A 144,179-nucleotide genomic window follows, 5' to 3' on the forward strand; every position below is an offset into this window, starting at 1 on the left:
CTTGTGTATCACTGATGTTTGTTACATTTGTATGTTTAGCTTAAATTTGATCCTAAGCTTTTTATGAATATAAACCCATGTCTTTGTATAGTTTCCTTCTTCTGTGATCTTGCAGGTACTTGGTGAAGTTGGGCAAGTAAGGGAGCAGGTAGCTGGAAGCTGTCAAAGAGGAGAGAGATTGGATCAAAGGACTAGCGCAAGACACAGGTTGGTTCATCCTATTTCCCTTTGTTTATAGTTCATAAAGAAGAATACAAAAGTAGTTTTCTCTGTTTGTTTCTAAGGTCACTGTCACACCTTAGTGGGATAGGGTCGTTCTGAATAGACACTTTTCCCGTTAACAACGAGGTCGAACAATCAAGTACTCGTCGATCTTTTCATTTTTAAGGAGTCTGAAAAGGGCGTAAAGAGAACTCTAGAGTTTCACTTTTTTGTAAGTTTTAACAAGTTTGAAAATGTGGTAAAAATAAAGTGAAGAACACTATAAATTTGGATTTTAAAGGTTAATATGCAAAAAATAATATTTAAATAGGCCTAAAAATTTTATAAAAACCAAAAAAGTAAAAAAAAAAAATTACCATTTGTCTTTTAACCTTTTGAGAGTGATAGAGGTTTTTTCACCAGAAACTTCAGAGGTGGATTCCAAGCAAACTGTAGGGCGAAATTGCGGACCGTCTTTTTCAGCTAGATTATCTCTCTAAGATCTTCATTTTCTTGTTTTTTATTTAGCATTTAACTGTAGTTTTTGTATTTTTTGGGGATGATTTTCAAAATGAAATATGTTGTCGATGTGCATAGGTCGCCCTTATCAGGCTTGTGCACATCGGCCGATTTTTTAACAAAATAAAATGTGACATGCGCGGTTTCTAATAAGATAACCATGCACATTCGTGCTGCCTAGCAAAGTCAGTTGTGCACAGCACCGAGGGCACAAAAATTAATATGAAGAACACCAAAATTTCTTGCTAAATTTTTCCATGATTACTTCTAATGATCTCTTATGCTTGTTTGCAGGGTTTTGAGCCGCAAATATGGAGTTGACAGAGCGTAAACATGAAGAAGAAGACATAGTTTCTCTAAACCATCCAAAACCATACAGGGATTGACAAATTGTGGCCTATACAAAATTTTCCCCATTCCGAGCATGAAATCCCAATTAGACTTTCTGGAATGGATGGTGAGCCAGTGGAACATTCAAGAAGGATGTTTCATAATTGGAGATCATAGACTTGTCATTGATGATTATGACATTTACTTCTTGATGGGACTTCCATGTCGTGGGTTGGAAATTAATCTGTTTGGGCATAGGTGAGGTGGCGAAACCAATGCCACCTGTCTGATACAACATTGCATTGACGGAGTTGCTCTCAAAGATGGGAGAATTGACATTAAGACCATCTCACGACTTCCTTTGAAATATATTGGGTTCATTGTTGCACGGCTATGCGGTAGTGCAACTCTGCATTTACTCACAAAGGCTCAGTTGCAAACCATCGTAGAGTATTTGCAACTTACTATATTCAATTGGAGCAAGGTTGTAGTTTCCAATCTAAAATGGAAACTAACTAGAGTCAGAACAGGCAGACTCAAAAGCTTTGGCTACTGTTCCTTTGTTATCTCATTTTCTCTAGATCGGATCACTCTTCTCACTCCATAGGTAGCTATATAGAGAGGAGGACCTTGGGACCATCGCATGTTGAAATGGGTAACACTTATGGCACACCACGAAGGTGGCCAAGGACCAACGATCAAATATACTCCTAAACCCTTCGATCGGTTAGAAAACTAAATCATTATGATTGAGTATTTCCCATACGTAGGGATGGAATTCACAAGTGATCTAGACATGCCACTACCACCTGGGATGTAGTGAGGCAAAATAGGTAAAAATTCGCACTTTGGTGGATTTTTGAAAATTTTCAATTTTTTGTTATTTTTTGGCATCCAAAACTAATTTTCCAAAATGATCATGCAAATTTGGCCCTAGTGAGACCAGCTGGATTACGCAAATATCATAGGCATGGTGAAAAACCAGTAACTCCCATAGAGCCGAACCCAGATACGGCGAAGGCATTGACATAGATAGAGCACAACCTTGAGAGGTTGACCTTGAACATCCCAAGTGTAGGGATAGATGACCTGCCTCTCCACTATCAGAGGCACATTGTGGGGGTTCCCGGACCTATTATCTCTTTGCTATGACGAGTAGCATGTGTTTTTGTATGCTACCATGATCATCATCATGTGTAGTCACTATTCTAAGGACTATATTTTTGTTTTTTTGATGATGTACTGACAAGTTCAGAAATAAAGGCCACGGGGCCTCATGTCTTTGGATGGAATTTTTGTAAAAGCCACATTTTTTATAGACACTTATCTAATGAAAGCTACTAATTCTATTTTTTTCTATCTTGTAGAATATATGGATGAACATTGCATTGATTTATTTACAAATGTTTTACAAGTGCAAATTTAACACATAATTAGTCAATGCATCAGTTAGCGTGTTTAAAGTTCTCAGAATATGTTGATACTCAATATAATCATATTATCTCTCCAAGAGACGAACCTGCAAAAACATCCTTAACATGGAAGCACTTCTAACTGAAGAAACACCATTCAAATGTAATACTATGAGTTGTCAATCTAACCTAACAATCAATCAATGAATTCCAAATGAAATGGCATCAGATAATACCTCAATCACTGTGCTATACTCTGTAATATTATTCATTGTTCGACCAAGGCATATCCCATGAATAGAAACATATTATTCATTGTTCGACCAAGGCATATCTTATGAATAGAAACTAACTCATTTGTGGGTGAATAAATGACCCAGGTTACGGAAGATAAATTTTGAGTACTACAACTAGCGCCATCAGCAAAGCCAATGTAAGCTTGAGGGAGCGTTGACATATGCAAATCAACTGTAACACAAGATAAGCAAGAGAAGTAGAAGAAAATCGTAAAAAGCTGCTAAAAATTTCCACACGTAAACTATGGTACAACAATATACAAATTTTTCACCAAACAATCTAAGCATAATATCTCTTTAGGTAAGGACCATTTATGGGCTTTCCCAAATGAATTTTGTCATAATCAAATAGTTCATATGCCCTTTTGGCTAGTGCATGTTTTACAAAATAAGGGTCATGCCACATGGGCTCAAATTTACCAGCGCCTAACTTATCGTGCTCTTAATCATAGACCAAGACTAAATCATGTTCCGCATACAAACGAGGTTTGACATTTTGATCATATTATGCTTTAACATGTTTCTTTTGGGCCTTGCTAGCTTATGAAACATCACGGCGAGTCTCATCAAGACGTCCTAAGTACAGGAAACGTTCTTCCCTAGTAGAAGTGGTTGGTAATAATTCAATTGCCATTTTTAAAAACGGTATTTCACATTCAATTGGTAGAACTACTTCCATTCCATAGATGATCTGGAAAGGAGTAAAACCAATCGAAATTTTTGTTGTGGTATGGTATTCCCACAAGGTTGGATAAATCATTAGATGCCAATCTCGTTTATGAGTCATGATAATCCATTTAATAATGGTGTTTAAAACCTTGTTAACAACTTCTACTTGGCCATTTTCCTTTGGGTAATATGGAGTAGAACTATCATGACGCGGGCCCCTCGTGGTAAGATCTGTCATCATAAAGTTTCAAAAATGTCTACCATGGTCCGTGACAATGTCTTGTGGAACTCCGAATCGAGCAATTACATGCTTGAACATGAAAATAGATGATGTTTCACCATCATCCTTATATGTAGGCATCGCCTTGGCCCATTTCGTAAAATAATCTACCGCAAGGATAATGTACCCATGCCCCCGGCCGAGTGAGGGTTAAATGTAAGGAAATTGACGCCCCATTTAGTGAAAGGACTAACAACAATGATTGGGTGAAGAGGAGTTGTTTTTGGACCACAGTTATACAGTGTTTGAACATAGAAAGCCAAAAATACCCTGCGTGCAGGATATTTTGAGTAGTGGAAAACCCTGACATATGACCGCCACAAGCTCCAGAATGCTATTCATTTATTGCCTTTTTGGCTTCCTCGTGATTTAAACATCATCTGAAGATAGAATTGGCACCATGATGATAAATTATATCACCAACAATATTGTATTGTTGGGATTGATACCGGATACGGCAACGATTAGTTTGACTCAGTTATGGCCGAAATGTTTGGGTGTGAAGATAAATGAAGATATCTCCATACCATGGATCTAAAGTACTGATCAAGAAGAGAGATTCATCTGGAAGAGAATCCTCTACCACATTTTATGTCTCAGCACGAGGAAAGTCACACAATAATTCAAAAAATACTAATGATTTCTTAGATTTGGCTTTAATGAATTCCAAATCAATTTTTTGTAGGATGACTATCCATTTGGAATATTTTCCCCCTAGAAATTTTCTGGTAAGACTGTAAACCATGGGGTTGCAATCAGAAATCACATTAGTTTTGCGCAATGGAATGTAGTGGCGAAAACGTTGGATGGCTTGAATGGATGCCAAGGCCAATTTCTCCACATGTGCATATCTTGCTTCAGTTTTGGTCAAATTTATACTTAAGTAATACATCACATGTTATTCGTTTGGTTTTTCTTCCTGAACTAAAACCATGTCGATAGTGACATCAGATGTAGATAAGTATAAAAAGTAGTCTCAATGATAATCAGGAGGATGCAACAACGGTGTATGGGTCAGCGCATGTTTAAGTGCATCAAAGGCCTTTTGAGCCAGTTCATCCCAATTTAATGAGATGCCATTTTTCAACAGTCGAGAAAAACCTTTAGTCAAATCAGTGTAGTTTTGAATGAATCAATGTAGAAAGTTTGTTTTTCCTTGCAAACTTTAGAGTTGCCGGAGATTGGAAGGAGAACGCAAATTCATAATAGCCTCAACCTTCAATGTATTGACATGAATGCCTTCCTTTGAAATCAAAAACCCTAGCAATCAACCGGATTGCACACAAAAAACACATTTTTGTGGATTCAATATTGTAATGACAAAATTTGATAAAGATCCCTCACAAATGCATTGGATGGTCTTCCTGTCTCAGTGAATGAGTTGGAAAGTCATCCAAATAAGGTTGCACAATATGCTTAATATAGTGAAATGCATAACACATAGCCCATTGAAAAGTTGCATTGACATTCTTCAAACCGAATGGAAGTTTTTGATAGGAAAAAGTCCCCCATGGGTAGATGAATGTAGTTTTGTGTTGATCAGCTAGGAGTATGTTGATTGGATTGTGGCCAAAAAATCCATTCATAAATGAAAACATTTCATTTCCAACACATTTGTCAATGATTTGATCGATATAGGGAGTAAGATAATTGTCCTTTAGACAGGCCTTATTGATATCCCTATAATTGACACATGCCCTAATGGTTCCATGTTTCTTGTTAATAGTTACAATATTGGACACCCAATCAGTTAAGGGAACTGGTTAAATGAAACTTGCTTTGAGTAATTTCTCAACCTCAGCTTTAACCGTAGCAGTTTTTTGCGGATGCACCGGACGTAATCGTTGTCTGATAGGTTTTACATCTGGGTAAGTCTTAATCTCGTGCATAATAATGCTTGGGTCAATTCCTAGCATTTCATCATAGGATCAGGCAAAAATGTCACGGAATTCTTGAAATAGGGTCTTATATGTTCGAATTTCTTCGAATGAGCATGCGGCACCTATGTGAAGATTTTCAATAATTATTTTTTTGACTGAGATGTTAATGGTAATCATTGTATATATGTTTCATAAATTCCTTTCGGATTCAGCTTGAAAAACTAAAATGCGTGATTCTAGACTATCTACTATCTCAAGTGAAAACATAGTTGGAAAATGATTCTCGATTTTATCAGGGTTAGGTAGAAAATATGGACGATGATGGTAATCATTCCATGGAATTTCATCTAAATTCATGACCTCCATAATACTTTCATCAGATAGAAACGTATAATCGAAAGGATCAAGGAGTGAAATTGGTTCTAACTAAGGTAAAGGAGAATAATCATCATTGATCACATTCACTTGATCAATAGCAGAATATGATGGGTGGGAAAATGATTGAAATTCCTAATAAGCCAATTCAAACGTGCTCAAAGGCATCTCATTACCATAGGAGGCTAATTCAGACTCTAAAGGCACTATCCACGGATCAAAATATTCCCTAGTGCTTGATGTAATCATGTTAACCTCAGTAAGATTAGAAGTAAAATTCAGTGGAGGGAGCTCAAAGGTTCCCATCAGTGATGAGTCTTTGAGTAAACCAACACCAATATCCTCATAAAGAGTATTCGGTTTCCTAACAAAATGTATGCTACCATAGAGTTAGGGTCTAAAGTGTAGTAAGACAACTGGTCTACTTTGACAATTTTCCCTTTGTGAGGAAATTGTATCATACGAGAAAGCAATGAGACCACTGCTGACATAGCGTAGGTCCAACTTCGACTAAGAAAAAGGTTGTAATTGAGTTGAGCATCTACAACTTCAACATTTATTGCGATATTTTTACCCTCTAGCTCTATGGGAAAATCGTTCAAGATTGCATAAGGACAAAAACCTCTTCCATCAAATGCTTTCAGAGTGGTAGGTGATTGATTGATGGTTGGAGAACCTAAATCTATCCAAAAAGCAATCAACATAATACACATAGAAGCTCCTTTGTCAACAACTATATGAAATACTCATCTCGTTTTAACAAAAACTAGAATCTGCAATGCTAGTTGATGAGGGAGTCTTGGGATATGACTCTCAAGATCAAAGATAATTAGGTTAGAATCTTACATATCAATAACTCCTATTTTTGACAATAAAGTCTTTCGTTGTGTCGGGCATGTTTGCAGCACTTCTAAAGCTAACATTGTAGAAGGAGACATAGCCAGGTATTCAACGATGTTGTAATTCTTTGCAGCTCTAGCATGCGAGTTGAAAGCTGATTTGTGAAGCACGCCTTTATGAGGTGGTTGGATCATCATGTCAGGATTTGGTCTCTTAGTCTTTAATGGTTCATAAGGAGGAGGAGGAATCAAATTTGAAGGTTGACCAGATGAACTAGCCTCGTTTCCATTGTCAATAGGACCCTTAGATCCATAATTTTTTCATCTTGTAGCTACCATAACTTGCTTCAAAGACATCATCATGATATCTTGCGATGTGGAAGAGGAAGATGTGTTATGAGAAACCATTTTTCTATCTTGAGAAGGAAATGGATCCTTCAAAACAGCAAGAGTTGGAGAATCCTTAATGAATTTGGAAACCTCTACCTGATGTGGGCCTTCCTTCATATAATGATCTTATCGCAAATAAGACAAGGATAGCGAGGTTTTCATTTCTCGTCAATAGGTTCAATTATAGCGGGTTTATGTGCCCTTCTTTTTACCTCTAGTTGACTGACTCTTTCTAGTAGATGATTCTATGGAATTAATTTCGGAAATAGCTTCCGGAAAAAGGTTTTCAAATGGTGAATCTTGTATGGCCAAAGTCTGAGTAATTTTAGAATTTTTCTTTTTCCCCTTAGACTATTGGCTAACAAAACCTATTATACCATCAGCAAAATTAGATCCTATAGGAGACGTAATTATTGGATCACCTGAAGGGCGCGGTAAATTTTGGATTTTCTCATACAAGGTGTTAGATTGGTTGTAGACTAAGTCTAAATATTGGGCATGAGAAATTATCTGCTCTTTTGTGACGACACCTCCCTTAGCAACATCCTCGGTAATAACAAGAAGAAGTGACTTGGTAAACCATTCAACTAAAATCTGATCTAGAATAAAAACTTTGACTAACCAACGTTTACATCTACATTCATGTATATGATCGAAAATATGAGTCAAATTTGATTGTTTTAAAGAAGTCAATAGTTTGGTACCAGTATCATATCGAATCGGCAACAGGAAATGGGTTTAAAATGATGTTGCTAGAGAGTTAAAGTTATGGAAAGAGGTACGAGGTAGCTCAATGTACCATTTGGCTGCTAAACCAATTAAAGTTCATTGGAAAAGGAAAATATGGATGGAACCATAGATTAAAGAATTCAATGCACACCAAAGATGATATGTCACCACATGATAGGATGGGTCTTCTCCCAATTTACCTTCAAATTTGGGTATGTCACTCGGTAACCTGGTAGGAATCGTCGGCCAATAAGAATAATAATAAATGGGATTGTTTGTTAACAAGGTTAAATTAGGTAAATCTATGGTTTTAATAAATGGTATCTATTGGTTAGGGTCTTGCAGTAAAGTTTGATAACCTTGCGAGTTAAAACCAACCCTTAGAGGAGGATACCCAGGATATCCTGGAATAGACTGTGCAGTTGGAATTGGAATTCCACTAGGGTAACCAAGGTGAATCATACCAAGTTGAGGTTGAAGAAGGACTTGATAAGTATGAATAGGGTATGATTGACTCTGGAAAGGTTGAGCTTGACCCATTTGATCTAAGTAATATTTCCCTTGTACAGGTTGAGCTTGCAAATGTTAAACTTGAACAAATTGGTTTTGAACAGGTTGAATTTGAATAAATTGACCTTGAAAAGGTGGGTTTTTGAAAGTTTGACCTTGGAAAGGTGGACTTTGAAAAACTTGTCCTGGAAAAGGTGGAACCAGATAAGCTTGACCTTGAAAAGGTAGGATTTGCAAAGTTTGACCTTGGAAATGTGTGCTTTGGAAAGCTTGACCTTGAAAAGGTGGAACCAGATAAGCTTGACCTTGAAAAGGTAGGATTTGCAAAGTTTGACCTTGGAAATGCATGCTTTGGAAAGCTTGACCTTGAAAAGGTAGGATTTGCAAAGTTTGACCTTGGAAATGCGTGCTTTGGAAAGCTTGACCTTGAAAAGGTGTTTGCATTGTCCCTATAGTGGGTTGCCCGATAGGAATATGTTGTATAGACTAGACCGTAGGAACAGTTTGATAAGAAGAAACCTGAGGGATTGCCTGAGTAGTTTGAGGAAGAGATATTTGAAGGGTAACTGGAACGGTCGTTTTTTATACTCCTAGTATAGATGTCTGAGGGGGACTTGGAACCAGCTAGGAAACAAGTGTTTGAACAGTTGTCTACGGTGCACTCTAAGCAGGTCATTGAATCAGTTGTTGAACAAGTGTTTGAGGAATTCCCAGGATAGGTTATTGGACAACTTTTTGCGGAATCCCCTGAACAGGCTACTGGACAGGTATGACAATACTTGGAACAGGTATTTGAGGAATAGGTTGTCCAATAGGATGAACAGGTTGATAAAGTGGCACTTGTGGAGCAACTGGACTAAATTGTTGAGTAAAAGCAGGATTCCAAATAGTGTTCGTCCCAAGGCAAGGAGTACCAAGCAAAGGTTGAGTTATAGCAGGTTGACTTGGACTGTACTAAGGTATCTAACCATATGTTCTGGTGAAATATTGACCCCCAACTATAGGATAAGATCTAACAACAGGTTTTCCTCCAGGTGGAAGATAAGGTGGTTCCCCCCAGGCCGGTAATAAACACCAGTTGGGGTTACTTGAGGGTTACTTGAGTTACCATATACCATGTGATTTTTTTGGTCTGATGTCATAGGCGCTTCAGGCATGTATGTCATGCTCTAAACAGTAGATGTAGATAAACCAGATGACTAAGTAGAAGGTTGAGGAGAAGCAACAACTCATAAAAAAGTCCCAGTAAGTGACTGGTACCTAGGAGTAACTGATGGACCACCATACAATAGTGATTCTGGGAGCTAGTAAACATAGAGGAATCAATGGGTTGGCTCCCAATAGGAATTTCTATTAAAATTGGCAATCAGGGCAAAACTTCATGTGGGTCATCTTATTCATGGCTAATAATATTTTTATTAGATTCCTCTCGTCGAGAGGTGTAGGATTGATATAAAGATCATCCAATTCCGATAAGTATTCATGGAGATATGAATTTATTTTGATTATGGAATTTCTTATCAAGCCGACCTACAACTCATGTAGGCTCAGAAGCCCAACAATCGCATCTATTCACCCACCAACGTTGTGTATAAATATAAGAATTTTCCTCATTTGGACTCACTCATCTCATCACATCTGTCTCTTCTCTACTGTGTTGAAATGGGTCTCTCTCTCTCACACATGTGAAGCCGGAAGCTATTGAATTTGAAGCTGCAACTGCAGAAGTAAAGATTGACTTGCGTGGCCTAGAAGATCTCCTCTTTGGAACTGCGCTGTAGGTTCATCTGAACCTCCTTTGAAAGCCACAACTTTTGGTGGTGGAATGAAGTCAATCCGACGAACGGTTTGCAAGATATCGACTGCCCTAGTTTGAAGCCGGAAACTGCTGAAACTGAAGCTGCAACTGCAGAAGTAAATATTGACTTGCGTGGCCTAGAAGATATCCTCTTTGGAACTGCTTTGTAGGTTCATCTGAACCTCCTTTGAAAGCCGCAACTTTTGGTGGTGGAATGAAGTCAATCCGACGAACGGTTTGCAAGATATCGACTGCCCTAGTTTGAAGCCGGAAACTGCTGAAACTGAAGCTGCAATTGCAGAAGTAAAGATTGACTTGCATGGCCTAGAAGATCTCCTCATCTGAAATGCGCTGTAGGTTCATCTAAAACTCCTCTGGAAGTCGAAACTTTTGGTGGTGGAATGAAGTCAATCCGACTGTCGGTTTGTGAGATATGGTCTGCCCTAGTTTGATAATGAAGCCGCTAATGCTGATGCTACTGATCTAGGGTTTGCTACTGCTGATATGAATCAGATTTGTTGTACTATTTCTCTCTGCTGAATTATTGAAGATAAAAGAATATTTGATCAAAGGGTTTCCCCACACATTGTGGGGTTTGTCCCTGGCTAGCCGCTACATCTTGTGTCTCTTGTCTTGGCTTGTTTTCTGTCGATCGTTTAATGTTCTATCTGCACTTTACTTTATGTACATGTGATTGCTAATCGGTGGAATATAATAAGAAAAAGAAGTAAACTGTTATAAGCATAGAACATACCATAACTTAACAATTTCTGACATAGTTCTTTCTAGTGAATAAAAGGGAATGTGTGGCAGTGATAAATTCTTACCTAAAAGGCTCAAAGTGGTACAATACCAAGGTCGTGTCAGAAAGGAGAGAAAGGAACTCTTGGGTCAAAAGATTCACTACCGGTAAATGGTGAATGTGGTGTTTTTGTCTCTTCGTTTCCGGTAATATCTTCAATTCTAATTAACCCGAGAGGTAATCCAGTCATAATTATCAGCCTCCATCGAAGTGAAGGTGGCTCAAGAGTAAGAGCTATAATAGCTGAAGGTGATTCAAGTTGAGAAACTTCAGACTCAAGTTCTTCTACTTCTGGTTCGGTTAGTTCAGTGTCTGAAACTTCACCAATATCAGATTCATTTTGAACTACTTCGGTAATCTCTAGGCCAGAGTGAACTAAACTTGATTCTATTTCTTACGTTGGATTCACTTTGGTTTCTACCGTCTCAAATTGAAAATTGTCGATGTTTTAGGTTCTTCTGAGGATTTAGATCATGTTGACTTTGACCTTTCAATTTTTATCTTTTCCAATTGACTAGGTGCGTATTCGGGAGGTTTACCTTGAATTCAACGTGATTGCCTTGGTAATTTAGTCAGGATGTAAATTTATCAAAAAATAAAACAATATTCACAATACAATCCTAAGGTATCTAAAAAGTAAAAGTAAACAATTAACACATGCTAAAAAATCTAAGGATTCAAACCATGCAAACAAGCTTTTCACAGTGAGATCACTAGTTGGTGATGAAATCCAACGTCATAGAATTCAAAGTGAAAAGTGGCTATAGATAGAGCAAGTGGAACTAGTTACGTTGAAAACCTACTTAATGTACATGATATGGTACAAGTAAACTTCATTTATGCCATCTCGAATGAAGAATACCCTCTAGAAATTTCCAAGTGAGTTTAACCAATGTATGTTCCAGGTACAGTAGAGACTTCCCCTTCATCGTCACCTCGTGTAAAATCCCTAAGAATATGGTCACTAAGGTTACAACATAAAAAAATTCAACCTGGGGGGACAGTGGCAAATCAGACGTGCACGCAAGGGCAGAGTAACAAAGCGTAATCCCCTTGAAAGTTCCTCAACATGGTTAATATGAGATTTACTTCCAAGTGACTCCCAAGTACCTTTCGACACCATTTTTAGTACTTGTAAATCACTCTACCGTAGCCAATGAAGTGGGTTCGATCACTTCATTGGGTCTGATATGATCTCATGCTTGACACGTTTGTAAGGGAAGCTTCCCAGAGAAAAATTGCAGTAAATGGATTTTTCTCCCTATCACAACATGCCAATGTTTGTTTACAGCTTTACAAAGTTAACTCACTTTCCTATTCCAAAACCCTACAATCTGATCTACTGTAGGTGGAAAAGAGCCCTAAAAATTAGACTTTCTAGATTAATTTTATTAGCGTTGATTTTAAGAGTTATTATTTACTCAAAAGAAATGGATTGAAACTGATGAAATTATGACTTGACGCATATCCTAATGCAATTGAAAATGAAAATATAAGCTTTTTATTGCAATGAAAATCTATTTGAAGTAAGGAAAGAGTCTTTAATTTTTTCAACTGAAATGTAAACAAAACTCTAAACCCCACTATATCCCTTTTCCTAAAATGTAAATATCCAATTTCGAATCATCCAAATATTGAAAATAATTTCAAACTTTCACTTTTCCCAATAACACAAAAAATCAAGAAGTCTCTTTTTTCATACAATCACTCAGAAAATTTCAAAATGCAACAAGAAACCAATAATCACTAAAAATAAATTTTCCTAATTGAATGCTATGAATTCACTTGCAGCAAAAGTACAGTTCATGAACACTTCAGCGACAAAAAGAAAAATGACTTTTCATTTCAAAACAAGCATAAGAAGTATTTTTCACAAACAATACCTAATCTTGTAAATCATCGATTTTGACACACAAATCAAACTTTCGCAAAAGAGCAAGTTGGACTCAACACTTGACCTAATCGAAAGAATAAATTTATACAACCAACAAGGCAGGACCAGTAGACAATGAGCAGATCTCTCTTTTGATAGATCGACCATTCATCATATGAGACTTTACCCTAACTTGCAAAAAAAAGACAATCACAAGCAAATTTTTCCATAACACTCAGCCAGACTGACAAGCACTCAGAGAAGGTACAAACAAGTGTAAATTAACAGGAAAATCTAAAAAATTTGGACTAGATGAGGATAAAACTGTAATTTTTAAAAATTCCAAGTATATGCGCGGTTTCTAGAAGAAACCAGTGCGTATACGCGCAGTTGCTAAAAGACAGATGCGCAAATATGTGCATTGTGCCTAAAAACTAAGTGCACACAAGCACGGAATTTTGGAAAAAAACAAAAAACAAGTCAAATCCAACCCAAAATCCAAAATTTTAAGATTTCCAAGAACTCAAGGAAGGCTTGTACAAAAGGTTCAAATGGTCAAACGATAAAACAAATGGAGAGTGAAATGAGTCCCCAGTGGAGTCGCTAATTTGTTATGTGGACTTATCCCTCTTGCAGACAAGAGTGATCTCCCTAGACTTCAAAGAAACCTAGTAACAAGCAATCAGGAACTGCTACCTTTCTCTAGGCTATGATTGACTGAAACATATATTATGATGTAGGCCACTTATCATTTAAACAAAATGATTGATGAATTCCCTTCAAATCTTTCAACCATTCGCTCCTCGATGCTTTAGCGATCCTCCTATTGCTTCCCACAGCTTCTCCATAATGTCATGAAGGAGATCTATATAGACATAAATAAACAAGAGATCAAAGTGTCCAGTATATAATCATAAGAGATAAATGGACTAATTAACCAATCATGTATCATAAACTGAAAAATATGTAATCACAATCTATGTAGGTGATCAAGGAATCCTACAAATTATATCAACAAATATGTAATTGAGAAAGAAAAATTGCCTTTATAAAAATAAAATGGAGAATAGCTTTACAACCATGTAGCCTTGATGTTGCAACTCCCTTCCCACAATCTCCAACCCTCTCCTTGAATGAATAGCCTTCCAACCTTATTCTTGCAGCATAAGGGTACTTCCAACAGTCCTCCTCAATCCTCAGGCCTGGGTTAGCTTTATAGGCCAAGAGTGGGAAGTTTTGGATCCATTTTCCAGGGGATGAGATCTACTGATGATGGGATAGGGATTCCAAAAGAGAGGCAGTTTCTCCATGGTGGGAGGGATAATCACTGAATAGGAAACCATTCGAAGCTTGTTGGTTAGGATAGATGCTACCAAAAATGCTTCTAAACTACTTTTTATTTTTACATGTGTTAAATCATGTTCGCAGGTCACAGTGTAAGACAATGTGTACTTATGCGCAGCTTCTAATGCTCTTCTCTGTGTATGCGCAACAATTGACTAGGGAACTGCGTAGGTAGCCAAAAACAGGGTTTTGTACCATGGGATCTAGGAATTCCACTTTCTTTGGGATAATTTGGATTCTAACTTTGCAAGGGAATGCTTTGGGACACATTTTTGGATAGTGAAAGATCCAAACCAATGTTCATTTGCCTAGTGTGACAAAATGAAATGTAACACCAAGTATATAATAGTTGCAGCGTGTTGCACTTGAATACTCTGGATGAAGCAAACATTTCAAGGCATGAATGTATTTTTTTATGAACATATTTCCATCAAATGTGATAATACCAATGCAATAAGTATATCCAAGGATCTTGTTCTTCACTCAAAAACCAAACATATACCCATCAAGAATCGCTTTCTCAGAGAATAGGTAGTTAATCAAATCGTAAAGTTAAAATATATATCAACAAATGAACAAATAGTTGATATATTCACCAAGCCCCTTGCCAAAGAACCCTTTGAGTACTTAAGACAAAAGTTGGGGTTAATGTCTCCCTCATCTCTTCACTAATTTCTTTTGAAAGAAGGACAGCTACCTAAGTTAGTCAAGGATAGTTGTATAATTAAAATGTGAAAGATAAGCAAGGAAAGCAAACCCAAGGAGAGTCTCAAGATTAGTAGAAGTAGTGTAAGTTTAAAAGGGGCAGCGATTGGAGAGTAATTAGCTTGGGAATTCTCAAAATCAAAGCAGGAGAGTGAGCAAACAACATTAATGGATTATGGTTACAACAAACATAAACAAAAACATTCACAAGGGGAGCAGAACATGAGTAATTATTGAATAAAGTAGTCATCTATAGTTGAAAAGAGTGAGAAGCCCATGTATGTTGAGAAATTTTTTAAAAGGAGCATGATTAAAGGAGAAGAGTCCAAACATTAGAGTACATGGAGAGAAGAAGATAGACACGACATTCAGTTCAACAACAATTCAAATTAGAGGGAGGATGGTCAAAGGGGGAGAGTCCTCTGAAATTGGCTCCTAAAATCCACACACCAATGAAATGTTAAAGGGGATAGTAAATAAACATCGAAACAAAAAATATGAATTTGCCTCTCAAAAGTTCAAGGCGAGCATGTACTTACAAACATCACTCATCAACAACATATTATATTCCCTCAGGGGGATAATGATCATTGAGGCCCTTTGCCATCGATGTCAAAGGGGGAGAATGAACATCCAGGCCCTTTTCCATTGATTTCAAAGGGGGAGCATGAAAAAGCATTCACATCAAAATAATGCAATGTGTTTATGGGTACAAAGATCTTGAAGAATAAGAACAATGTTGCTAGGTAGTATTGCCATCAATGACCAATAATGTTTGAATGTGTTTCCATCGATGCCAAAGGGGGAGGTTGTTGAGCAAAGTCTTACCATTGATTTTCAAAGTTGTCATTGTTTTCATTGATGTCAAAGTTGAGTCATTGTTATCTATTGGTGTCAAGTTCAGAGGGAGTTTGGAGGTTATAGCTTTGAATACTTTTTTCCTTAATTCTTCAGCTCAAATTATAAAACTAATTTTTTCATTGTGTATTCCTCTCATAGACCTTTCCAATGGTATATAACACTCAGAAAAACTTTTAAGGGTTGATGAGAAACCAAGGTTTGAAGTAAAGGGAGGTTTAGCTATGGAAAAATTTTGGACTTCAAGAAATATTCGGGCCACTTAAAATATGTGAAAACAAGCCAAATAATGGATTCATCAAGACTTATTTGGGAATCTAGACTCATCCGAGGATGCATGGACATTCGGGTCCATCCGAATCTTTGGAGAAATTCGTGTCTTTGGAGAAATTTGAAACCATTCGCCTATTGGAAAAATATGGATTCATCTAGATATCCGGGACATCCGAGAGTTTAACTCCTCGCAAATTAGGTAAAGACCCATATTCGGATATGTTTCAGTAAGAATTATGTTAAGGTTCTGTTTAGAGGAAGGGATCCAAGTAGAGGGAGTATCTAGGAATCCAAAGTATTTGCACACAAACGGGGAAAAACCCTAGATCCAGATATATGTTCCCGCGGGTTGCAATTCTAGCATTATTTGGATCCATACATAGAATTTGGCATCCACCCCTTTACATTTTTACAAAATTAAATAGGGAAAAACACCCTGGACCCTGGATTTAGTTCCATACTAAGTATAAGTGACAATATGATAGATGGCATAACTCTGTTGGATGATGAGGATGAGTTGGAAATTGTGTTGGCATACAGGTGTAAATGACATCAACATGATGTTGTGGCATACTTCGTACACATGACAGTGGAAGGTGATTTTGGATCTTTTGGATGCAAGTGGGCCAAATCCATGTGACACATGGCACCACTCAGAGGCATCCATGTGGAAGGAAACTATTTTTTAAAATAATAGTTAAAATAATAAAATAAGATTTTTAATTATTTAAAGAAAAAGAAAGAAAACTATTTTTATTTTATTTCCGGCTTATCTCCTTACAAGTTCACTAAAATTTCAAGTGTATATACTTGTTGGATACAAAATTCAATTCCCCATCCAACGCTTACCACTTTGCATAATTTTGAGTAGACCCACATCGGGAAAAAATTGGAAATGCATAGAATAAGTGTGTTATATAGGTGTCTATACTTGACATTTGAGTGAAACTATAAGGAGATAAGTCGAAAATAGAATTAAAAAAAATAGTTTTCTTCTTTTTCCTTAAAAATATTTTCCCTTGGGGATGACATCATCATCTTTAATCCTATTGGTTCTTTTAAAGTTAATATTTTTAGTACAATTTTTGTTTTGATGCCCATTTTTTACCTCAAAATTCCCCTAATGAGAGCCATCCAAAGTATCCATAATCCAACATCAAAGGAAAAATACCAAATTTAAAAACACCTAGATACCTGATGAAATGTAGAAAGTTTCCATATATTTGTGTGATCCCCATTACAGATTGTAAGAAGCCAAATCTCCATTCAACACAAAGGCAGATATTCAGATCACGAGGTTTACAACTAATAATTTAGGGATATTAGGATTCTAGACCTCCTAGCAAAATTGTGCATTGAACAACAAAACGTGGGCCCGATGGAATTGTAATGAATCTGTTGTTTGGCATTCTGGTGAGTTGAACGTATGTGTGTACAAAATTAATGATGCTTCAATCTATTCAAACAAAAATTGGTATTTTGGTGTTCTCGATATTTGGAAAATTGGTATTTTGGTGTTCTCGATATTTGGCATTGCATATTAGAAATCAAGTGACCAGTGAATTTGAAAAGGAATGAATCTGAAGTGATTTAGCTCTTCATAATTGTGAATGCAAAAAGACATAGTTGAGATTGGTACAAACTAATGATTCATTTTGCAATCGATAATTTTTTCTTTTGTTGTGATGAAATTAACAACATGAGATAAAGACATAAATAATGGGCATGAAAAGCTAATGAGAGTTTTCAAATGTCAAAAATCTGAAACATATACGAAACAAAAGGACAAAACAAAGGATGTATGTGAAGATTGGGTGAAAATAGAAGTTGTTATGTATAAGGAAATTGCAAAGGATCAGAAATAGAGAGGGTACTGCAAAGAGAAGATTAAATAAGACAGACAAAACAAATATTAACATCATTTATCAAGGGATTAGATTCTCCTTCATGTAGGTGTATGTAAATAGACTGAGTTGGTGCTTCCAGCAAATGGGTGCTTGCAAAGAAAAAGAGGTTGGAGCCTTATGTAGGTTGATGCTTGCATAATATGATGTAAAAATAAGTTGGTGCTTATTTTTTCATAAAATTTAAAAAGAATATGGGTGGTTTTCTCCCTTTATGGGATTCCACGTAAAAATCAGTGTCTCATATGAGTATGATGCTTATGGGGTTCCTATGTGATTTATGTAATTTATTTTCTAAATATTTGAGTGTGTGTATTATAATTTATTAAATTTGTTATAAAATACAGATTCACCTCCCCCTTCTCGGTATTTTCCTAGTTTCCAACAGCTTCATCACCAATTGTTTAGCTACCTATTGTAGCTTACATGGCACTTCTTTCCCTCCCTAAACTGATCAACCAACTCCTTTAGGCTAACATTTTACACCTGCTCTGGTTGCTTCTCCTTTAGTAGCCTTCAAGCATCTTAGGATTTCTCTCTAGTGACATGGTAGCCCTACTAGCATGCCCTATTCACACAATAGTCCAGCTGGCAACATTGTTGTCTTTGTATTCCTTCACAAGTCCAGAATCAGGTATGCCCTCCTGGAAGCCCTCATCCAGCCTCCACATCATTGTTTTTTTTTCCCTAATGACACCCTATCCAACATTCAACCAACTTCCTAAGCAATTGTCCAGACCTCGACCTACTCAAAACAACCTAACTAACACTTTGGCCCTTTTGTCTTTACCTTCGGTCTACTCTAGTTATTCAACCAACCCTTCAAAGTTCCTCTTGCCACCTTTCCTTAGCCTGCAGTCAGTTTACACAGTGTTTAGCCCTCCTTCTAGGGCACAACCTTCCTCTCCCTGACCCTTGGAAAGCACCTAACCAGGCCTTGGCCTTGTTGACCTTGTTGTGGCTAGATCTAACTAGGCCTTGGCCCTTACTCAATATGTTGTTGTAGTCCTTAGTCTCGACCTATTCTCCTTCTGAATCTATAGCAGGCCCTGCAGCCCTGCGGCCTGACTGTGGCATGTTCTCCTTTACTAGTGTTGTCATAGATCTCTAACCAATCCAACCTTCCTTTTCTTTCTTGTTGCCTAGGTTAAGTCCTTTAGCCACTCCACAAGAAGATTGTCACTTTGCCTTCTTGTGAACTAGCCTCTCCTTTGGCCTTATTTATACTTGTACTTAGGTCTATTAGGAAGCCCTTATGTCCTTCAAGAAAACTCCAACACAACCTTAATATTAAATTAGTATTTCCTTGGCTTCAAAGCCCACTCACTTTGGGTCCAAAACCATAAAGTTGGGTGCAAATCCCATTAACCAAACCAGAAATCCCCAAGGGATTTTCCAACAGGAAATACATTCCGAACTACCAAATTTTGACATGCAAGGAAGGTATTTCTACCTGCCTCTGAATCTTATCCACAACCACATCCTTTTGGAAGATCTGGACCTTTGAAGACACCATGCTCCTAGAAGCCTCTCACTTTAGTGCATCCTAAATGGCCATCCAAACCATGACTTCCCTTGTTCCCAGAAATCTCCAACTCCATGACTTTTCCTTGCATTGTCATGACTTCCTTACATGTGCCAAGACTTTTCCTTGCATGGTCATGATTTCCTTGCATGTTCCATGACTTTTCTTGCATGATCATGACTTTCCTTACATGGTCTATGACTTCCTTGCATATACCATGACTTTTCCTTGTGCAACATGACTTCCTTACATGGTCTACGACTTTCCTTACACACACCACAAATTTACTTGCATGGTTTGTGACTTTCCTTGCATGGCCTAGAATACTCCACTCTCTTTCTTGAGCCTGAAGGTTAGATTTCCACTGGGCTGCTAACTCTCCCTCTAAGTCTCCCTTTGAAGCCATAATACCTCTAAGCCTACAAAATCCTCCCTTAGCTCACTTTGCTTTCCTTTTCGGAAATTAACCTCATGAAAACCTACACACATGCTACAACTAAATGTGTGTCCTTTCAAGGCCAGTCTCGAGTTGTGGTTGAACACTTGGCCTAGTACACCCTAGGCCACTGCAACTCAACTTTGCAAGTGTCCTCATCCTCATAGGTCCAACACCTCATAAGAACATGGCTCCATTGTCAGGTGTGCAACTCTTCAACCCAATAAAGGTACTATCTCATGAAACTCATTAAAACACAATCCATATGAAGCTACCTTGTCCATGTCAAAGCACTCCTTTCCAAGGCACGTAAGTGGTCACAACTTACTTTGAAAAGTCAATGGAAATTCATCAATGGTATCAACAATCTGCCACTCAAGATACTATTGTTCATGGAATTCTTCTCCAGTCTAGCAAAACTCCCATTCTGCCACCCTACGCTGCAATAATCCACAACTCCTTGTTGGAACAATATGATCCATGTCTCACATGGGATACCTAGCCATGTCTCATGGAAATATTATTGCATCCTACAACAATCTTATAGCTCCTCCCTAGAACTGACACTTATGCACAAATATGACCTAATTTCTCTTCAAAGTAGCTCTGCTACCATAATAGAATTCCACATGCCCTAGGTTTTGTCTATGCCTTAGCTATGAAACATAAACGCATTGAAGAGGCCTTACTTTAAAAAACATTTACGCAACGGAATATATTAGCAATTAGATCAATGATAGTACACAAGATTTTATGGCCTAAACTTTTTTCTCAGAATTCTATTAATAAGAAAACCTCAGGGGTCCCATACCACAGATCATGGCCCTTCACAATCCATATAATGCCAATCCAGTCCAGACTTGGGTCTTCCCTTCTAGTAGCCCTCCAAACTCCAGAACATTTTTTTTTCCCTAACAACATCACGTCCAACTTTCAGCCAGCTTCCTAAGTAACTTGCCAGTCCTCAACCTGCTCTAATCATCCCTTCGACCCTCCTATCTTCATCCTTCCTCTTGGCAACTTTCCTTAGCATGTGGTTAGTTTATACAGTGATTACCCTCCTTCTAGCGCAGAACCTTCCTCTTCCTGACTCTCAACCAACACCTAACCAAGCCTCGGCCCTATTGACCTTGTTGTAGCGAAACCTAACCAATGCTTGGCCCTAACTCAATATGTTGTTGCAGTCCATAGTCTCAGCATGTTCTCCTTCCAAGTCTATGGTAGGCCCTGTGACTTGTTCTACTTTACCAACGTTACCATAGATCTCTAACCAATTTGGCCCTCCTTTTCTTTTTTGTTGTTTGCGGCTCCTTTGCTTCCTAAGCTAAGTCCTTTTAGCCACTCCACAAGAAGAATGTCGCTTTGCCTTCTTGTCAACTAGCCTCTCCTTTGGCCTTATTTATAATTTTCCTTAGGTCTCTTAGGAAGCCCTTATGTCCTTTAAGAAACCTCCAACACAAACTTAACATTAGATTAGCATTTCCTAGGGTTCAAAGCCCACTCACTTTAGGTCAATAACCCCAAACTTGGGTGCAAATCCCATTAACCAACCCATAAATCTTCAAGGTATTTTCCAATTGAAAATACCTTCCAAACTACCAGATTTCAATAATGTAGAGCATCCATAGGGGCTTGAGGTACATGACAAAGAGTCAAATCTATGCAAGTTTAAGAAACCCTTGTATGGACTCAAATAGGCATCGAGGGCATGGTACTCCATGATAGACAACAATTTGTAGAGCATGGGCTTCACCAAGAGTGAGACAGATTCCAACCTATAGTTCATACAGATTGGATATGAACGCATCATCTTGGTGCTCTACATGGATGATTTGATTCATACTGGGGCAAAGAAGCTAATTACTGAGTGCATATCAAACTTGGCAACATAATTTGAGATCAAAGGTATTGGGCTGATGAATTACTTTCTAGGGCTTGAGGTTTAGCAGAGATGAAGAGAGATATTCCTTGGACAAGGGAAGTATACAATGGAGATCCTAAAGAGATTCAGGATGAAGGATAGTAGATATATAGCTACTCTAATGGTGACCAACCTAGAGAAGGTGGATCCTTCAAAGTCAATGTTGGCAGATTCCAAACAATACAAGTAGTTGATTGGCTCATGAATGTATATGGCCAACACTTGACCAAACATTTGTTATGTAGTGAACACCTTGAGTCACTACATGGTGGAGCTAAGACAGGTTATTTAGATCACGACAAAGCATGTTCTCAGATACTTGCAAGGCACAGTGGAGTATGGATTCAGTTTCCTTGATGGAGATGGGGTGAAGTTACAAGAATATCCATATTTAGCACCTCTAGGTGTTGTTTCAATTTGGGTTTTGTAATGATTTCCTAGTTTACCATGAGGCGAAATTCAATAGCACTCAATTCGACAAAAGCTTCGTATATGGTAGCTAGTTTGGGTAGTTGTGAAGTAGTTTGGCTTCACAAGTTGCTTACAGGATTGTTTGATCAAGAGTTGGAACCTACAATGATTCATTGTGACAATTAGAGTTGCATGAAACTCTAGGAGAATCCAATATTTCATGATAGGTTGAAACACATTGAGATTAGGTACCATTTCATTATAGACTGGGATTTGAAGGGAGCAGTCAAGCTCTAGTATATTCCAACAAATGAGCAAGTTGCAGACATACTCACCAAACCTTTGGTGAAAGGAAAGTTTGTCTTCTTTCAAGATAAGCTTGGAGTGGTAGAGAATACCTTTCCCAGTGAGAGGAAGTGTTGATGATTGTAGCTCTAACATGTATTTCAGCAAAAGAAAAGTGTCAAAGCTGTGGGATTCGTCATTAAATTACTCTTAGACTTAGGAGTTCACTTTCTTAATTAATTAACAAAATGAATGTCTTTTTATAAAGCAAGCTTAATTTAATAAAGTGTCTAAGTTTGGGTCCTGGTGATTTAGGATGAATTTGGACCATTTATCTCGAAATCAAGATTAGATTTAATCTTGACCATTGAGATCAGAGATTTGGCCCAACTCAAAATTATAAAAGGAAGCCAAGTGAAAGAGGGGACACAATCAATTATTTTCTCCGTAAGGATTTTGAGAAAAAAGATAGAAAATCATAAGGAATTTTTTATTTTCTAGGAAAGAAGAAGAATTGCGAGGGAAGCCATTGGTTTGTAGGTTGTACAAACCATACAGTACAACATAGAGGTGATTTGGGGCATATTTCTAAGAGTTGGAAATGCAGTTTGTATTTTTTCTTAAAGTCATTTTCCTAGCATGGGTGCTCTTGTATGTTTAGATGTTATTTGAATGATGAATTGATGTTGAAGTGTAGAGAAAATTGTGCATGCACAAAATTTGTTTTTATTTTCCTATCTTTTCTTGTGTTTCTAAGTTTTTCCACTGTTTTATTTGGTTAAATAATTCCAATAGTGCAAATTTATATCTAATCTATTTACTTAGACACTAGTTTTCACAAATCAACACCCATTGTTCTCTCATCCCAAAATTAATACAACATAGTTATTACTCTAATGGACCCTTCAACCCTTATTACAACCTTATAAAAGATCCCACTAATGTTGAAATATTTTGCACTCTTCTTTTCTTAAATGGGAAATAAACTCAATGATGTATGGCGTGGCTTGCATTCTCCCTAATAAGGATATAAACTAATGAAGTATGGTGTAAACAAAGGATCTCTGTACTCACTGACATATGATATGATAAATATCATACAATGATCTACCTCAATTTTGTGTGGCATTCAAGTGCAAGTCTACAAAAAGTAGTCCATGGAAGCAAATGCAACCTCAAAAGAAAATGTGCAAGAACATTAAATTGCTCACAAACTTTTACCAAGTTTCTTTTTTTGTAAATGAGAGAAAACATTTTGAAATTGGAAGGTGTCAGAGACTCGTATGCAAAAGAGTTATTAGCTTGCATATTATCTATAGCTTTGTTTCCCTATACTCATGGATAACTCCAACTTTATGATATCAATTATCTCTAGCATTCTATTGTAGTTATTTATCTTTTGAGAAGATGGTAATGGGAGACAGACACATGGACCCTGTTGATGTAGTGCATCCAAGTTTCCCTGCCTTGAGGGGACAACAATGGGAGATGGATACATGAAGTTTATTATTATAGTATTATCAAAGTTTCCCTTGTTTTAGTGAGGTGGCTAGCAAGGAAGCTTTGTTCTAGTGAGTAATCTAGCAAGGTATTTGATAGCCATAATAATGATGGTTTCAATATTGAAGCCTAGTGTTTTGTTACCTCTCATCATACTTAGCAGGTTGGTTAGTAAAGGTTTGCTCTATTACAATATGCCATTTTTTCATGAGATAACAAGGATTTTATCAATATTTTTCATTTGTTAATGAACATAGAAAATATGAGAGTTGCTCATATGCTTGTTGCCTACTTTTCATATCATTGTGGGTGGCACTCAAAGAGGAATGTCTACAATTACATGAGGTGGTTAGTCATTTCTCTAGTACATGATTTTAGAGGCTATTCCAATTAAAAGATATATATATATATAAGCAGTAGGCGGTGAATCAGTGTTTCCATAAATGATTTCATAATTGTTTCTAAACTTTGGTATTCTCTCTCAATTTTGAAGGAATGAAATATGATATTACAATAAACTTTCCAAATGATATCTTGTATAAGTTACATAATTCATAAACGCTTAATTGTTTTAGCATGTATTTGGAGTTGCATCATTATATAGTTGACTACAAATCTCATCTAGTGAATTTATCACACACAATATGTAACAAACAAATTTATATAAAAATAAACACAAATAATGTAAAAGACAACAAATAAGATTAATGATTAATTAATTAGCAATTAATTAAAAGGTATGTCCCTAAGGACATAATCGTTAGTGAAAGGGTACTTACCTGGCTATATATACAAGACCCTCATTCTCATTTGTATCATCCTACATTAATTCTTTATATAATATACAATTTACATTTACTATCCTACAATGGATGTATTTGTCTATAAAGTATTTTAATATTTCCGTTGTGTATAAGAATAGTGGTCGTTACATTGGTATCAGAGCTATGTTTGATCCCGGCTTTTAGCCATCGAACTCCGTCAACATTGTTGCCATCAAGACTCAAGCGTTTCGCTAAGAAGTGGGAGGTTCTCCAATTCGCCAGTTGGCCTTTGGCCATTTAAAAAAAAAAACAAAAAAATATATGTGTGTGTGTGTGTGTGTGTGTATACAATTTACATTTACTATCCTACAATGGATGTATTTGTCTATAAAGTATTTTAATATTTCCGTTGTGTATAAGAATAGTGGTCGTTACATTGGTATCAGAGCTATGTTTGATCCCGGCTTTTAGCCATCAAGCTCCGTCAACATTGTTGCCATCAAGACTCAAGCGTTTCGCTAAGAAGTGGGAGGTTCTCCAATTCGCCAGTTGGCCTTTGGCCATTTAAAAAAAAAACAAAAAAAATATATGTGTGTGTGTGTGTGTTAAGAAAAAAAATTTTAATTAATTACAAAAATAAATAAATAAATAAATCAGATTTAAGGGAACAAAAAAAAAAAAACAAAGTGGTTATATATATATAAGGGTCCAACATAAAAATATTAAGAATTAAAAAAAAAAAAAAAAAAAAAAAAAAACCTGAAATGAACACAAGATCTTAAGCGTACCTTTAATTAATACTTCTACTACGAATCGGATCATTCGTACAACCATTCAGCGTGTGCAATACATAGTTGAAGTCTGCATTATTGTACAGTATTATATTAAAAATCATTGTGCCAGCCACCATACAAAGGCATATTAATGTCCGTACAATAGTCTGTACGAACCACTATCACAACCACCACTTTCAACATTGTTTTAGTGGCCATTTCAGAATTTGTAAACTATACAAAATGTATGAATGCCTACAGTCGTACATTCACAATTAAAGGATTGTGTGATTGCACACTTTTACCGAAGAAAACATGATTACATAATACCTTAAGTCATCTCGACAAAACAAATGGGATCAATCATTGAAAAAAATGATGGAGCTCAATTCTAAAATGACGAAGAAAGAAGGGTTTTCTTATAATGGTCTTTCAGTTACAGATCACGGAGTAATTACATTAAAAAGAAGTATCCAAGGAAGATAGGTTAATGTCGCCATCAGCCCAAGCAATGATAAAAATTAGATCAACATCAACTTGGCAAATCAGCGATTAATTCTAGGGCTAAGCAAAGGTGTAAAGAAAAAAAAATTGACCGAAAAGAGTATAAAAATAGTGATCTACAAGTGACAATAGGTCATGATGAGTACATATCTCAATTTCATGTTGTAAGGACGGATAAAAACGCTGACATCATACTTGGTCAACCCTGGTTAAAGGATTTGGGTACATTCATATTAAACATAGAGAAACAAGTTTTGACATTTCCTTATAAAGGGAAGATGGTCATGTTTCGAGACATAACAAGTAAAATCAAAATCAATAAAATATTCATTAAAAGACCTTAAGGATATCTCAGACGATAATGAAAAAACTATATCAAAGAAGCAAAAAGAGCTTGAAGAAGTCATCTACAACAAAAACGGAAATTTTGCGCCTCAGAGATCACCAAAAAAAACTACTTGAGCAAGTCAAGAAAGCTAAAGCATCAAAGAAGGAATTCAAGGAGCGTTTATTAAAACAAGAAGAAGATTTACGTTTAAAGAGCCTTAACCGGACATTACTAGAACAAATCAAGTGTTTAAAAGACGAGAAACGTGAAGGCCAAAATAAAGTTGACTCAAAGAATGAGGAATGCTTACGTCTCAAAAATCATAATCAAAATCTACTCATACAGATTAAAAACACTTAAGGACGAAAAGAAATCATTAATGAATAAGTTCAAAGAACTTGTCACAAAGGAAGCATCAAAATCTCCAGATATAGCAATCCAAACTGAAGAAACAAGCATCAGTACCACTAATCTCGCAGTTCAAGCAAATCCAAACCCTATTGAAGAAAAAACGTACTCAAAGGTTGTCATTCAAATAGAGGACACCCCAAATAAGGATTCAGTAGTTAAGTCAACAACAACAATGCCTGATGGAAATCAGATAAAAGCCATAAAAACATTAAAGGAAGTTCAAACAAGAAAAATTCCTTATATACATCTAAATCACAAGAATAGACACCTTAATCAATCTACAAGTCTATATCACACAGAACATAGACAACAAACTTATGTTCCGAAGAATACTGAAGTGAGCTCAATCCAATTATACAATAACTATTCACCACACAGTTCCAAGGGTCAGAAGATTTCCCAAAAGATTAATCTATGATGGTCTGATTCGTTTTCAGTACGACAATTCTGTCTATTGCTCAGAACATCATATCGTCTTGTATCAACAAAGATGAAAGCTCGGGGATAAGAAGATATGGTGATCAAAAAAAGAGAAGCGATCCTTCTTCAGTAAGCTTTGAGGACAAATCTTTTTGAAGGGGAAGGCAATGTAACAAACTAAACAAATAAGATTAATGATTAATTAGTTAATAATTAATGAAAAGGTATGTCCCTAAAGACATAACCGTTAGTGAAATGGTACTTACATGGCTATATATATACAAGACCCTCATTCTCATTTGTATCATCCTACATCAATTCTTTATATAATATACAATTTACATTTATTGTCCTACAATGGATGTATTTCTCTACAAAATATTTTAATATTTCCACTGCGTATACGACTAGTGGTCGTTACACAATACTTTGAGGCCAAACCTAGAGTGATATTGAATATTTCATAGCCTAGAACTTGTCTCAAGTTAAAATATTTAAATTGCAACATCACTTCTTTTGGCAAAACCTTAAACCGATGCCTGCATTTTCCTTACTGAATGCATATAGTATCAGCCTCTTCATCCTATGCATATGAACCTCTATTCCCTACTTTTTCTACAACGTCTTCTTCACACAAAGGCAGTGGAAGTTTATAGCATGTCTTTCAATACTCTGATACACCCTCAGGCTGCAAAGCCTCTTCATAACTCCGACAACGATAGAATCTCTGCCCTTATGACCTAAAAGGCGGGGCCAATCTTTGAAAATTTTCTCTATGTATCCCTCATGCCTCTTTATAAGATATACGGTATGCTTTCCTATCCACAACATCATTTGTTGTTTCAAATTCCTTCTCTGCTACCCATAAAAAATAGTTCTTTGTTAATTTAATCTCCTGATTGCCCAACTGCACGTAGGAACCCTTCACTTCCACTACCCTCATTTTGCCACTTCTACAAATTTTTACTTGTCATCTATATCTAATACAAGACGTCTAGTTGATTTTATCATAGGGGGTTAAATTTACAAGGTTCATTACCTGTGTGAATTTAATGAAGAACTTGATGGCATTTTCCAAGCAATTGTTGAAGAATAATTCAATCTTTCGGTAAAAAACTAATTGGGAAAACAACTCTGCAAAACAATCCCAATAAGGAAAATAAGGAAAGTTGATCTTGCTATAGAAAACGAAAAGCTATGGAAGATGATTTTGCTGAGGCTTCAGAGTAATTAGCTTCAGTAGCTTTGAGAAATACCTCTCAAATGTTTGTGGTCATTCTCCCTTCAATGAACTTCAAGCTTTTTCTTGTATTTTTTCACTAATATTGTTTTCTGGGCATATTCCAAATTTTCATCTCTTGTATCTCTTATAGCTCATAATTATGATTCTGAATCAAGTTCATCACAACAGTTTTTCTAATGTTTAATATTTGTATGAACATAATATCACAATACCAATTGCCACGAGATATCTACTTAAGGTAAACTAACATCTTAGGGCCAGAGAAACAAATGTCATCTGCAATAGTTTCAAGCATTGATTGCCACATGAGACAGAAAAATGTGGGTAAATTTCGGGATCAAAGCTTCTGGTTTTGACTAGCAGAACAAATAATAAAAACATCTTATCCAGATTATCTTAGGATGTTAATATGCATTTTGTTCGTAGACAACCATTGAATTAGACCCGGTCAGAGCCTTGAAAGAGCCCTAAACATGTCAGTTTCCGTTTGAATGTAGCTGCGATTTATGTCCTTTACTGAACAACATCCAGCCAAAGACATGGTGAGTTCAAGCTCATCCCGCAGCATTTGTAAAACTTTCCTTACACCCGCTTCTCCTTCTACAGCCAAAGAATAGACAACAGGCCTTCCAATCTGCAGCCAGGAATGCCAAATACCCACATAAAATTCTGGATACATCACCGATTGTCAAATGCATAACCCATCTAATTACAATTGCAACAACATGATATCAAGAAAGGTTGTTTTTCAAAAAATTCAATACCTAATCTATGCATTTAAAGTTCAAATTCTTCCACAGGCACTGAAACACCTACAATGAAGCAAATATACTTACAAAAATACCAGAGGCTCCAAGGGCCAGTGCCTTGAAAACATCTGTGCCACGGCGAACTCCACCATCAAGAAACACAGGAATTTGACCTCTTGCAGCTTTTACAACCTACACACACTCCTAACAAATGATCAGCTCAACTATTGACAAACTTGCTGTGGTGGAAACTTCTGAAGTTCTAAAATAAGCCTACTGTGAAAACAATCATTTCGCCATTGAGCCTACACCTCTTCCAGGCAGCTTATTGTTGCTGGAACATAATCAAGTTGCCTAGCCCCATGGTTGGACACGATTATCCCTGCAGCACCTGCTTGTACTGCTAGCCTGGCTGTACGGAACATAACAGCAAACTTCAAAGTATTTGAGAAAAAACAACCATTATTTTGGAAGTATGAGACCTTGCAAACAAAATTGGCTAAATACTGATGAAATCACAAGTATTATATGTGAAGCTCAAAACACTTACTGTCCTCAGCTGTCATTAGTCCCTTCACAAGGATTGGTAAGTTGGTGATTGTCTGCAGCCACTTAACATCCTGTTCCAATAACATGCCCTTTAACATATTAAAAGAAATCAAAGAAACAACTTCCAACATAACTTTTACATGTTTGCTGAATCACGATACAGGGAAGGATTCTTTAGAAAGCAAAGCCTTGTTTGAAACTATAAGTTCTTTTTCCGTGACTTCTGAAGTTCAATATGCACATACATCAACCAGGAGTTTAAAGTTTTAAACCACTGTAGTTCTATGCTGTTGCAAAGGATGTATTGGGGCATTTGGCATGAAAAGGAAATTACATGACCCATTACCCACTAGTAAGACATACCTTCCAACTCAATGATCTGTCAGTTTGATTGGCAGCATATGAGGTTAGTCCAGAGCCTCCCGTCTGCAAGAAATTCACATTATGGCATTGAGTGAAATTAGACCACTGATTAATGTAAAACTAGAATAAGAATCGTTCCAACTATTGGCAATCATTTTCGAAGTACTTTGCGGTCAAGAAAATACCTTCTCTAATGTACCAAGATCCAAGCCCTCAAGATTCTTCAGAGTCAGATGCGGGGGCAGTGAGAATCTACATAGTTGATTTTACATTAGTTCAAAAAAGAACAAAAAGTTAAGCAAAACATGAAGCACAACATAAAATAAGTGACAAATGGTGAAGTCTGGGATTTATAATCAGGTGGAAGGCATAAATAAAATTTGCTCCCCCATTTGTGCAACATGTTTTTCAGATCCTAAAGGACACTACGAAGCATTGTTATACAAATGTCCACAAAGTAACCCTACAGAAATATTTTAAGGAACAAAAACTTGTCCACCTTATTAACATTTGCATAAGTTTCAAGTGCAGCCAATACCTGTTTCTAATATCAGCCTCCCTCCGCCCCAGTCGAGGTGTATCTACAGTAAGTACAATTGCCTTAAAGCCAGCATTCTCTGCCCTTCTAACAAGTTGTGCAACGACATATCTATCCTTGAATACCTGCCATCACCAAACATAAAACTAAATTCAAACTACATGGATTATCAGATTATATGCCCTAGTTGCCTAATAACAAAATGCAGTATATGACAGCCTTGCTGTTGTCATGCACACAGGAAACTTTAGCGGGCATGTACATAAAATACGTACATAAAGCTGGAAAAAGAAGATGCCTTGTCCAGTTGAGGAAACATCTTCAACACTTGATGTAGCCCATGATGAAAGCGTCTATAATACCATTAAAGAAAATCAGAAGGAAATACACCGGAACAACACTTTCTAACAATGAAAAAGTTCAGTCATTTTTCTATCTTGTTAAATTAACTCCGCAAACCAATCTTCCTAGCCATTCCTCAGACATGAAAAAATGGGTAAATCAGTTCAGCAACACGTATTCATAGAGATCTATCTCGACAACTGCACATGCATAAAAAACAGAGGATAAATAGCTCGGCCACATGAATGCATATTACAACAGATTCAATAATTTTCTCAGATAATTGTAGGCACATGATATGTCAGTTCTCTTTGAGAAGTAGTTCTGTTACCTGTGGTGCTGTAGGCTCATGACTACATAGACTCCAAGTGTTTGGTACTAATTAAGGCATGGAATCCCAAATGTGTCCTTCAATGGATTTAATGAACATTTTAAAAAGGACAGTAAGAGACAGCAAAGGGCACTAATTTTATTCTAGCCCGTGTCTTATCCATTTATCTGTGAACCAAGTCTATAACAATTTGTTAAACAACAAGAAAAGCTGGTAATGTGACAAGAATCCATAATTTGACAACATGGGATCTCACTGATCTTAAAGCACATTATTACAACATGGGATCTCACTGATCTTAAAGCACATTATTACAAACAAAAGATTGAAGTTCAAACCATTATTGTTCCAGCAGCTGAAGCAGCTCTTGCAGTAGCCAACTCTCCTGTAAATCAAGTTTCAGACCAAATCAATATTGCGAAAATTTCTGTAATAAAATAAGATGTCAATAATCAAGATAGATAGAGAATGCATACCATCTGGATGAGCCATCTTTTGCATGGCTGTTGGAGCAATCATAATAGGCATTGATATCTTAAATCCCAGCACAGTAGTACTCATATCTATTTCTGATACATCCACTAGAACGCGAGGTCGGAACCTGGTAAATTAGAAATAAACAATATGTGAAGGGCAGTGATTCTATTCAATATAGATTGTTCAGTGCCATATTTAAGAATTCAGTAGTGTGATAGCAAGGGAATTGGTTTTCAACAATTTGTAAATACACTCACCCAACCCTCTTGTTTCCATTTATTTTTATGGGAAAAGTGCAGAAATAGTAGTATGGTTGTCTTAATTCAACTGTTCAACCATGTTCTCTTCTAAACTTTCTTGTAACAAAAATGAGATTCATCAGGTATCCAGCCATTTAAAACTTACCAACTGCACTTATCTCATGGTTTTTGTTCAATGTACAAGGTCTTAGCTATGTTGCACTAGTTTTCAGTATGGCGGAACAGCCCCGTCCAGGAATGGCTAGAGTGCATCCCCAAATTTTTCGTGGGAAGACAACTACATATTACAATAACAAAAATATATTTAAAATTTATTAAAAATTTAAGATTCACTATAAACATTTATAGTTGCTTCAAGCTTGTAAGCATAAAAAGCTATACTATATAATATTATGCACATCTTTACACTCGCCACTTCTCGAAAATCTCGAGCAATTTAAAAAGGATTGAATGAAATTCCATTATTGATCTTTAGACATAAGCAAAATGTAGTTTAGATTTAGGGTTCCCCATGCAACATATGGTGTTAGCTACTCTGCTTGTAGAACATATGAAATGGGTAGATCCCGAGATAAAATCAGTGTTATTAACATTGTGATAAAATCACAAAGCTGCAATTTACCATTCACCGATTTTACTGTGGGTAAAAATCCATGGCTTTTTGCCTGCCAAAGAAATTGCAATATTATCATAGAAAATTATGACACAACCCAAAAGATTGCCATGGCGTGGACAAGGTAGCTTTAAGTGGTCCTTTTTGAGTTTTTTTACTCATTTTGCAAACAGAAAAAAGGGTCTAGAGAGCAAAGGAGGAGGAGACTGGTTTTGCTTGAACCAAGAGAAGGACACCATTTTCCTTTGCCATCACCATATTTTTTTTGGAATGGAGATTGATCTCCCTCAATTGTGGATGCATTTGTAGGCATGGGCATCAATTTCCACCATTTTTTTTTGTTAAGTTTTTCCAATGGGTTTCCTTTTCCTATTAGCTTTCCTTAATCTCACTAGGGAGAGAGTGTTTTGTTTTCCATCACTTTATTGTGGAGTGGGGAGGGTTTCCCAAAGTCCCACAAGTGGTGGTGTATTTGCAAGTATGTCCACTTCTTCATTTTTTTAAACAAAATTTTCATAGGCTTTGCATGCCTATCGATTTTCCCTCTTTTTCCTTAAATTTTTATTGGACAATAGGAGATCTACCATTTACGTGAATTTCAGATTTGTATTTTCTTGCAAACTTTTAATATTTTGATTCTAAGAGTGTTGATTAATTTTTTCCAATTTTTTTTGTGCCCTATATTTAATCATTACATTGAAGACTAAAAATGTTGAGATATTTGGACCTGTGTGGGAACTATTACTCACCAAAAGTGGGTGACCCCAAAGGAGATTTTTTCCTCCCATCACCTCTTCCACCCGGTAGCCAGCAACCCCTAGTAGCTACTAGTAGCCGATGACAATGTGCCATTCATATCTCTACCACCTACATCATTCATATGTTTCCTCGCCCATTTGGCAAGAGCACATGTTGGAAGGTGGACTTTTGATCAAAAGGTATTTTATTCATTTTGAAATCAGCTGTTTATGCTTGTTTGTATTTTGGGCATTTGACATGGATTATGGCATAACCTAGAAAGAAGATGGGGGATCTTGTTCCCTCACCTTAAATGGGGGGTTAATTTTTTCATCTTAGTCCAGTGGGACCTCCCCTAATGGTCCAATGGGTATAGGAGGAGCACTACTTGGGAAACCCCGATTGAGATAGCGTAGTCCCATCTCTCCCTATTCCATACTTACCACTTTCCATCTCCCATATTCCACCCCCCTTCTTCGGGTTCAATTGACCCGTGGTTCTCTAGGATTTGGCACCATACATCTTCATACTTGGGTAGGGCTTAGAAACTGGCCTTGGGAGGTTGATGCAACTAAAAGAACAAGAAAAAGCATAGACGGCCACAAGCAATGACAAAAGAAGATCAAAATACAAAAGATGGTTGGGACATTCACATTAGCATGTAGGCAAAAGCCTAGCATGAGCTCTACCTCACTCATTATGGCCATCACCCGATTCTTGAGCACACATTGCTCTTCATGTTATAAGAAGGAACCCTTGCATGTCCCAACCCTTGGTGGGAAATGAAATGCTTCACCATTAAGGGGGTAATAATTGTTATATATCATACAAAGCAAGCTATAACCCTTGACCTACGAGCAGTAATACAAAGAAAAATCAAGAAAAAGTAAAAGGCGCACAAAAGGTGTGGAAAATCAAAGGCTAAGTTGGTAACTCATGCATCCACAATTGCTCCCTCCCCCCATCTATACACTCAGGATGAGGAGCCCATCATAGATGGTCCCTTTGACCATGGCACTTGGCCATGAAGTCTTCTCCCCTCCGTCCAATCATTATTCACAATTTCACATGACACCTATCAATTGATGGGTGGACCAAGGAAATGTCACTTCCCCTTGGGTGCTGGAAATACTTAATAGGATGGTCTATTAGCCACTCCTACCTAGGGAGGTAACACCATTGCGAGTTCAAAACCCTAATTTTGAATGGAAGCCTTATTTGAAATGTCAAATTGCCCATTACTTTCAAGCTTGGTTCAGTTAGATGCAAAAATGATTAAATGCACCTAATAATGTAGTTCCTAGCATTGGATATTGTATGTAATTGTCAGGTGGTTCCACAACCATGGCTTGGGTAACTTAACTGGGGCCTAATTATTTTAGAAGAGCATATTGGCACCCACACGTCGAGCATTGAGAGCCATGGGAATCCAAGCAACAGCAAAGCATTATACATATTTGTGTGCACCTCCAACACCCACAACATTCTAGCATCGTACACTACATTGATGACTTTTATGGGATGATGCACCTAGGCCCAACATGCCCCCAATTGGCTTAGCACTTCATGATGGGTTGGCAGTTGATCCAAGGCCAAAAGGAGGATGGTCTCATACCTTGAGACATGGGAGGGCTAGCACCACGTTAAGAGCCCTTAACGTTGGAGCAAAACAAGTATTTTGACCACCTAGAGACCCATGAGACCACTTTTGTGCTCCAAAATGAGAATTGGGGTCCACAGAGGAGCATTGATAGAGACCTAAAGGCCAACCCTTAGGAGGTGACTTTAGAGGGCTTCTACTCACATCTTGGCACCAAGAAGCCTTAATGCTAGCCCTAGAAGGGCTCACACATGCATGATGTCTTCTTTCTCTCACCTACGGCTCACATATGTGGGCTAGATTTATGTTTTATCATTGGCTACTAGGTCAGCTTGTGACCTAGCTTGTGATTGGCACATTATTTTATGATTTTTGGGGGCATTATGCTAAAATTAGAACTCAAATTCCTCATATAAGTAGAGGAATAATTCATTGTATCAAATCATCATCACATCACTTGGAATTTCGACCTTCATGAGCAATTTGGCTTCTTTTCTTGTGGAGAATTTTGGATCTATGAATGCATTTTGACATTTGGAGCTAAATCGTTGTCTTTGGAGCTATTCTTTGGATCAATGGATGGAATCATTTGCATGTTATCTTTTAAGTGTACCTATTTTTTAATATATGTCCTTTTACATGTCCAATGCATGGAATAATGTTGAATCTAGGTCTTGCTATTGTGCCCTGATTTACTGAAATTTTATTGAATGTTATCTAGATGATCTATTGCATGCATTACTCACACATTACATGTGGATGAACTTCCTAGTGGTGAACTTTAACTAGCTCTCCCATGAAAATACCATTATTCATTGCATAGATAATTGCTTGAGTTTTGGTGGTAGGGCATCAAGATTTCAGCCTCCTTAGAAACCTTTTGGTTGACCTACCAAATCATAGACTCCATACTCCCAAGGAACAAGGGACTTGTCTATTTTGTTGGTGATCAAACTTGACTTCTATCCATAATTTTTTCTCTAAATTTGGCCCCTTCAAGGCTAAGATTGCTAACTAGGGCTTGGTGTGAATCCCTCGGCAAGGTACACTGGTGGGATTGGAGAGTCTAAACATCAAGAGGATGGAATTTTCCACAAAATCTCTTCGTTTGGTGGGCATCCACTTCAATCTTGTCTATTCTTGCTTCAACTTAAGGGCTTGTTCAAGGGTTTCATGAGCCTTTCTCTTGTTAAAAAACCATTGTTGGAAACCATTTCTCTTAGCATTGACCCTTGGCCACCCCAACACTCAACCAATCAATCAAGCCATAGGTCTTGTGCTCTTAACTGTAGGCCTCTATATAGAGAGTGAATTGTATTCAATTGGAGCCTTGACTCCTCTCATCAATGAAAATCCATAAAGAGCAGGGGTTTTGGCTATGGTGTACCCCATTGTTGTCTCTTGGTCTAGTGATTGTTGGGTCCTTCGTTTTGGGGACAGAATTTTGACACTTTTTGACCGAGTCTGACCGAAAGGCAGTTGCGCAAAAAACCACAGAGGAAAAGAAAGGAAATCACCACACTTCAGCTTTTATAAACTTTTGTCGCGAGCTCATTGTGCCATCGCTCTGCCAACTGAGCCAACCATGCAGTCCCGCGCCCATCTTCCATGATCGTATGTTTGAAGGTGGACCTCCCAAACCTAAAGGTGTGCCTTGTCATTTGGTAATTGAGTATTGTAGTTTGCTTATCATGGACACTTTTGGGCATGGATTAATGGGAGGATTCGGCAGAAAGTATGGGCTGGGTCTGTGCTCCTGTCCCATAGACCCCTTTTGGATATTAACCTTGGATTCTAGTCCCGTGGGATCTCTTTTACTGACCATTTGGCTTTAGGGATGGTATTTCACGGGAAACCACGATTTTGGTTGTGTGGTCCTACTCCCTTATCCGCTTATATTACCCCCTTTCCACTCATTATCACAACATTCATCATTTCTCCCATCTGGGTCCACATTCGTCCACTGGGTCCACAGATTAGCTTGCCCCTTAGAGTCAGGCCTAGAATGATGCCCCAAAGGTTGATGCAGCTAAAAAGAAAGATAAAAGCATATTTGGCCACATTTAACAGGAAAATGTACCACAAAAAGCAAAAGATGGACGGAACAAACACATTTAGCTCGTGGGAAAAAATCAGTGTTGCACTAATCGAGAAAAAATCACGATTAAATCGTTTAATCGCGATTTTTTCAAAAAAACAATAAAATCGGGCGATTTAATCAGAAATTTTTTTTAGCCGATTTTTTCGAAAAAATCGTGGGGAAAAAAGTTGAGGAGGTGACCCAAGCTACCCCTGTCACAAGTAGAGGACGTGGTCTACCTCCTGTAGCTCCTAGTTCTTCAGCTTCTAGAGCACAGCAGAGTCTACTACCAACTACACCGACATCTACATCTAGAGGGGCAAAGGAAAAGATAAAAAATAAAAAATAAATAAAAATAAAAATTATTTATTTATTTATTTTTATTTTATTTCATTTATGAGGAGGTGACCCAAGCTACCCCTGTCACAAGTAGAGGACGTGGTATACCTCCTATAGCTCCTAGTTCTTCAGCTTCTAGAGCACAACAGAGTCTACTACCAACCCCACCGACATCTACATCTAGAGGGGCAAAGGAAATCAGTAGTATTAGACTTTAGTTATTTGGTTCATTTCACTGTATATGACATTATGACTCATGATATGAGATGCATTATTATATTTTTTGTTGATATTTTGAGGTTGAGTTGGGACTCAGGAGTCGGGACTTACTATTCAGGACATGATTCACTATTATGTGTGATTTTAGCACTAGAAATGATAGTAAACATCTTATATATTAGTTCTTTTATCATATTTATGTGTCAATGTATTTATTTTATGTTGTAGATGGTTTAGATATTAAAAAAATTGAAAAAAATGAATATTTTTGTACCAAACGATTTTTTCCCGATTATTACCAATTTTTTTCCCGATTATTATGATTTTTTCCCCGCACTAAATTAATCTCGATAACGATTAGTGCAACATTGGAAAAAACCAATACATGAGCTCTATCCCATTATCATGGCCATCACCCTAGTTCCTACAAATTCTACAAGCCTCCTTCATCATATAGGAATCCACGATTGTCCCAATCCCTGGTGGGCAATAAACCACCCTACCTTAAAAGGAGGGTATTCACTGTTAAATCTTATGCATCATGCTCTTACCCCTTGAGCCTCGAGCAGTTAATCAAAGAAAATCATAAAAAGGCAAAAGGAATATAAAGGAGGGTGAAAAAAAATCAAGGTCGGGGCACCTCGTGTACCAAAATTGCTCCCTCCTATACATTATAAACCCAAGTTTGGCTTCCCTTTTATTAGTTACCCGTGTGCCCCAACATATGGCCTAGGGTTGCCCCTTCTCATCCCTTACTTCATTCACCTATCTGTCACATGCCACCACCTTTTGAAGGATGTACTTTGAACATATTATCCCCTTTAGAAGTAGAAACCACCTAATAGGATACTTGGTTAACCCCATTTGGAGTTAGGAGAGATTGGCACATCCCGAAGCCCATTATGGAAGGGCAGGCCATTATGAAGTCCCCACTTGTGGTCCATGGTTGGTAAGCTCATTTATCGATTTATCTAATGACTTGTTGTATTGGAAGGCTAGGGGATGCATTGGATCTTATGCAGGATTGCAAATGGTCTCCATCTTGGGTTTGGTATCCCTATACAAGGTCTTAATCCTCCAGAGGGCTACATTAGCACATGTAGGGTGTGTGTTGAGAGCCATGGGCCTCCACGGCAGTAGTCAACACTCCATGGATCCCCAAGGATGGTCAGAGATGCTCGAGGTACTCTCATTAGACGAGGAAGATGCATCTGGGTCACCTATGCTCAGTCAGCCCCACAAATGTACCATGCACTTGGCAGCTGACCCAGGACTTGTAGGATGATGTGGTATCCCCTACACCATCATCAGAGTCCTTGCAAACGATCTACAGGCATCTTTGATTCATTTGGAGACCCATGAGGTCATTATTGTGCCCCCACACCCATTGAGAGCACCACAAGTTTATTGTTTGGAAAATCAAGGGCCAACCCCTCGTCCATCACTTTTGAGAGTCCTACTCTTCATTATGGAACCCATGGACCTCATCAGGCCTGTTAGAGGGCCCTACAATATGCATAGATTATCATTTGACCTCTTAAGAGGCATATTCTTTCATTTGTGAGCTAGTTTGGTGGGCTTGTCACCAAAAGTTAAAATATTAGCACATTATTTTATTTTTGGGGTCTATGTAGGCCAAGGAGGCTAATTCGAACTCTTCATTAGTGTATAAATACAAGTGAGATGAGTTCATTTTCTCATCGTCCCTTTGGATTGGATCTCTTCTCTCTCATAAGAATTTCACACTTTTCTTTGGAGGATGAATTGGAGCTTATTGTAGCGGTTGCAACACCCTCCAAAATTTTGGCCTGCATCCAAATTTCGGAGCCTTCCTTGGTTTTTCCTTTGATGGTTGCAAACACTCAAGCTCACCCCATGAGCTCTTGTGAAGTCTTTCTGCCTTTTTTGCTTGTTTGACTAGTGATCATCTTTCAGCGTGTTGATTACTTTGTCATGCTTGTGATCTAATTCTGGTGAGTTTGAAGGTCTGTGTTTTTGTGTTTGGGTTGTCTTCACTATGTAAACATTCGTCGTACTCACACAGAAATTTGTAAGCATTGTCGCGCAAGTGTCGTCACAGTCGTCCGAAGGTCTATCACAAGTGTCGTGCTTGTCGCTCTCAACACCAAGACAGTCTAACCAAGGGCATGTTTTGTCTTGTTGTCTTGGTGGTCTATGTTGTCTCGTCGTCAAGTATGCTAAGTGTATGTTCACAATGTCAATCTGCACAAGTTTGCTTGCTTTTGACACTTAACCATTTTCCTGAAAATCTGCCCGATCAGACAACCCTCTTCTCCCGGACCCTGACTAAGCTGCACTGCGCAGTCTCAGCCCTCAGTGACCCTGCTCTGATGCCCAAAACTGCGCAGTGCTTGAGGTTGTCCTCCAGGTCAGCTGCACTATGCAATCCCGGAGGTGAGCAACCTGTCTACCTCCTAGAATTGTGCAAAAAATGCCTCCCTATCCAACTGAAATGCGCATTCCTCAAGCACAGTCATCAACCCTCCTCCTTGCCCGTCGGGAGCCTGCACTGCTCTGAGACCTGGATCTGCAATGTTCCCCAAAATTGCGTAGACATGCCCAACTAGTCATCCTCTGCCTTGCTCTGCACTGTTCCCCAGAATTGCGCAGAGCTACCTAGATGACCCTTGCCGCCTTGCTCTGCCCTGCCTTCAGAAATTGCACAGAGATGTCTGGCAGTTCCCCTGCTGACTGCCCTGCACTGTTTCCACAAATTGCGTAGCCATGTTCAACAAGTTCCTCTATAGCACTGCTCTGTCTTCCCTCAGAAAATTGTGCAGACATGCCTAGTTGGTCACCTACTGCCTTGCTCTACATTGTTCCCCAGAATTGCGCAGCACTGCCCAGATGACCCTTGCTGCCTTGTTCTGCCCTGCTTCCAGAAATTGCGCAGACATGTCTGGCAGTTCCCTTGCTGACTGTCCAGCACTGTTCCGAGATTGTGCAGTCATGTCCAGTGGGTCCCCCTGTAGCCCTACATTGTCTTCCCTCTAGAAATTGCGCAAAACTGACCAGCAGCCCGCTCTGTCTTCCCTCTGAAAACTGTGCAAAAGCAGCCTCCCTCAGGATCCCACCTTGCAGTTGATACTTACTGCGCAATCCTGCCTCCCAGTGATCACTGTGCAGTTTTTCTCGACAGTGCAGGTTGTCCTCCCGTAATGCCTCATTCCAGCTTGAGTTGCGCTTTACGTTGTTCCAGTGAGTTGTCATCCCTCCCTGTCACCCAGAACACGAGAACAATGCATCATTCTAGACTAGGAGGTTTTGGATTTGATGTCGTCCCGTCATGAGTGAATTGTAGGAACAAGTACACTGGTAGATCATGGCGAGACAATGAACGGGATGAAGAAAGAGCGTACATGCAGAAGACTTGCTTATAGCTAGACGGATGTACCAAGCATATCAAACAACAAGCAAAAGGAACACATGCATTGAACCATCAAGCAAGACCAAGACCATCGAAGACCCCGCGGCACTATGCCATGCGAAGGAGAAGACAAAGCACACCAAAAGTACATCCATCACTCAGCAGCGCAATAGGTTGACATGGACACCACAGTTAGCAATGTATGAGTTGTGTCATGAGTTGTCTCAGCGATATCCGTCGTAACTGAATGTAATGTAAAGTGAAGTCCAATGGATGCACATAGAAGTCGAAGAGTCATGTCAGTTGAAAAGTCATGGGAAGTTGAACAGTCACGAGGGTAGCCCAAGAGTCACAAGGGTCAAGCATCACCCTTGGCTATATATAGCCCTCCCATTGCATGAGTAAGGGACTTTTCACCTTGGCTCCTCCCACATAGCCTTGAGACTCTGTAGTCTATTCTTTGAGGAGTGAGGAGTGGCTCCAATGTCCCACTACTGGGGCTAGCGATGTATGGTGTACAGATATGCCTTGGGACTTTTGCTTAATTCAGAAGCCTATTTCAAGCCATCACGTTTCACGCATGTTTTGTAGATGTTTGTAAGACTACTCTTTCAGCATTTGTAATGCATGTTTTTTAACCTGTACTAAGATAGTTGAACTACTTTGGTTATTTTAGTACTTAAATTGTTGAAGATGTGTTGTATTGTTCATCACAGTTGTCTCGTCCATGTGGAATACTCCGCGGGACATTAGATAGACCATTATTGTTTTCTTGGTTATAATGACCGTCACCCCCGTGTGGACTACTCCGTTGGATGGTGTACGTGTTTTCCCTTTCACTTTGATCTTAAAGATTGTCGCATCCATTGTGGACTACTCCGCTGGATGCTGGACAGACCCTTGTTGGTTCGCGTCCTGGGTGGTACTACTACCTCTCATCTAGAGGCTCACTTTACTCTCTCCCTTTACAGAGAGAGAACCCAGACACAAGTTATACTACGCACTCAACAGGCATATTCACCTTGCTTTTTGAAGTTACAAGCATAACACTCTCATGTGCTGAACAACAAGAGCTAAGGCAACCAGGCCATCATACCAGATGGGACTCCTACACCAAACGGTATGAGGTCTAGTTGGCACTTCATATCTGGGAGATCCCCTTTGTTGGCGGGTCCAACTCTGATGTCAAATATTAACAAAGTTACCCGAGGAGGAAAGAAGATCGAAGCTGACTCTGGGGCCATCGAGCAACCAGTGGTAATTAAGCCTGCTTCGCCAAAGCACTCTTATGACTCTAACTAGCAGAAGCAGTATTACAAAGATGCTACAAAGATCTTAAAACAACTGATACCAAATGATAACCAATAGGGGGAGCAACCAGAACTATCGAAGCCCAAAAGTCCAAGGCTCCCATAAAACACTTCCCAACCCATGGTGGAATGGTTCAAATTGTTCTTACAGATCATGAATGATGAGTAGATGTCAGGGCAGTTGTGGAAGAGGCTTAGGGTTGTTGTTAAAGATGGGGAGTTATTAGAAGGGCTCATCTCTGCAAATTTGCTTGAGAGACATTCTAGACGGGTTCAGTGGAACAAGAAAATGACGAAGAGGGAATTCCAAGTCGATGCCCAAATCACAGGGTTCCAGATCAAGGATACTATGTTAGATTTGGGCTCGAACGTAAACATTCTGCCAAGTAAGGCCTAGGAAGCCTTGGGAAGACCCAAACTAGTATTCTCCTCAATTCAACTACGTATGGCTAATCAGTACCTGCATACTTCCAGTTTGATGCCTGGAGGATGTGGAATTGGATATAGCAAGAGTGAAGACGTATGCAGACTTTGAAGTCATAGACATCATGGTAGACAAAGACCCATATTCCACATTGTTGGGGATAGATTGGGCCTTCGAAAACTATGAAGTCATTGATCTAAAAAGTGAAACAATGACTTTCGAGGTGGATGGAGTCAAGGTGATTCAACCTCTAGATCCCTATCAAGGTCCCAGATTTATTGAGCCAATGGACGACAAAGAAGAGCCTAACTTATTGGATCAGCTCACAATAGGGAAGAAAGAAGACTACATCAATCCTAGAGTGGATGGGTCGATTAGCTAGAGTGTTCAAAGTTCAAAGGTTGCATGGGATGATTGGCAGCAAGGAGGCCATGAGATACACTCGAGATGATGCGCAACTATCTGTCGTGTCCATTGGGTTGGTATAGAGGTACGTGACTTCCCTACTTTTAATGGTATGGTCTCTATCCTTGAGTTTGTCAATAAAGTTGATTTGAATATTGCAGAGGCACACAAGATACGCTTACTGGATGTCGCCCTTCAAGCGACACCGACGAGGTGGTGGGGAGCTCATCGCGACCATCTACAAGGATGGGAGACAGTCAAGTCTGTGTGGATATGCAGATTTGGGTACTCAGAGGACTGCTCGGCAAATTTTCCTAAATATGAAAGGTACAATGACCCTCACCAGCATATTCAAAATTGCAAGGATAGGTGGACCAGAGAGGGACTTTCCAAGAATTTGTGGGTGCATCGGTTCGTCCACACTCTGGGAACATTCCCTCGGGCTTGGTATCTTAAAGAAGAGATAAAAAGGCTGAGTAATGGGCGGGACCACATGACAGCCCAATTTGTTCGTAATTTCTCCTTTGCAGACAACGATGAGAGGATGGCGGTTGCCTTGAAAGCAATTAAGAAGGTCTTGTTCCCGTCGGGAGAGCTTATTGAGGACTATCGTGACCAAGATGTCTTCAACCACATTTATGACTCAGGATTTGATTAAGTCGTGGCTTGCGGGAAGGTAAATCTCAAACCCGATGATGATGACTTGGAAGGATTGAGGCGATTAACTTTCAAGGAATCTGAAGGGGAGTGAGACATAGAGGATAATCCTGTCACAATTGATCTGCATCTGCAACCTCTGAAACTGCAAAAGCACAATATAGAGACCAAAGAGAACTGGCTTCTATCGATGAATATTGGGACGAGCAAACCACTAAGGAGATCTTTGACCTTTTGAAGGAATATGAGGATCTTTTTCCGATGTCCGTTGCAGAGCTCAAAGGAATTAAAGGAGATTTGGGAGAAATGAAGATCGTGTTGAAGCCAGACGCAAGACCAGTAAAACATCAACCGTATCGACTAAACACAAGAGTCAAGGAGAAGGTAAAGAAGGAAATCAACAAGATGCTGGCAGCTGGCCTCATCTTTTCAGTTGATGAAGTTGAGTGGGTCAGTCTGATCGTCGTACAGAATAAGAAGGATTTGTAAGAGATTCGGGTTTGTGTGGACTACAGGAGTTTGCACAACGCCTATGTCCAAGACAGCTTTCCTACTTCGTTCAGTGATGAGGTCCTAGATAACGTTGCTGGTAATGAGGCATACTCCTTCACTGATGTGTTTTTCGGCTATCATCAAATTTGCATTGCAAAAGAAGACAAGACAAAAACTAACTTTACAACTGAATGGGGTTTTTATGCTTACCATGTCATGTCATTTGGGTTGAAGAATGCACCTGCAGTGTTTTCAAGGATTGTGATTGTTGCATTTCGTGACTATATTCATAAGTTCCTTGAGGTATAGATGGATGATTGGACAGTGTGCAGCTTATTGAAGAGGCACACCAACTTAGTCAAGGTAATGTTTGAACATTGCAGGCAATTATAGATTTAAGAAAAGTCTTTCGGTAGAAATCACATACAAGAAATTTTTGGCCAATGCATTTCGAACCAAGTGTGGTTCATCATTTGGACCTGAAGATGAACCACACTTGTTGGTTCGAAACACGTCGGCCAAACATTTCTCTTATGTGATTTCTACCGAAAGACTTTTCTTAATTCATTATGGATCACAAAAGCCTAAATTCAAATATTATAGATTTCTTTGACCTTAAATAAATATGTTTTCGTTGGTACGTTGGAACATTGCTGGGGCATATAGTTTGCAAGGAGGGAGTACATGTCGACCCTACCAAGGTTACGGTAATTCTAAATATGCCTCCACTAACCAGTGTCAAACAATTAAGATCGACTCTAGGGCACAAAGGATACTATCATAGGTGCATCTGTAATTATGCCTTGATTACTACACCATTGGAAAAGTTGCTTAAGAAATCTAAGCGTTTTGCTTGGACGCTAACTGTGATGCTGCCCTTGATACATTAAAGGAGAAGCTTGCAAGTGCGCCAATCTTGGTTGAACCGGATTGGAATAACGAATTTCATGTCCATATTGATGCATCAGGGATCACTTTGGGAACTATTTTGGCCCAGCCTGGAGATGGTAATTTGGATCACCCAATTTATTTCGCCAGTAGAAAACTTTCTACTGCGAAGAAGAACTACACCACTATTGAACGTGAAGCTCTTGCTATGGTGTATTCGTTGCAGAAATTTAGGCACTATCTTTTGGGTGGTCCCTTCAAGTTCTTTACTGACCACTCTGCACTAAAGTATCTGGTAAATAAGCTTGTTCTAGAAGGGAGGATTTGCAGATGGATCTTGTTTCAGGAGTTTATATTCGAAGTCATCGTGAAGTCGGGAAGGACGAACGTAGGACCCAACATCTCTCCCAATTGAACACGGGTGAAGCAAGAGGGTCAATGGATGACCAACTGTTGGATGCAAATTTGTTTTGGGTTGAAGTTGTCCCCGATTACTTGGAAGACATTGTGTTGTTCTTAGCCACTGGCAAATGCCCAAAAGAGTGCACAGCAACCCAGAAGAGGCATATGGCGGTTCGAGCCGCGAATTACGAGCTGATCACAACCCAATTGTACAAGATCGGTCTCGACCAGATACTATGATAATGTGTCCTCAACCATGAAAAGGAAGATGTGTTATGGGAATGCCACTTTGGAGTTGCAGGAGGACATGTAGGGGGAAAGATACTGCACGAAAAGTAATGCAAGCAGGACTCTAGTGGCCCACACTCTTCAGGGATGCGAAAGAGTATGTCAAGAAATGCGATGTCTTTCAACAAGTGGGGCGACCATTGCATAGGGATGAGCTTTCGCTGAATCCCGTACACGTGCTCCAAGCTTTCGAGAAGTGGGTTGTTGACTTCATGAAGCCTATTAATCCTCCGACACGCCACTCTCACGCTTGGTACATTACTACGGCTACAAACTATCTGACTCGTTGGGTTGAGGCCACACTTGTTAAAGGTTGTATTGTTGATACAGCTACGCGGTTCATTTTTAAAAATATCATCACTCGATTTGAATGTCCTTGAAGCCTCACCAGGGACCAGGGGACTCACTTCATTGATGAAATGGTTGTCGTATTGTTGTGGAACTTCATGATCCAACATCATAAACACAGCCCCTATCATCCATAGGCAAATGGTATCGTCGAAGCTTTCAACAAGATCCTAAAGAAGGGCCTCACCAAGATTTGTTCTACCATCAAAGATGACTAGGACGAGAAGGTACCAGCTATCTTATGGCTTACCATACCACTGTCAAACGATTGGATAAACACACCCCATTCCAGCTTGTTTATGGCCGGGAAGCAGTAGTGCCTGCTGAATTATTGTTACCAATCTCTTTATTACACAGGTTACTCAAATGACAGAGGACGAGTCACTTGCTGAACGGCTGAACGAACTATGGGAGCTAGATGAAGCTAGGTTTCAAGATGATTTTCACCAAACTGTCGAGAAGGAACGACAAAAGCATGGCATGACCGGCACATCAAGAGGAAATCCTTCACATTTGGGGATCAGGTTCTACTCTATGATAGTAAATTTCTGAAGCATCCTGGGAAGCTCCAAATGCATTGGCTGGGCTTGTTCCTTGTCGTGGAAGTACGAGACTCTAGAGTTGTTAAGCTTGCGCAAGTGGATCAAATTTTGTTGCCAGGATGGGTGAATGGCGCACGCTTGAAGCCCTAGCCCTTCCATGGTTTGCAAACATCTTAATCACTTGTCTAATCTCCAAAAGGGGATTGTAGTTAGGTTTAGGATAGAGTTAATTAGGTAGGTTTAAGGTCGAGTCAGTTATGTCAGTTGCAAATAAAGGTACTTGCGTCAGGTTTGTTAGTCTAGTTGAGTGCAACCCTCTACAACTGATTATGGTCAAGGGAACGGACATGGCAGTGGTCTTGTCCATCATAATCAATAATAATTTCCAGCATCTTTTCAGATTTGATTTAAATCTTTCCCGTAATATCCCTGACACATTCTAGTTATTTGCTTTTTGGCCATAATGATCACCCGCCTTTTGAGTTTTTGGGTCATCCACCTCAGGTCCAGATCACAGTTGTCGTTAATACCACGATTTGAATCAAGTATAGCAAGTTGTCGTATTTATTAGTTAAACAGTCTAATCACAATCATCGTGTCAAGTCTCTCTATATAGTTTACATGGCAATATTGAACTCTCCATTGTAAAAAGTTAGGTGGTTGCGCTGCTCACTTTGGATCCGGTGTTGAATTCCCTTGGTTCTCAGTTCAAATACCGACCTCTTATGTCTATTGTGTACAGATGACGAGTTGCATCCATGACTCGAGTGTCCAAAGTAGTTGTCCCTGTGAGTCCGTCAGACCCCCGAATTACAAAAATTGAAAATCTCCCTAGCAAGTACGAGAAGGCTTTGCTAGTAGACAATGATTTATCCAATTCCTTCCATTTCCCTGCGCTCAAGAGCGAAGTCTTCACAGAGTCTGCGACCCAGAAAGATGGCAGTCATTCTTCTAGGCTGAAGGAGGAACAGAGGCCTGCGATTAATGAATTTAAGGAATTTACCTATCTTCGGCACCTCAGGTGCAGCTATGCAATGCACGAAGTTTCTTATCAGCTGGTTGCATGGGGGCTCCTTATGGCTTGACCGAGAGTACCCAATACATGCCAGCGATATCCAGAGGTTGACGGGGTTATTTGCTATGGGTGCCACTGTTTCGTTTGCATTTCAAACCACCTCCAAGCGTGGTAAGAAGAACGGGGACAATAATTTTTATACCAAGTATGCTACTCAGCGCAGCGGCAAAGGGGCCACTTTTGATCTGATCAACATGCCTTCAATAAAGTTTTCCTATCATATAATAGCGGGGAAGATCATGCGCCATTACACCAAGGGCGAATGCATCTTGGATACTATCTCGATGGCTGAAGCATGCGATAAGGGAGAATAGTTGAATTGGTGCAACTAGTTAAATGAATTGTTTGAAGCTTGCGAAGATGTGTATAAGCGGGAGACTTACTTCATCTATAGGTATCTAGTCGTCTCTCTTGCCATGATGAAGTGGTGTCCTCCTGAAGGAAGGGAATTAGCTCCAGCTTCCGATGATCATCCCCTGGCACTCGCATACACCCTGTGGCAGACATGAGGGGACAAAAGCAGCAAAGAAATCAACAAACCATCCTTCATTGGCTGGTATGCCAAAATGGTTAGTGTTACAACGATTGTTCCAGAATCCCAAAGTCAATCCTTGATGAATATTCGCAGGTCATATGGTTTGGTGTTCGCCATGGAACCACCTGGATTCAGCCCAAAGTTGTCAACCCAAAGACGTTCCAAATGTGGCCCCTACCTTTCGGTCTCTCGAAGCAAGCGTTCCATAATGAAGTCCTACCTTAGCCAGGCATTGTTTGTGAGGTCTGGGACAACAAACGGATATACTCTTTTGAAGGAATGTTGCCACGTCCACTGCTTGGCGAGAGCTCCTCCGCCTCCCAAAAGCGGATCGCGGAAGAAACATTCACCCCTATTTTAAAGAGGTTCGAAACGACTATGTTCTCAGTTCGAAGCACTCTCGCAGCATTTGGGTCGTCAATAAGTTCTCTACCTCTCCTTTCTGAGTTTCCTGGTACTAGTTCAACCAATGCTTCCTCGCTAAAATCGTTAACCATCTCCCTTCCCCTAGTAGGCCGTGCTTTCGTTAACGAGCCCACAGTGCAAGACACTCTTGAGGTTGCTAGCCTATTTCCCTCAATTTCCCAACACCTCACTCTTGTTACTTCGCCCCAAATTGTCGACCTCACAAACGAAGAGCCTCACTCCATTGCTAGTACCCAAATAATCGAAGAACTTTCGCATTCCACCTCAGCAACTTCTTCGATATCCCACAATCCCTCACCCTGCACGACCTCTCCCTCTGTAACCATTTGAAATCCTCCTCAGGCCGACAATCTCTTTACTGCCCAAACCAAAATGGAGGTCGACTCCATTATTCAAGCAATCACCGAGACCACCCATGATGCCATCGCTGTGAGTACTAACCCTACGGATACAGTTGCAATGCCTCTCCTATCCTTGCTTCTAGCATCTGGCCCTGAATTAGCAAATGCCCAGCCCATCCATCCTAGTTCCAAACCCGATAAATGCCAGGAAGTTATAAGCATCCTAACCCAAACCCATAACCCTATCTCACCCTCACCATCACCAACTATTCCAGAATTCCACACTGACATCCACACCGAGGAGGAACTACAGTAAGAAACTTCACCACAGGCCCAATTTGAAAAGTCGGTCGCCAGTAGTCGTCGTCTCAACTATATTTACTTTATTGGTCGAAGTCTCAACTATTTACTTTCATCCAACTCGCTGCTCGACAAGCTGAATCACTACATAATACATTGGTCGTCGATCATGAGCAACGACAACAACAAATTTTTTCCTTAACGGTCGAGCGGGATCAGCTCCTACAAAAAGGAAAGGGCTGCAACAACAGGTTGACGATATCAGTGCCAAATTTCAGACACTTTGGCCTACTATCACTGAGGTAGTACCAAATGCACCAGAAGATTTCTTAGCCTGCACCCTTTCTGATTGTTGTGACCACATTGGAACCGCATATACCGAACTTGTTTCTCTGAACCGAAGCTTAAGCACAAAATTGCAACCGCCCAGACAGCACTCCCCGACCCAGCAACTCAGTATGCCACCAAAATTGAGCCAAAAATACTAATGGCGCTTCTCTTAGAGCTTCCCTTCACCATGCTACTGGGAAAGCGCAAGAAATCTTCATAGAGGTTCATGGCTGGTCTGGTTTTCTCTCCAGAAAGAATCAGCCAATTTATGCATTGCGTCAACAGGCTCATCAATTGTTCAACCAAGCTTTGCTCATGGCTGACCTCGACCAACAAAAGGATTTGTTTGCACAAACTGATTTGTTGGAGAAGCAGATCCAGTAGATTGAAGATGCCCCTTGTGCCACCAAGGCTCTTCTACGCAACCTCAAACCACCAACACAGATCCCTTTTCAAAACTTGCAGCAACTCAACACTAAAGCTGAGAACCAATGGAATGCCCTAATGACTACCCAGCTCGCCCAACATGTTAATTTTTCTTAGGGATATATTGTTCTTTGCTTTGATAATTACATTTCTTCATTTACACATTAAATTCACCCCACAATATCATAACATTATTCAGATTTACATCATTATTCAGTGACATATGCAACAATGTAGAAAGAACAATATCATCATCATCAATGCACCGCAACACAAAAGAACAATAGAAGCAAAGAATTCACACATAAAGACAACAGGATTGGTCGAAGACCAGGGCAAAACCTACTATGGGGAAAACCCTTTCAAATTCTTCTTCTTATTAGATTGTCATTGAATGATTTAGCAAAAGAGAGTACAATGATCCATATCTTCATCCATACAATTATCTAGCAAAAATCAACTAAACAATATCCATGAGATGAACCCAACCATGCTCATACTCAGAACCCTTATTCAAAAGCCTATAAGAAACTATCACTGTCTGCGGTCAACTGTCGAACATTGTGAACAATGAGCGAAAATTTCGGTCAACATAAAAATACAACTTTAGGTCCTAGTCGCAAGGAGGAAGTGGGCATGCGAGTGATTGGGAGCTTTCAGTCGCTCCCTTGAGCCTGCAAGCCAGCAACCAGTCGAACCTATCCTTTGGAAAGCCTGTGACAGAGAGAAGAAACCCTAGAAAAATATGCACAAGCTTCGGACCCTACAAATTTCACCTTCGAACGAACCCATTTCTCCGCGAACCTGCCTCAGACCTGTGCGAGCCTAAAACAAGAAAGAGAATAGAAGAATGATCCATAATGATATCCAAATGAGGTGGAGGTCACATATATCTATAACCTTCCAAGGGTGTCCAATTTGCTTTAGGACCGGATCAAATATGCACATGTGGGCTCATAATTCAAGAATATACTTTCCCTTGTCCAAATTTGATGATCTTTAGGTCAGTTTTGGTCCTCTCAATAAGAGAAATTTAATGCAATCATCATCTCCATCAAATCAGTTGTCCAAAGTAGAATTTGGCCCTTGTCAATTTTAACACTCCCTCTCAACTAGGGAGAATACCACCTGCATCATGTCATGTGTATCCTATCATCACCTCATATCCAATCTCAAGTATCGCATCATCACTTATCGTCATTATTCATCTCGATTAATCTCATGCTTATTCTTGCTTATCTCTTGATTGTCTCTGCTCATATGCTGAACATTCTCGAATTTAAAAGAAGAAGAATTTGACATTGGAGGGGAGCTCAATCTACCACCCTTTATCCATCAGGGAGCCACTGCTACTACTTGGAATCTCTGCCAGAGGGGAACCCAATGCTACCACCCAAGAAACATCAACGGGGAGCCAAATCTACGACCCTCATAAAAATCAGAGAGCTTAGCTCAATTCGGAACAACATGGAGGAGCTTAATCTCAACCCAGAATCTCATGGAGGAGCTAAACATATACAACCCCATATCGAGCAATAGGTGATATAGGGGAGCACATCTCAACCCATCATATTGCCTACCGATCTTCCCAACAATGACCCTCAAGAGTCATGTGGTAGAACACCTGCATCATAATATGAGCTTGGGCTAGATACCCGACTTACCAACAGGTAAGGATCACATGCCTCAAGCCTCCTCAACCAGTTGACCAGACGGGGAGGGGCAATCCCAACAAGCCCAGCTTGTGGGTATGATGCCAACTAGGGTATACTCTGCAAAGACCAAGATAGGGGAGCAACATCTCCAACCCTATGGGTAACAGTTAGGAGAGATATCCTATTGTCCAAAGATCCCTCAACCCCAGGAGCCCTCCATCTCAATTCCACACCCTGGGAACTCAAACAAGGGGGAAGAGTTGGCTCAATGTCCTCGATCAACAATGCTCTTTATAGATCAACAACATATCATCGTGCTCATATCTAGAAATCATCATGTCTCAATAGAAATTGTCTCTTGATCATACAAGACAGCAAATCAAATATCATATTAGAACAAAATATATATATATATATATATATATATATCACAAAATGGATACCAAATTCATCCTCCCTCTCACGGAGGTAGCAACCACAACCCTAAGCTCGTCTCATAGAGAAGCATTGTCTCAATATATGAAGGCATCTCTGTTGATTTGGGGTAGTATCGAATGTGCTCTAGCCACAAATTTTGGTGGAGAGGTTGGGGCATATGAGATCTCCAATACCCAGAAAGGGTTTGGGCAGATTCTAAACAGATCAGGAGATATTAAAATAATTAATATTTTAATGGAGTCCTAAGTTTAAACTTAGGGAAAATAGAATGTTAATGTGTATTAATATGAATCTGTGTTAGAGTGGTCCAAAAGACATGGATCAAGCAAGATCTAATCTTAGCTATTGATTAAGGACTTAATCTCGACCGTTGAGATGTCAACAGGAAAAGTATAAGAGGAGACTTGAGGGTCACTTGGAGATTACACCAGATGATCAGTGATTCTATTCTCTAGAGCGAGGTTTGCTAAGAGAGATAGAATTAGTGATCAGGAGAGCAGCTGAGGGGCATAGAGTACAGAGGAATAGAGAAGGCAGAGATTGTGCCAAGAGAGCAGCGCAGCAGACAAGGAGGGTGACTCAGGGCCAGAAAGGGCTCACGCAGGGCCACGCAAAGGCAGCCAAGTGCTGCGCAGAGCACCAAAGGGGCCAGCATCGCTGACGCAGAGGCTCCCAGAGCTCACACAGGACCTCTTGTGGCTAACGCAGGGGTAGTGTGAGATAGATAGGGGCTGACGCAGTCCAGATTGGGCAGATGTTGGGGTCGCAGGAAACGTTTTGTGCTGAGGAGCTGCCGAAAGGTTTTTCCGGGGTTTCAGCTAGGAGATTTCTCTCAAACTGTGAGGTATAGCTGCTAAGGAAATTCTCTGTTGGGTAGGCTAGTTATGGCACCCAGATTGTACTTTGATATTGCTTAATAAGAAAACCCTCCAATAGTTGCACCGGTTTTCCCGCATCGGGTTTTTTCGCGGACATTGGTCCAAAAATAATGGTGTCATGTGGTGTGTTTGTTCCTGTTTCTTTTAGTTGTTGATCTCTAATATGTTGAGCGTGCACTGGTGTTTATTTTCAGTATTTACTTTGTAAATAACTTGTTAAATAAAAATAACAAGTAGGTAGGAATAAATCAAAAAAAGTGCATGAAGGGTGTCTAAATTAAGTAGACTTAGAAACTTCAACATGGTATCAGAGGGTGATTGCAGATCACAGGAGGACTAAAAGACATTAGCCGAGCGGAGCAATAGCAACAGAAAACAGTTGTCCCGAGGTGACAGAAGTTGTTTCTAGCAATGCAGAAGCCAAGGAAGTGTGACACAGAGCCAGCCAGAGCCACGCAGAAGAAGTTGGGAACTGCGTAGAGCCTCAAAGAGGCCAACATTGCCGACGCAGAGGACCAGAGGGTTGACGCAAGGCATCCCAGGGTTGATGTAGACCCATCCAGGGTGATGCAGATCAAGCATGAGGCAGAGAAGGGTTGACGCAGTTCACAAAGAGTAGTTGCTGGGGTTTCGAAGGCTACAGGAATATTGCAGAGTGGAGTTGGTGAGGTACAGTAGTCAGAACAGTACCTGACAGAGCAAGGCCAGAGGAGTTGTTACCGAGCGTTTCTAGCCGAAGAACCCGAATCAGCAATGCAGTTGCACAAGACGATCAGAGTAGGGGGCATCTCAACAAGCGGCAGAAGGATTTCCACGAGGGAAATCAGGACTCAGAGGGAGTCTAGAAGAGAACTTCTGGACAGGAAGTAGAGACTCAGAGGAGTCGAACACAGAACTTCCAGGAGGGAAGTAGAGGAGCTTCATGGCACTACACGGGGTAAGAGACTAGGATAGACTGGAAGGAGCATCGAACTTCGCAGTCTGGAAGGCCAGAATCTTATCAGTGCTTGACAGGGATCGTGTCAAGAACGTCGCCTTGAAGGTTATAGCTATCCCAATCGACCCCAATGATAACGACAAGTACAAGGAGGCGGTGGCAAGGGCCAAGTGCATTATCCTTGACAGGGTCAAGGATCATGTGGTACCACATATAGTCGAGAAGGAGACGGTAGTTGAGATGTGGGAAGCTCTCAAGAACCTGTACCAACATACTTCTGTGCAGAGAAGAATGTTGCACGAGAACAAGATGAGGTCGTATCAGATGAAGAAGGGTCAATTGATTGACACCTTCCTTGGAGGACTGAATGAGATCCGAGACCAGTTGACTGCTATAGGAGCGACTCTGAATCAGGAGCTTATGGTGAGGACAGCCCTGAATGTTGTCTCAGAAGAGTGGGAAGTGTTTGTCCAGATCATCCTGGGCAGAGGGACTCTCCTACCTTGGGACGAGATGTGGGCAGCTCTTCACCAGGGAGAGATCAGAGGGCAATCGAAGACAGGTAGCAACAGCAAAGGGATCAAGGTCAAGGAGGAGGAGGAGGATGTGGCCCTAGCATCTGAGGGAAAGCAGGAGAAGAGGAAGAAGAAAGATCTCTCCAAGATCAAGTGCTTCCATTGTGGGGAGATGGGTCATTATGTGACCCAGTGCCCAAGGAAGAAGAGTAAGGGAGAGTCTTCTAAGGCTAAGGCAACGCTAGCACGGGCAGAGAAGGAAGTTTTGACAAACGATGATTGTGCCATGAGTGCACACGCACCACTTGAGCAGAAGTGGGGAGACATCGAGTTGTAGTCAGGTGGACTACAGGCAATGAGGGGCAGGATTCTTGAGGTACCCAGCCTCTTGGATTAGACCTTGCTACGGGAGCCTCGACGAGGAGTAGCAGGACTGGCTGAGTGGGTAGAGACGGATGCGGATGGAGGGGCAGAGAAAGCTACAATGCGGGGTCCCAAGACAGCGCAGAGCTAGCAAGCTGCAACAGTGCGAGAGGCACAGGAATGTTGCACCAGTGCAGAATGGCACAAAGAGGTGTGCAATGGTGCGAGATGCAGGGAGTTGTTGCAACAACGAAGAGGTCAGAGAGGGAGCACTTATCAACGACAGAGGGAGCTTCAACATCAGTGGGTGTTTCTAACCCAACAGGGAGGTCAATTGGGAGATTAGTTACTTACTTCTCAGTCACTGAGTTGCAGTGCAACAATGAGCAGTACGATGCAGCATGATGAGAGGAGATGCAATGCGGATGCAGTGTTGGGAGAAAGGACCAGCAGCAGCAGTGGCAGTGGCAGAACCCTGGATAGCAGTACAGGAGGCAGCAATGCAGAGGATGTTGGGCAAGAAGGCCTAGTGTCAGCACAGGTACCGATGCTGGATGATCAAAGTAATATTCAGTGAGGAGTATTGCTAGAGTACAGTGCTCGCTAAGAGGGAGTGTTGATTTGGGGTAGCATTGGATGTGCTCTAGCACATGAGATCTCCAATACCCAGAAAGAGTTTGGGCAGATTCTAAACGGATCAGGAGATATTAAAATAATTAATATTTTTAATGGAATGTGTATTAATATGAATCTGCGTTAAAAATACATGGATCAAGCCAGATCTAATCTTAGCCATTGATTAGGGACTTAATCTCGGCCAGTGTTGCGGGGGAGCGCCCCCCCCCCCCTTCGAACCCGCTCCCGAAGCGCGCTCCGGGCGGGAGCGGGTCGGGAGCGCGCTCCCAAAATCGCTCCCAGACGGGAGCGATTTTCGGGAGCGCGCTCCCTTAAAAAAATTTACGCTCCCTGCTCTGATAGGGAGCGTTTCAGGGAGCGATCGCTCCCGAGCTCCCGGAGCGTTTTTTAATGCCCGGGAGCGATCGCTCCCCGATCGCTCCCTAATCGCTCCCGGGCATTAAAAAACGCTCCGGGAGCGGTTCGGCGGAAAAAAATTCCGCCGGACCCGAAAAATTAAAAAAATTTAGCTAATTTTTTTTGTTTTATAAGCCCAATGGGCCAAAAACTTGTCATTACAACTTTGTTGAGCAAGTGATTGAGAGCTTGAGCAAGAGATTGAGAGCTGGAGCAAGAGCTGAGGAGCAAGGAGCCAGAGCTGAGGAGCGAGGAGCAAGTGCCAAGGAGCGAGGAGCAAGCTTGCAGAGGTATGTAACTTAATCATTTAGTTAGTTTAGCTGGTTAGGTAGTTAATTTGGTTAGTTTCATTTCCCTGTTTGAGTTTAAAGATCATTAATTTAAATTAAATTAATAAATTAAATGAATTAATCCCAATAAACTAAATTAATTTGCAGATTCAGGACTCAAACCCTACAAACATCAAACACGATGGACCTGAGCATTTTTATTGGCATTTTCCTCTTCCTGGTCCCCTTTCTGGTTATTATGGTGGTGGAGAGTAGGAAACGGAGGGGGCCTGACCCTGAAGAGGTGGATGAAGAAGCCGGAGGAAGTCAAATAGGTGAAAACCCCAGTGAGGAGGATGTGGAGGGTGAACATGAGGGTGAAAAAACTAAACAAGACCAAACTCCATTGTGGAAATATGTTCAGAGGCCTGAAACAGGGAGAGGGGGTGGAACCACTAAATTTCATTGCCCCCATTGCAACACTGATTTCACAGGCTCATACACCCGTTTGAGAAGACACCTTTGCGGGAAAAGGGCATGGGATGGAGAGAAACAAATAGGAATCAGAACTTGCAACGGGGTGTCAACAGTTGATAGAGCCAAATACATAAAGGAAGAGGAGGACGCCCAATACAAAGCAAAAAGATCAAGGGGTTTCTTTGAACCAAGCTCACAAAGAACTCCTTCAGCATCCTCCCAAGGCAGTGGATATGGACATGGAGGCTCAGGGTCATCATCTTTACGCCGTAGAAGCATATCAGATTTCCTTGATGAGGGGTGTAGGAATGATGTGGATTCAAAAATTTACAGGTTCCTCTATGCAAATGGGATACCATTCAATGTTCTACGCTCACCTTATTGGCACGAAATGGTTTCTGCCATAAATGATGCCCCTAAAGGATACAAGAGCCCTGGGTATGACAAGGCAAGAACAGTTGGCCTTGATCATGAAAAAGCAAAAATATCACATTCTTTGAATAAAATGACAAGTTCTTGGACTGACAATGGGGTGTCCATTGTATCTGATGGATGGACAAATGTAAAAGGCAAGCCATTGATAAGTGTTCTTGCTGTGTCCCGAAGTGGTCCCATTTTTCTAGCTGCACATGATTACTCAGACAAGTTCAAGACCGCTATCAACATTGCAGAAGCATTGCTTGAAACAATTGAGCGTATTGGCCCATACAATGTCATCCAAGTCATCACTGATAATGCTCCTAATTGTAAGGCAGCGGGAGCAATTATTGAGGATAGATACCCGAACATATTTTGGTCTGGATGTTTGGTTCACACATTGAACCTTCTGTTGCATGATATTGTCAAAAACAAAAATGAACAATACCAATGGATTGGGGATTTGTACAAGAGAGGAAAAAAAATGATAAAATTTATTACAAATCATAGCAATACCCATGGCCTTTTCCGCAGTCACTCGAGATTGGAGTTGCTGAAGATTGCGAGGACTAGATTTGGTAGCTATTACCTCACCTTCAGGCGCCTTTTGAAGGTAAGAGAGGGTTTAGCTAGCATGGTATCAAGTCCAAATTGGCAGGTGTTAAAGGAAAGGGCTACAAATGTAGCTGACATTGCAGGTTTTGATACGGTGGAGGAGGCCGCTCTTGATGGGCAGTTTTGGACAGCTGTGAGACAGGTATTGGATTTCACCAAGCCAATTTATAACATGATTCGGTTTGCAGATACAGACAAACCGGTGATTGGCGAGGTGTATGAGCAAATGGATACCATGTTGGGGGAAATAAAAGACATTGTTAATAACAGAGATCCCGACTTGTACAATCTGATTCACGATTGTGTGTGTGAACGGTGGAAAAAGCTTAACCTTCCACTACATTGCTTGGCGTATATCCTTACGCCAAAATACTACTCAGATTCTTGGTTGGGCAAACCTGCAGCAGGGGGTGGTGTTAGGACCAAACCCCATTTAGATCGAGAGGTAACTAAAGGATATCTGGATGCATTAGAAAAGTTGGTGCCTGACAGGGAGGAATGTGCAGCTGTGCGCCTTGAAATAGGCAGATACTTCACTGGCAGTGGTTTGTATGGTAACTTCCATGCAATGGACGACAAAGATAAATTTGATTCTCTCACATGGTGGGAAACATATGGCGGCGACGGACTTTTGCGAAAATTGGCATTGAAAGTTCTTGCACAGGTTGTAAATTCTTCTTCTGCAGAGAGGTGTTGGAGCACCTACAGTTATATACATAATGTGAAAAGAAACAGGCTCAACGAAAACCGAGCAGAAAGCTTGGTTTATGTGCACTACAATTTGAGGTTGTTGAGCCATTACTGTGATCGGGCCAATGAAGATCCCACATATAAAATTTGGGACAGTCACCCTGAGGACGACAATTTAGAGGATGGCATTGTACATATGGAAGAACTAGAAGATGAGCTTGTACGGGATGAAGCTGAAGCAGCTGCAGCAGCCATGCCACCTCCACCTCCACCATCCAGTAGCAGTTCTCGGGGCCCGAGTCTTGTTCCATTGCTGTCGCCACCTCCATCGACACCCTCGCGTGGAGGCTCTAGTTCTGGTCGTCGGTCTGGGAGGGAGACTCCTAGAAGACCGCCAAGACCTACTTATACTCCTGGAGACTCTCGTGGCAAGGGCCACTTGTAGATTTACAGTTTACTTGTCTTTTTTAGTTTCTATTAGACTTGTCACTTTAGTTTTCATAACTGTTCAGTGTTGAGTTTTGAGTCCTTGACTCTTGACTCTTGACTCTTTCATATCATTATGACATTATGATATTTTTTGTAAACATTATATCACTGTGACAATGAAAATTTGAAGTTTGAAGTTGGGCCTTGGCAATTATAACTCATTGGTAATGATTGTGAATTATGAATATGATGCTTTGTGAAAGACTAAAGTTGTTTCATTTCATCTCATTATTCATGTTTCATTTTATAAATTTTTAACATTTCATATCATGTTAACAGTTAGAAGTTAGGACTTAGAAATATCTTCGATATTACTTCTTGTAATGGTTAAACTTGGCTTACAAGTACAACTTGTTACTTTGGTGATCAATGATGATAAATGTTATTGAATTGAATGTTATTTTAATTTATTATTTTACTAAGGTTGATGACGATTATAATTTCTAGATGATTGATGTGATATGGTTCAATGATCAATTTATGTTTTTTTATGTTTTTTATGTCTATTTCATCATTCTACATGTTTTTGTTGACATATATGTATCAAAAATTAAAAAATATAAAAAATATATATATTTTTAAAAAATCGCTCCGGGATTCGCTCCCAAACCGGGAGCTTCTGAAAATGGTCGCTCCCGCTCCCGCTCCCGCTCCCAAGTAACACTGATCTCGGCCGTTGAGATGTCAACAGGAAAAGTATAAGAGGAGGCTTGAGGGTCACTTGGAGATTACACCAGATGATCAGTCATTCTATTCTCTAGAGCGGGGTTTGCTAAGAGAGATAGAATTAGTGATCGGGAGAGTAGCTGAGGCGCATAGAGTACAGAGGAATAGAGAAGGCAGAGATTGTGTCGGGAGAGCAGCGCAGCAGCCAAGGAGGGTGATGCAGAGCTAGAAAGGGCTCACGCAGGGCCACGCAGAGGCGGCCAAGTGCTGCGCAGAGCACCAGAGGGGCCAGCGTAGCTGACGCAAAGGTGGCTCCCAAAGCTGACACAGGACCTCCTAGGGCTGAAGCAGGCCAAGAAAGGCTGACGCAGGGCCAGCGTGAGAGAGAGGGACTGACGCAGTACAGATTGGGCAAACGTTGGGGTTGTAGGAACTGTTTTGTGCCGAGGAGCTGCCGGAAGGTTTTTCTGGGGTTTCAACCAGGAGATTTCTCTGAAATTGTGAGGTATAGCTGCTAAGAAAATTCTCTATTGGGTAGGCCAGTTACGACACCCAAATTGTACTCTGATACTGCTTAATAAGAAAACCCTCAGATAGCTGCACTGGTTTCCCGCATTGGGTTTTTCCGGGGATATTGGTCCAAAAATAATGGTGTCATGTGGTGTGTTTGTTCTTGTTTTTTTTAGTTGTTGATCTATAATATGTTGAGCATGCACTGGGGTTTATTTTCAGTATTTACTTTGTAAATATCTTGTTACAGAAAAATAACAAGTAGGTAGGAATAAATCAGAAAAAGTGCATAAAGGGTTTCTAAATTAAGTAGACTTAGAAACTTTAACAATCTCAATCCCAGCTATATACGGGATTTTTTGCCAATCGGTTCCCACTCTTTGTCATCACAATATATCCCTGTCATATCCAGAACCTGCTCAAACATCTCTCCAAGGAGCTTCATCCTGCCTCATAGCTAGCCATGCTAGCAACATCATACTCAACCTTAGTCGTGATTAAAGCTACAGACTCTTATCCAAAACATTATGGCAGATCTCATACTAAAGCAGCACCCAAATGTGCTTATATCATCAATAAAGATCCCAAACAGCATCAGTACATCGATGCAGTCACATATCACAGGAAGAATGTCTCAGACCAAAAATAGGCTAATAGATCATCCTAAGCAAATATCTCAAAGTGAGCTCCACAGTAACTCAATGTGTATAAAGTAGCTCAATCATGCATTGACTCAAAATATACTGGTAGGTGTTCACATGGAACATCAATGCTTCAATCAACTATCGAAAGCCAAGTTAGGTTCAACAATATATTTTCATAACTTCTTGAAATTTGATCGGAGTGTCTAAGGATTTGCATTTCCACTTTCTTTAGTAGCTTCACTATATAGATTTTTTTTCCCAACTTCAAGATGTAATACATCATGCCATGATTCTTCATTTTGAACTTCAGAGGTCATCTCCCTCTTACTTTGATCATCAAAGACTCATTTCCTGTCAAGAATATACCATCAATATATAAGACCAAAATCAAAGCCATACCTTGGTCCACTTTTGAAGTAGAGATTTGGATCGACACATCATTCTAGCTTCACCAAATAACTGTCAATACGGACATATCAAGGTCGAGTAGCTTGCTTCATACAATGCTTTTTGCGAACATAACACTTGACCAAAGCAATATGTTTAGCCTTACACAAATTAACTAAGTCAGCTTATCAAAGTTTAGATGCCAGATCAAAACTAATATCAAACTCATCAATCTCACTTTAACAAATTCTTTGGACCAAGTGACCGGTAGAGCTCATATCCAAATGTCAAGTTACAACACCTTTTTATTTACCAAGCACTAACCAATCAAACTTTATCAATCCATACTCATGATCAAAACATGAATCATTTCTGCTACTGAATATGAATGGATACATCAAGGACAAGTCATATAAGTTTCATCCATTCATGGTGTGATTGTCGCATACTGAATCACAACTGTTTATACTTCAATCAATGTGTCAAAGCTAATGATGTCAACACATAATATCTATTGAATACCAATATAAGTCACAAATCATCAGTCATCAAAGCAAATCATTAGTCATTAGATCAAAACCCAAATTTGCTATCACAGTGAGATCTATAGCCCAATACATATCTCAACATCAAGTCAAAGTTCTAAATCACTATCAAGCATCATGTCAAAACTGCAAACACTGCTCATCTATATCAATCAACCAAATCTAGTCAAACCCTTGCAATTGTTATCAAATATTGGCATACAACAGCCTCAATGGTTAAATCATAACGACATATTGATACACATATTTTGGTCCCCTGCAAACACAAGTTTAGTTAACACATTCACATTCTCTATAGTAAGTAAAACATTCAAACTTCCCTACTCATAGAAATTTCAGTTGTTAGCTCCACGTCTGTAGGACTTTCATCCTTCAGGTGAACTTCTGATTTCATGCACAAAGCTTCACTTTTGTGTCCTATAGGCATAACCGCACGCATAGGCCTTCTTCCATGTGGTTAAGAAGCTACAATTGTACCCTTAGGCTTCCTTCAATGTGATTGAGGAATTTTAGACTTGTTACTCATCATTTTGTTGGTGATATCTGTAGGAGAAAAAATTTCTCCGTGATGGTCCTCAGCCAGTAGCCCCTCGCAGCCACCGACTAGCTCGATGTGCCATTTTTCTGCCACCTGAGCCAGCCATGAAGTCCCTCACCCATCTGTCATGATCATATGTTTGAAGGTGGGCCTCCCAAACCTAAAGGTATGCCTTGTTATTTCGTAATTGAGTATTCTAGTTTATTTATCATGGAAACTTTGGGCATGGATTAATGGGGGAATTTGGCGAAAAGAGTGGTCTAGGTTTGTGCTCTTGTCCTCTAGGTCTCTTTTGGGATGTTAACCTTGCACCCTAGTCCCGCGGGATTTCTTTTACTAACTTATTGGTTTTAGGGATGGTACTACATGGGAAACCCTAATTTTTGTTGCGTGGTCCCACTCCTTGATTCGCATATACTACTCCCCTTCCTCTCATTACACCCCCAATCATCTCTCCTCCTACCTGGGTCCACATTCCTCCACTGGGTCCACATAGGGTTAGCCACCCCCTCCCCTTGCCCCACATCTTGGGTCAATCCTGGAAATATGCACGGAGGTTGATGCACCTAAAAGAAAACGAAAAAGCATAATTTGCCACATTCAATAGGAAATTGTACGACAAAATGCAAAAGATGGTCGGGACAAAAGCATTTAGCATGTGGGCAAAAGTCATGACGTGAGCTCTACCCCATTCCATGGCTATCACCCCAGTTCCTACATGGCCCTTGATGAACCTCCTTTATCATTCAAGAACCCATGATTGTCCCAACCCCTGGTGAGCAATAAACTACCCCACCTTATAAGTTGGTATCCACTGTTATACTTTACACATCATGCTCTTATTACCTAGAGCCCTGAGCAGTTAACCAAAAAAATTATAAAAAGGCTAAAGGCATATGAAGAAGGATGGAAAAATCAAGGTCGAGGTAACTCATGCACCACGATTGCTCCCTCCTACACATTGTTTACCCAAGTGTGGGGTTCCTTTTTATTAGCTACCCTTGTACCATGGCATGTGATCCAGGTTGCCCCCTTTCATTCCCTACTCCATTCCATCACGATGCCACATGCCACCACCATTTGAAGGATGTACCACAGATATACCACCCCCTTTAGAGGTAGAAACCATCTAATAGGATTCCTGGTTGACCCTATTTGGAGCTGGGAGACATTAGCACGTGCCAAAGCCCACTATGGAAGGGCATGCCATTATGAAGTGCTCACTTGTTATCCATTGTTTCTAAACTCTTCTACTTGATTTCTTTAATAACTTGGTGTGCTGGAAGGCACATGGACGCATTGGATCTTATGCAAAATTGCAGGTGGTTTCTATTTGGGTTTGGTCTCCTTATACGGGGTCCTAACCCCAGAGGGAGACATTGGCACATGTAGGGTGTGTGTGGAGACATGGGCCTCCAAAGCAACGGACAACACTCCATGGATCCCCACAGCCATTTAAAGATTGACCGTGGTTCACTTATTGGATGAGGAAGATGCACCTGATCCATCATGCCCAGCTGGCCCCAAAGTTGCACCATACACTTGGCAGATGATCCAAGGCTTGTACGATGATGTGGAATCACCTACACCATCATCCTAACCCTTGCAGGTGATCTACAGGCATCTTCGATTTGTTTGGAGACCCATGAGGACACTTGTGTGCCCCCACATGTCATTTGGAGCACCACAGGTTATTACAAGGGGCCAACCCCTTGTCCACTGCTTTTGGGAGTTCAACTACACATTATGGCACATATGGACTCCATTAGGCCTCCTCCAAGGCCCAACGACATGCACTATTCATTATTTGACCTCTTGAGAGGCTTATTCTTTTGTTTATGAGCTAGTTTGGTGGGCTTGTCACCAAAAGTTAGTTATTTTGCACATTATTTTATTGTAGGGGCTAATGTAGGCCTAATTAGCTAAATCAAACTCATTAGAAGTGTATAAATACAAGTGATGTGAATTCATTTTAGCATCATCACTTGGATTTGGAACTAGTATCTCTTTAGATATTTTAGCTATCCTTCTTAGAGGACGAATTTTTGGAGCATGGAATGAATTCTAATGTTTGGATAATTTTCATATGTAGTGGAGCTTCTTGATGGAAAGTTTTTGGATGGTTGGACATATTCTTATACATGTAAGTACATTTTAATGCTATTCTTTCTTTCTAATTTTGTCACATTGTTGTTGGGATTTCGCTATATACCAGGGCTTATTCGCTGCATCTCTTATGCGAAGTTGTGGAGTTTTTGTTTCTGGATAGTGAATGCTTCATGTATGGGCCATGTATAATGAATGAATGTTCCTAGGGATGTTGCATTACTGAAATTCATCTTGACAAGCCATTTATCTTGCAAAACGAAGTATAAAGTCTTTGGAGCTTCTTTTGCTACTGCCCTAGTGCCAACCAAAGTTCTCTTTGAGGCCTCATTGACCTAGAAAATTCAGATGTCCATAGTCATAATTCTACCTGACTCCAATCTCCCCAAAGAATTAAGCACTAGTCAACTGAAAGCTGATCACCTTAAACCTATTTTCCTTCTCCCCTTTCCTCTTCTCTAGGTCTAGTCCTCTAGGTCACCTAAGGCATCAATTATTTCACGATCTAGCCATCCAAATACTTCGATTTTTGGTCCACAACTGCGTTGGTGTGTCCTCAAGAAGCCCTCCAAATTTCATGAGATTCTGACGATGGGATCTTGAGATATCGCAAGCCCTATATCGAAGACCATTCTTGCCCTTGGTTTCCCTTAGGCTAGAAACCTCACTGGGATCCTTGCATTGCCTTCCATTGAAAATTCATTCCTTGATCCCTTTCCCCTCCCTAATTAGGTCAAGCATATCATTGGTTGCTAAATCATATCCTCTTGACCTAACCTCGGTCCACTTGGTCCCGTGTGGTCCCATGTCTTATCAAAGTCAACTCTTTAAAAACCACTTGGGAAACCAGGTTCCACAAGGATTTTAGGGTTTAGGAAGCTCCTTTGCAAGTCACATTCCCTAATCCAAGCCCTCAAATCCCTATTCCCATATCCTAGAGAACCATGTACCTTGCTTAAAAGGCAAGCAAGTCCCATTCTTGAGTCTCTCTTAGGAAAGTGTCATTGAGATCAGTTTGCATCCATCTTAGTTGATCTATCCCTCATAAGTAATTCTCTATATATCGGGTCTCCTCCCATCAGTGAAATTCTATAAAGAGTAGGAAGCTTTAGTTGTGGTGACAATGGGATTTAGCTTCATTGTTACTCATGACCTAGCAAGTGCCACTCTAGGATACCTACTAGTTTGAGCGGTAACATTTTGGTGTCGTTGTTGGGGACACGAGACATGTGGTTTGTTCCCCATACGACACATTGACATATCATTATTGGCAACTCAATTAGAAGAACGAAGCCCTAGTTCTTCATTGAACTTTAAGTTCGATGCTTGTAGGGTGAAGCAAGCATTTTTCTAGGCATCTTTAAAATCACCTTGGTGAATCCTACAAAATTTACATGTCTACCCAAATAAGGGTATCTTTCTTTGATGATTTTCCCGCTTTGAACATCGCTAGCGTCCCTGGGCACCCCAATCATGTCACAGGAAGGATGGTATGTGGGGTACCCATGTTTGATGGTGACCCAAGCTCTGCAATTGACCATGTGGAAATATTTAATGCACATACTTCAAAGGAGAAAGTGGTCCACCAAGATGTCCTTATGTTGTTATTCTTTAGTTCTCTCTATGGTCATAACTCATGGTTGCAAAATCACAAACCTAGGAGCATCTCATCTATTGAGGAGTTCGTTGATGGCTTTCTTAGGCATTTTCAAGTATGCCCCACATTGAGCATTCAAGAGGAAGGCTTCATCGAGCATCATCAAGACCTTGAGAATCTAAGTGATGAATGGGAAGATGAGTCCTCCTTGGGTCCACATGATGAAAAGAATGATTTTGAGAACACATGTGTTGGGAAGGATGAGTCCATGGAAAGTGAAGTTGAGACTAACCTTACCTTTCTCAAGGATATTACTCTCAATGAATCTCCTTTTGAGAACCTTGAAGAAGGTGACCCCATTAGCCCCTTGGAAGATGACATTGAAGATTACTTCCACATTGAAAAGGAGAAATGGGAAATTGTTGGTCCTCAATTTGATTGTGCTCCCATTTATGACACCGACAAGGAAGATGAGGTTGAGAGTGGTCTCCCCTTTCTCTCAGGCATTATTTATGATGAAATATCCATCGATACCCTTGAGAAGAAGGGTCATTATTTTCCCTTACATGAACAGGATGATTTTGAGGAGGGAAAACCCGTTGAATATGATACTTCTCCCTCCCCTTTGCCTTATCCTTGTGTTCATCACTTAAAGTCTTCCAAAAGTGATTCCCTCACCCCTTTTCAAATGATCCCAAGTGACCTTGAGCCCTTTCCCCCTTCTGAGTATGGTGTCAAGGAAGAACCCCTCATTGAATATACTTTCTCTCTTTTGACACACCCTCAAGATCATGATCAATTTATAACCCTCCATTTTTGGTATGATTATCATGGGAAACCTATGTGTGCTTTTCCATCTCATCAGTCTCCCTTGCCTACTAATCATAATCCTATAGAGGCCATAAAAAATGACATAAATAATAAGGACCATAATAGAAATAATATGCCTGAGGTTGCCATATATCAAAAGTTTATGATCCTAATCATTGACATCTCTATATTTTGGCTAGAAGAGAGGATCTCATGGACTAGATTACATCATTTTCTTTCCTCTTCTCACGTGATCATCAATGTGTGGGAATTCTATTTTCCTACCTCCCATCGGCCCTATCATCCATGTGATTATGTCCACATTCACTTTAGTCCTTGATATGTGCAGGTAATAGGTCTACGATAACCAAGAGATTGTTGTTCTCATGACCTCCCGTTAGAATAGCTTTGCCCACTTTTCCGAGAGATCATGTCCCAGTTGGAGCCAAATGTTACCCACCATTTTGCCGGTGATATCCCTAGGAGAAAAAATTTCTTTGTGATGGTCCTTAGCCGGCAACTAGCAACCCCTCGCAGCCACCAACTAGCTCGATGTGCCATTTCTCCGCTACCTGAGCTAGCGATGTGCTCCCTCACCCATCTGTCATGATCATATGTTTGAAGGTGGGTCTCCCAAACCTAAAGGTATGCCTTGTCATTTCGTAATTGAGTATTCTAGTTTATTTATCATGGAAACTTTGGGTATGGATTAATGGAGGGATTCGGCGGAAAGAGTTGTCTAGGTTTGTGCTCTTATCCCCTAGGTCTCTTTTGGGATGTTAACCTTGCACACTAATCTTGTGGGATCTCTTTTACTAACCTATTGTTTTATGGATGGTACTACATGGGAAACCCTAATTTTGGTTGTGTGGTCCTTCTCCCCGATTCGCATATATTACTCCCCTTCCGCTCATTACACCCCCAACATCTCTCCTCCCACCTAGGTCCACGTTCTTCCAATGGGTCCACATAGGGTTAGCCATCCCCTCCCCTTGCCCCACATCTTGGGTCAGTCCTAGAATGATGCACAAAGGTTGTTGCAGCTAAAAGAAAAAGAAAAAGCATAATTGGCCACATTCAACAGGAAATTGTACCACAAAATGCAAAAGATAACCGAGACAAAAGCATTTAGCACGTGGGCAAAAGCCATAACATCAACTCTACCCCATTCCATGGCCATCACCCTGGTTCTTACATGGCCCTTGATGAGCCTCCTTTATCATTCAAGAACCCATGATTTTACCAACCCCCGGTGGGTGATGAACTGCCCCACCTTATAAGGGGGTATCCACTGCTATACTTTACGCATCATACTCTCATTACCTAGAGCCCTGAGCAGTGACCAAAGAAAATCATAAAAAGGCAAAAGGCATATGAAGAAGGATGGAAAAATCAAGGTCGGGGTGCTTCATGCACCACGATTGCTCCCTCCTACACATTATTTACCCAAGTGTGGGGTTCCCTTTTATTAGCTACCCTTGTACCATGGCATGTGATTTAGGTTACCCCCTTTCATTCCCTACTCCATTCCATCATTATGCCACATGCCACCACCATTTGAAAAATGTACCACAGACATACCACCCCCTTTAGAGGTAGAAACCACTTAATAGGATGCCTCGTTAACCCTATTGGGAGTTGGGAGACATTAGCACATGCCAAAGCCCACTATGGAAGAGCATGCCATTATGAAGTGCTTACTTGTTATCCATGGTTTATAAACTCTTCTACTTGATTTCTTTAATGACTTAGTGTGTTGGAAGGCACGGGACGCACTAGATCTTATGCAAGATTGCGGGGGGTTTCCGTTTGGGTTTGGTCTCCCTATATGGGGTCTTGACCCCAGAGGGATACATTGGCACATGTAGGGTGTGTTTAGAGAGCCATGGGCCTCCACAGTAGCACACAACACTCCATGGATCCCCACAGCCATTTAGAGATTGATCGTGGTTCACTTATTGGACGAGGAAGATGCACCTAATCCAAAATGCCCAGCTGGCCCCAGAGTTGCACCATACACTTGGCAGATGATCCAGAGATTGTACAATGATGTGGAATCACCTACACCATCATCCTAGCCCTTGCAGGCAATCTACAGGCATCTTCGATTTGTTTGGAGACCCATGAGAACACTTGCGTGCCCCCATATGTCATTTGGAGCACCACAAGTTATTACAAGGGGCCAACCCCTTGTCCACTGCTTTTGGGAGTTCAACTACATATTATGGCACATATGGACTCCATTAGGCCTCCTCCAAGGCCAAACGACATGCACTTTTCATTATTCGACCTCTTGAAAGGCTTACTCTTTTGTTTGTGAGCTAGTTTGATGAGCTTGTCACCAAAAGTTAGTTATTTTGCACATTGTTATATTGTAGGGGCTAATGTAGGCCTAATTAGCTAAATCAAACTTATTAGAAGTGTATAAATACAAGTGATGTGAATTCATTTTAGCATCATCACTTGGATTTGGAACTAGTTTCACTTTAGAGATTTTCGCTATCCTTCTTGGAGGATAAATTTTTGGAGCATAGAATGAATTTTGATGTTTGGATCATTTTCATATCTCTTGGAGCTTCTTGATGGCCTGTTTTTTGATGGTTGGATATATTCTGATACATGTAAGCACATTTTAATGCTATTCTTTCTTTCTAATTTTGTCACATACATTGTTGTTGTGATTTCGCTATACCAAGGCTTATTTGTTGCATCTCTTATGTGAAGTTGTGGAGATTTTGTTTCTGGATTGTGAATGCTTCATTTATGGGCCATGTATAATGAATGAATGTTCCTAGGGATGTTTCATTACTGAAATTCATCTTGACAAGCCTTTTATTTTGCAAAACGAAGTATAAAGTCTTTGGAGCTGCTTTTGCTACTGCCCCTAGTGCCAAGCAAAGTTGTCTTGAGCCCTCCTTGACCTAGAAAATTCAGACATCCATAGTCATAATTCTACCTGACTCCAATCTCCCCAATGGATTAAGCATTGGTCCACCCAAAGGTGATCACCTTCAACCTATTTTCCTTCTCCCCTCTCCTCTCGTCTAGGTCTAGTCCTCTAGGTCACCTAGGGAACAATTATCTCATGATCTAGCCATCCAAATACTTAGATTTTTGGTCCACAACTGCACTGGTGTGTCCTCAAGAAGCCCTCCAAATTTCATGAGATTCCGACAATGAGATCTTGAGATATCAAAAGCCCTAGATCGAAGACCAATTCTTGTCCTAGGTTTCCCTTAGGCTAGAAACCTCACTGGGATCCTTGCATTGCCTTCTATTGGAAATTCATTCCTTGATCCCTTTCCCCTCCCTAATTAGGTCAATCATATCATTGGTTGCTAAATCCTATCCTCTTGACCTAACCTGGGTCCACTTGGTCCCGTGTGGTCGCATATCTTATCAAAGTCAACTCTTCAAAAACCGCTTGGGAAACCAAGTTCCACAAGGATTTTAGGGTTTAGGAAGCTCCTTTGCAAGTCACATTCCCATATCCAAGCCCTCAAATCCCTATTCCCATATCCTAGAGAACCTTGTACCTTGCTTAAAAGGCAAGCAAGTCCCACTCTTAAGTCTCTCCTAGGAAATGGTCATCGAGATCACTCCTAGGAAATGGTCATCGAGATCACTTCAAATCCATCTTAGTTGATCTATCCCTCATAAGTGATTGTCTATATATCGGGTCTCCTTCCATCGGTGAAAATTCGTAAAGAGTAGGAAGTTTTAGTTGTGGTGACAATGGGCTTTAGCTTCATTGTTGCTTTTGACCTAGAAAATGCACCTCTAGGATCCCTGCTAGTTTGAGTGGTAACAAGACTTGAGCATTATTAGTTATAATTTACAATGATTTATTAATTCTTCTAGACCCCAAAAAAATTCAACTACCCTAAGAAATTAGGGTTCTAATGAGGTGTAGGATTTTTATGATACTTGTGATACCTTTCCTAAGATGATACTTCCACAAAGAGAATAAATGACCCTTATATTAATATTTGTTTTAAGAATCATGCTTAGAAATATTTTCAATTCCACAAAATTTTAAATATCAATGATTGGCTTAGTGTATACGGTCCCACCAGGTTGTGAAGTCAATGATTGGTTTATTGTCTTTGGTTCTTCGAGTTATGTAACTTATACGTGGTGAGATTACGGTGATAAACAATGTCATATATTGACAACCGTAGGAGGAGGTGTCATGTCACTACCGCCTAGGGTTTTAGCCCACAAAACTAGGTCTTCAATTTCAAACTCAATTTTCTCTCAAACCAGGAGGAACCACGAGGCATACCACATATCAACAGAAACATCTCTTCGAGGAGAATCTAATGACCTAGATATCCAACACAAACTCAATGGTTTGACCCTTCAAAAACCCTCGACAAAGTTGGGGTACATCCTCAGTCCAGGGAACCCAAACCCTAGGACTTGGGTTTTCAACCATCCAACAGTATAGTTGTCATCTTGATGTAATCCGACAATTACTAGGAAGCATTCATTAACCATTTGACATCAATGACTGGTGTTTTTAGTCAAAGTCAAACCCAGTCAACTCCATGGGTTGACATCAATGACAACACCATCCAATAATTTCTTGAGCGAAATTTATGTTGGATATATATGGAATTAATTTATCCTTAACTCCATCCACTATTAGATTCATAGCCATGATTTCAAGTTATCTAAACTTCACTTTCTTTGCACTTCTTGATTCATCAGTAGGCTTTTTGACTTTTTCTTGAACAAGACCTGAAACTTTGTTCTTTTGGAGAATGAGATTTATTCTTTTTTTCCAGGCCCCGTAGTTGGAGGCTCCTAATTTGTTTTCTCCCTTCATTGAGTTTGTCATTGTTCCTGTAAATAGTAGGCTTGTCTTCTTATGTGATCCCCTTTTTAATATTCCTTTTCTTGATCTCCTTTTTCCTCAATAGATCCTTTGATCTGCCTTTTTCTTCCTTCTTCACCTTAGCTTTGATACCATGTTAGAAAATCAGAAAGGAAGAAATATTTTCTCTAGTTGATAATTACTTGTGATATCTTTGAGTTCTTATTATTTTTCATATGTTCCTTTTTATCTTAGTTCATCAGGCAATTAACAAAACCAAAACACAAAGATTAGGGACACCAGTTATAGGCACTCAGCCAAGGCTAAAACCCCTATATAGGGGAAAACCCAGTCAAGAACTCTTCCTTCAGTAATTCAAATTGAGATGGACCAAGACCCTATACCAATAGACCTTCCACCTCCACCAAGTTAGCGTTTTAAGATGATATAGTAGTTTCTTCTTATCCAACAGCTTCAATCCAGTAATTCGACTTCCCAGTTGCAGAACATCGACCCCCAGCAACAGAATTTCGGCCTCTTAGTTACTGCAAAATTTCGGCCCCCTTCCAGCAATTGCACAGCTTCACACATGTGGGAAAGAGAGAAAATTTCAACCTTTTATGCTTGAGAGATACCTTCTTCTTCTTCGTTATCCTTCTTCTCTTTCTTCCTTGAAATTCGCACTTTTTCTAAGCCCAAAAACTGTAGATCGAACTTATTGTGAGTGAGTGACAAATGAGGTCGAGTTGTTGCCTTTATATAGTGATTCTGTTGCCCAATTTTAGGTCAACTTGTCCAGTTTTGAGGCAGACTTGGTGGAGGAGGCCTAGAAGACTAACTTTAATACAAGATAAATTTCTTTCTTGACAAATAATTCCCAAGGGTTCTTTACATTATGACATGGACAAGGACACTTAACACAAACCCTAGAAGCCTGCAATGGAGGCTTTGAACTAAAAAAATAATTGACCCAAACATGAAACCCATGCTTTAATAAGTCAAATTTAATAATAATAAAATTTCATTCTCTTTCTTTTGACAAATACATTATATTGTGACTTAAATACATTTATGAATATCGAACCTAGTTACATTCTTCAATACCTTCAAGAGCCATCACTGTCCACTGTCCTTCAATATTTCCACCAACTTTATTAGCAACCAAACCTAATAGAGACTATCCTATCTAGGGCTTCAAGAAATCTGTCACAAGTGCATGAGCATTTTCACATTGACGATGCTAGGGTTTCTAGATTTCATATCTCAAATCTTTACCATAATCCAAGGTTTCTCTCAAACCCTAACATCATAATATCCATCAAACCCTAATACACAAATTGCCTAGGGTTTCCTTCAAACCCTAGAATTCTTTTAGGTCTCCTCCATCTTCTCATGCTTCCATCAAAGGTGTCTTCATAGGGGTGATCTTCAATGACTTTTCTTCAGCCCAACTTTGATACCATGTTAATTTTTCTTAGGGCTATATTGTTCTTTGCTTTGATAATTGCATTTCTTCATTTACACATTAAATTCACCCCACAATATCATAACATTATTCAGATTTACATCATTATTCAGCGACATATGCAACTATGTAGAAAGAACAATATCATCATCATCAATGCAACGAAACATAAAGGAACAATAGAAAAAAAGCATTCACACAGAGACACCAGGATTGGTCGAAGACTAAGCAAAACCCACTATGGGAAAAACCCTTTCAAATTCTTCTTCTTATTAGATTGTCATTGAATGATTCAGCAAAAGAGAGTACAATGATCCATATATTCATCCATACAACTATCCAACAAAAATCAACTAAACAATATCCATGAGATGAACCCAACCATGCTCATACTCAAAACCCTAATTCAAAAGCTTGCAATGAACTGTCACTATCTGCGGTCAACTACGGAACACCGCGGTCAACTGCGGAACACCGCGGTCAATGAGCAAAACTTCGATCAACAGAAAAATACAACTTTAGATCCCAATCGCAGGGAGGGAGTGGGCATGCGAGCAATTGGGAGCTTCCAGTCACTCCCTTGAGCATGCAAGCCAACGACCAGTCGAATATGTCCTTTGGGAAGCCTGCGACTGAGAGACAAAACCCTAGAAAAATACCCGCGAGCTTCGGACCCTGCAATTTCACCTTCAAACAAACACATTTCTCCGTGAAACTGCGTCAGACTAGCCCGAGCCAAAAACAAGAAAGAGAATAGAAGAATGATCCATGATGATATCCAAATGAGGTGGAGGTCACTTATATCTATAGCCTTCCAAGGGTGTCCAATTTGCTTTAGGGCTGACATTATCAAATATGCACATGTGGGCTCATAATTCAAAAATATGCTTTCCCTTATCCAAATTTGATGATCTTTAGGTCAATTTTTGTCCTCTCAAGAAGAGGAATTTAATGTAATCACCATCTCCATCAATGAGTTGTCCAAAGTGGAATTTGGCCCTAGTTGCCAATTTTAACACAACACGCCGTTGAACTTACCATGCCATTTCTTGAGCAGGCTGCTATTCTATTGGATTCCTAGTGGTCAGCGATTGCTGAATACACTCAGGTCAAAACCAAAACCATTCAATCTGTGCCTGAGTTGGGTCCTTCGTTTGAAGGTGAACCCACAACTCAAGAAGGAACAGATCAGGAAGAAGCAGCACAAGCAGGAGCAGAGCAACAGCAAGGGGAACCAGCAGCATCAGCCAAGGATTGACTCAGGGATGAGTCAACCGATTGTGGTGGGGCCTGTTGGATCCTTCATTTTGGGGATAGAATTTTGACACATTTTGACCGAGTCTGACTGAAAGGCAGTTGCGCAAAAAACCACTAATGGAAAAAAAGGAAATCAGCTAAGATTCGTCAAACACTGAAGATGACAAGAGGAAAGTGCAAAAAAATGCAAGCACAACGGAGTTCACAGAGATCGCCAAGGAAATAAGGAGCAGTTGAAGTGGAGTCACAAAAGCCACCAAAGAGAAAAGAGCACAGTATCCAAAGGGATGATTGGCAGTTCATGTGAGTGAGGTCGCGGCGGAAGTTTATAAAAGCTTAAGGAAAAGATAACAAAGGGAGGCAAATACCATATACTGAGATGTTGTCGTTGTGTCAAATGATGTCGTTTTTGTTCTTTGCTCATCTCTCTCTCTAAGCTGAATTGTATAATGATAAGTCTGATTTGCCTGAAGGGCCGCATTACCCGAATGTAATAATGCCATACGTTTTAATGGAACAGGAGTTGCGAGATTGTTCTATATCTTTGAATGCGTTGATTTCTATAGGTTCCTTTTAAATGAATCTGAACATTATCAGTCTCTTTAGTTGTGTCGCAAATCTCTATTTTCCACATGTTGCATGTTTGATGATAAGATTTCCTAGTGTAGATGTGGATATTGAATTGTCTTCCATGACATTCCTTGATGTCTATTCCTAGTCCCTTTCCTATCTAAGTCTTGGCACACCTCGGGCGAGATGCCTTACTTCTACCGAGTAAGGTGAAAATGTTGGTGTTCTTTAAGACTATAGCAGATCCTTTGTTGGCCCCTGAGTTTGAACCCAGGGTCTCTATCTATCACAATTTTGAGCCAATAGTGATAGCCTTATATGGTACCCCTCTCCAAGGCCTGCTAGATTTTGCGACAACAAGAACATGGTGAACTTGGGGGGGAGTTCAATAGACAAACTTTGAATTGCAAATTGTGTGGGAAGCATATGATGAGGAGAATCTCTTGATTGAATTTCCACCTTGCACAAATTCTAGGACATGATATAAAACTTTGCTCAGAAGCAAGTCCAAAACTCATTTGTATTGCCATCAAAGCACTACAAGACAAGGAGTCAACCAAAGAGAACATGGAAGTTGTGAAAAGTCAAGTTGCAAGGGGAGAAGTCGAGGGAGGAAATGGGATTGGTTCTTTAGCATCACCTTCCACAATGGCCAATGCCTCATCTACCTTATCAATTTTTGTTCTTAGAACCACACTTAGTGCACAACCTTTTATCAAGTCGGTGCTTAAAAGAAAGGTGAAGGAAGAAGTCAGCAAGCTAGTGGGTAGGTGTATTCTATGGAGTGAAATTCCTTTCAACATTGCCAACAATAATCCAATCTACCAATCTATGTTTGATATTGTTGCTATTGTTGGCCCAAGGTAGAAGGCCCCTTCCTATGATGAGTTGAGAGGGTCTATTCTTCAAAATGAAAAGCCTAATTGCATTGCTAGAATGGATGAGTTTAAGACATCATGGAAACACACTTATTGCACTGTGATGTCAAAATATTGGACTGATTAGAAGGGTATCCCCCTTCTTAACTTCTCAAGGGGACAATGTTTATTAAATATGTTGATACATCTACACATTAAAAATGCACAATTATTATGTGAGTTGTTGAACTTCTTCATTCAAGTGGTAGGTTCACAAAATGTTGTTCAAGTCATAATGGACAATGTTGTGAATTATGTCACTGCTGATAGGTTGCTTAAGGAGAGGTATCTTATCTTGTTTTGGACACCTTGTGCTATGCATTGTATTGATTTGATGTTAGAGGATATAGGGAAAATTCCTTACACCAAGGATATTGCTAAATCATCCAAGAGCATAACAAAATTTATATATAATCATGCATTTGTGTTAGCCTGATGAAATTGGTGTGTCTTTCCATTACACAGTTTGCCACTAGCTTCATATCTCTTCAATCTCTCTTGAATTCTATGTGGGATGTGAAGAGAATGTTTTTTTCAGGAGTGGCGTGCTTTATCTTTTAACCGCAAACCAAAGGGGGAGGTCATATGTAGGTTAGTTTCATATCAAGAGAGCTTTTGGGTGGGAGTGGAGGAGGTGTGTGCCATTAGTGAACCTTTGGTAAAGGTTCTTCTATTGGTTGATGGAGACAACCCTATAATGGGCTACTTGTATGAGGTCGTGGATAAGGCCACAAAAGCCATTTGTACTTATCATGAGGATAAGGGGGATGATGATTTGAGAAACAACTATTGATATGGAGAGTGATTGATAAGCGAAGGGTCAAGACACTCCATCACCACATTCATGTTGTATATATTTATCTCAACCCCGCATTTTCTTGCTCCTATGGTTTCAGATTTGATGTTGAGGTGATGGATGGATTCCTTACTTGTGTTCAGAGTATGGTGCCATCTTCGCAAGAATGTGCATAGATTTCTAAAAAAAGGGAGATATATAAGATGTTAGGTGGAACATTTAGGTTTGACATGGCTATCCAGGATAGGAAGACCAAAATTCCAGGTAAGCTTTGGTTTCATATTCCATTATCTCTTCATACTATGTTTCAAGTTTCAATGATTTTTCTTATGTTTCTCTTATTTGTTGTAGATGTTTGGTGGATAAGTTATTGACGCAGCCAACATAGTAGGTTTTTCCTTTTGCCCGAGATTTCTTCTGCTAGCTACTCAATCACAAGGCTCGGTTAGCTATGCGATCAAGGTCGAACCCCAAACTACTACCTCCTCACTTCTCCACGCAAGCTCTCAACTTTACATGCAAACAATACGTAATAGCATTCTATGTGCTTAAGGCTGAATCCCCAAAATTCTTGATAATTCGCACACCCCGCGCTTACCCCAAACTTTTGAAGTAAGGCTTGTCCTCAAGGTGCTTGGCCTTGCTCACCCACACCCAAGTGACCTTGGTGATGACTAGTTGTTTCCACTCAAATTTTTCCCTCGAATTCAACGGTTGTGATTAATGGATAACAATCCATGGCATAGGTGGATTGTGGGGGGTCTCCCCCTATGATGTGATGTAGGCAAAGGACTAGGGGCAGGGGGCGATGAGATCAATGATCACAATACGCAGACGAAATCGACAACAGATAGTAACTGTGGGGGGGAGATAGTAATTGTTGGGCGGGGGGGGGGACAACGATGTCTACTCATCCGATGGCGAGAAGTGGGGCCTGACAACTGATTTCGTGGCTAAATCTGAGTGTTTTGAGTTCTTGCTTCCAGTGGTATGAGTTTAATTTCGAATGAATGTTGCCTGAACAACTCACTCAAATGGACAGCAGCAATGACAAATGGCACAAGGCTGAAGTAGTATTCAATAATGCAAAATGTCACAGAAAAAAGCCTCTGAATCAAGAACTCATGTGGTGGTGAAGTATCGCTCAAAAAATCCCAAATTCCAAGGTATGCTCTGAATGGTGAAAATGCCCGAACTCCTCTTCTTTAATTTGTTGTTGTGGCCACTCGAGCTCACCTTAATTTGTTTGACCTCCAGTGATTTTGAACAACCACCTACAAGCTCCAATTCCTTTAACTCTTTTCATCCAACATTCTCCCTTAATGAGGAGACTCATTAGGTCTCTGAACACAAGGGATTTTAATGCATTCAGCCACAAGCCCTTTCTACATGGGCAAAAAGAGTTATTTAGCAGTCAAAGCTTCTTTACAACGCTACTATGTCGATGCAAACGTAGGCAAGATCGGATATTCATACAATTCCAAGAAGCAATCAAACACATAGGAGACATACGAAAAAACACTATTCAATTCATTCTCAGAACAAGATGTAATTATAGAGGATTACCCAATCTACATAATTGTAGGGGCTCCGGCACTCCTCCTTGAGCTGCCCTCTCCCAGCTACTTGAGATCTACTCCTAAGATGATCGAGCTCTACTTCTAAGTTGCCAACTGCTCTATCCAGACACACCTATATAGCTTCTTACACTTTAGAAAATATTCTAACAGAACAAAGACAAATCGGACACTTGGCCCAACTCCTAAAAACTGCCTAACACCTCAGCTTAACATTTGTCACCTTTAGAATAGGCCACAAGGCCAAAATTGTTAGCTCAACAAAACTTCCTAACAACCTAGATTCTCTCTAGAACTTGGACACATGTAATTACATCAAAATTTCCTATTTTTGGATTTATACACATTTTACTTGGGAGAATCTCTCCCCTTTTTTGTGAAAATTTCTTGACCCTCTTGGGTCTAGGAAAAATGGTTTTGCCTAGGGGTTGATACTCCTACATCAAACTCCCCAATTGAAAATTTTCATGACTTGGTGATATCCTTTGATTGTTGAATCCTCCAAGATCCCAGACTTGATTTTGCCACTGTCCACTTGCTTGGCCGCTTTGTAATCTCGCTGCTACTTGTTGCCACCTTCTGGGATCCCAAATTCCGGTTTGTTGTTGTCCACATGCATTTGTGTTGACGTCTTTAGCCAACTTCATTCCAAGGTTGAACATCCCCTCTAACTCTGTGTCTTCCACATGTTGTAGCTATTGATTTGCTATTGTCCTCGATCAGCCCAACTTCCATACTGTGTTGTGCAGTGTTTCATGTTCTTTGCTAATGTAAACTCACACAACCAACTAACTATTGTTGTCTTTCCTCGTCGCCTTAGCATGTCTCTCTTCAAGTGTTTTCTTCATCAACGTACATATCTCCTTGATTGCAATATGCAACTAACCCACGTTGCTAACACTGCTCCATTGCAGCTCGACTTCAAACTTTAAAAATGTTATGGCACCCATTTCCATTTCATCAGGCATCTGGTTAAGGCTAGTTAAGACATTTCGTTGCCTCCTCCGTAACTGCTCCATGAAAGAATTCCTCTCATATTCCAAACCTACATTTGAACGTGAAACAAATATGCCACAATGATTACTAATTTCCAAAAAAATTATCAACAATCATAAGAGAAATTGATTTCTCCTCTTCACAGCTATTTACAAGCATGTAGGTTGTCGTCCCTTCATGTGCATTAATCTCCTGTTCATCTTTCACTTTATCTTTCACAAACTGCTAGTGGCATTTCTCATAGTCTTCATCCTCTTTGTTCATGCCACTGTTATTTGACAATTTGACCAGCTCATTAAATTTAATCAGCATTGTAATTGAACATTGTCCTTCCTCTCCTTCGTCCTTTGCTTGGCTATCGTCATAAATCCAATTTTATCCTGCCTCCTGCACTCGCAAGTCCTTGCAACTGCTCTCCCATAGCTACATTTATCCTGGTGTATAGTGTCCACTCCGGTTGCCTTATGGGACAAGGCTGCCTCAACACCCTTAAAAACAAAATCCGAGTTTTGTTCTTCTCCTTCACCTCTCTCCATCTTTATGACAGCGATAGATGGTATCCATATTTATCGTACCTATGATCTACAACCATACACAAAATGTTAGTTTTAAAATCACAAGGCTTCCTAGCCTCATTTGAGATCTCTGCTTTTAGATCTCCAAGTTGATCTAAGCTTTCCTCATAGTCCATGAGACTCTCAGTGAGTGTCTTCTCACTATGTTCCTCATCCTCTTCTCCAAGGAATGCTCCTTGCTCTAGTTCACAATAGTGAACTCTCTCCTCATACTTAGTTGCTTTGAGCTCTTCATCTCTCAACTGAGTGCTCAACAAATGCCTCAGCTTCTTCCTCAATTTCCTAGCATATAGTTGTTTAACAGGCCACTGGATCTTTTTCTTTAGATCCCATCCACATCTCTGGTATTCATTCTCCATCTCTTGTAGCATCATGTTCATCACATTGAGTCTTTCCTTTAACTCAGCCATCTCTCAATCAATTTCCTCTTGGCTCATCTTTCTTCTATCGATGCCATCTGCTTAGGAATGTGTTAATTTGGCAGCTTAGGGACAAATTCTCTCCATTGGATAATCTTCCTCATCAAGGAAGACCCCTTCTAGCCCTTGGAAGAATTTAATTTGGTTGAGGAAAAATATATTTTTGATATGGAAACCCACATGCTCAAAAGGACAAGTCAACCCAAAATAGAAATTGGACACCCTTGGAAGGCTATAAGTACAAGTCAAGTGACCCTCATTTGATAGTAATCAATCATTCTTCTTTCTTTGGTTTGACTCGCACAAGTCAGAAGTTGGTTTGCGAGAAATTGGTTTGCACAGGTCCGAAGTTGGTTCACGGGAAATTGGTTTGCACAGGTCCAAAATTGCAAGGTCTGAGCTTGCATGTGCAGATTAGGGTTTTTGGTTCGCAGTCACAAGGTTGCCACAGGACATTTTCGATTGCAATTGCACGCATGCTAGCGTTTGTGTGTGGCCGAAATGTTTTAGCCACACCCATATCTCTCTCTCTAAGGCTGGGATCTAGGGTTCCATTTGACAATTGACCGCAGATTTGACAATTGACCGCAAATTTCGACAATTGACTGCAAATTCCGACATTTGACTACAAATGTTGACAGTTAACCACAAGCTTCTGAATCATGGTTTTGATTAATATTATTGTTGGGTTCATCTCTGAGATATGATTTGGTTAATATTGTTGGATAGTCTTGTAAATGAAGAAATGGATTATTGTACTCTCTTTTTGTTGAACATTTTATGACAATCTAATAAAAAGAAGAATTTGAAAGGGTTTTCCCTCTTGTGGGGTTTTCCCCTAGTCTCCGACCAATCTTGGTGTCTCTATGTGCGAATGTTTTTCTTCTATTGTTCCTTTATGTTTCGCTACTTTGTAGATGATATTGTTCTTTCTACATAATTGCATATGATATAATGATGTTATAATGTTGTGGGGTGAATTCAATGTGTAAATGATGAAATGCAATTATCTAAAGCAAAAAACAATATAGCCCTAAGAAAAATTAACATGGTTTTAGAGTTGGGCTGAAGAAAATTCATTGAGATCACCTCTGCAAAGACACCTTTGATGGAAGCAAGAGAAGATAGAGGATACTTAAAAGAATGCCAAGGTTTGAAGGAAACCCTAGGCAATATGGTTATTAGGATGTGATTGATTACATGAAGTTAGGGTTCGGAAGAAACTCTGGAATATGATAAAGGCTTGAGTTTTGCAGTCTTGAAACCCTAGCATGATCAATGAGAAGTTGTTCTAGCACTTGTGACAGATTTAGTGTAACCCTAGTTGGGCTAGTCTCAATTAGGCCTGGTTGAAGGCCACATTGTTACATGGATAATGGACAGTACTAACTCTTGAACACTGGTTCAAGAGGGAGATGATCACCTTTTGTTAAAGATAAGTACCTTTTAGATTTATGTCTTCATGACACTATTCTTGTTTTGATTTATTGTTCTGAATCCTGATTATTGCTTAGTCTTCTTGCATATTTGAGTATTTGAATACTTCTAACCTCTAGATGAGATGCGATAAGCAGATCCTTCTTGAGGATCATCTAAGGTGCAGGAAAAGAAAGCTAGTATGAGAAAAGAAGAGCTAGTGGAAAGTTGACAAAGTGCTACAGTTGCCAATGACAAACAAGTGTTACAAGTTGCAAAGGTTAAGTACCTTTTAGATTTATGTCTTCATGACACTATTCTTGTTTTGATTTATTGTTCTGATTATTGCTTAGTCTTCTTGCATATTTGAGTATTTGAATACTTCTAACCTCTAGATGAGATGTGATAAGCAGATCCTTCTTGAGGATCATCTAAGGTGCAAGAAAAGAAAGCTAGTATGAGAAAAGAAGAGATAGTGGAAAGTTGACAAAGTGCTACAGTTGCCAATGACAAACAAGTGTTACAAGTTGCAAAGGTATATGACTACTACAAGGTATGTGTAGTATATTGTTTTAATGTTATGATTTAGCTGCAAGATTGGATGGCAAATTAAATCATAAGGTATGTTGAATATCACCTTCATAAATGACTCATGCATGCATATGAAAGTAAGTTTGATTTCTGGCACATGTGATATATTGGTGCTCTTGATATTTGGCAAGACATGGTGGATTTCCTGATTTTATAACGCTGGCTAGAAACATTGATTTTGATAGCTTGATATTATTATTAATGCTTGTGATAAGCATGGCAACCCTGATGATAAAAGTGTGACCATAAGATTGATATTATTGTTGATCTTGGTTAGGTTTTGTTAATCTTAGTAAATTTGACAAGTGGTAAAATTGGATGACATGACTTGATGTTTGAGTAATGTTGTGACTATGATCCTTGAAGTATGAAGATACACTTATATGACACTAACCTTTGATGAAGACATGTTCATATGTGATGACAAAGTAGTTGATGATGATTTGTTATGAGTCATGACCATGATGCATATATGTTTGAAAACCCGATATAGTTGTGAATCTGTGACCTTATAGTTTTGTTGATGCATGACAATATTATGATAGGCAGGTTGATGTCTTGAATGATGATTGAAGAGGCCTTCCATTCAGAGGGAGAAACTCCATGAGACCCCAACACCTATTACTATTTGCAGTAATATGATGAGCCCCAATTTTTGGTACAATTTGGGCTCATTTGGCCTACTTGCTCTGCTCAAACCATTCATTTTTTATTGCTTATGCATTCATTTCTTGGTTTATTCGTGTTGTTTGTAGGAAGAAGGGTAGGCATTCTATCTACGTGACTAATGCATGATGCTTTCAGGTTTTTGGCATTAAAAGGGAGAAAAGACCACGAGAAAGGAGACAAGGAGACAATGAGGTGGCACTGCTGGTTTTTAGGAGAGGATGTCCACGGTCTTGGGGACCTTCCTCGTGATTCCCACCACAGCTCCGAGCTCCAATCCATCTCCCCACCGAGCTTAGAAGCAGCCAGCTGTTCTACAGGAACAGCAGTTATAACTGTTCTACAGGAACAGCAGTTATGACTGTCCTACAGGATCAGCAGTTTAAACTTCAGTTGGACAGCCGAGCTCCTCAAATCAAGGACACCTGTTGGATGATCATTTTGCATAAATACTGAGGCCGTAGCCTTGGATAGAAGCTTTTTGAACTTTGGCATTACTCTTGTAATTTGGAAGTACGAGCTACAGCTCGGTTTTTGTTTCTTTTGTAAGCCAATTTTGGCATGTCATCAGACTTTCGTTTATGAATAAAGGCAGTCAGGTTTTGATCTCATTATGAGTTTCTAAGGGAGCTATAGCTCTCAGGTTAGGGCCCAACCTGAGAGCAATAGATCTCCTCGGTGTTGTAATGTGTTTGCATTTCGTTCCAGCACTTTGAGTTTTTACTTTCACATGCAATTCGAATTTACAGTTTGTTAATTTAGACTTTTTCATGAGCTTAGATAGGATTAGTTTATGGTGAATTTGTTTCTAGTTGCTTAGGTTAGAAGAGGATAGAAATAATCTATTGGAGCTCCAGCAAAAGGTTGTTAAGGCTCACTGCCATCTCTGTTAGGGATTGGGGTGCAGTCCATAACCAACCACCAAAAAGAAATGCAGTTCTTCTCATTTCCATGCAAGCTGCAACATAGACATTTTCGTTGAAAATCCATCCATGCACTTTTGACATCGAACCATACTTCTACATTTCACTTCCATGCACGAGTTTCATTTCTTGGTTTTCCATTGCTGCTCATAGGTTTCATGGCACAGTTATCATAGGTTAATGAATTTCTCGTTTTTGGTGCATAAGTCATTTGTTTCATTTACGCTGCTCCCTTATCATTCCACCTTCTTCTTCTTCTTGATCTCTCCTCCATCCACCTACTCAGCCTCTGTCCAACCCATTTACCCTCCAACTCATCCATTAATCACTTAGCTCCATTTACTTCAACTTTCGTTGATCCCATCCTTCCAACCATCAACCCACTGCATGCACTCGTCCTTCCTCTGACTCCTCTGCTCCTGAGCCATCATCAGCTCCATCTCCATCTCACCTATCCTTCCACACCACTCCAACACTCCACCATCTCCCAAAACTTCCACAGCCAAACATCCTGTAGAATTGCACAGACTTCCTGTAGAAACCCCTAAGTTTCCTGTAGGATCCCCTGCAGACTTCCTGTAGAAACCTGCAAACTCGGTTGCTGAGCATCCGAACGTGGTAGGCTTCTGTGGACTGATGTTGGAGACCCTCTGGGACCTCCCTGAGCCATCCTGACCTTACCCATGCTTTCCTTCCATTCCAACCGCTCCTGCACAACCAAACCCTAATCAAAAGCATCATCACAATAAATCCAACCACTTAATGAAAAAATACAAAAACATGTCTTTTCAGATGCAAGTAGCTTAGATGCATGTATTTCAGCTCTCTACAAGTAATGGCATTAGTGGTAGTAGTTTCATTCACAGTTTTGCATAGTTAGGGTCTAGCCTAGTCAAATTAGGGTTTACTAGGGTTTACATGCTTTATTGGTTTTCAGTTACTTTCTGCAATTAGACTAGTCTCCTTTGAGTTAGCTTTCGTCCATCATTCATAAAGCTTCTTCTGTGAGCCTATAGAAGTTGGCTTGAGCCCTAGCAGACTTGTGCCAGCTGACCAAGTGACAGCTGCGACAAGAGCTAGTACTTGTGCATACAGCACCGTCGCTTCCAAGTTTGTACGAACTACCGGGTTGATAAAATTAGAGATAGGAAGCTCCAGGAGTTGTAGCATTATTGCTACAATACTGGAGCCCACCATAATAAATAGAAGACTCTTGATTATTGAAGCAAGGTTTCTTGACACGAATAGATGATCATCTGATGTTGTTAGTTATTGACAAGTTTTGATCTCAGTTGAGAGGGTTTCTCCTAGTCCAAGCCCTAGCCGCTAGGAGAAAGGCTTAAGGGTGCGGCTACAGGCCTCCCAGCCACATGGAAGAAGTCCTATGGGTGCGGCTGAGCCTGCAGGATAAAAAAATCTAAAACCTTATGAAACCAGGAGCGCATGTTAGAAAGTTCTAGGGACAAAAAATGAATAGTAAGATCTACATAATGTTTGACTTGTTGCAGGGGTCAGAATGAAGGTTGTTTAATAGAAAGACCTCTCTAGAAAATGTGAAGTGACCTACCTTTTGGAATCCACTCTTACTTGTGTTGAAAAGACTGAATTCTAGAATAGAATCTTGGGGAGAATTTCAATGATTACTGTGTTATGCAAAGATCTTTATGTTGCAGAGAAATGTGAATGTCTTAACTCATCGTGTGTTTGTAGGGGTCTATAGTATGCATATCAGTATGATTAGTTGTCTTGATTTGATCATTGAAGCTCGTATGTGGTAATTTATATTCAGGTTATTATAGATATTTCACAATTAATGGATGGCAGAAACTTATATGACTTGTCCTTGGTATATGCATTCACATTTAATGGCAGAAATTATTCATATTATGATCATGTGGATGACTTGATGAAGTTTGGCTTGATTTTGCTTGATAAATGACAATTGTTGACAGGACATATAGATAAGGTCGTAACCTAATACTTGAGTATGAGGCTATGAGCTCTACCTATTAAAGAGTTTAACAATAATATTGGCAAACACTTTCATGATGTTAGTTTTGGTTTGGCATTTAAGGCTTGATAAGCAGACTTGGTTGATTTGATCGCATAAGTATTGACTTGTTTGAAGCTTGGTATATTGGTTTGGTCAGTGTTATGTTTGCAGAAAGCATTGTATGGCTTGAAACAAGCTCCCCAAACCTGGTATGTCTGCATTAACATCTACCTGGCGAAGCTTGGAAGTCGTGTCAATCTAAACCTCTACTTCAAAGTGGTCCAAGGTATGCCTTTGATTTTGGTTTTATATGTTGACGATCTATTCTTGACAGGTAATGAGCCTTTGATGATCAAAGTAAGAGGGAGTTGGCCTCAGAGTTCGAGATGAAGGATCTTGGCATGATGCATTACTTTCTGGGATTAGAAGTTTGGAAAAGGAAAATATGACATGAAGCTAGTGGAAATATTTGGAAAGACGGAATGCAAATCCTTGGACACCCCGAGGGAAGTGAATTTCAAGAAATTTTGTAGAGATGTTGTTGAATCTGAGTACCAACAGTTGATTGAGTCATTAATGTTCCGTGTGAACACCCATATAGATATATGCTTTGCAGTGAACACCTTGAGTCAATTCATGTCTGAGCCAAATTAGGCTGTCGTCGAGCACATTTTGAAATATTTGCATGGGACGATCAATCTTCGTCTGAGATATTTTGTTGGAGATGTACGATTGCATGGAAGCATTGATGTTGACTCCGTTAGAAACGTTATTAATAAGAAGAGCACATCTAGGTGTTGTTTTAGCTTGGGATTTGCCATGATATCTTGAATGAGCAGGAACTAGAAGTTTGTAGCTTTAAGCATGGTTGAGGTTGAGTACATTGTTGCTAGCATGGTTATTTGCAAGGCAGTTTGGTTAAGGAAGCTACCTCAAGAGTTGTTTGAGCAGTTTCTGGATACGAAAGTGATATATTGTGACAACAAGAGTGGGATCTGATTGGCAAAGAATCCCATATATAGTTGGGATAGAGACATCTTCATAGATTGAGAGAGTGTTGCTGTATGAGACAAGCTTAGGCTTGTGGTTGTTGCCTTCGTGAGAGGGAGGATGAATAAGGTATCGTTTTTATGATATGTATTTGTTATAACATAATATTTGATTTGATGTCTTGCATGAACAGGAAAACAAAGGATTGTTTCTCTTGGTAATGTATGAGGCAGTGTCACTGAAATCTTCAGTGAATTGTTTGTGCTGATACCAGATATGAGCACATCGATATGTTTTTGATCTACAGAGAGAAGCATGGATTGATGGATGTGACCCTCCTGAGTAAGGGTCTCGGTTGATCGAGGACATTGAGCTAGCTCTTCCCCCTATCTGAGCTCCCAGGGTGGGGAATGGAGTTGGTGGGCTACTGGGGATGAAAGACCTCTAACTAGTAGGGTGTATAGAGATTTGGGATCTCCCCTAGACATAATATGCCCCAGTTAGCATCCTTCCCACTTTGTGGGATAACCTCTCCATCTAGCCAATGAGATAAGGGACTTCGGATAGAGTGTGATCCCTACCCCTTGCAGTAGGTGGATGTTAAAATTGGCAACTAGGGCCAAACTCCACATGGATCATCTTATTTATAACAGTTGATATTTTTCTTGGGTTCCTCTCTCCAAGAGGATTGATCTAAAGATCATCCGATTCTGACATGTACAAATGAGGTTATGAATTTATTTTGATTATGGTCAAATTGTCAAAGTTGGCGAGCAAACTTATCTAGGCTCAAAAGCCCAACAGTCACGTCTCTTCATCCTGAACGTTGCATATAAATAGAAGGTGACTTAGCCTCATTTGGACACACTCATCTTCACACTTCTCTCTCTCTCATCATTGATTAGGTACGGATTTTTGGGCTTCTCTCTCTCCACACGGGAGGCCAAAATTTCAAGAGAGCAAAGTTTCAAGAGAGCGAAATTTCAGGGGAGCGAAATTTTAGGAGCCCGAAATTTCAAGAGCGAAATTTCAGGAGGCTGAAATTTCAAGAGAGCGAATTTCTGGACAGTTTGACCAAGCGTTGGCCAGCATGCGTTGACCTCCTTTGACTTCGTTTTTGTGAGGGTTATCTTTGTTTGAGTAGGCCACATTTCTAGGCACAAAAATCGAGGCTAAACGTTGATTGTTGACCAGCACTGACAGTAGCTAGGGCTGACCGCAGGTGGGTTGTTTAACCAGACTTTGACTGCGTTGAATTTGGTTGTTTTGAGGGTTGTTTTATCTTGTTGTTTGGAGGCCGAAGTTGACTGCAGTTGGCAGATTTGCTGAGGGTCAAATCTGCCCTGTTGACCAGCGTTGACTTTTCTGGTTAGGGATATTTTGTTGCTGTTATAAATTATCAGATTTGTAAATTGTACTATCTCTCTCTGTTGAACTATTGAAGACTAAAAAAAAGATTTGATCAAGGGTTTCGCCACATTGGGGTTTGTCCCTGGCTGGTGCCACATCTTGTGTCCTCTTGTCTTGGCTTGTCTTCTACTGTTTATGTTTATGTTCTATCTGCATTTTACTATCATGTTGATGTGATTGCTAATCTGAATATTGATACTGGGCTAATAAAGAAATTGAAGTAAAATTGCTCTAAAGCATAGAAAATACCATTGTTGCCTAAAATTAACAGTGGATCTCGCCCAAGTTGGTGGATGCAAGTGTTTTACCATCTAACTCTCAAGGGTCAAGATGGGAAGATTAGGGACAATAGGGTAGAGTGTGATCCTTACCTCTGGTATGTTGATCTCACCTATTGTCAGGGGCTTTGGTATAGAGTGTGATCCCTACATATTGGGGTAGGTCTGATCTCACCCATTGTTTTTGGATATAGGGTGGTATCTGGATGCTCCCTTATATGAGATGACTTTGGGGTGAGTGTATCCCATAGGACCTCCCCCACTGTCATAGACATGAGGTGAGAGTGTCCCATAGGACCTTCCTCATTGTCAGTGGATTATGGGTTGAGTTGGAACTCCCTGATGATGATTTTCCCAGGTAGTAGCAATGAGCTACCCGTTGGCAGTGATTCTGTGTGGTAGCAGTGGTTCCTCGATGGATAGAGGGTAGTAACTTGGGCTCCCCTCCGATGTCAAATTATTCTTTTAGATTCAAGAGTGTTCAACATATGGGCAAAGACAAGCAGAGATAAGCAGGGACAAACAGAAATGAGCATAGAAGAGTTGAGACGACATTTGTTGACGAGATATTTGTTATGGGACATATGTTGCAGTCGGTAATTTCTCTCTAGCTGAGAGGGAGTGTTAATTTGGCAGCTCAAGGACAAATTTCCTCCATTGGATAATCTTCCTCATTAAGGAAGAACCCTTCTAGCCCTTGGAACAATTCAATTTGCTCGAGGAAAAATGTATTTTTAATATGGAAACCCACATGTGCTCAAAAGGATAGGTCGGCCCAAAAGAAAAAATGGACGCCCTTGGATGGCTGTAAATACAAGTCAAGTGAACCTTTTTTGGTAGTAATCAATCATTCTTCTTTCTTTGGTTTGGCTCGCATAGGTCTGAAGTCAGTTCGCGGGAAATTGGTTCGCATAGATCTGAAATTGCAGGGTTTGAGCTCGCACATTCGGATTAGGGTTTTTGGTTTGCAACCGCAGGGTTGCCACAGGACATTTTCAGCTGCAATCGCACGCACGCAAGCCTCTGCTTGCGGCAGGAACGTTTCAGCTGTAGGTATATCTCTCTCTCCATGCAACTGGGACCTCGGGTTTCATTTTACAGTTGTCTGCAAATTCCAACAATTGACTACAGGTTTCGATAGTTGACCGCAGATGTTGATAGTTGACCGCAAGCTTCTGAATCATGGTTTTTATTAGTATTATTGTTGGGTTAATATTTGGGATATGATTTGGTTAATTTTGTTGGATAGTCTTGTAAATGAAGAAATGGATTATTGTACTCTCTCTTTGCTAAACATTTTATGACAATCTAATATGAAGAAGAATTTGAAATGGCTTTCCCCTTGTGGGGTTTTGCCCTGGTCTCCAACCAATCCTGGTGTTTCTATGTGTGAATGTTTTTCTTCTATTGTTCCTTTATGTTCCGTTGCTTTGTTGATGATATTGTTCTTTCTACATAATTGCATATGATATAATGATGTTATAATGTTGTGGGGTGAATTCAATGTGTAAATGATGAAATGCAATTATCTAAAGGGAGAACAATATAGACCTAAGAAAAATTAGCAAAATGTTCTTCCATTCTCTTGTGGTTTTCACCTGAACCCTTTTCATGACCATCAATGGTCATTTCTTTCTCCTTCTCCAAGCTTACCACGCTTCTCTCCTTTGGACATGGTCTTTTGGTATCACGGCTCTCTCCTCTAAAACCTCTCGAGCCTCCTCTGTTCTTTTGGTTGTTGCACTCTGCTCACCTTCCTTGAGAACTTCTATTTTCTTCACTTCTCTTGAGGACTTTCTTTGTCCTCTTCTCTTTCTAAACTTAGCTAGAACTTCTCTGTTGCAAGGGTTCTTTGCCACAGCTCTCTTCCTCCTGTTACTACTTGCAATTATCAGCTTCTTCACTAGGTTAAATAAAACCATAAGACTTTCCAGGTCTCCTCAACACTGAGATCTTCACAATCTTTTGCATTCTTTGCTTCAAAGTGTTTGGATTGTCAATATGGTTGGAAACTCTTCAATCTTCTCCAAATCCTCTACTCTACTCTGGGTCCCTTACCTGTAATTCTCTCAATCTTCTTTGCCACTAAACTCTCTATTGCCTCACCAATTTTCCTTGGTTCTTTGACTTGCTCTCTCCTCCACGAGCAATCTCTTCAATTTTTTTCGTTGGCTGCAATTCTTCTGTTATGAACATAAATTATGTAAAAATAGATAATAAATAATAATCATAATAATATAAATATAATGATAAATAATAAGTAAATTAACTAATGGTTAGTTAATTAATAATGAAAAGGCAGGTCTTAGGGACATGCTTGTTCGTGAAAGGGTACTCACCTGGCTATATATACAGGACCCTCATTCTCATTTGTACTCATCCTACATCAATTCTTTATATAATATACAATTTACACTTTCTATCCTACGACAGATGTCTTTGTTTAAGAAGTATTTTAATATTTCCATTGCGTATACGACTAGTGGTCGTTACGTTGGTATCAGGGTTGTTCAATCCTCTGTTCCCTCAATTGCTACACAGAGTTGTGTTCTCCGATCCAGGTCTTTGACTATCAAATTCATCAACATTGTTGTCATTGAAGCATTTCGCTACAAGAATTCGGAGTTTCTCCATTTCGCTATCAAGCATTTGGCCATTCAATAATAATAATAATATATATATATATATATGTGTGTGTGTGTGTGTGTGGAGAGAAAATAAAAAGTCAAAAAAAGATTTAAAAAAAATATATAGAAAAAAATCAAATTCAAAAAAAAAGAAAAAAAAAATATATATTATAAAGAAAATATATATTAAAAAGACACTTTTAAAGGAGGCTTGAAGTACAAAGTTCAAAGGAACTTTAAATATATACCTAAAGTCATCTCGACAAAACAAAATGGGATCAATCATTGAAAAAAATGATGGAGCTCAATTCTAAAATGACGAAGGAAGAAAGGTTTTCCTATAATGGTCTTTTAGTTACAGATCATGAAGTAATTACACTTAAAGAAAGTATCCAAGGAAGAAGTTAATGTCACCATCAGCCCAAGCAACGATAAAAGTTATATCAACATAAACTTGGCAAATCAACTATTAATTCCAGAGCTAAGCATTGGCGTAAAGAACAATATTTTTTACCAAAAAGAGTATAAAATTAGAGATTTACAAGTGACAATAGGTCATTATGAGTACATATCTCAATTTCATGTTGTAAGGACGGATAAAAACACTGACATCATACTTGGTCAACCCTGGTTTAAGGATTTGGGTACATTCATGTTAAACATAGAGAAACAAGTTTTGACGTTTTCTTATAAAGGGAAGATAGTCACCTTTCGAGACATAACAAGTAAATCAAAATCAATAACATCTTCATTAGAAGACTTTAAGGATATCTCAGACTTGTTGTTTCAAGATAACAAAAAAACTATATCAAAAAACCAAAAAGAGCTTGAAGAAGTCATCTGTAGCAAAGACAGAAATTTCACGCCTCGGAGATCACTAAGAAAAGTTACTCAAACAAGTCAAGAAAGCTAAAGCATCAAAGAAGGAACTCAAGAAGCATTTATTAGAACAAGAAGAAGAAAATTTACATTTAAAGAGCCTTAACCAAACATTAGTAGAACAAATCAAGTATTTAAAAAACAAGAAGCGTGAAGGCCAAAATAAAGTTGACTCAGAGAATAAGGAATGCTTACGTCTCAAAAATCATAATCAAAATTTTCTCAAACAGATTAAAAAAACTTAAGAACGAAAAGAAGTCATTGACGAATAGGTTCAAAGAACTTGTCGCAAAGGAAGCATCAAAATCTCCAGATGTAGTAGTCCAAACTGAAGAAACAAAGATCAAGACCACAAATCTCACAGTTCAGGCAAATCCAAATCGTACTCAGAGGTTGCTATTCAAACGACGAACACTCCAGATGAGGATTCAATAATCAATTCAACAACAACAATGCTTCAAATAAGTCAGGAAAACAACACAAACAACATAAGGGAAAATCAAATCACTAGAATTCCTTATCGACATCCGAATCATGAGAGTAAACAACTCAATCAAGCTACGTATTTAGAATAGAAACAACAACCTGATGTTCTGAAGAATACTAATGTCAGTGCAGTCCATTCATGTGATAACAATTCATTACAAGTTTCCAGTCACTGCAAGATTCGACAGAAGATTAATTTAGGATGGTCTAATCCCTTCTTAGTGCGACAATTTTGTTTGTCACTTAGAGGATCATATCAACTCATATCGACAAGGATGATTGTTCTGAGACGATAAAGACACTCGTAGCAGGAAAAGAGATCAAGTCCTTTCATCAACAAGCTTTGAGAACAAAGCTTTTTGAAGGAGAAGGCAATGTTATGAACATAAATTATGTAAAAATAGATAATAAATAGATAATAAATAATAATCATAATAATATAATTATAATAATAAATAATAAGTAAATTAACTAAAGTTTAGTTAGTTGATAATGAAAAGGCATGTCTTAGAGACATGCCTGTTCGTGAAAGGGTACTTACCTGGCTATATATACAGGACCCTCATTCTCATTTGTACTCATCCTACATCAATTCTTTATATAATACAATTTACACTTACTATCATACGATGGATGTCTTTGTTTACGAAGTATTTTAATATTTCCGCTGCGTATACGACTAGTGGTCGTTACATCTTCCATAACACAATACTTTATTTACTTTCTTCAATCCCAAATAGCATTGTTGCACTTTGATAACACTTCACGCAACCAACATAGTAGGTTCTTCCTTATGCCCGATATTTCTTCAGCTAGCTCCTCGATCACAGTGTTTGGTGGGCTATGTGATCAAGGTCGATCCCCGAACTACTATCTCCTCACTTCTCTATGTGAGCTCTTGACTCTGCATAGGTGCTCGATCTTGCTTTCCAATGTTGTAGGCAATGTGTAATAGTGCTTTATGCACTTAAGGCCGAATCCCCAAAATTCTTGATAATGCACACATCCTGCACTTACCCCAAAATTTTGACCTAAGGCTTGTCCTCAAGGTGCATGGCATTGCTCACCCACACCCAAGTGACCTTGGTAATGATTGGGTGTTTCCACCCGAAGTGGGCCCTTGAATTCAATGGCCACAATTAATGGATAACAATCCATGGCGTAGGTAGATTGTGGGGGCCTCCCCCTATGACATAGGCAAAGGATCGACGGGGGGGTTGGGGGAATGAGATCAACGGTCACAATACGTGGACGAAATCGATGAAAACTATTGTAAAGGACCACTCCTCCACGAGAAATATCTTCATTTTTTTCGTTGGCTACAATTCTTCTATAACACTACTTAATTTAGTTTCTTCAATCCCAAAGATCATTGTTGCACTTTGATAACACTTCATGCAACCAACATAGTAGGTTCTTCCTTATGCCCGATATTTCTTCGGCTAGCTCCTCGATCACAGCGCTTGGTCGGCTATGTGGTCAAGGTCGATCCCCGAACTACTACCTCCTCGCTTCTCTATGTGAGCTCTCGACTCTGCATAGGCACTCGGTCTTGCTTTCCAAAGTTGCAGACAATGTGTAATAGTGTTTTATGCACTTAACGCCGAATCCCCAAAATTCTTGATAATGCGCACATCCTGCACTTACCCCAAAATTTTGACCTAAGGCTTGTCCTCAAGGTGCATGGCATTGCTCACCCACACCCAAGTGACCTTGGTAATGATCGAGTGTTTCCACCCGAAGTGGGCCCTTGAATTCAATGGCCATAATTAATGGATAACAATCCACGGCATAGGTAGACTGTGGGGGCCCTCCCCCTATGACATAGGTAAAGGATCAACACGGGGGTTGGGGGAATGAGATCAATGGTCACAATACGTGGACAAAATCAATGAAAACTATTGTAAAGGATCACTCTCTTTGATTCAAGTGAGAAGAAAGAATCCCTCAATTATTTGCCTGTGGGGTCATACTATTGGTTGTTGTAGGTGCTGTTATTGGTTGCAACTATCCGATCATGCAAGACTATAATACCATGTCTCTCTCCCGTTCTATTTGTAGCATAGAATGTGATGCATGGACGTGGTGATTAAGTGTTAAGTAGTCATGAGAAAATATATTTCAATGTTGATGTTAGAAAAAAAAAAAGAAAAAGAAATGAGGGGTTTGCAAACAACCCGTCTTAAAATTTGTGTTACAAAATGAAAACAAATGAGGGTTACGGAGGAAGTGGAAGTGAGTTTCATTTGAGGTTAAATGATACCATGTATTTAGCAGAGATAAATATTCCAATATTGATGTCAAAAAGGGGAAGTGAGGGGTAGTCCTCCAGATCAACTTATAACTTGAGTTTAAAAGGCTAAAAGAATAGTCAAGTAAGCGTAGGCCGAGTGGTTAAGAAGGGACAGTAACTCCCTCCTCACCCGAGTTTGATTCCCCAAAATGACATGTTAAGCCTGTTGTGATGAGGCTAAAGGAATAGGTGGCCCCAGGGAGTTGACTCCATTCGTGATCAATACAGGACAACTCCACAATTAAGCGCGCTTGAGCCAGAGGCAATCTGGGATGGGTGACCTCCCAGGAAGTCCTGGTTACCGGGTACAAGCCCTGGAAGTGATGATTGACGCTATGTGATTCCTTTCACTAGTTTCAATCCCACTTCTTCACCCCTGTGAGCATCACCCAATGCAATGAGTGCTAAGTGAACTATTCAAAAATCATGAGAAATTAGTCAATTATGACTACCTCTCATGGAAATGGTCATACGTGAATGACTTACTTAACGCAGTTGAATCCCAAAATGATATCTAATATAATGCACTACGTAAACCCTATTACTTAAATTCAAAAAGAGTGAATGGATCTCTACTTGAATGGTTCATGAGGCACAATACTTGTAAGGTTTTGCAAATGGGGTAGCAAGCTAAGTGGGCTCCACAGTTAAGCGCGCTTGAGCCAGAGGCGATCTAGGATGGGTGACCTCCCGGGAAGTCCTGGTTACCAGGTGCAAGCCCCGGAAGTGATGATTGACGCTATGTGATTCATTTCACTAGTTTCAATCCCACTTCTTCACCCTTGTGAGCATCACTCGATGCAATGAGTGCTAAGTGAACTATTCAAAAATCATGAGAAATTAGTCAGTTACGACTACCTCTCATGGAAATGGTCATACGTGAATGACTTACTTAACGCAGTTGAATCCCAAAATGGCATCTAATATAATGCACTGCGTAAACCCTAATACTTAAATTCAAAAAGAGTGAAGGGATCTCTACTTGAATTGTTCATGAGGCACAATACTTGCTAAGGTTTTGCAAATGGGGTAGCAAGCTAAGTGGGCTTGATTGTGGGGACAACTCCACAGTTAAGCGTGCTTGAGCCAGAGGCGATCGAGGATGGGTGACCTCCCGGGAAGTCATGGTTACCGGGTGCAAGCCCCGGAAGTGATGATTGATGCTATGTGATTCATTTCACTAGTTTCAATCCCACTTCTTCACCCCTGTGAACATCACCCGATGTAATGAGTGCTAAGTGAACTATTCAAAAATCATGAGAAATTAGTCAGTTACGACTACCTCTCATGGAAATGGTCATACGTGAATGACTTACTTAATGCAGTTGAATCCCAAAATGATATCTAATATAATGCACTGCGTAAACCCTAATACTTCAATTCAAAAAGAGTAAATGGATCTCTACTTGAATGGTTCATGAGGCACAATACTTGCTAAGGTTTTGCAAATGGGGTAGCAAGCTACGTGGGCTTGATTGTGGGGACAACTCCACAGTTAAGCGCGCTTGAGCCAGAGGTGATTTGGGATGGGTGACCTCCCGGGAAGTCCTGGTTACCGGGTGCAAGCACCGGAAGTGATGATTGACGCTATGTGATTCATTTTACTAGTTTCAATCCCACTTCTTCACCCTTGTGAGCATCACCTGATGCAATGAGTGCTAAGTGAACTATTCAAAAATCACGAGTGTGTAAACCCTAATACTTAAAGTCATATACTTTTGAGATATTCGGTCTAATACAATGCACTGCGTAAACCCTAATACTTAAAGTCATATACTTTTGAGATATTCGGCTTGCAGGCAGCTGGATAAACTCTTGGTGTTAGAGTGGAAGCTAGAAGGTTTGATCCTGGCCTTGCCCAGATTACTCCAACGAGTTACGAATTCACCATGGTTTTAAAAAAAGGATAAAAAAATAAAAAATAAATGATAGCTATGTGGAAAGTGGAAGTTGCGGTTCAACATTGGTGGTAAATGATACCCACTTGTCTACCAGGTTATTTGATCCGTTTTGGGAAAACCTTTGAGATTATTTTACTTTGTGTTATCCAATCTTGGCCGTTCATCATCTTTGGGATCAATCTCTTGGACATCACAATGACTGTTGGAATTCTAACACGAAATGGAGGGGTTGTTCATCACCCTTTTTGAGACTCGGATAAAAGGACTTTTTTTCTCTCTTGGTAACGTTGGAACCAATCTCCTGGACAATGGCGATATGAAATCGAATGGTTGTATTCAGTTTTGAGGGAAAGGAAGTCTGTTCTGTCATAAGCCCGTACTGATCATGACTCTGGAAGCCAAAGCTATTGCCTAAACTTGCATCTTGCCAGGCGATGCCATGGCAGGGGAGTTTGATAGGCTGCGCAGTACTAAATCGGATCTCCCAAGAAAAGAAAGTAGCCTGGACACTTATTGTCGGAGTAGTAACAGAGGGGAATTACTGGTAACTGAGTTAGGGAATGGCGGCTAAAGAAAGGCTTTAGGGGCTGATAAAGAGCTGGTTGAAGAATCTGAGCGAGTCTTCAAAACAGGCACTAGTTGTAAGTAGCTTTTCATGGCCGAGTGGGTTTATAGGCAGTTCTTTCTTTGTTGCCTCATAGCTTAAGGAGGGGGTAGTTTCTGTACTAATTGCCTATGGCTGAGTGGTAAATTGATGTTTGTACTAGACACCAACGTCTGACTATTTTAAATGGACAGCTTTAACTGAGATATTCTTATGTCTCGGTTTAAATCTACTATTTCGTTGTCCATACTCTGTTCGATCCACTCTGCTATTTCGTTGTCTTTTTACTCTGATTATGTATATATAGAGATAAACTGAATGCTATTCATTAAATATTTAATTAATAATTTAATAAGGATGTGGGAATGTTGCTATCGCTGTTCATCGTTATTGAGATTTATTAATATTTATATGATTTCTGTTTGTGCATTCTGAAATGAGAATATCAAATAGAGTATTTTACGAACGTAAGTATGAGTTATTGGGGAATGAAAGTATAATTGACAGACTTTTTTTGTGAATATTTATGTGCGTATTATGCATAGACATCCCATTACTATTCAAATTCTGTAGCATAAGATCTCTGCTCGGGCATTTAAAACTCCTACATGTTGCAATAAGAATCTATGGTGAGCTGTGGAAAGCTCGTCTTGGGATTACAGAATAAAGTCAGATGAGTAAATGGAGTTTAGTGCCCTGTTGCTCAAGGGAAGGCAGACAGTGTATATCGATTGTTGTCAATTTGGGTCCTAAATGTTCGATAGCAAGTTGTGGATTGCCATTTCCAACATCACCCTTTCAATGACACTTTGGCTAGGGTTTCTTCATCACAACCAATCAACCTCACCAATCCATCTTGAGGGGTGGATTGCCATTAGATCCTTAACAATCCATCTAGAGGTGTGAGTTATATACAGTAAAAAGGGAATACCAACTGTCAATTGAGTTTAGCTTGGGTGGTTGGGCAGAATTCTTGTGATCCTCCCCACGGAGGCTCAAATTATTTGACATGTTGTAGCTCTGAAATAAAGTAACTATGTTGTTCTTTTAAGTGAGTCTATATTGTGGGTTGGCCATGTATTAGCAACCTCTCTCTTGCCTTCGGGGCTCCGAGAAGGCTGAGCCTATATTGTGAGCTTGCCATGTACCAACAACCTCTCTCTTTCCTTCAAGCTCAAAAGGAGGCCGAGTCAATATTGTGGGCTGACCAAGTACCAACAACCTCTCTCTTCTCTGAGGCCAAGTCTGTATTGTGGACTGGCCAAGTACCAGCAATCTCTCTCTCACCTTTGAGCTCAAAGGGAGGCCAAGTCTATATTGTGGGCTGGCTAGGTACCAACAACCTCTCTCTGTTGCACTTTTAAGTGAGTCTATGTTGGGGTTGGCCAGGTATTAGCAACCTCTCCCTTGCCTCCGGGCTCAAAGGGAGGCCAAGTCTATATTGTGGGCTGGCCAGGTACCAGCAACCTCTCTTTCTCATTCAGGCTCAAAAGAGGCCAAGCCTATATTGTGGGTTGGCCAAGTACCAGCAACCTCTCTCTTCTTTGAGGCCAAGTCTCTATTACGGGCTGGGTAAGTACCAGCAATCTCTCTCTTGCCTTCAGGCTTAGAGGGAGGCAGAGTCTATATTGTAGGTTGTCCAGGTACCAGCAACCTCTCTCTTGCCTTTGGGCTCAGAGAGAGGCCGAGTGTATATTGTGAGCTGGCCAAGTCCCAGCAACCTCTCTATTCTCTAAGGCCGAGTCTATATTGTAGGTTGGCTAAGTACCAACAACCTCTCTCTTGCCTTAGGGCTCAGAGGGAGGCTGATTTTTTTTGCGTGGGTGGTCCCCGAGGAAAAATAAATGGGAATATTAACCCACCATGAACTATTTTGTATAAGCATGTCCAAATGACAGTCCATGCCCAAAAATTTTACCAAGGAAATAAAAGATGGGAATATCAACCCACCATGAACTATTCTGCATAAGCATGTCCAAATGAGAGTCCAGTTTTGCATAACATATTAACAAAGAAATTAGAATCGATCTTCTGCCAAAGAGGTAGATCTAGGAAGAAGTTGCTCAAATAGCAGTGATCAAGGCTAGAAAGAATCTGGTCAGATAGCAGTGAACAAAGATTAGAACTAGTGTAATCAATTACCCAAAGACGTATTTACCAATACCCTTGGAGTAATCAATTACCCAAAGACGTCTTTACCAATACCGTTGGAATAATCAATTACCCAAAGACGTCTTTACCAATACCCTTGGAGATACGGGATTCCATGAATTCAGTAAGATCAAATCTCTAGGTGAGAAACCGAGGTTTCTTTTTAACGGGGACAGCAACTACAATGAAGTAGCATGAGCAAGAAGGGGAATAATGGAAATCCATGAGAACCGAACAAACAAGTGATCAGGAAATACCTTATTCTTTCAAAAGCCCTGCGATTTTCCTGGAGAGTCCATTGATCTTCAGCACCGGAAGCATAATAGTCGAATACCATTTTGGGCAACTTTTCCTTGGCCAAAGCTTCATATTCGGAAACGTTCACGATCTCCATCTTTTCTGCAAAACCCAACTTTTTCACTATTCAGTGCAATACACAGATATGGCTGAGGAATCTATCAGGCGATCCAGAACTGAGTACAGAGCTAGAATTAGACTGCGGGCGATCCAGAAGTGGTAACAGAACGCAATGTATAGAATTAGTGAGCATGCTGAAATACTGTAACTGGTGATAACTGGGTCCCGGCATTTCAGAATCTGAATATAAAAATTGGCTTTTAATATAACATTTTGTATTGTTGCGTGCGTTCTTCGCCTTGCAGGACTGGTTCAACTTGACGTCCAATCGCTCCGGCAAATCGCAGTGTGAAAAGTTTGAACACGTAGCGAGCAGACGTTGGTCGCCCTTTTAATATATATTTGAGATACAACGGAATCATTTTAACCTTCCATACATAAAAGAAACGAAAAGAACATTTTTGAAAAGTGTTCTTCATTTTTATTCTTTAAGAGAGAGGATCAGATTTTTAGAAAATGTTTTTATTTTATTATTTTATTCGGATAAGTGAAATGCATATTTTTGTGGAGATGTTCTCAATTTCTTGAGCCTTTAGAGGGTTTTCATCCCTTCAGTCCGGCAAATGCAATCATTCTGTAATCAAAATTTGGCAAAAAACTATGTCTATGAGCTGGGAAATTAAGCACAAAGGACGGTCCTATGACTCAATAACTAAATTTTCTTTCATAGGCACTATTATTTACAGCTAAGCTTTTAATGGTCTTCTTTTGTCAACAAATTGAACGTAGTTTGAGTTTTTCTCCTTGCGTGTCCCCTGATCCCATTATGGTTTTGAATTTTCACTGGCAGAGTCTAAAAGCAAGTGTTAATTGTATAGTCTCGTTGAATTTCTAAAAAAATATTTTCCCTGTCTTTTTAACAATGAAGTCTTGTTCATTTTTTGACGTCTTTATGCATGGTTTCAAAGGTCCTTTTATTTATTTTTTTATTCCTTCAGAAAACATGCGCATTGTAGTGCATTTCCCTTTGAGGAAACCCTTATGCACATAACGCTGGGCTTTAGTTTGTTCAAACAGATACTTATTTTGACATGAGAGACAAGATGGATTTACAAATCCCAGTTTCTCCTTCATCTATATGTTTCATTCTTGTAACCCTGGCATTGTCGATAATCCAGGAAATAATTAAGTTGTTATCCTTGTTTTAAATATCGATAAATGAATGGGTTTATCATGTTATTTAAGAAATTAGTTGAAACCCTAATCTAGTTGTAAACTAATCCATTTTCCGTTCTTGGGAGCCTTTGAGGCAACATAGCCTCACGAAAAAAAACCAGAGCGATGTCGTGCACAAAGTTTTTTGGTCCCCCCTTCGTTAGGAAAAGAAAATTTGTCGTGCACTGTTTACATGTATCTGCATTCGTGTTTGTTTTTGGCACGTTATATGGATTGGATCTATGATTATGTCATTCCTCTTTTCAAAGTGTATTTATAATCGTTCATAACGTTATTTTCATAATGTTTTATTTAATATGGAATTTCCTTGATTCAGTGTAAACAAGCCCTACATGGCAGTTAAAAAAAAAGGAAAAGCAGTCTCATCCCTATCTCTGTAAATATTAATACATATATAAATATATGATAGGATGGCCCATTCCATGAATTTTGTTTGACTGGCTTTTAGTATGAGTTTCTTTAATAGGAATAGGTGTAGGGGCAAAGGTAGAGGAGGAGGAAATAGGGACCATAATTTAGGGGTGAGAAGAGACTAGAGGCCAAAAGTCTCAATCCATTTCAATGCAAATTCAAAGGAATTGAGACAGTTGCTCCGCATTGATGTGGTGAACCGTTTAGGTTTAGGTCTACTAGAGCCTTATCATGTGACACAACCTCAACCACAACAACCCCTTGTTCCTCATGCATCAAGCATTGGTATTCCTGTACCGCCACATGTGTCTGCTCCACTTGTTTCCCCTATCAATGATGGTTGAGAAGTTGCCATCCCTGCACACCCTCTACGTTCAATTCAAGGTTGCTCCACGGCGTCTTTGCCTCCTCTTCCTAAGGAACATGTTTCTCACTTACACTCTATTGCTTCATGTATAGTCCACTCTCCCTGTGCAACACCATGACTGTCTACGCCTACCAGTCAACATCCTCATTCTACTGCACAAGCCTATAAGTAGCCCACTGTACTTGTTGGTCCCTTTCGTCAGTCTTCAAAGTAACAATCATTCCTCAACCTATTATGAGTGAAAAACAACAGAAATCACATGTCACTCTCTCTAATTCTTCACATGGTTCCTCACACTCTGCCATGTCCCATTCTCGCCGGGAAGAGTAACATGTAGAATTTTCTCCATCACATAGACAAGGACAATATTTTATGGGTACTTACAGTGTCTTTTTGATGTTCTTATGCACACTACTCTATTTTGTTGCTATCATTTTGATACAATGTTGCTATTTTTCCTGTTTTGCCTGGATACTCTTCTATGCATATATTTGTAAATATCTACGATGCTTTTATGATATGGGTATTTTGTTAGCATTTTGTTTAGAGGAGGGGAATATATGATCATATATATGAAGATCTATTTATCATGCACACAACACTCTATTTACACATTTTTGATGGTATATCTTGTCATACGAGGAGTAACTCCATGAATAACTTGTTTATTGCATTAGCCATATCATGAATTTATGCATGAGTGGAGAGACTCATGGGATTCGAATTCCAAGGTCTCTTGGTTTTCTCAAATGCATAACTGACAATATTTACAATAATCCTTTCAGATTAGGTGTAAACATCCCCCCCCTTAATCTGAAGGGATGTTGGCGAGTCCAAGCATCATTCCTAATCTTTAAAACTTTCCCCTTCTAGAATCGCTTTGGTGAATATGTCAACAATCCGCTCATTTGTGGAACAATTTTGTATGTGGATTGTTTTGGCCTCAACACGATGCTGAATCAGATGGTATTTTGTATTTATATGCTTCGTTTGATCATGGAACTTTGGGTTCTTGGCCAAGTTTATTGCAGAAGTGTTGTCAATCAAAAGAGGAGTTGAATGTACTTGTTTCTCCTACAAATATTCCATAATTTTCCTTAGCCACACAATTTCCTTCGTTGCTTCAACTGTTGGCACATATTCTACCTCAGTTGTGGAATCTACTAGAACTGACTATTTGCATGACCTCCAAGAGACAACTCATGATCCAAGACTCATAACATTCCCTGAAGTAGATACTCCAATTTCTTTATCTCCATAAAAATTTGAATCAGAGTATCCAATCAAGCTAAAGTCATCCACCTGTGCATACTTGAGTCCAAAGTCTTGAGTTCCCTTCAAGTACTTTAGAACTCTTTTTGCAACAGACCAGTTGTTGGTCACTTTAATTGCTTATTGAATTAAACAACAAAGTGCGACATAAATTGTCAACTCAGGGAAGTCTTGTTATTTCAACGGCAACTGCGTACTATATGTACTCAATTTTAAAAGCAACAAAAGTTGTAGTACAAACAAATCACGCCTTACTTTAACAAACTGAAGCTCCACTCTGCATTACAACAATTACACTCTATTGCAGATAACTATCAAAGAATGCTTAATTCTGTTCAAAGAATCATATAATGGAAAAGAATCAATCTGCAAAGGAAAACAATGGTTGTGCTGTAACAGAGAGTCAGGACCCTATCCCCAGAGCGGGAATCTCCAGCACCTGCCTCTGATTAGCTAACTTGCCAATTCACTCTGTAACTTAATCACCGATGAAACACTCATGAATTAACTTTGAATAATATAACAATCAATTGAAAAAGAAACAGAGTTTCAGCAAAAGGTATTATAAACAATATTCATCAAATAGTACTTGTTAACGAGGCATGAATAAAAGACACACTTGACACACTGCAAAAATATAATGGGTGAATCTTGTGATGAAGGTGGGCCCTGTCATTCTCACAAGATTCCCTAGGAAACAAGAACTAGAAAAAGAAGTTCAGAACAAAATTTTATTCATCCATCAATATGTCATATTACAAAAAAAAATCTAGTCCTGTTCCTTCAGCTGAGCCTTTTCCCACAGTCCATCCCCCTATAATGTAGATGTCTCCTCTTTATAAAGAGGAGACATCTATTACAAAAGATTTACATTATAAATTCTATTTTAACCCATTATACAAAAATAGGGAAATCAATTTCCCGTCAACAAAATGTTGTTACAGTAATACTGTCTTTAGATTATAGGCGTTACATCTAGTGTAACAGCTTCCTCGGTGATCAGTCTGGTTCCTTTGTTGCTGTCAAATTTAGAATGCAAATCTCAGTTGTTTCAGCTTCGAGATTCGCGTGTCGTTTCTACTGTTTCAGCAACTGCAAAAATAGTCTCGCAAACTCTAGGTTGTTTCAGCAACGCGGACTGCACATCATTCTTTAACTGTTCAACACTTAACAATTTAAAGATTAACTATGAAGATATCGTGATTATATGCAAAATAATTAAATGTATAGTGATGAGAAGAATCATTACATACCTTTGGGATAATTGGGTTAAAACACTAACAAGGACTTTTAAATGTAGGTTGAAAAGGATGATATCATGACAAAATGTATGGTCAAAAAGGGACAATATGAGGTCCTAACATCCTCCCCCACTGAAGCAGTTGCATGTTCCCATGCAACATTTACTCCGAGTCTGAATCGGAGTACTGGGATGTACAGTGCAAATTACTTATACGGTAAATATATAAGGTGTTATTAGTCGAATCTCTGAAGCCCTGGACACTTTGTAATCTCTGCCATGCTGCAAGCTCCTCCTTTTTAGACACTTTGAAGTAAGCCTTATATTGTTGTACTGGCAACCAGAGAAGCGGGAAATGAAAATGATAACCCAACCATTTTTCGCCACACTGTTGAACACATTTAACGTAATTAGGTATTCGTGAAATTGCTGCGTGAAGATTAAGAGGGTTAAAGGGATGGTATTCCCTTCTCTCCTTAGGGCAATGTTCCCAGAACAGATTGTTTGCCTGTATGGCAAGAGGTCCTTTCTTTTTGACATACTGTTGACATTCCTCTAATACTACTGCCTGTAATTCTTTGATATGCTCAGTGATTCCTGGTTCTCTTATAACCTGATGATGTTCAACAATGAAAACAACAACATTCTGTGGTTCAGCTCGAATCCACAGAAGGCAATTTTCTTCGTTATGTTTTGCTGAAAGGAAAGCATTTTTCCACGTGAGCTGATTGCCATAAAAGAGACCAAGGCTCTAATCTGAATGTCACCAGCCACAGGAATCAAATTAAGTTTTCTATCCTCCGGCATGGCTTCATTATGGAGATAGAGTTCACATAATAGATTATGTTCACTGACTGACACTACTGCAAAGGTTTCAATAAATTGTTGGGGTGTAGACACCTCATGAGGTCATCCATCTATGACTGCTTTTACTTGGAGGAATGCTAGGCGTTCTGCTAGAAACACATAATAATTAAAGGATGGTTTCCTGATGGCCAGAAGTCTTTGAACTAACTCAAAGATAAGAGACAATCTAGTTTTCAACTCCTTATTCTCCTTATGCTGTGCATGGAACTGTTCCAGGACTTCCCAATTTCTATATACATGATTCTGCCATAATGATTTATGTTCCTGCAATGCCTTTTCTTGCAATAGGGCATACTCTTTCTTCCATATATCCCTAAGTTCTTGAATGCTTAAGGTCTGGGTGAAGACAATCTCTGCACACCGAGGTTCAGTTTGGGTAAACACTGTGTTTGCAGACTTTGGTGCAGGATTTTCAGCTTTAATGACTAGGGTAGGCCGGGATACTTGTGGTTTCACTTCTTCTTCAAAAATATTTGAAGGCCTCACTGGTTCTTGTGTAACAACAGGGCATTCCTTTTTAACTATAACAGGAGTAAATAAAGGAGTGGGTCTAGGCAATGGGACTTCGATTATCCTATAACCAGCTCGAGAATAGAGATCACCACATTGGCTGCACATGTATTCATTGTATTGACCATTTTCTGCACTTTTCTCAGCTGTAGATGCTACGTGAGCTAAAGTATACAGATTAAGTTCTTTTTCATAAGCTTCCCTTGCCATCATTAACTCGTGCTTATAAACCTAAATCTCTGCTTTCAGAAACTCATTTTCTTTTTGAAGGGAAGCTAACATGACAGGGCCTTCTGTAGCAGTTGCAGTCTCTGTAGCTGGTTCAAGTGGATGGGAGGGTCGTTGTTTGGTGGCAGCTTCATTATTTGTATCTCCAGCAGGTGGTTCTTGTGTGACAATTGTTGGGTCATCAGCTAGTTCTGTAACAGCTATATCCTCTTGAACATGCGAATTTTTGCATATCAGCCAACTGAGTGGTTGGTTCTTCTGTAACAGCTATAGTTTGTGCAGTACCCTGGTTATCTACACTTTGCTCATTAGCAGGTGGCTCTTGTGTATTAACCGCTGAGTCCGTAGCAGCCAAGTCTTGGTCTATTTTCTGGTCATGGTCATCAACAGGTGGTTCTTGTGTGACACTTGCTGAGCCAGTAGCTGGTTCTTGTGGGACAACTACCTGTTGATTATCTATTTCCTATTTATCAGCAAGTGGTTCTTGTGTAACACCTGCTGAGTCAGTAGCTGCTACGTCCTGATCTATTTCCTGATCATGATCATCAGCAAGTGGTTCTTGTGTAGCACCTGTTGGACTAGTAGCTGGTTCTTGTGGGGCAGCTAACTCTAGGTCGTCTATCTTTTGCTCCTCAGCAGGTGGTTCTTGTGTAACACCTGTTGAGTTAGTAGCTGGTTCTTGTGTAACAACTACCTCCAGGTCGTCTATCTTTTGCTCCTCAGCAGGTGGTTCTTGTGTAACACCTGTTGAGTCAGTAGCTGGTTCTTGTGGGGCAACTACATGCTGTACATCGTCTTGGGTGTCTACTTTTGATAAATTAGCAGTTGGTTCTTGTGGAGTAGCTGCATCTTCTGAAAGGAATGATGTCACAAAATCCTGAACATTTTTCATTTCGGTACCCGAGGGTGAGGAAGGTAAAGATTCGGGGTTTGGTGGGGTATGGGGTTTTAGGATAATGGGTGGGGAATTTGGGGTGGCGGTCTCTGTTGCTGCTTCAGAAGACGTCCTCCTTTGTCTTCGAGGTAAGGAGGCAGGAAAAACAGTGGTTTTTATTTTATGGATGGCCTTCTCTGGGGTAGGAGGGACATCAGAAGTGATAGCTTCTTTAATTGAGGCCCTTGTTCGTCTTTTTTATGGGGGCACAACCGTTTCTTGCCTTTTTCTTTTCCTTTTCAGCTTAGCCAGGGGAATGTCATCATCTGAATCATCGCTGGGGATATGGACAGTGGGAGTGGATGATTCAGGTAAATTATGGGGTGGGTTGATGCAATGGAGGGGTCAATTGGACTAACTGTCACTGGTGGCTGGGGATTTTCAACATTTAATTGGCGAGTTTCGGCTGCTGCTTGAGAAATTTCGGCAGTTTCTTGAGGATTTTCGGCTGCTGGTTGAGTAACTTCAGCAGCTTCCTAGGGGTTTCTAGCTGTTGGTTGAGGGATTTCAGCAGCTTCCTGGGGGTTTTCAGCTGTTGGTTGAGGGATTTCAGTAGCTTCCTGGGGTGGGTTGTTAAGGGGAGGAGGATTTTGCAGAGAAAAGCCCCTCAGGATTAGAAGTTGAACCATGCGATGGTGAGTGAGGGAGAGAAGTGGGTACTTTGCATTCGTGGAATAATGTGACATATTATTTAGACACCCAAGCAGATAGTATGGCATATTTAATAAACGACCATGTCTTAAATGATTCAACAACACAAAGTCATGCTGGTACACTACCTGGTAACGTCCTTCGCAGGTGAGGTAGTGCTTGACAAACTCTGCAACCTTTGGCCATGGAGGTGGTAATGAATGCAGTGCAACACCCCTGCCTTTAGGTTCGACCCACTCCCCAGGTAGAAGAAAATCTTGTTGTGCGTTCAGAATGATGTGTTTACGACTGAACCAACGGATGCCATCGGCTAGTAATCCTGAAACCTGCACTATATCTTCCTCTCCTCGAACAGTAGAATAACCTTCCTTTAAATTACGTGCGAATTCCAGGACTTGCTGAGAATCAAATTCCTGGAGCCTTCGGAAATAATCCACCCAGCTTGCTTGCAGAAAAATTTGATATGCTTCTGGGTGTAATTCCAATAGAGCCATTGAACCAGGTTCATTTCGAACAGCGTTACCTTCCATAGTTACCGGTTCAGTAAAATGCACAATACAGAGTCGAGTTACCGCAGCTGAGACAGAGTAAGATATTGCAAATGAGGTTATGACATAATAAGATAGAGACGGGGTGACGAGACACGGTCGTAATAAAAACAACGGTAATTGGCATATCGGGTAATGATTGCAAAATTTTGATATTCCCCCCAACTGCGGCTAAAATGATAAGTTTTGAATGTACGGCGATTTCAGCAATCATATCAGAATCTTCTCATTAACTATAGTTTAATATTTACACATAAACACGCATACCTTACGTTTTACCTTCGATTATTGTGTTGAAAGTATAATCTTGTTGTTTAATAGATCACCAATGGTTATGGGAAAGGGTTGTAAGATATGAGGGTATTTATATGAAAGGCTTTCTCTATTCACAAGAGGTAATAGTGAAGGAACACAATTATCAGGATGAATGGTTGATTCTCTCAATGGAAAATGATATGTATTGGTCATTTTTGGGAGGGATTGATGCCTCGATTACGGAAAAATGGGAAAATTGATTCTTTTTTGAAAAAATGGGAAAATTTGGTGTTTCGGCAATGGAGAAATCGGTGTCTCAGCAATGGAGAAAATGGGGAAAAGTTGGTGTTTCAGCAACGGGGAAAATGGACAAAGATTGGTGTTTCAGCAATGGCGAAACTGGTGTTTCAGCAACAGGAAAAAGAGATGTTGTTGTTAAAGAAAAATAGGAAAATGTTGCTGAAGAGTAGTATGAGGGGATGGATTATGAATTGAAGTGGAATGGCAATGTTTCCCAAACTGAAACCTGATCCTACTTGTAATGCAATTTTTCCTTCAGCCAGCCTTCGAATCTAAGACCTGCAAAATAATAAATTGTAATATGGCAGCCCTTGACAGGGATTATTAGTTAAGTAATCTAATCTAATAATAATACAAAAATATATAATGTAGAGATTAAGTGCAATGAGGGGCAAGAGGCTCCCCCAAAAAGATATAATGTGAATCTGCCATGCAAGTGGCCTTAAAATCCTCCTTAGAAATTGGTTGCTGGTATAGACGAAGCCAATACCCATTTACTAACAATGGAGTTCTAGAACCATCAATTGTTAGGAGCCTTACTGTTCCATTGGGAAAAACAGTATCTATCTCGTAAGGTCCCAGCCACCTTGTTCGTAGTTTCCCTTGAAAATTTTCAAACCTGGAATCATATAATAAAGCCCAATTGCCTTTTTGGAACTGCTTATGCTTAATAGTTTTATCATGCCACCTGGTTCTTTGCTGTTGAATCATAGTTGTTTGATGGATGGCATCCAACCTTTTTTCATCCAATTCCTACAGCTGCTGCAACCTAGCTGTCTGTGCATCAGTCAAATCAAGGTTAACAGCTAAAGCAGTTCTTAAGGTTTTAATTTCAAATTGCACAGGAAAAACAACGCTTTTACCATAAACCAATTCATAGGGTGAAAAACATGTAGTGTTTCTCCAAGTAGTTCTGTAAGCCCATAATGCCTCAAACAGTCTTTGAGACCAATCCTTCCTATTCTCCTTCACTGTTTTTGTTAAAATAGCTTCTATTACTTTATTTGTACTTTCCACCTGACCATTGGCTTGGGGGTGGTAAGGTGTAGTCATTTTATGATTGATATGATATTTTTGAAGCATAACTTTAAAACCATGAGAATTGAAAGGAGGTCCTCCATCTGTGGCTAGCTCCCTAGGCACCCCAAATCTAACGAAGATTTCTTCAAATAAAAAGGTTAAAACAAATTCTTCATTAGCTTTAATAAGTGCCTTAGCTTCCACCCATTTAGTCATATAATCTGTACAAACCAATATATAAACTCTTTGGTTGGATGGAGGATTGATGGGCCCTACAAAATCTAGAGTCCATCTTTCAAAGGGTTCAAGTATTACCTGAGGGTTCAGTGCCATTTCATCTCTATGATTGGGTTGGCCCATTCTCTGACAACTGTCGCATGCCCTGACATATTTCTTTGCATCCTTGAAAAGTGAGGGCCAATAATAACCCATCCTGAGAATTTTATGTGTTGTTCTCTTATTAGCAAAATGCCCACCACAAGGGCCATCATGACAAGCCTTCAATATATCATAAACCTCATCTTCTCTAATGCATCTTCGGATTTCCTGATCAAGTCCTGTATGAAAAAGACACCCACTTATCCAGCTATACCTAGCACTTTGTTGAATGATCTTTCTTTTCTCCCGATGTGATAGGTGTGATGGTAGCTTCCCTGCAACCAGATAATTGGCAATGTCTGCATACCATGGTGAGTGAGCAGATACTGCAAACAAGTATTCATCAGGAAAGGAATCATCTACTGGAGTTTTATCGTTAGTTTTTATCCGAGAAAGGAAATCAGCAACCACATTTTCTTACCTGGTCGATCCACAATTGTAATATCAAATTCTTGCAGTAACAATAACCACCTGGTAACTCGAGCATTTGTAATAGATTTATTCATTAAATACTTGATAGCCGAGTGGTCAGTATGGAAAAAAGTAGGATAACGAGTAATGTAATGTCAAAATTTATTAACAGCATAAATAACTGCTAAAAATTCTTTCTCAGTAATTGTGTAATTAAGCTCAGCAGGGATCATATTCTTACTAATGAAATAGATAGCATAAGGAAGATTGTTTTCTTCTTGACCCAAGACAACTCCAATTGCAGTATCCGAAGCATCAGAGGATATATGAAAGGGAAGTGCCCAATCAGGTCCCCTCAGAATAGGAGCTGTAGACAACTGATGCTTAAGTTCATCAAATGCTTTCTGACAGGCATCAATCCACTTAAATTCAACATTTTTCATAAGTAACACAAACAAAGGAGAAGCTATTTTAGAAATTTTTTTGATAAATCTCCTGTAATATCCAGCATGTCCTAAAAAAATTCTTACATCAGTTTGTGTTTTAGGAATAGGAAGGGTCTGAATTACCTGTACATTGGATGGATCCACTTGAATCCCAAGGAATGAAATGAAGTGTCCTAGTACAATTCCTTCGTTCATCATCATATGACATTTTTCGGTACTCAAGTAAAGATTAGCTTGTATGCATCGTTTAAGTACTTTCTTAAGGTTTTGTAGCGCATCTTCAAAAGTCACACCATAGGGAGTGAAATCATCCATAAATATCTCCAAAGAATCATTAAGCATATCATAAAAAATTCCTATCACTGCTCTTTGAAATGTTGCTGGAGCATTACATAGTCCAAATGGGAGAACTCTATAAGCAAAAGTCCCCCAAGGACTAGTAAAAGTGGTCTTGTCTTGATCTTGAGGTGCAATTCTGATTTGGTTATATCCACTAAAACCATCTAAAAAGGAAAAGAATTTCTTTCTTGACAGGCTGTCCAACACCTGATCAATAAATGGCAAGGGGAAATGATCTTTTTGGGTAGCTTTATTTAAGGCTCTATAATCTACACACACTCTCCATTTCCCGTTTTTCTTAGGTACTATTACCAACGGAGAAACCCATTCACTGTCAAATATGGGGTATATAAACCCTGCATCAAGCAACTTTTAAAGTTGTTCCTTAACAATTTCCCTCAAATTGGGATTCATTCGCCCCTGGGGTTGACAGACTGGTCGGGCCCCCTCTTTAATATAGATACGATGAGTACATAATTCAGGGGAGATCCCCTTCATGTCTGTGTAGTCCCATGCGAATGCTTCCTTGTTCTCACGGAGCAACTTCATTAGTTGTTGTGTTTCAGCATCTGATAAATTGGGGTTTATGTTTAATGTTTTTCCAGGTTCAATTTCTACTGTTATGCTTTTAGAGGAGATAGCAGTTGATGTTTGAGATAAATTTTGAGATTTAAGCTTTTCCTGTGTTTCAGGATCCAGAATTGTAGTTAACTGATTATATGTTTCAGAAGTAACTGAGGAAGGTTCAGAGATAAAATTATTAATTACTTCATCTTCTGTGGTGTCTTTAAGAGTTAAGGCTTGTCCAATGGTCAAAATGGGTTGAGTATCATTATCCTCATAGTCTAACCATACAGAATCATCATTTTTAATCATAGGTGTAGCATGAGGGTACCGCGTAAGTTGCTTAGTTTCACATCCATTAGAAATTGTCATTGAACCTGATCTGCAGCTGATAAAAGCATCTGCTGTAGCTAGCCAGGGTCTCCCCAAAATCAGAGGATGCCCCCCCAAATTTGCTTTAGTATGTAATACAACAAAGTTAGCTGGGTAATTCCAGGATTCAACTGAAATGATCAGGTCTTCAATAACCCCCTCTGGTTTGATTGTGGAATGATCAGCTAATTCCAGGATAGTTGGTGTATCTCTAATTACATTTTTCAACTGTAACAGTTGTGCAGTTTCAAGGGTCATAATATTTATAGCAGCACCTAGGTCTATCAGAACTCGTGAAACAATAGTTTTTCCGGCCTGTACTGTGACCGTAGGGTGACCAGGATCACCATATTTTACAGGAGGAACTTTTCCTGACATTAAAGCAGCTAGATCACCCATCACATGAACTGTAAGGGGATCTTTAGCCTTCCTACCAGGTTTCTTGATACAAATGTCTCTGACGGTTCTGGCATAGATTGGCACATCTCTGAGTGCTTGCAAAAGTGGAATTTTAACATGCAGATTCTGCAATTCCCCTAAAAGGTTAAAAGCAGGCGGCTCAGGCATCTTAGTGAGAGCCAAATGCTTAGGGAATGGTGGCTCTGCTGTTTCAGCAGTTTCATTAGAGGATGGCTTGACTGTTTCAGCATCCTTATTAGATGATTTATTCTTTTCTGTCTCTTCTTTATCAGAGTCAGAAGAGGTAATATCATCTATAATCGGCTCAACTACTCTCCCAGATCGTAAATGAATATCATTACATTGCACAGGAGATGTAGGCAGGTTCTGAATGTCGATGACTTGCACAACTTTATTATTATTAGGGTTAGGGTTCGGTTGTACAAGCAACTGAGGCTTCATGGTCTGATTATTTGTTGGGGTACCTGATGGGAGAGAAAGTTGTTTCTGGAACTGAGGAAATTGGTTTGTGAATGGAGTTTGTTGAGCTCTCCAGTTTGGGTTCTATTGGTTAAAATAGGATTGCTGTAGAAGCCAGGGAGTCCACATTGCAGGGTCTATAAAGGGAGGGTTTGTTTGCTGCATGGGTGGGAAATTCATTTGATTAAAGGGTGGGTATTGCATTTGGTTAAAGGGCGGGTAATTTGCTTGATTAAAAAAAGGATAATTATTCCAACAATTAAATGGCGTACTAGAGTTCGTACCTTGTCCTCGTGGTTGCCTCCTTTGTGTCAGCAGATAAACTTCTTCAGCTTCCTCCTCAGTTGGTTGTAACGCTGCCTTTATCCTTGGTAAAGAGGGGCATTGTTGAGTTTCATGGTCCTTCTCACAAATGGTACAGATTGGTACCTTGTCTAGTGGGCATTCCCTCAGTGGGTGTTTTTCTCTGCATTTAGGGCAGAAAATAGCCAAAGAAGCTTCTACCTCTGCCTGCTTCTTTTTAACCTGCAAGGTATCAATCTGTGAAGCAAAAGAACTTAACATTTCAGTCTTGAATTCCTTAAGTAGATTACCTATTTCAGCTCTTGTTGCTCCTCCACTGGTTGATTTCTGGACCCTTGAATAAGTACTATCCCTGCTCTTTGATTTATTTGCAACTCCTCTTGAACACCTCTTGCAGAGGTTAACGATTTCATCATACGATTCTTTAGATATATCCCCTTTACCAAGCATATTTAACATATCTAAACAATCATCCCTTACCCCTTTCAATAATATTGTTTTAAGAATATCTTTACTTACATCAGGGTGCTCAGATCTATGCAGATTATACTGAAGTCTTTCCACAAAGTCCTCCAGATTTTCATCCTTCTGAACCATCTTGAATAATTCCTCCATTTTTTCTCTCGTCCGGCAATAGTCTTGGTATTTGGCTAGAAATTTCTCCTTCATTTGATCCCATGTTGTGATCACATGACCTCCCAAGCTCATAAACCATCTTAGTGCATTTCCTTTTAGTGTTGCTGGAAACAACTTTAACTTTTGAGCATTATTAACATAATCATAACTTCTGCACAATATATCAAACTCAAAAAGAAACTCATCAGGGTCTTCAGAGGATAAACCATGGAAGTTAGGTAGGGCTGAGAGTGGAATATTCTTCATAGGAGTTGTACCTCTGGGAAGTTCCTCAATAGGGAATTCCAAGGTGGAGAGAGAATTCTCACCTCTTCCTTCACCTCTACGTCCTCCACCAAAGATTCCTTCATTGTTTCCATCCATTGGTTGCTTTCCTGATGCACTTGCCCGGTCTTCAGTGTTTTCCGTTGGACTCTCAATGTCCTGAACTGGTTCCTCAACTTCAATATCTTCTATTGGTTCTTCAATTTCAATATCTTCTACTGGTTCCTCAACTTCAATATCTTCTACTGGTTCCTCAACTTCCTCCACTGGTTCCTCGGTATGTTCTGTTGTTTCTACAACCCTTTCAGGTCCCACTACTTCCTCTGTTTGGTAGTCCGTTTGGAGAGAGTGTTGAGTTTGTGGCCTCCGAGAGCTTAGCCTCTGGGATGTCTCAGCTTTTGAAATAATCTCATCGATGAAAGTTTTTCTTCCTCCTCTTCCTTTGCCTTTGCAACCTGTAGGATTAGTTTTCTTGCGTCCTCTCATGCATCCTGCATATCTACAAAAAAATCATCAGTACTTTTAAAATCTATAATTGCCTTCCCCGGCAACGGCCCCAAAATGTTGGTCACTTTAATTGCTTATTGAATTAAACAACAAAGTGCGACATAAATTGTCAACCCAGGGAAGTCTTGTTATTTCAAAGGCAACTGCGTACTATATGTACTCAACTTTAAAAGCAACAAAAGTTGTAGTACAAACAAATCACCCCTTACTTTAACAAACTGAAGCTCCACTCTGTGTTAGCTACCTATACCAATAGGTTTCATATTTCATGATTGACATGGGAAAGTCCAAATATGCTCAGCTTTGATTATCCAAAGATCCCATATTTCCTAAGAGAAGACAAGGTGTGTAAAGAGCTTCTCCTTGTTTCAATTTTGATGGCCTTGTTTCAATTTTGATGGATGATCCAACAGTTTAATCTGGATCATGCCATGCTTTAAATTGCAGTTATAGATTAGAGAAAGAAGTCTGTCCAAATTGTTTAATCTTGGCAGACAAGTAGTTCAGGTAGAGAAGAAAAGGCTCCCAACTGCTTAATCTGGGACCTTGGAAGCAATAAGGGTAGAAGTAGGTAGAAAAGCAAAAGAAAAAGCCAAAGAAAAGAAAAGGCAAGTAAGGGTCTGCAAGTCCAAGTGCACCCTCCAAGAAGAAATAAAAAATGCTAGGCAAGTAGCTGGGTAGGTAGTTGGGGTTGCAGAAAGGTCATCTTTACCATTGCAGATGTATTAACTGTGTTTACCAAAGCAAAGTCAATCAATTGACAAGGTGTTCTTCCGCATCAAGTTGCAGCAAGCAAAGGAGCATGTCTAACTTCCCTTCTCCCTTTTCATGTCATTTACTAACATCCCCTCACCAGTTGGGATTCTTGGAAGAATTCATGGTTTCATGGTGGTTCTTATGGTTGTGAAAGCCACATTTCCTATGTAAACTTCTTTTCATTTTGATCTACCCTCTAAACTAAGTGAGGTTCAAACAAACTTAGTGATATCCCCTTCATTTGCCCTCCTCATCCATATTAACATCTAATTCTACTATATAACTCCCCTATCTTACCTTTCCCCTACTAGTATTAAACACCATGGTGTATAAATCCCAGCATTATCTACATATTCGCCTTTTGGCATTATAGCCAAATAAAGGTCTAAGGGGACTTCAGTCCATCTGGGACTGTGGTCAACCTTGTCTTGGATGTGCTCTAACCTCTGGTTATGAGCAGAAATCTTTCCCCTCAACCCTCACCGTCCCTCTGCTAAAAAACACACAAAACCCCTTTTTCTTGTATAAACCCTTGCAAAAAACCCGGAAAACCCAAAACACTACGAAAAACCCATTTTTCTATAGTCCTCCGCCCCAAATATTAAATTGAATATTATATTGTGCCGGCGGGACCCCCCCCCAACCTGCTCGATCCGTCGGAGGGCCCGCCAGCCGTCCGATCTCCACCGCCCAGATCTAAAGGTGGGCGGTCATTCTCACTCCCCGACCTGCCGACCTTTAGCGTCCGGGGAAAGTGGTTTTGGCCGTCCCGTACAGGGGACGCGTGGCAGGCGGTGGGGTTGTTCGGAGCCCCCCTCCCCGTTACCGCCTTTGCCCAAAGGTGGTGCGGGGAACCCGCTTACCGCCACCCCTGTTACCGCCCTCCCTCCTACGTCATTGGCACGTCACCCTGACGTCACCTCACCAGTGCCCGCCCCAGCGTCCCGTGGCCCTCCACGCGGACCTGCCACCGCATCTGCCCGCCACCATGTCCTGCCACCCTGGCAGACACCTCCGCTGCCACGTCACCTCCGTACCCGGGTCCCGCCATGACGTCATGCTGACGTCATCGGCGGAAAAGCGCCAAGTGCACACTTTTACCAAAATTAACGTTTTAAACGACTAAATAAGCCGTTTTCGGTCATTTTCATGCAAAAGAGAACTATCCGTTGCCAACAGCTGCCGCGAATTTTCTCAGCCAGCCATCAAATTCGACGATTCAACCGCTGAAAGTTCGGAATTCGACGGCACTAAGTCTCCACAGCCCGGCCCGCGAGCTTCCGAGTCGGTTTTTCCAGGTATTTTGCCAGTTTTCCCACTTTGCCCCTGCATTCCAATTATCTGTAAAAATCACCATTAAAGGACTGGTAAAACTACTTAATTCAGTTCTGCCTGATTACCTAAACTAAACCCAAGCAATCTGCACCATCCCTAAACCACAATTCGACATTGGAGCGATCAGTCCGCGGGCTAAAACTGTAAAATTGCCCCCGAGGTGCTCGGCATTGTTCCCTTTTGCCGAGTACAGGCCACCTGCATTCTTTATAAAAAGAAATATCAATATCTCTGCAACTTATCTATTAGCAATTCACATCCCTGTGAATCTTGCAGCAACTTACAAACCTGTTTGCCTTTATTCACTAAAAGAGGACACCAGACGGTGTTTACAGTTCACCTGCTACTTAAGTCTTTATAGACTTGTCAAGCCAGTACCTCCACCTGCACAAATTCAGATTATAGCATGGCAGCCTCTGCATCCTCTTCCCTCAGTGTAGCTCCATTAAATCAAACCAACAAGGAGCTGGAGGCCTTGCCATTCATTGACAAGGATTGTCTCATTGAGGACTTTGAGGGAGACAGGGACTTCTTGAAGACCTTCACTCAACTAAGGGAAGATTATAAGGATGGGCATGGTACACATGGGATATGGGAGTCAAACCTGCCCTATTACTGTCTCCCAGCTGTGAATGTTTTCCCTAAAATCATTCACCTATGTGCTGAACACTATGATGTCCAGCACAGAGCTGTCAATACTCCATCAGGGAGGATCCTCTTCTATGTAAATGCTGACTCCATCAACAAGATGTTACAGTTTGATCAGACAGAGTTGCTGATCCCGTTCTCCACAACTTATTTGCTGGAAACTGGTGATAAGATGACCAGTGAGGAGCTGCAAAAGGTCACCCGGAACTTCATGAGACCTGAATGCCAGCCTACAGGGCCACCTCCCTATCTGAGGGAGCATTTCGATGATATAGGCAGGCTATTACTAGACATGATAGCCTATGTATTGGGATACCAAAACAGTGAGCATGTGGATAAATCCATGCTAGTGTTGCTGTCTGTTTACAGCCCGCGTCAACCCCCTGCCCGAAAGTATAACTTTGCTAAGTTTATAGCCAATAAGATTCATGATCAATTAAGCAAAGTGGACAGACAGGGGGTCTTCAGATACTCAGCTTACATCTACCATCTGTTCATGTTTCATCATTCTGAAGCCTTCCCATGCTACATCAGAAGGCTGGATAATAAAGGGGAGAGAAGATCTGTCATCTTCTGGACCTCAGTTTATCATAAAGTCACAAATTCACCCTATACCTACTGTGAATTTGTTGACCAGTTTGTGTACCCAGTCTCTTGCATGCTGATGAGGTCCCCTCCACCTAGAATATCTAATGAGATCAAGAAAGCTATGCAGCTATCTAAGAAGTACAAAATAGGTGACTGGTACCTATATGAACACCATACTGTGTTCAGAGTATATGGCTGTGAGCTCTGTCCATACAGGCTCCCCAAGTATGTACCTATGAGATTATTTGCCTTGGAGTATTACAGGCAATTAATTCAGTCAGACCTCACCCATTTCCACAGCTCCAAGAAAAAGGCCCACCTTAATTTCAAAAATGAGTTGGGCCCCTTCATTATGAACAAGAAGGAAGGATGGGAATCTGCAGACTTGATCCTCAAGGACAAATATAAGTTGTCCTATAGTTTTCGATGGGTCCCTTATGACCCTCAAGGTTTCATCACTGCTAGGAGAAATAAGTACAGACTCCTAGGTATTAAGCACTGCCACTACCCACACATAGAAAAGTATGCCAACTTGCAAGAATGGCAGCTGGACACTCTAGTGGAGAGTTTAACTGAAGAAGAAAGAATGCTTAAAAACATGAAAGAGCTTGAGAAGACTATTGACCTGGACTATGTGCAGCAGGTACCTTTCAGGCCGCCTCACTCAGTGGGAGAAGGGACCTCAGTGACAAGGACAGCACCACAGGCACCCTCTACATCGGCAGCAGCAGTGGATAAAGGCAAAGGCATAATGGATGCAGAACATGAAACACTGAAAGAGAAGGCAGCCCCTTCAACTGAACAGCAAACTAAGCAGCAAAATGAGCTGCAGAGGGAGGAACAAACAGAGCAGCTGAAAGATCAAACTCCTCCTCCACAAACTGAGACTCCTACAGCACCTATTTTGCAAACCCCAGCCCATGAGGAGAGGGGTTCTAAAAGAGAAAGAGAAGAGTCCACTCCTATTAGTGGACCTTCCCATCAGCCAGAGGCCAAAAGACAAAGGGCAGATTCCCCTGAGGTGGAAGACATTACTGAAGATGTCTTAAACAACACAGGAAAAGACAGGGAGGGAAGCCAACATACAGGGACAAGCTCCTTTCAGCAGGAGCAGACTTTACAGCTTGGTTTGGAGGTGTCATCCTCATCTCAGCAAAGCCAGAAGCCTAAAGGCACTAAGGCTTCTTTTAAACAGATCAAGGCAGCAAATGAGTTATTAAGGGCTGAGGTTTACAAACAGTTCATAGATGCTACACCAGCCCAGCAGGAAAGATTGATGTCGGTCTATGACTTCAAGGAAGAAAAAATGATATTCAGCCATTTCAAACCCAAGGGGCCACAGCCAATGACAACTGCAGATTTCATCAAAACAAGGGTGGAGGTCCTAGCTAAAGACATACATCCTATGGACCAGATTGAACTCCACAAGCAGACTGGGGAGATGGTCTATGCCACATTGGTAGAGAAGGCCACACTGGCCCATGAGCTGAAAGATTCCTTGAAGAACACAAACACTCAGCTAGATTTTGAGAGGATGTCCTCTAAGGCCAAGGACAATAGAATAAAGTCTCTGGAGGAGATTATTATTGATCTAGGGCATGATCCTAGTGATCCAACAGGTGTAAAGGCCCTCATAAAGAAGAAAGATGATGATCTGAATGCAATGAAGAAGAGGTTGGGGCTGTTACCTACAGAACACCCTCAGACAGCAGAACTACAAAAAGAAAAACAGCTTAATGAACAACTTGACCTCCTTCTACAGCAAGATCAGAGGATCAAAGAATTGGAGAAAGAGCTGGAAGGAACGCTACAAGACAAACAGGGAGAATCTACACTCCAGGCTCCTCCAACAGCTTCAACAACAGCAACAACTTCAGGGGCAACAGTGGCCCCTACAACAGAAGCAGCAGGCACAACAGCAGCTCCAGATGCCCACCCAAGTGTAGAAGAATTGACCAAGGCTGTCAAGGCAATGGAGCTCCAGGCAGATGAGATAAAGAAAGCAAAGGACAAATTGGCAGAGATAGATGCCAAGTATGACAAATCAAAGGTAACTATAGCAGAACAGGGCAGAGAAATTAAGGCCCTAAAGGATAAAATAAAGGCCCTGGAAAAGGAGCTCAATCTGGAAAGTACCATGGCCGACATAAAAAGAATTTTGTGGGGTAAGATTACCCAAGCTATCACCAAACAATGGAAATCCATCAAAACAATCCATGAGTACATGGATTTAATTGGCCAAGCACAGACAGAAATCCAGAGGGCCAAAACAGTGCTGGGAAACAGACCTGAGCAGGCAAACCAACTGATAGATTTTTTGAACAGGCAAGACAAAGAGGAGCTGGCAGCCATTGGCATCGTCAACAGAACAGAGGCCATCCTCACAACTAAAAAGGTGCTAACTCTCAGAAGTTATGTACAGACTGTAGAAAGAAAATGCTATGAAATACAGGCTGAGGTGGAGGAGTATAAACTCAAAATGGGAATGCTGCAAGCAAGGGGATTGCCTGGCCTGCTGAACAGCACAGGGAAATTGATTACCAGAGATCAATTCACCAACAGGATGGCTACTTACATTGAAAATCAAATCACTGCATCTGGCAGTACTCCTGAGGAAACAGGGCCTCCAACAGGACAGAGCTTGTACACTAAACTTGAAGGCCTATTCTTCATTGAAAGTGAGGCAAATCATTTGTTTGAAACTCCTCCTAACTTTTGGCGGTATACAGAGGCCGATGAGACTCTAATAAAAATTCGGAGACATCAAATGCCTAAGGAGGACTGGTGGCAGGCCATGCTCCAAATTTTGCCACGATAGCTTCAAGTCATTCGGCCACTGACAGCTCCAGGTCACCAGAAGACAGACAGCAAAAAGGTTAGCGTTTAAAGAGCGGCCAAAAAGTGACTCATCACATAGACAATGACGGCTAGCCAAGTTTTGAACAGCGCGTCGCCAACCGACTCCAATTGCCACCAAGTCAACAGTCTCTGACCATTTTTGACAGCTAAGGGACTAAAAGTTATTACAACATTTACTCTTTCAGCTGCTGCACTCCAGCAGTTGGTAGGACATTTATGGAGCATTTACTCTTCATTCAGATATTTTCTAATGTAAATTTGTATATATACCCCCCTTAGTAACGCATAAGGGGTTGGTAAATTTTACTCTGAGGCATGTATACTCTGTACTTTCAGAAAAGTTTAATACAAAGAGCAATTCCAGCTCAGTGATTTCCTGGAACTCTGGTGTCTTGTTGATAATCTAAGTGCTGTTGCAGAACCCCTGTGTTGTCTGGTGGAATGATATGTTTTCTTTAAACTCTGTTCTGTTTCCCTGTATTATTTCATTTTCACGTTTTCATCATATCTAGCGATAAAGAAAAAGAATAGTTCAGGACATGTTTCTTCACACCCTGTGCTCAATCTTATATTGCTGCAAATGTTTTCTTCAGGGTTAAAACAGACATGAATTCTTAAATGCTCATGTTATATTTAATTCCATATTGTGAAAGTTATCTAGAAATTCTTCAATGCTTCCAGGTAACAATTGCTTTCTTTCATATCAGATTACAGAAAGATTCTTAATTGCCTTTCTTATCCTGACCATATCACACCCAAACTCAATTCCAAAGCATTGTTTCCCAGACAATTATCCTGCTCTGCAGTTTTCATTACTGTATCAACACAGCACACCAAACCAAAGGACCACTGACTCCATTGCCCAATGTTATATAAGATTTGGTAAGAGCATACAAGTTTAGACTGAACTTTTTCCAACCAAACAATTAAACCAAAGTTGAATTTCACAGCTAGCCTAAAAACCAATAGAACAGAAACAATCATTAAGAGAGAGCCCTCTCTGATCACAGCTTGGCTAGAAGCTGTAATCCAAAGATTGGTTAGTGGTTACCCCGGCCGTATTCCCTTGGGAGTCATAGGGAACAACCTGGGTGTTAACATAAATGGCGACTCCACTGGGGACTTCTTAGGATTTTTCAATTACTATCTGTCTTCCAAAGCTACCATCAAGCCTGAAACCAGCCAAGAGGCCTTAGAACTGTTTCTGTACCACAGTTACAGCTTTAGGGAAGAGCTAGTTAGGGAATCTTCATCTTAGCTTTGAAACATATATAGCCATTCCAAAATCTTCATCCAGTCCTTGCATATATAAAAACTTCCTATAAAAGTCCTGAAAAACAGTTAGAAGCTGGCTCCTAAGAAAAATCCTCGACATACTAGGGCTAATCCTGACCCTAATCCACCCATCATTGTTGATAATCCAAACACTATTCCAAGAAACATCAGGAAGCAACAAAAGCAGGACCAGCCTGCTATTTTTACCTCTGTTGCAGATTTTCCCAACCTTTCTACTCCACTTAAAGTCCTCTTTAGGTCTGTTCCAAGTTCCCCTAGTTCACCATCCACATCTCAGAGTCCTCCTCCCTCATCTTCATTCACTGCACATATCCCCTTCAACCATCATTCAGGTTCAGCCTCACCTGTTACCCCTGTGGTACCCACTGTTCCTATTATCCCAGCAGTCCCTATAAATACACCCAACCCACCAAATATGGCAAATAGATATGCACCCTTACGGCTACCTGCTAATCCACCAGCTCTACCCCAGGATTACCAAACCAAAATCTCATATTTTGACTCCACTGGCCCTTACTCTGCCATCCAACATGCTAAGAGGATGCAAGACCATTTTGAAAACTATGAGATAGATGATGACAGTGTGAGGATGAGAATTTTTGTCCAAAGCCTGACAGGTGATGTTAGAACCTGGTTCAGGTCGATCGCTGCAAACACTATTACAACCCCTGATGAGCTCTATCAGGCCTTTACTACCAGGTGGGAGAAGAAGAAAGATCCCCTGCACATACTTGGTGAATATGAAACAATCAAGAGAGGCCCTCAAGAGACTGTTCTGGAGTATTGTGCCAGATTCAATAATGTGTACAATGCAATACCACAAAACTTGAGACCCCCCCCTGATTTGGCCTTGTACAAATTCCCTGATGGATTTGATTCTGACATAGCATTTCAGTTGAGGGAAAGAGAACCTGAAACCCTTGAAGACGCTCAAAAGGCTGCTGTCACAGTAGAAGCAAACTTGATTGCCAAGAGAAACAGGGCAAGGTTAGAAAAGAGAAGCATATACAAAGAAGAACCCACAGCCTTTGATCAAAAACTTGATGCCATAGTCAATAGCATGAAGAGACTGGGTGACAGGGTGGAATCAGTTGAAAGAAAAGCATCATGGGAAGCTCCACAAAATAACCCTCCTAGAAATCCAAATTTTAGGAGGAACCCAAATACAAACAATGGCAGGGCTAATGCTGATCCGGAAATCAGACCCCCATTCCAAGAAAATTATGCTGAAACCTCCACTTCGGCCCAGCCCAATGAAGATCCTGAGATTAATTTAATAGGGCTGGATGGTGAAAGTCAAGTTTTCTTAACACAAGAAGATCATGAGGATGAAGAAATCAAATTGTTCCACACTAAATCGGGGGAATCCTTTGACTTTAAACAAGGCTATGACACTGCTGTTTATGAAGTCCATAAACAGTACAAGCTAAGGAGCAGAACTGTGAATGTCAACCAGCCTGAAAAGAAAAAGGATAATCAGCAGCCTGAAAGAGTTATAGTCACACCACCTAGTGACAAACTAAATTCACCTACAGAAGAAGTGATTGTTGAAGAAATCACTGAGCCACTGTCCTTAAGACAACAGTCTCTGGACACTTCGTCTTCTCACCCTAATTTAAATGTTGCTCCTCAAGAGATGAGTAAAAGGGATAAATCTCAAAGTCAAGACAAAAATCTAGAAGGAGACTTAATGAACAAGGAAAGAATTGTCACCTACAACCCCAAGACCCAATCTGACAAACCTTTTGATCTAGAAGCAGAAATTGGCAAAATAAAAATAGCAATTCCTCTCTTGGAATTAGCCAAGCATCACAGCTATAAATTGCAAATCAACAGGTCCCTTCAACTCACTAGCAACAAAGATGATGTCAATGTACTGGATGACACCCCAGAACTCCTGTTTGGCCCAGAAGTGGATGGAAAAACAGTAGTCACAGGGGTACTGCCTTTTTATGTCAGTTTACATATTCATGACAAAATACTACATAATGCAATGTTTGACTCAGGTGCCTCCCACAACCTCATGCCAAAAGCAGTCATGGAAAGACTAAATTTGGATATAACAAGACCATACAAGGACCTGTTCTCTTTTGACTCAAGCCAAGTCAAGTGTTTAGGCCTCATAAAAGATTTATGTGTGTCTTTGGTTCAATACCCTAACAAAACAATTTTAATGGATGTTGTAGTTGCTGATATCCCACCTAAGTATGGGATGCTGTTGTCAAGGTCATGGGGAGCCAAACTCCAAGGCTCCCTACAGCTAGACATGTCTTATGCAACTATCTCTGTTTTTGGACAACCAAAAAGACTATACAGGGAAACACTCATGAAATACATGGTCAGCAGTGAGGAAAAGCCTCAAAACTTTCCCATATATGCTGTCCACTCTGACATAGACTCATATATTCTCTTCAGTGATAACACAAGTCTCTCAAAAAATGATATTGGGACTAAAACACTCATACAAGAAGAAAACATTAATGAAGGAAGTACCATCCATGAAACTTCAATCAAACATACACTAGACACTGCTCCTGCTCTAGTTGTGAAAGATTTTCAATCAAATGATGAAACTGTCCTAGAATACAAGCTAGAGAATAAACCCCAACTCCTACTTACATTACCATCTCATGAACAGATCATCAAATCTCTTTCCCAACAAGATATCCTATGGTTCCTCGAATTTGATGGTTCAGTTAACAAATTAGGAGCAGGAGCTGGAGTTTGGATACACAATAAAGAAAACAGCCATGCAGAAGGCAGGGCTTATAGATTAAACTTCAGGTGCACCAATAACATGGCAGAGTATGAAGCCCTTCTACTAGGTCTGAAGCTAGTAAAGTCATTACAAGCTGCTAGGGTTTCAATCATGGGAGATTCTGACCTGGTCATTCAACAAGTGAAAGGAAACTTTGTCACCAATGACAAAAGGTTGAGGTCCTATAGGTCTGCTGTGACTGAGATACTAAAAACCTTCTCTGAATCCCAAATCACCAAAATTTCCAGAACCCACAATCTCCATGCACATAGTTTGGCAACATTTGCTAGCACTTGCAAATTGCCACTGGAACCCAACAACCGTTTTACAGCTGAAATTAAACACAGACCCTCTGTTCCAAACAATGTCAAAGATTGGCAAGTATTTGAGGATGATATGCAAATAAACAATTTTTTAACTTTACAACAAGAATTTGCAGGATTAAATATTGACACTGACAGAGCAAGTCAATCACAAATACTTGACAGAGCAAGTCAATCACAACTTCAGTTACAACAGGTTGTTCACCCAATATCACCTAGAATAGCAAAACAAATGCTAAACCCAACCATTTTCAACAAAGAGAACATTCAGCAAATCCAATCAATCAATTGTGAAGAAATGACCAATGTGGAGGCTGAAATCATAGAGCTGAAAGACAACTTTTTACCCGCTGGCTTAGCTCCTTTGGAAGACATTTTTGATTCAAATGATGTTCCCAGCAAGCCAAAAATGCAGCCCATCAACAATGCCATAGAAGAGTGCAACATTGGGACTGTGGAAAAGCCCAAGATAATTAAACTGTCTGCTTCTTTACCTCCTGACCAAAAGCCAAAATACATTGACCTTTTTAAAGAGTTCCAGGATGTCTTCGCATGGGGTTATGAGGATCTAAAGTCCTATGATACCTCTGTTATCCAGCACACTATCCCTCTCAAACCTGATCAAAAGCCCTTTAAACAAAAATTGAGGAGAATCAATCCTATGCTTCTCCCAGCAATGGAACAAGAAGTACAGAAGATGTTTAAGGCAGGTATCATAGCACCAATCAGATTCTCTGAATGGATCTCCAACTTGGTCCCTACAAGAAAGAAGACCGGTGAAATTAGGCTGTGTGTGGACTTAAGGAATCTGAACCAAGTATCCCTCAAAGACAACTACCCCTTACCCAAGATGGATCACATTCTTCAAAGGGTGGTAGGGGCCTCAAGGATCTCACTGCTAGATGGATTCTCAGGCTTCAATCAAATCCTGGTACACCCTGATGACCAAGATAAAACTGCATTTACAACCCCATGGGGAACCTTCAAATATGTAAAAATGCCTTTTGGATTGAAAAACGCAGGAGCAACTTTTCAAAGAGCAATGGACATTGCTTTTTCTAAAGAGATTCATGACTTCTTAGTCATTTACTTGGATGACCTAACACCGTTCTCAAAATCAGACCAAGAACATCTCAAACATTTGAGACAGATCTTCCTAAAATGCAAAAAATATGGAATTTCTTTAAATCCCAAGAAATCCCTGTTCGGACTGGAGGAAGGCAAGCTGCTGGGTCACATTATCTCAAAAGATGGTATTAGGATTGATCCAGATAGAATCCAAGCCATCTTACAAATGCCTCACCCAAGAAATGTCAAAGAATTGCAAGGATTCTTGGGAAAAATCAATTTCTTGAGAAGGTTCGTCCCAAACTTGGCAGAACTAAGCAGATTATTAAACAACATGCTAAAGAAAGATTCAAAGGTCAAATGGACTGTTGAAGCCAAGCAAGCCTTTGAAGGTATAAAACTGGCCCTTACCCAAACCCCAGTGTTGACTAATCCACAGTTTGACAGAGAATTTATCATTTTCTCTTTTGCCTCCCAACATACTATTGCTGCTGTTTTATTACAAAAGGATGACCAAGGAAATGAGAAGCCAATTGCTTTCTTTAGCAAAGCTCTCAGAGATGCACCTTTGAAGTATCAAATCATGGAAAAACAAGCTTATGCTTTAGTCAAAGCAATTAAAGACTTCAGGATTTATATCCTCTATTCCCATGTTATAGCATATGTGCCAAGTCCTATTGTCAAAGACATTCTCACTCAAGAAAATTTAGAAGGCAGGAGAGGAAAATGGATTGCCAGCATACTAGAATTTGACATCGAAATAAAACCTACAAAGCTAATAAAAGGGCAAGGCTTGGCCAAATTAATGACAGAAACAAATTTCCAAGTCCTAGACATCAATCAGCTGGACAGTGAAACAGAGCTGGCGACTCCAAAGATCAATGTAGCCTTTGTACAATCTCCTTGGTACTCTGATATCTGTTATGTCTTACAAAACCTGTGTGCTCCCCCAGGACTGTCCAAAACTAAGTGTAGGTTCTTAAAAATGAAAACATCAAAATTTTGTGTAATGGATGGCAATTTGCTTTGGAAAAACCATGAAGGTATATTATTGCACTGCTTAATTGAAAATGAAACTAACAATATCATGCAAGACTTTCATGCAGGTGACTGTGGTGGACACTTATACTGGAAGTCCACCGTGGACAAAATACTGAGGGCTGGTTACTACTGGCCCACCATGTTCTCTGATGTCAAGAAATTCACAACCTCATGTCACAAATGCCAAGTGTTTGAGGGCAAAAGACAATTGCTGCCACTTCCCTTAAGGCCCATCGCAACGGAAAGACCTTTTCAACAATGGGGCTTGGATTTCATTGGGGAAATTCATCCCTCATCTTCAGGACAACACAGATGGATTCTGACAGCCACAGACTACTTCACTAAGTGGATTGAAGCTGCCCCATGTAGGCAAGCAAATGATTCAATAATCATTCAGTTCTTGGAAAACAACATACTTGCTAGATTTGGCTGCCCTGATAAGATAATTACAGACAATGCTGCTGCTTTCAGATCCAAAAAGATGGTGAATTTCTGCCACAAATTTCACATTATCCTGGGTCATTCTACTGCATACTATCCCCAAGGAAATGGCCTTGCTGAATCATCAAACAAAAGCCTGGTAAACATCATAAAGAAGGTGTTGGAAGAAAATAAAAAGAATTGGCATAAGAAGTTAGTCAATGCCTTATGGGCAGATAGACTGACAACCAAAAGATCAATTGGGACCAGCCCTTATGAGTTGGTTTATGGACTAGAAGCCAAATTTCCCTCATCACTAGGAGTGCCTGTTATGAAACTTCTTCAAGAAAGCCAAGCTGAACCAAATGATATGCAAAGAAGGATAAATCAAATCATATGCCTGCAGCAAACCAGAGATCAAGTTTTCAGCAGAGCTCAGGTATTACAAGAAAAATTAAAGAAGGCCTTTGACAGAAGAACCAAAGCAGAAGATTTCAGTGTGGGAGACAAGGTCCTTAAGTGGGATGCAAGAAGAGAGGAGAAGGGAAAACATGGAAAATTTGATTCCCTTTGGAGAGGACCATTTGCTGTCCAAGCAGTGCAAGGTAACAACACTTACTTCCTAAAAAGTCTTAATGAAACTGACTTGGATGAAGGTCCTGTGAATGGCAGGATGCTGAAGCACTATTTTGACTATTTCCCATGAGTGCAGCCTGAGGTTCCCTTGTATATAGGCAGATGTATATTTTATTTTCTGTTTAGATTGTAAAAATGCAGTTTTTGAAGGTTATTGACTATCAGCAAAAGGTGAATAGAATCAGAAGGTCTACCAAGGAGAGAAGCATACGATTTTGACATTTCAAAACAGCAAACTTCAAAGATTGGTAAAAACGGCCAATGGCCAAGGCAATCTGACCTGCTGTTCTTGGTCTTTCAAGAGAAAAACCATCCCCATGTGGAGCCACTGTTAGCTACCTATACCAATAGGTTTCATATTTCATGATTGACATGGGAAAGTCCAAATATGCTCAGCTTTGATTATCCAAAGATCCCATATTTCCTAAGAGAAGACAAGGTGTGTAAAGAGCTTCTCCTTGTTTCAATTTTGATGGCCTTGTTTCAATTTTGATGGATGATCCAACAGTTTAATCTGGATCATGCCATGCTTTAAATTGCAGTTATAGATTAGAGAAAGAAGTCTGTCCAAATTGTTTAATCTTGGCAGACAAGTAGTTCAGGTAGAGAAGAAAAGGCTCCCAACTGCTTAATCTGGGACCTTGGAAGCAATAAGGGTAGAAGTAGGTAGAAAAGCAAAAGAAAAAGCCAAAGAAAAGAAAAGGCAAGTAAGGGTCTGCAAGTCCAAGTGCACCCTCCAAGAAGAAATAAAAAATGCTAGGCAAGTAGCTGGGTAGGTAATTGGGGTTGCAGAAAGGTCATCTTTACCATTGCAGATGTATAAACGGTGTTTACCAAAACAAAGTCAATCAATTGACAAGGTGTTCTTCTGCATCAAGTTGCAGCAAGCAAAGGAGCATGTCTAACTTCCCTTTTCCCTTTTCATGTCATTTACTAACATCCCCTCACCAGTTGGGATTCTTGGAAGAATTCATGGTTTCATGGTGGTTCTTATGGTTGTGAAAGCCACATTTCCTATGTAAACTTCTTTTCATTTTGATCTACCCTCTAAACTAAGTGAGTTTCAAACAAACTTAGTGATATCCCCTTCATTTGCCCTCCTCATCCATATTAACCTCTAATTCTACTATATAACTCCCCTATCTTACCTTTCCCCTACTAGTATTAAACACCATGGTGTATAAATCCCAGCATTATCTACATATTCTCCTTTTGGCATTATAGCCAAGTAAATGGTCTAAGGGGACTTCAGTCCATCTGGGACTGTGGTCAACCTTGTCTTGGATGTGCTCTAACCTCTGGTTATGAGCAGAAATCTTTCCCCTCAACCCTCACCGTCCCTCTGCTAAAAAACACACAAAACCCCTTTTTCTTGTATAAACCCTTGCAAAAAACCCGGAAAACCCAAAACACTACGAAAAACCCATTTTTCTATAGTCCTCCGCCCCAAATATTAAATTGAATATTATATTGTGCCGGCGGGACCCCCCCCAACCTGCTCGATCCGTCGGAGGGCCCGCCAGCCGTCCGATCTCCGTCGCCCAGATCTAAAGGTGGGCGGTCATTCTCACTCCCCGACCTGCCGACCTTTAGCGTCTGGGGAAAGTGGTTTTGGCCGTCCCGTACAGGGGACGCGTGGCAGGCGGTGGGGTTGTTCGGAGCCCCCCTCCCCGTTACCGCCTTTGCCCAAAGGTGGTGCGGGGAACCCGCTTACCGCCACCCCTGTTACCGCCCTCCCTCCTACGTCATTGGCACGTCACCCTGACGTCACCTCACCAGTGCCCGCCCCAGCGTCCCGTGGCCCTCCACGCGGACCTGCCACCGCATCTGCCCGCCACCATGTCCTGCCACCCTGGCAGACACCTCCGCTGCCACGTCACCTCCGTACCCGGGTCCCGCCATGACGTCATGCTGACGTCATCGGCGGAAAAGCGCCAAGTGCACACTTTTACCAAAATTAACGTTTTAAACGACTAAATAAGCCGTTTTCGGTCATTTTCATGCAAAAGAGAACTATCCGTTGCCAACAGCTGCCGCGAATTTTCTCAGCCAGCCATCAAATTCGACGATTCAACCGCTGAAAGTTCGGAATTCGACGGCACTAAGTCTCCACAGCCCGGCCCGCGAGCTTCCGAGTCGGTTTTTCCAGGTATTTTGCCAGTTTTCCCACTTTGCCCCTGCATTCCAATTATCTGTAAAAATCACCATTAAAGGACTGGTAAAACTACTTAATTCAGTTCTGCCTGATTACCTAAACTAAACCCAAGCAATCTGCACCATCCCTAAACCACAATTCGACATTGGAGCGATCAGTCCGCGGGCTAAAACTGTAAAATTGCCCCCGAGGTGCTCGGCATTGTTCCCTTTTGCCGAGTACAGGCCACCTGCATTCTTTATAAAAAGAAATATCAATATCTCTGCAACTTATCTATTAGCAATTCACATCCCTGTGAATCTTGCAGCAACTTACAAACCTGTTTGCCTTTATTCACTAAAAGAGGACACCAGACGGTGTTTACAGTTCACCTGCTACTTAAGTCTTTATAGACTTGTCAAGCCAGTACCTCCACCTGCACAAATTCAGATTATAGCATGGCAGCCTCTGCATCCTCTTCCCTCAGTGTAGCTCCATTAAATCAAACCAACAAGGAGCTGGAGGCCTTGCCATTCATTGACAAGGATTGTCTCATTGAGGACTTTGAGGGAGACAGGGACTTCTTGAAGACCTTCACTCAACTAAGGGAAGATTATAAGGATGGGCATGGTACACATGGGATATGGGAGTCAAACCTGCCCTATTACTGTCTCCCAGCTGTGAATGTTTTCCCTGAAATCATTCACCTATGTGCTGAACACTATGATGTCCAGCACAGAGCTGTCAATACTCCATCAGGGAGGATCCTCTTCTATGTAAATGCTGACTCCATCAACAAGATGTTACAGTTTGATCAGACAGAGTTGCTGATCCCGTTCTCCACAACTTATTTGCTGGAAACTGGTGATAAGATGACCAGTGAGGAGCTGCAAAAGGTCACCCGGAACTTCATGAGACCTGAATGCCAGCCTACAGGGCCACCTCCCTATCTGAGGGAGCATTTCGATGATATAGGCAGGCTATTACTAGACATGATAGCCTATGTATTGGGATACCAAAACAGTGAGCATGTGGATAAATCCATGCTAGTGTTGCTGTCTGTTTACAGCCCGCGTCAACCCCCTGCCCGAAAGTATAACTTTGCTAAGTTTATAGCCAATAAGATTCATGATCAATTAAGCAAAGTGGACAGACAGGGGGTCTTCAGATACTCAGCTTACATCTACCATCTGTTCATGTTTCATCATTCTGAAGCCTTCCCATGCTACATCAGAAGGCTGGATAATAAAGGGGAGAGAAGATCTGTCATCTTCTGGACCTCAGTTTATCATAAAGTCACAAATTCACCCTATACCTACTGTGAATTTGTTGACCAGTTTGTGTACCCAGTCTCTTGCATGCTGATGAGGTCCCCTCCACCTAGAATATCTAATGAGATCAAGAAAGCTATGCAGCTATCTAAGAAGTACAAAATAGGTGACTGGTACCTATATGAACACCATACTGTGTTCAGAGTATATGGCTGTGAGCTCTGTCCATACAGGCTCCCCAAGTATGTACCTATGAGATTATTTGCCTTGGAGTATTACAGGCAATTAATTCAGTCAGACCTCACCCATTTCCACAGCTCCAAGAAAAAGGCCCACCTTAATTTCAAAAATGAGTTGGGCCCCTTCATTATGAACAAGAAGGAAGGATGGGAATCTGCAGACTTGATCCTCAAGGACAAATATAAGTTGTCCTATAGTTTTCGATGGGTCCCTTATGACCCTCAAGGTTTCATCACTGCTAGGAGAAATAAGTACAGACTCCTAGGTATTAAGCACTGCCACTACCCACACATAGAAAAGTATGCCAACTTGCAAGAATGGCAGCTGGACACTCTAGTGGAGAGTTTAACTGAAGAAGAAAGAATGCTTAAAAACATGAAAGAGCTTGAGAAGACTATTGACCTGGACTATGTGCAGCAGGTACCTTTCAGGCCGCCTCACTCAGTGGGAGAAGGGACCTCAGTGACAAGGACAGCACCACAGGCACCCTCTACATCGGCAGCAGCAGTGGATAAAGGCAAAGGCATAATGGATGCAGAACATGAAACACTGAAAGAGAAGGCAGCCCCTTCAACTGAACAGCAAACTAAGCAGCAAAATGAGCTGCAGAGGGAGGAACAAACAGAGCAGCTGAAAGATCAAACTCCTCCTCCACAAACTGAGACTCCTACAGCACCTATTTTGCAAACCCCAGCCCATGAGGAGAGGGGTTCTAAAAGAGAAAGAGAAGAGTCCACTCCTATTAGTGGACCTTCCCATCAGCCAGAGGCCAAAAGACAAAGGGCAGATTCCCCTGAGGTGGAAGACATTACTGAAGATGTCTTAAACAACACAGGAAAAGACAGGGAGGGAAGCCAACATACAGGGACAAGCTCCTTTCAGCAGGAGCAGACTTTACAGCTTGGTTTGGAGGTGTCATCCTCATCTCAGCAAAGCCAGAAGCCTAAAGGCACTAAGGCTTCTTTTAAACAGATCAAGGCAGCAAATGAGTTATTAAGGGCTGAGGTTTACAAACAGTTCATAGATGCTACACCAGCCCAGCAGGAAAGATTGATGTCGGTCTATGACTTCAAGGAAGAAAAAATGATATTCAGCCATTTCAAACCCAAGGGGCCACAGCCAATGACAACTGCAGATTTCATCAAAACAAGGGTGGAGGTCCTAGCTAAAGACATACATCCTATGGACCAGATTGAACTCCACAAGCAGACTGGGGAGATGGTCTATGCCACATTGGTAGAGAAGGCCACACTGGCCCATGAGCTGAAAGATTCCTTGAAGAACACAAACACTCAGCTAGATTTTGAGAGGATGTCCTCTAAGGCCAAGGACAATAGAATAAAGTCTCTGGAGGAGATTATTATTGATCTAGGGCATGATCCTAGTGATCCAACAGGTGTAAAGGCCCTCATAAAGAAGAAAGATGATGATCTGAATGCAATGAAGAAGAGGTTGGGGCTGTTACCTACAGAACACCCTCAGACAGCAGAACTACAAAAAGAAAAACAGCTTAATGAACAACTTGACCTCCTTCTACAGCAAGATCAGAGGATCAAAGAATTGGAGAAAGAGCTGGAAGGAACGCTACAAGACAAACAGGGAGAATACACTCCACTCCTCCAGCTTCAACAACAGCAACAACTTCAGGGGCAACAGTGGCCCCTACAACAGAAGCAGCAGGCACAACAGCAGCTCCAGATGCCCACCCAAGTGTAGAAGAATTGACCAAGGCTGTCAAGGCAATGGAGCTCCAGGCAGATGAGATAAAGAAAGCAAAGGACAAATTGGCAGAGATAGATGCCAAGTATGACAAATCAAAGGTAACTATAGCAGAACAGGGCAGAGAAATTAAGGCCCTAAAGGATAAAATAAAGGCCCTGGAAAAGGAGCTCAATCTGGAAAGTACCATGGCCGACATAAAAAGAATTTTGTGGGGTAAGATTACCCAAGCTATCACCAAACAATGGAAATCCATCAAAACAATCCATGAGTACATGGATTTAATTGGCCAAGCACAGACAGAAATCCAGAGGGCCAAAACAGTGCTGGGAAACAGACCTGAGCAGGCAAACCAACTGATAGATTTTTTGAACAGGCAAGACAAAGAGGAGCTGGCAGCCATTGGCATCGTCAACAGAACAGAGGCCATCCTCACAACTAAAAAGGTGCTAACTCTCAGAAGTTATGTACAGACTGTAGAAAGAAAATGCTATGAAATACAGGCTGAGGTGGAGGAGTATAAACTCAAAATGGGAATGCTGCAAGCAAGGGGATTGCCTGGCCTGCTGAACAGCACAGGGAAATTGATTACCAGAGATCAATTCACCAACAGGATGGCTACTTACATTGAAAATCAAATCACTGCATCTGGCAGTACTCCTGAGGAAACAGGGCCTCCAACAGGACAGAGCTTGTACACTAAACTTGAAGGCCTATTCTTCATTGAAAGTGAGGCAAATCATTTGTTTGAAACTCCTCCTAACTTTTGGCGGTATACAGAGGCCGATGAGACTCTAATAAAAATTCGGAGACATCAAATGCCTAAGGAGGACTGGTGGCAGGCCATGCTCCAAATTTTGCCACGATAGCTTCAAGTCATTCGGCCACTGACAGCTCCAGGTCACCAGAAGACAGACAGCAAAAAGGTTAGCGTTTAAAGAGCGGCCAAAAAGTGACTCATCACATAGACAATGACGGCTAGCCAAGTTTTGAACAGCGCGTCGCCAACCGACTCCAATTGCCACCAAGTCAACAGTCTCTGACCATTTTTGACAGCTAAGGGACTAAAAGTTATTACAACATTTACTCTTTCAGCTGCTGCACTCCAGCAGTTGGTAGGACATTTATGGAGCATTTACTCTTCATTCAGATATTTTCTAATGTAAATTTGTATATATACCCCCCTTAGTAACGCATAAGGGGTTGGTAAATTTTACTCTGAGGCATGTATACTCTGTACTTTCAGAAAAGTTTAATACAAAGAGCAATTCCAGCTCAGTGATTTCCTGGAACTCTGGTGTCTTGTTGATAATCTAAGTGCTGTTGCAGAACCCCTGTGTTGTCTGGTGGAATGATATGTTTTCTTTAAACTCTGTTCTGTTTCCCTGTATTATTTCATTTTCACGTTTTCATCATATCTAGCGATAAAGAAAAAGAATAGTTCAGGACATGTTTCTTCACACCCTGTGCTCAATCTTATATTGCTGCAAATGTTTTCTTCAGGATTAAAACAGACATGAATTCTTAAATGCTCATGTTATATTTAATTCCATATTGTGAAAGTTATCTAGAAATTCTTCAATGCTTCCAGGTAACAATTGCTTTCTTTCATATCAGATTACAGAAAGATTCTTAATTGCCTTTCTTATCCTGACCATATCACACCCAAACTCAATTCCAAAGCATTGTTTCCAGACAATTATCCTGCTCTGCAGTTTTCATTACTGTATCAACACAGCACACCAAACCAAAGGACCACTGACTCCATTGCCCAATGTTATATAAGATTTGGTAAGAGCATACAAGTTTAGACTGAACTTTTTCAACCAAACAATTAAACCAAAGTTGAATTTCACAGCTAGCCTAAAAACCAATAGAACAGAAACAATCATTAAGAGAGAGCCCTCTCTGATCACAGCTTGGCTAGAAGCTGTAATCCAAAGATTGGTTAGTGGTTACCCGGCCGTATTCCCTTGAGAGTCATAGGGAACAACCTGGGTGTTAACACTCTGCATTATAGCAATTGCAATCTATTGCAGATAACTATCAAAGAATGCTTAATTCCATTCAAAGAATCATATAATGGAAAAGAATCAATCTGCAAAGGAAAACAATGGCTGTGCTGTAACAGAGAGTCAGGACCCTATCCCTAGAGCGGGAATCTCTAGCACCTGCCTCTGATTAGCTAGCTTGCCAATTCACTCTGTAACTTAATCACGGTGAAACACTCATGAATTAACTTTGAATAATATAACAATCAATTGAAAAAGAAACAGAGTTTCAGCAAAAGGTATTATAAACAATATTCAACAAACAATACTTGTTAATAAGGCATGAATAAAAGACACACTTGACACACTGCAGAAATATAATGGGTGAATCTTGCGATGAAGGTGGGCCCTGTCCTTCTCACAAGATTCCCCAGGAAACAAGAACTAGAAAAAGATGTTCAGAACAAAATTTTATTCATCCATCAATATGTCATATTACAAAAAGAATTCTAGTCCTGTTCCTTCAGCTGCGCCTTTTTCCACAGTCTCCCCCTCTAATGTAGATGTCTCCTCTTTATAAAGAGGATACATCTATTACAAAAGATTTACATTATAAATTCTATTTTAACCCATTATACAAAAATAGGGAAATCAATTTCCCATCAACAAAATGTTGTTACAGTAATACTGTCTTTAGATTATAGGCGTTACATCCAGTGTAACAGCTTCCTCGGTGATCAGTCTAGTTCCTTTGTTGCTGTCAAATTTAGAATGCAAATCTCAGCTATTTCAGCTTCGAGATTCGCGTGCCGTTTCTACTATTTCAGCAACTGCAAAAATAGTCTCGCAAACTCCAGGCTGTTTCAGCAACGCGGACTGCACATCATTCTTTAACTGTTCAGCACTTAACAATTTAAAGATTAACTATGAAGATATCGTGATTATATGCTAAATAATTAAACGTATAGTGATGAGAAGAATCATTACATACCTTTGGGATAATTGGGTTAAAACACTAACAAGGACTTTTAAATGTAGGTTGAAAAGGATGATATCATGGCAAAATGTATGGTCAAAAAGGGACAATATGAGGTCCTAACACCAGTGACACTCACAAAGCTTCTGCATAAACCTAGAGATGATTCCAACATAAAATTAAATGTTTAGCGTCGTAGTAGTGGGGTAGTTGATACTTCCTATGAGCTGTCTATACTTCGTTGCATCCTCAAATTCTTTTCTTTTAGTCGATGTGAGGTTTAAGTTCTGTCCCATTGGAGTAGTCAAAGGATTTTACTCAGCCATGCCAAACCCGTTCAAGAGATCTCCAATTGACTTCTTCTGAGAGAGGAATATAAACTTCAAATGTTGGGTTACTTCAGTACCAAGATAGTAGTGAACATAACCCAAATTTATCATTTCAAAACCATTCCTTAGTTATTTCTTTAAGTATGCAATGTAGCTCTCATTTTTCCTTGTCATTAGAAGATCATCTACATACACCACAAGATATAAAACTATTTTTCCAACTTTCTTGACGAACAAAGTTGCATCATTAAGATCATAGTGTTTGAAATTTAGTTTTAGAAGATGCTCAATTAACTTCTTGTACCAGGCTCGCAGTGCTTTCTTGAGGCCATACAAGGATTTTACACGCTTGCATACTTTTTGTGCCTGACCCTTCACAACAAATCCTTCTATTTTGGACATAAAAACATTCTCTTTCTTATCTCCATTCAACAAGGTATTTTTTACATTCATTTGATGGACTTTCAAACCGTTCTGAGCTACCAAGTAAAAGAGTGTTTGGATGGTAACCCATTTTTCTATGGGGGCAAAAGTCTCCTCATAGTCGACCCCTTCCTTCTGTGCAAAGCCTTTTGCCACAAGTCTGACTTTGTGATTTTTAAGTGAGCCATTTTCTTTATACTTGTTTTTGAAGACCCACTTTCAGCTAATTGTTTTGGTTCCCAATGGAGGATCAAACAACTTCTAGGTGCCATTCTTTACCAAGCTATCATATTCTTTCTGCATCACTTCTTTCCATTCATCATAGGAATAAAATTATTTGAAGGAAGTTGGTTTGAAATCTATAGACAAATTCAGTTCATAATCATAAGAAACATCCATATCAATAGGTGAATGATAATCTTCTACATCACCTCCATTTTGTCTAGTTGAGATTCTTGTTCCTTTCTTTCTAACCTCATCAGGATGTACACTTTCCAATGTATTTGTCAACCATTGTGGAGGACCTTCATGAGATGGCCCAGGCTACTCAGTTGACTGAGTTGGGGTTGAATCAAGATCTAGTCTCATAATCCTGTCAATCACATCAGTGAAAGTGTTATCAATGGTTGGAGCTTCATGCAGGGGAGAGAGTGCTTTAGAAGAAGATTCCACAAATTGATCAAGTATAGGAATCCTCCCTTCAAGATGTGGAATCTCATTATCAAATTCTTAAAAGCACTTTGCATGTTTGAATCTATCCAAGTGATCAAGCTGTCTCTCAACAAAATTGTCAGTCTTGGACGATTCAAGAAAGATCAAATCTCTATATATTATAACATTCTTTCTCACTTCATCATAGAGACAATATTTTGGAGGTATTTAAGTACCACAATAAGATACATTTGTGACTCCTTGCATCAAGTTTTTTTTTTGTTCCTTAGGTATCAAGGTATAGCAGGTGGAACCAAAAACCTTGAGATGCCTCATCGAGGGAATGTGGCCATACCACACTTCATAGGGATTCTTTTTTTTTTTTATCACATTAGATGGACACCTATAATTTATATGCACAACATGTAGAACTATATCAGCCCAAGACATCGGTTTAACATTCTTGAAAAACATCATGGAACGTACCATATTTAAAATTATCCTGTTCATTCTTTTATTGTTGGGGATTATAAGACATGATTGTTTGATGTTTGATCCCATGTTGGAAAATATAGTTTTCAAATTCATTTGATGCATATTCCTTTCCATTACCAATACGAATAGATCTAATATGAGTTTGTGCATCATTTTCAATCCATGCATGAAAGTTCTTGAATGCTTCAAAAACTTTAGATTTGTTCTTCAATAAATAAACCGAACACATTCTGGTGTAGTCATCAATAAATGTCATCATATATTTATAACCATTTGAAGAAGGGACATGCATTAGGAGACATAAATAAGAATGAATGAGTTCAAGTTTTCTATGTGCTCTAGAATGAGAATCATGAAAACACTATTTGTTGTGCTTTCCTAAGATACAAGCATCACATTACTTAAGTTTCCTAGGAATAGTAGGAAACCAGTAACACCATTTTTCTTCAACAAACGAAGGTTGTCATAGTTCAAGTGTCCAAATCAAGCATGCCATAAAAGAATTTATGGAAATATACCTTCATCATAGTGAGAATTGTATGAGAAGTTATGTGCACGAGCATAGGTTCCTTGCAGCTTTAGAAGTCTTTCTTCTTTTATCCCTGTCGTGACAAGTGAGTGATCTGATGCTTTTTTGACCTCGACCTTGCCATCAAATATGTGAATGGAGTTTCCTTGCTGGTGGATGTGGACCAAAGAAAACAAGTTTCTTCTCCACTCCGGGAGGTATAAAACATCATGTAGAAGAAAATCTGGAAGGCCAGGAAGTTTGAGCTTGATGGTTCCAAGCCATGATGGCTTGAACTTTGATTTTTTGGCAAAGTATACTACTCCCTCAACATTATTAGTGAATTACTAAAATAAATCTCTCCTAAAAGTCATGTGGTAAGTTTCTCTTGAATCAAACAACCAAGCACCTTTCCATGAAGCAAGTGAAGCATTGAATAAATATTCAGTTACTCCAATGTTGCAATGTGCCACAACATAATGAGAAGATTTAGGTGCTTTACCTTTCCCTTTGTTAGTTGTTTTACCTTTTCCTTCATTTCTTTCCTGTTCAATTCGATCCCACGAAAACTTACAAGTGGAAGTATCATGTCCATCTCTATTGCATCGTATGAAATGAAGAGCAAACTTTTATCCTTGGAACTGTCTACCCCCTTGCCTTTAAAATTCCTCCTTCATCTTCCTCTTCAGCCACCTCTTTCTCTAGAAGAATCTTGTGCATGATTATTCTCCTTTTGTGTAAGGCACCCAACTTCTTCATAATATTGAGGAGTTGTCTTCTTCCCAAAAGCCTTCTCTCTTCCATCAAATTTCTTCTTAAGCGAGTCAAAGGTGATCTCCTTAAGTTGGCCACTTGCATGCAAAGACTCAAGATAATGTGAATAAGTGGGATATATTGCCCTCACATAAGTTATGAGAGGAGTATTTATTTCAACACCAATGGATTTTAATAATGGATCTTAATTCTGATGCTAAAGTCAGAGGGTCATAATTTTTCAACTCAATATTGAACAACTTGATCATCAATTGAACAAATTCAAGTTCAGATTGTGAGTTTGTTGTGCTATGCAACAACCTCTCCATTTATTTATATATAAATCTCTTAGGAAATTATTGTATAAATAAATGGGGACCCTTTAAATTTTAAAATCATAGGAAGATAAAATAGTTTAGGGTTTTAAAAGGACAATTTTGATTTTTGAATAAACAAATCCAAATTTCATTAGGCCCGAACAACTCGAATGAGCCTTCCTTAAAGAAATCTCGAGATATTGCATTTCACAAGTCTTAATGAACAATTCCCATTTTTATCCTTTCGAAACTTACGATGCGATAAAGAATAACCCCTGAGAACAAGAAATGCTTAAAACTTAAAGGGCTTATGTATCGTTAAAAGCTACTTTATATCAGAACTCGCTCACATCGCAAATTTATAATGAACATGATATAAAAACCCCAAGGACCATTCCGATTGCGATATGCGATAAACCATCCAGACCTGATATAACAATTAACACAATCTATAAACATGTCGCGTCCAGATGAATCACAAATTAGCAAAAGGCTCGCCGCTCCTTTCATCTCCGATCTTCCGATTGCGATAAAGCTACTTGTTAAAAGGCGTGACTTTAATAAAATCATAAGAATGAATAACTCAAAGGAAAATCCACACTTGTTAATCATTAGTCAGGCCTGCTCTAATGCCACATCATTCCTCGTGATTTTGCAATCGCAAAAAGCCTTTGGCTATATCCATTCCCCTCTACTCCAAAACCTCTGATTGTGATATTGCGATCATCGCATCATGCACTTCCCATACCCAAAGAACCGATATAATGATATCGCTATCGCATATTGGGAGAACACATGGAAACAGGTTCTAAATACCGTTTGGAAGGTTTTTTGTGATATGATCTATTAATGAGATAATAAATTATCATGCGAAGCCATGATTTCAATTATTAAAGACTTCTAACAATATTTATGATTTAAAGCCCCAAGGTGATTTGATGGCCTGTATATAGATATTTTCGCATTTAAGCTATGATTGCTATCATTTCAAGCCTTATATGTTCAAATGATTCCGCATTTCAGACTTATTGCTCTTCATTCCTCTGTGTTTGCAATTTGCAAGCTAAACCCGAGAATAAGTTGTGTAATAGGATAAGACAAAGAAAGGCAAGAAAGCCATGAAGGCTTCAAAATCCACACTACATGCACAATAGACCTTGGAACATCCTCATGGGACTCCATTTACCAATTATTTGAAAGCAAAGGACCTAAGGTAATTCAAAGAGTCGCAACAACAGATGCTACTTCACCTTCTAAAGCCTCCAACTATGAAGCCACTAGATCCTTTATTCACAAGATTGTTGCTCAACCAAAAATTCTTCCTTATACTAGTATGGTAAAATGGATAATTGAGAACATCAATATCACTAATAAGATATTCTTGAATTCAAGAAAAACAATCATCAGGTCCTTTACAACTAAATATGTGAAGAAAATGTATCATATACCTGACCCACAGAAGGTGTATGAAAAATATTTCCTCGAACATTTTGCAAGCAAGAATTAGGTAGCATCATATTTGTAGGTTTTAATATTGTACATAAATTACTTGCATACAAATTCTAAAACACAGAAAACAAACAATAGTGAGAGAATAACACATAAAACAAATATACACAGAGATTTTCCCCTGGATCCAAAAACCGAGACTACCTGATTGATTTTTCATTATATTCCTTTCAATGTTACAATACATATTTATACATGTCGAAGCATCCAATACAACGGACTGAAAACCATCGCACCCAAAACCATGTGCGAAAACCAAGCACAAAACCATAGGTAGGTTCCCCCACCTAATATAGGGTCCAAATAACAATTTCCCTGGGGCGCTGCCCTGGGCCCTGTAAAGGGGGGTTGTCGCCCCCCCCATGACCCCCCCACTGCGCAATCGGTGTAACGAAGGGGGGGGCTCCGCCCCCCTTCTAACCCCTTGTTAACTAGGCCGGCTAGTCATGGAAAGAATATAACACAACCCAACAATATCCAATTAAAAGATGGAGATCCTATGCGAACAAGCATAAGCATGAGAAATTGGGTATGTACTCTATATCTTCTCTTGTTGCTCCCTATTCTTATATCATAGCTATGATGTGTAGACTATTTAGGAACCCTAATGTAACTAAGTTCTCAGTCAAATGGGTTCCTCTTATTGAGTCAACAGTCAATTCTTATACAATGGATTGGGGAACTATCCTTTCAAATAACATTGCCTCACAAATCCGAGAATTTAGGCAACATCGGTATGTTACTGCCAGAGTAGTTCCACCATTCTTTATGAGTGCACATATCATGCATGCGGTTTGTTTCACTTCAAATTTCCCAACCAAGGGATGGAAATCGACCATTCAAGATCCCACTCCCAACCATATATATCATAAAATATTGTGGGAATCTAATTTCAACACCCATTTCTATAAAATTTGCCAAGGAGTTACGCTACCAATTCACCAAGCCATTTTTGACAAAATAGCCCCAAGATTGTCCAATGAGGCCAAAATTGATTTCATACCAATAGGCAGGTGGTTTGGAGAAGAGATTTTTATCGATGCTAGAGTCTATGGAAGTCTAACACCTCCTCATGTTCTCCCATTATATGTCCCTGATAAAATATTGGCTAGGGAGATTGCCTATCAAATTGTAGGGGATGGACTGACAAAGACCCTAAAGGAATCCAAGAAATCTCTTTGGCCTTCATTCCCTATCGAATGCAGTGTATATTATCTACATGATTTCAAGCATGCTGCACTTGAAATTGATAATATTACATGTTTGAACCTTGGTACCATTCCTGCCAGACAGTTTGATCCTAATAAAGTCGCACAAAATTTTACTGCCCAAGTGAAAATTAGGCAAATCAGTCATGAAGACGATGACTATGATGACCTATTTGAATCTACCAAGCTATTTTCACAAGTGCAGCATCTGGCTACATTGAAACTAAATCTAGAAAAGGTAACACAATTCCAAGAATACAGATAAATAAGACTACAAAGCGTCCCTTTAGATCTGTTGAGGATTCCTCAACCGATTGCCTAGGAAGAGGAAGATTTAGAACAAGGTTCAAAGCAAGACTCAGAAAAAGGTTTAGAGATGAATTCAAAGAAGAGTTTAGAAAATAATTTTGAACAAAACTTAGAACATGTTTCCAAGGATATTGAAGTGGAAGATAAATCCACAGAAGTGCATACTGATGAAACACCCTTCAAGAATCAGCTGGATGAAGCCTGGAAATAGTTTGATCAATAGCTTAAAGGACAACAAGGGGTGTAAAATATTGAAATGGAGAAAACATTTAGCACACCCCAGAACGATGGACAGAGCTAGTTTACTGATAGGGCTTCTGATAACGCTGTTACTACAGAGGAAATTAAAATCATCCTGGCATTGCCTTCATCTGAAATTATCCTTAAAGTGGAACAAATCCCTCCTCTTGACATCTTTTACAGTCCCAAACATCGGGCTATCGTGAAAAGACAAAGGAAAAGGAGAAGAAGAGAACCATCATCAGCAGTAATTCCTGGTGATATACCTATGGACATAGTATGGAAGGATACACCAATTGATCCTTCAGAGAATTTGACAAATTCGTCACAGTTTGCAGGTGCTTATGCATCTACTACGATTGACAAAGAAACAGAGGTTCAACAATTGGTCAGGGAAAAATAAGAGAGAATTCAACAATTAGAACAGTAGTTGGTAGAAGAAAGACAAAGTATTGACCATCAAGTAAAGACCCAGTTGTCTCAACTCCAGCAAAGCTTTGATCAATTAAAGCTCCAATATCAGGCAGAGACCAGTACTAAGGATGCCCAAATTCAACAGCTCCAGTCTTCACTTGATTAGTTGAAGGACAATCCTAAAATGGAGGACTTTATAAAGGAAGCAT

General features: G+C 40.1%; 2 protein-coding genes across 6 annotated transcripts in view; both read right to left on the reverse strand.

Moving 5' to 3' along the window:
- Positions 1 to 28,736: 28,736 nt before the first annotated feature.
- Positions 28,737 to 100,227, reverse strand: LOC149226847 (glycolate oxidase 1-like). Of its 5 annotated transcripts, none has more exons than XM_089377623.1 (12): positions 100,027 to 100,227; positions 99,718 to 99,859; positions 31,857 to 31,981; positions 31,719 to 31,765; positions 30,983 to 31,060; positions 30,708 to 30,832; positions 30,355 to 30,421; positions 30,170 to 30,232; positions 29,808 to 29,877; positions 29,569 to 29,669; positions 29,345 to 29,449; positions 28,737 to 29,142 (listed from the first exon to the last, which is right to left on the reverse strand). In XM_089377623.1, exons 2-12 carry the CDS (start codon positions 99,852 to 99,854, stop codon positions 28,957 to 28,959), a joined length of 1,104 nt encoding a protein of 367 aa, XP_089233749.1. In that variant the 5' UTR covers positions 99,855 to 99,859; positions 100,027 to 100,227; the 3' UTR covers positions 28,737 to 28,956. The 5 variants fall into 5 exon arrangements, with proteins under 5 accessions (XP_089233749.1, XP_089233752.1, XP_089233751.1 ...); XM_089377626.1 differs by lacking the exon at positions 100,027 to 100,227 and adding an exon at positions 32,263 to 32,394 and having other exon boundaries at positions 99,718 to 99,855; XM_089377625.1 differs by lacking the exon at positions 100,027 to 100,227 and adding an exon at positions 61,278 to 61,402 and having other exon boundaries at positions 99,718 to 99,855.
- A 16,478-nt stretch (positions 100,228 to 116,705) lies between these two features.
- LOC149226848 (uncharacterized) overlaps positions 116,706 to 144,179 on the reverse strand; it is an 81,268-nt gene continuing 53,794 nt past the window's right edge. Inside the window, exon 3 of the mRNA XM_089380315.1 lies at positions 116,706 to 116,852. Within this exon, the coding sequence (XP_089236441.1) occupies positions 116,706 to 116,852 (147 nt within the window). The remainder of the gene's footprint in view (positions 116,853 to 144,179) is intronic.

Source organism: Pinus tabuliformis, chromosome J (genome assembly GCF_031772625.1).
Source record: "Pinus tabuliformis cultivar Carrire ecotype Pingquan chromosome J, CPIR1, whole genome shotgun sequence".
NCBI classification, from domain to species: domain Eukaryota; kingdom Viridiplantae; phylum Streptophyta; class Pinopsida; order Pinales; family Pinaceae; genus Pinus; species Pinus tabuliformis.

Excerpts from the sequence above, each read along its gene's own strand:
- LOC149226847 (XM_089377623.1), bottom strand. The coding sequence starts at position 99,854 with ATGGAGATCGTGAACGTTTCCGAATATGAAGCTTTGGCCAAGGAAAAG. Across the intron at positions 30,422-30,707 it reads GAGGCTGATATTAGAAACAG|ATTCTCACTGCCCCCGCATC; the intron begins GTATTGGCTGCA and ends TCAACTATGTAG. Across the intron at positions 29,450-29,568 it reads CAATAAGCTGCCTGGAAGAG|GTTGTAAAAGCTGCAAGAGG; the intron begins GTGTAGGCTCAA and ends GAGTGTGTGTAG.